The sequence below is a fragment of the Monodelphis domestica genome, chromosome 6 (genome assembly GCF_027887165.1).
Source record: "Monodelphis domestica isolate mMonDom1 chromosome 6, mMonDom1.pri, whole genome shotgun sequence".
In the NCBI taxonomy this organism is placed as follows: Eukaryota; Metazoa; Chordata; class Mammalia; order Didelphimorphia; family Didelphidae; genus Monodelphis; species Monodelphis domestica.
In genome coordinates this window covers 262,299,332-262,443,510 of record NC_077232.1, presented here as the reverse complement: position 1 = coordinate 262,443,510, position 144,179 = coordinate 262,299,332, and positions in this window count along the sequence as shown.

Sequence of the window (144,179 nt, the reverse complement as noted above, 5' to 3'; positions counted from 1 at the left end):
ATTTTCATTATTTCCTATCAACTTGCTTTGGGTTTTATTTATTTATTGGTCTCTTCTGACACTTGTCTTTTCACTGTTCAATTACTTAAGCTATTCAAAACTCCCTTTCTTCTTTCCTCTCCATTTTCTCATTTTACAAGAATAATCTTTTACTGAAAACTTTTCTTATATTTCCTTTGCTTTGTCCTCATTAATCCCCCCTACACTGTCTTCTGAATTATATTCTCTAATTTGTGTTAAACCCTTCTTGTTGTTTTATGTAACAGTGACTACTTTGATACCCATTTTCTGAAGTTAAGATCTATTACACTTCATCCTTTCTCACTACCAGGTTTTCCAAAACCTTTTAGGGGATTGGGGAGAAGTGTCTAGACTTTGCCATTGGCTCACTCCTTTTCCAATTGAGTCTTCCATTTTAGGGGGGTCTTCAGAAGCCCAGTTTTATTTAACAGGCCAAGACGGATTAGCTTTCATAAAGGAATATTTGTTTCATAAGTAAAGCAAATACATACATTCACTCTAATACCCCCCAAATATAATAGTCTCTATATTCTCTTGGCCTTCGTGTAGAGGTATGGATTAGGTTCATATTGTAACTAAACTATTTTATATAATATTTCCACCTTCTAAATCCTCCATGTCAAGTTTTCCTATCTCTTAATTCACATCCTTCCTTCTACTTTGGGTGCTGGTAGCCCACTGGGACTCATAGATCTCCTTTTCTGAAGTGATCAGGACAATTTTTCCTGGGTTAATATTTTTTACCTAATATGTAAATCCTCTTGCCTCTTTCCATAGACATACAGTTACTTTTCCAGGAGAATATATTTAAGAAATATGCTTTTTCCTTTTCCCTTCAATGGTAAGAATCATCTCAAACTTTCCTCTCTTATGCCCCTCTTCCATTGTTTTTATCTTTTCTTCCTTAGAAACTATTCTTTTTGAGATATTAAAGGAATTGTTTTTCTTTAACTATCAATCTATGGAATAAATGGGATTGCATCCCTAGAGCCCTCTCTATCTTAGCTCTGCTATCCCCATTCATGTAACCTCCCATTGTGCTTTATGTCCCAAGAAAGATATTGATTTATTTGTGGTAGGGGGATGGGTTATAGTATTTAATCATTGAAGTTTTGATTCAGCTTTTGTTCCAGTCCTATTTCTGATTCTTTAAATTCTTACTTAAACCTTCAACCCCTTATTTTCTTTTCTGTGCCTTTATAAACATGCAAAAATGATTTTCTTAATCTTGATAATTGTATTTATTTACCTTTCTCATATTCCTGTTCATTTGATATAGATTTTGCAGATAGAATATTCTTTATACTTCTGGGTTTAGGATTTTGAGACAAGAATGCTTCAAATATTTCTGACTTATGAAGGTCCATCTATTTTCTAGTTCAGCTTTACAGCATAGGTTACTTTGGGTTTGAGATGAGACTCATGTGCTTTTTAAAATTTATTTTTCCAGTCTCCTTTCTGAATTGTGGTGAATTCAGGATCCCATTACACTAAAAAGTCTTTCTCCTGCATGCTTGCAAAATTTTTTATTAGTTTTAGTTGTTAAATTTTGCCACTATATGTTTTAGAGTTTCAAGCATATTTTTCCCTCTTAATGATGTATAGTGTTTTGCTATCTCTTGTCAAATATTTTAGTCATTCCTTATGTTATTTCTTACATTACTGAATCTACTTTTTTCATTTGTCATATTCTTTGAGATCTAGGATAGTTAAATTATATTTGTTTATGCATCCTATCCTATATATTCCAAATCTTACCATGGCACTCCCCTAATTAAAAAAGTTCTATCTTCTCACCATAGAATTTTAAAACCCTTTTCAAAGTCCTATCATTTCTACCTTCCTAATAGTTCTCATAGTATATGCCTTTTTACTTTCTATCCTGGCCACTAACCTAAAGCAGGTCCTTATCACCTCATGCCTGAACTACTGTGAAAGCCAGCTGTTGGGTCTACATACCTCATTTCCCCACTCCAGTCTACAATCCATTTAGCTACCAAAGTGATTTTCTAATTGACAGATTTAACTATGTCACTAGTCTACTAAATGAGCTCCAGTGGCTCCCTAGTTGTGCCAAGATCAAATATAAATCCTGCATTTGGCATTTAAAGCCCTTAAATAGCCTTACCCTTTCTTATCTTTTCAGTCTTCTTAGAGGTACCTTCCTCACTCCCACAAGACAGTGACATTGGCTTTGCTGATTCTCACACCGGACACATCATCTCCAGACCCAAGTCATTTTCACTGGTTGTCCTTCATTCTTGGAAAGCTTTTCAGCCTCCAGCCTCCATCTTCTCCATCTCTACTTTCTAACTTCCCCCACTTCCTTCAAATCTCAACTCAAATTCTATCTTTCTGTCCCTCCCACTCAGCCTATGCCTTGTCTCTGAGATTATGACCCATTTATCTTTTTATCAGTTTTATATGTACAAAATCATTTGTATATTTGGTTTTTTATGCATTAGAATTTGAGCTCCTTAAAGGCAAGAACCACTTCTTAAAAATTTTGTTTTGTTTTGCCCTTTTCTGTATCCTTAGCACTCAGCACAATGCATAGAAAACAGTGAGCTCTCAAATGCTTGTTGACTTGACGTCACAATCTGACTCTGGTCTATCTCTGCAGGCTTATTATACTTCCATGTATACTAAATTCCAGCCAGATGTCACTAGTGACCTGCCACCTTTGCACGGGCTTTCTGTCCTCTGGAAAGCATCCCTTTCTCAACTCCTCCTCTTAGAATGACTTCAAAACTCAACTCAGGTTTCATCTTCTGTATGAAGCCTTTTTTGATCCCTCTAGTTATTATTGTTCTGAAATTACTTTGTATTTCACTTATGTATGTACATGTAACAGTTGAATTTAAACTCCTTCAGACAATGACCACTTCACTCCCTGTCTCTGACACAGAGCAGGCACTCAGTATAGCATTGCTAAATGATGCTTCTTGAATGCATTCCTGAGGGATCCTGGAATCATAATTTTAGGGCTGAAAGATGACCAAAGAGGCCATAGATTATAGATTTCTTATTCTACAGAGAAGTTAGATGACTGGCCTGAGGTCACAAAATAATATAGCTAGGATTTGAAAAAGATTCCTCTGATTCCAAATCTAGCACTCTCCACTGTGTTCCTCTACATAAAGAAATGAAGAAGAGTGGGAGAGGAAAGCTCTTCTAGGATAAGACACCTCTGACTTGTTCTTCCCTGGGAGGCTATGTATTTCAGTCTATTTCAACATACTGTCTCTTTTTTCCCTTGAAATGTCCTTAGGAAAAAAGATATAATAATGCCAATGAGAAAATGGTGTGGAATTTTGACTCTTCCTTATAGTTGTCCTCTCTTGGATATAATATTAAATTATTGCTTTGCTTTTAAAGTGGCATACATTCTTGGAGGCTCCATGAATTTTTTTTGATGTCTGTTTATATAATCAGTCATTCCAGAAGATTAGATGATATAGTGGAGAAATGCCTTCCTCCTCTCTTTGTATATGCACTATAATTATATCCCTTGCTACTATAGAGTGAAAAAATCTGTCTTGGTTATGTTGTGTATGGTCATGAAATATGTAAATATAAGTTTTAAAGATGCCAATTTCTTTATGGGTGCTGACAAGTGTCCAAAAGATGATATAGAATATGTGTTTGGAGGGGAGCCTTTACCACAACAGACTGCAGAAATGTTTTATAATTTCTTGCTATGTGAATTTGAGCTTGTTGTGACTTCTGCATATCTCAGTATTTTCATCTTTAGGATGATTTTGCCATTACAGCTGTGATGAGTGGATTCTTATTCTTATTCTAGAGGCAGAGATTCTAGGTTCAAATTCCACCTTCCTGCTCATTTCCTATGTGACTGTGGGCAAGTGATTTAACCTTGCTGAGCCTAAGGCTCCTTTATCTATAAAATGAGGGGATTATATTAAATGGTCTCTGAGACCTCTTCCAATTTTCAGCCTGTGATCCTGTGAACTCCATCATGCATACAGGTAAGGGAATTTGTAGAGCAAGGAAGATACTTGCCCGAGGATACATATACAGTAAGCAGAACTAGGGTGTGATACTGGGTCTTTCTATTTAATTCAAGACTCTTAAAAAGAAAACAGACCTGGAGACTGGAGGTCCTAAGTTAAATCTGTCCTCAGACACTTCCCAGATGTGTGACCCTGGGCAAGTCACTTAACCCCCATTGCCTAGCCCTTACCACTCTTCTGCCTTGGAGCCAATACACAGTATTGACTCCAAGATGGAAGGTAAGGGTTTAAAAAAATTACTTTCTGTCTTAGAATCAATACTATGTACTGGTTCCCAGGCTGAAGAGCAGGAAGGGCTAGGCACTGGGGGTTAAGTGACTCACCCAGCATCATACAGAATTCAAGGCTCTTTCCACTGTTTGTCATAGTTCTTCCTTTCTCTACCATTCTAGAATGATAAGGTAATGTGTCCATCACCTGGTTCTTATTAGTCACATAAATTAGGAATATCAACTTCTGATAGCACCCTTTGTCTTCATGTTCTCTAGTGAGACAGTGTAAGTCCTGAAACATTGTTGTGTGCCAGGGACTATGCTATAGTCTCCATAAACAAAGACTGTGGTCAAGTTGCATCATCACCTTCACTTCCTCAGTCTAATTCTAAATGAGGAACTACTTAGCCAGTACAATGGGCTAATATCCAAAATCCAGTAACACCCACATATATGATTTTATAGATGATTATATTACTTATATATAAATATTTTATTATACATTGCATATAATATTTTATATATTATCACATGTTTTATATATATTACATTTTCCTCATTATGAACACATTTTGGTTCATAATATAATTCTTGAATTGGTTTCAAGTACAGATGGCCCTTTTTCCTCATCAAAGCATTTATTTTGATTTCTAAACAAATGAGAACAAAGTCCTGGAGTGTCCCTCAAGGACATGAATTATTTAATATATTACTTTAGTTCATTTAATGGGCAAGAGGGTCCCTAGGACATATTTATTTACACAGGAAAGATACGAGGGGAAACATTTTAAAAAGTATAATAATATGGTCAAGATGTAATTTGAAATCATTATAAACCAAACTTTATGCTCAGAATTTTATTAAAGGGTGGGAGATAGTGACAAAATGGTCATGAGGCTTTTAATTTGACATGATATTTTGTCATATCCAAATTATTTATTTGGCACACAGTACTGAAAAAGAACAGCAAAAATATATAAGATGCATTTACTTGATATTTCATTCAGGATCTAATTCTTCTAGAACAAAATTATATGCATGTGCAAATAAATATATGGATATACATACATATCTGTATGTATTTATGTGTGCATTTTTGGGTGAGGTAGCATGATGTCATCCTGGAGAGAGCGCGCATCTTAAAGTCAGGAAAGCTTCAATTCAAGTCATGCCTTTGATACCTAATGGTTCTGTGATCTTGCACAAGTCACTTTTTGGAAGGCTACGTACAAGTGGGAGAACAGATATTCATTGACTGAAGATGTATTTCACCCTGAACTCCCTAAGCTGATGAAATCTCGGCCATGCTTTTACACAGGTGGTCCCAAAACTCTTAATGCTCTTTTAAGCTATCAAAGCCTAATTTCACAAAGATTTTGGGAAGTATATGGATATGAATATATACATATGTAACTATATATATAAATAACACATGCATACCTTTATAACAATAAAAGAAACATATATATTGTGCACAATTACATATATACATGCATGTTTGTAAACATTTATTTGTTCATTCATTCATTCATTCATTCATTCATTGACAAAGATAAAAAAAATCCTCTGTCCTGGTCTGGGTTGACAATAATGCTGCATTAGGGAGATACACTGGAAAAAGATTCAACTTAATTAGGACTTTCCTAATCCTCTCTTATCCTATTTACCAACTTGTAGACTTGGTTGTATTCTTTATTCTCATTTTCAGTTTAAGCAGTGGCAGGTGGCTTTTCCCCTCTCCCTCATCTTTAACATGGGAAAGTGAATTTACATTCTAGTCAGTTACACCTGTCATGGCAGGCAATTTCCAAACGATTCGCTATCTAATAAAACAACCCAGTCTAGACAAACCCCCCAGCCAAGCAACAAATCTGATATTGTACTGTACAATACCACAAGTATCAGTAACCTGCCATCACTAACCTGTCAAGCTTTTTGCCTGGAAAAGAATTCTAGATTTCAGGTTTAGGCAAAAGAGTCTTCATGCTCCGATAAGGTGAATTGTCAGGATTCTTTTGTTAAGATGTGAAATGCCTGAAGAGATGATTAACAGCTTTTCCACCTCATTTTGAGAATGCCTGCAAATGGGAATTATTATACTCTGTCCTAGAGAATCCTTGCTGCCCTTGGGTTTGTTATTGAAATGAGTTTGGATTGGACTGGACCTGTAATTTAATTGGTATAGGGACCTCCCAGATGAGGAAACTCCCTCTACCAATGCAGTTAGGCACCGGTTCCACAACATAGTGACTTATTGGGCTGCCTGGAACATTGAGAGGATACTAATTATCTTGCCTAGGGTCACACATCCAGCTTGTCAGAGATAAGCCCTAAACCCAGGTCTTCCTGACAAAGAGGAAGGTTCTCTGCCTCTAACATCATCATTTAGTATCAATTGGGGAATGTCTAAACAAGTTGTGGGATAGGATTTTGATGGGATACTATTATTTCAGAAGAAATAATAAGCAAATAAGAAAGAGTGAAACAAGCAAAACCAAGAGAACATTATATACAGCAACAGAAATATTGTTTGAAGAATGACTTTTTTAATATCTACCATCATAGAAAGAAGTGATAAATGAAATGAAGATAAATAGAAATAAGCAAGATATAGTTTTATATATACATTTATCTTTTTTTTCAATAAAGTCTTGTCTGGTGCAGGGAGGGAAAGGAGGTTACCTGGAAATATTAATGTAACAAACAATTTTTAAGTCATCATTTAACCTTAGCAACTGGGACAGTCTTGAAGGATAGAAAAGTAGTCAGTACAGAGAACTGTGAGGTGCAGAGGTAAAAATATGTATTTTTTAAACTAGCCTCCTCCTTTCTAAAAGTTTTATTTTGCTATTTCAGAGTGCTATTACCCAGACTACCTAGGCAGACCTTTTGTTGTCAATGAGAGAAAATCAGGACCAATGGGAACAGCTACTTCTCCTAGAGGTATATTTGAAATTGAACTTCTTCAACTCATGATCCCATCACATCTGTTTTAGAAACATGGTTTCCATTCATTTGAATATATAATTCTTTGAATTCAAATTTCCATCCCCTCAAGTTACAAGATTCCAGGGGAAAACTTGTCTAGAAATTGGTTTCAAATCAAGATTCTGTAAATCCGAGAAATCTCATACATTTCTCAACCTGACCCTAGATATCAGCTCAGATAATTCCATGAAAATTCATACTTCTAGGGCAAATGTACCAATTTCTGTAACATGAAAGGCATTCCCCCCTTGTTTTCCAAAAACAGATAATTGCTTTATCTCTATAGGCAAGTGATCACAAATTATTTTTTTTCCAGACTTGGGACAACCACAATTTGTTCATCCATTCTCCCAAGTGATGGACAACCTCTCACTTTCCAATTCATTGTTATAATATAGAGGGAGAAATCTGCTGAAATAGCAGATTTTTTTTTTTTGTTTGTCTTTTGCTTAAACAATTCAGTTATATAGAAAAAAATTTCTTGAGAATTGTTTTCTGGCATTTTAGAATTCCATGAGGTGGTAAATTGTCTGATATGGGTTATAATAGAACTTTTTAAGAAATAATTTATTTAGTCAATTTAGAACATTATTGCTTGGTTACAATAATCACATTATTTCGCTCCCTCTCCTCCACCCACACTTCCCACAGCCAAAGCACAATTTCATTAGGTATTACTTCTGTCCTCAATCAGAACTTATTTCCATGTTGTTGGTGTTTGCTTTAGAATGTTTATTTAGAGTCTACATCCCTAGCTATATCCCCTCAACCCATGTATTCAAGCAGTTGTTTTTCTTCTGTGTTTCTATTCCCACAGTTTTACTTCTGAATGTGGATAGTGTTCTTTCTCATAGATTCCTCCAAGTTGTTCAGGATCACTGCATTGCTACTAATGGAGAAGTGAATTCCATTCGATAGTACCACAGTGTATCAGTCTCTGAGTATAATGTTCTCCTGGTTCTGCTCCTCTCACTCTGCATCAGTTCCTGGAGGTCATTCCAGTTCACATGGAATTCCTCCAGTTCATTATTCCTTAAAGCACAATAGTATTCCATTACCAACATATACCACAATTTGTTCAGCCATTCCCCAATTGAAGGACATCCTCTCATTTTCCAAATTTTTGCCAGTACAAAGAGCACAGCTATGAATATTCTTGAACATGTCTTTTTCCTTATTATCTCCTTGGGGTACAAACCCAGCAGTGCTATAGCTGGATCAAAGGGCAGATAGTCTTTTATCACCCTTTGGGCATAGTTCCAAATTGCCCTCCAGAATGGTTGGATCAATTCACAATTCCACCAGCCATGCATTAATGTCCCAACTTTGCCACATCCCCTCCAGCATTCATTGTTTCCCTTTGCTGTCATGTGGACTTCCGGTTAAGATGGCGGCTTAGAGAAAGCTAAAGTTCAGATCTCTGGAAAACCCTTCCCGATCAATCTCAAACTATAAGCTCCTAAGGCGCCGAAATTCAAAACGATCAACAGCACAGACCCTGTGAACCCTCCTCCTGGACCTGGACCCGGATCAAAAGGTACGGCCCCCTCAAAAGCCAGAACCCGAGATCACTCGGACCTAAGGGGTAGGAGCGCAGAGTCCAAGGCTCCGGGAAGCCGCAGCCCAGCCCGGCTCAGAGAGCAGGGTCCTCAGAACAACAACCCTCAGGGCCTTCTATCCGAGTCCAGTGAAAGTCACTGCCTGGAGCTCCCCTGGCAGAGAGCAGGGTCGAAACAACAGCAACCCTCAGGGCGGGCAAGACAGCCTCACGGGCTGGATCCTGCTATCCAAGTCTCAGTGAAAATCCCTGCCCTTGGAGCTTGGGGAAGCTGCAGCCCATCCCCCTGCAGGCCGACGAAACAGCCTCACGGCCAGCGATTCTGAAGGCAACTTCCGGAAAGCGAGCCGGGGGGAGAGTGTGGCCTCGTGGTCCGACCCTTCCATTCCAGTTCCAGTGAGGCATATTCAGTTTAACCCAGGGAAAGCTCATAGAACCGACAATCTGCCCAGGACTAAAGCCTCTGAACACCAGACAGAGATAAGAAAAGCTAATCCTCCACATTCAGAGATGGCAAACTCCACAGAAGCACAGAAGCCCCAAAATACCAAGAAAAATAAGAAGAAAGGGGCGACTTTGGACACATTCTATGGAGCCAAAATACAAAATACAGAGCAGATAGAAGAAGATATACAAGAAAATGCTCCAAAATCTTCCAAAGGAAATGGAAACTCTCCACAAACCCATGAAGAATTTGAATCAGAAATGACCAAAAAGATGGAAGCCTTCTGGGAGGAAAAGTGGGAAATAATGCAAAAGAAATTCACGCATCTACAAAACCAGTTTGACCAAACTGTAAAAGAAAACCAGGCTTTAAAGCAAGAACTAATAAAGCAAAGCCAAAACACCAAGAAATTAGAAGAGAACATAAAATATCTCACCGACAAGGTGATAGATCTGGAAAATAGAGGGAGAAGAGAGAATTTAAGAATAATTGGACTCCCAGAAAAGCCAGAAATAAACACCAAACTGGACATGGTGATACAAGATATAATCAAAGAAAATTGCCCAGAGATTCTAGAACAAGGGGGCAATACATCCACTGACAGAGCTCACAGAACACCTTCTACACTAAACCCCCAAAAGACAACTCCCAGGAATGTAATTGCCAAATTCCAAAGCTATCAAACAAAAGAAAAAATCCTACAGGAAGCCAGAAAAAGACAATTTAGATATAAAGGAATGCCAATCAGGGTCACACAAGACCTTGCAAGTTCTACCCTTTGCTGTCATGTTAGCTAATCTGCTAGGTGTGGGCTGATACCTCAAAGTTGTTTTGATTTGCATTTCTCTGATTATAAAAGATTTAGAACACTTTTTTCACATGCTTATTAATAGTTTTGATTTCTTTAACTGAAAATTGGCTATTCATGTCCCTTGTCCATTTATCAATTTGAGAATGGCTTGATTTTTGTATAATTAGTTTAATTCTTTATAAATTTGAGTAAGTTGAACTTTGTCAGAGGTTTTTGTTATGAAAATTGTTTCCCAATTTGTTGTTTCCCTTCTAATTGTGGTTGCATTGGTTTTGCTTGTACAAAATTTTAAAATTTGATGTAATCAAAATTATTGATTTTATATTTTGTGTTTTTTTTCTAGCTCTTGCTTGATTTTAAAGTCTTTCCTTTCCCAATGATCTGACATGTATGCTATTCTGTGTTCACTTAATTTGCTCATAGTTTCCTTTTTTATATGCAGGTTATTCACCCATTCTGAGTTTATCTTGGTGGAGGGTGTGAGATGTTGATCCAAACCTAATCTCTCCCATACTGCTTTCCAATTTTCCCAGCAGTTTTTATCAAATAGTGGATTTTGGTCCCTAAAGCTAGGATCTTTGGGCTTATCATAGTCTGTCTTGTTGAGGTCACTTTCCCCAAGTCTATTCCACTGGTCCTCCTCTCTGTCTCTTAGCCAGTACCAAATTGTTTTGATGACCACTGCTTTATAATATAGTTTGAGATCTGGGACTGCAAGGCCACCTTCCTTCACATGTTTTTGATGATTTCCCTGGATATCCTTGATCTTTTGTTCTTCCAAATGACCTTTGTTATTTTTTTTTTAATTCAGTAGTTTTGGTAGTTCAATGGGTATGGAATGGAATAAATAAAATAGATTGGGTTAGATTGTCATTTTTATTGTGTTAGCTCGTCCTACCCATGAGCAACCAATGTTTTAACAATTGTTTAGATCTAGTTTTAATTGTGTGGATAGTGTTTTGTAGTTGTGTTCATATTGTTACTGTGTCTTGGCAGACAGATTCCTAAGTATTTTATCTTGTCTAGGGTGATTTTAAATGGAATTTATCTTTCTAATTCTTGTTGCTGAGATGTGTTGGAGATATATAGACATGCTTATGACTTATGCAGGTTTATTTTTATCCTGCAACTTTGCTAAAGTTGTTGATTATTTCAACTAGCTTTTTGGATGATTCTCTAGGACTCCTTAAGTAGACCATCATATCATCTGCAAAGAGTAATAGCTTGTTCTCCTCATTGTCTATTTTAATACTTTCAATTTCTTTTTTTTCTCTAATCACTAGAGCTAGTGTTTCTAGTACAATGTTAAATAATAGAGGTAATAATGGGCATCGTTGTTTCACTCCTGATCTTAGTGGGAAGGCTTCTAGTTTATCCCCATTGCAGATGATGTTTGCTAATGGTTTTATATATATATATATGCTGTTTATTATTTTTAGGAAAGGCCCTTATGTTCTTTTGCTTTCTGGTGTTTTCAATAGGAATGGGTGTTGTATTTTGTCAAAGGCTTTTTCTACACCTATTGAGATAATCATGTGATTTTTGTCGGTTTTGCTTGTTAATATGGTCAACTATGTGGATGGTTTTCCTAATATTGAACCATCCTTGCATTCCTGGCATGAATCCTACCTGATCATAGTGAATAAGCCTTGTGGTCACTTGCTGGAGTCTTTTTGCTAGTATTCTTTCCAAGATTTTTGCATCTATATTCCTTAAGATGATTGGTCTGTGGATTTTTTTCCCCTCTGTTTTTGACCTGCCTGGCTTTGGAATCAGTATCATATTTGTGTCGTAAAAGGAATTTAGCAGAACTCCCTCTTTGCTTATTCTGTCAAATAGTTTGGATAATTTTGGGATTAGTTGTTCTTTGAATGTTTGATAGAATTCATTTGTGAAGCCATCTGGATCTGGGGATTTTTTTCTTAGGTAGTTCTTTGATAACTTGTTCAATTTCTTTTTCTGATATGGGGTTGTTTAGGTAGTATATTTCTAACTCTGTTAGTCTAGGCAATTTATATTTTTGTAAATATTAGTCCATATCACCTAGATTGCCACATTTATTGCCATATAATTGGGTATAGTAGTTTTTAATGATTGTCTTAATTTCTTCTTTATTAGAGGTGAGGTCTCCCATTTTTTCTTGGATACTATCAATTTGGTTTTCTTCTTTCCTTTTTTAAATTATATTGACCAGAATTTTGTCTATTTTATTTCTTTTTTCAAAGTACCAGCTTCTAGTCTTATATATTGAATCAATAGTTCTTTGACTTTCAATTTTATTAATTTCTCCTTTGATTTTTAGTATCTCTAATTTAGTCTTCAACTGAGAATTATTAATTTGTTCATTTTCTAGTTTTCTGCCTTTTCTTCTTTCACTATTTCCTTATACACCAATGTTTGTTTTTAATCAATCATCCTAGTTCCAACCCTTATTTTACTTCCCTTTATATCCCCCTCTCTTTTTATCCCCCCCCATTATTTTCTTTGCAGTATTTTCAAATTATCCACCACCCTTTCCCTACTTTGTACTGCTTCCCTCCCTACCAGTCCATTTGTTACCCTTCTACTTCCCCATGGGGCGCAAATCTATTCTCTGCCCCAGTGGATTGGATTGTTCTTCCCTCATTGGGTCAATTTCTATGCATGTAAGAGTTGAGTATTTTCTATCTCCAACCTCTTTATCCTTCCAGTTTATTGATGTTCTCCCCCCTCCCACCATGAGCTTCTTTGTGACATATAAACTTACCCCCTTTTGTTTCTTTTCCCATTTCTTTTAGTATTAACTTCTTTTTTTAGCTCTAGATGTGTGTATATATATATACATGTATATGTATTTATGCATACATATATCTATATACATATTTATGTCTTGTCATTTCATCCTATACACTTTGTTACTGTTCCCTCTTAGAGTAATTCTTCTAGCTGCCCAGGTGATAATAACAATTTTTAAGAGTCACCAATGTCCTCTTTTCTTATAGGGAAACATATCATTTTAACTTATTGGATCTCTTAAAAAAGAAAAGAGTTTTTTTGTTGTTTTCTTTTTCTTTTTTCCCCTCTTTTTAAATTACCTTTTGATGATTCTCTTGAGTTCTGTGCTTGGGCATCAAATTTTCTTTCAGGTCTGGCCTTTTCTTTATAAATGCTTATTCTTCTATTTTGTTGAATGACCATAATTTCTCCTTGAAGAATATAGTCAGTTTTTCTGGGTAGTTGATTTTTGGTTGTAGACCTAGTTTCCTTGCTTTCTGGAATATCATATTCCATGCCTTTCAGTTCTTCCATGTAAATGCAGCCAGATCCTGTGTTATCCTCACTGTGGTTCCATGGTATCTGAATGACTTCTTCTTGGCAGCTTGTCATATTTTTATCTTGGTCTGATAGTTCCTGAATTTGGCTATAACATTCCCAGGTGTTCTCAGTTGGTGATGAAATATAGGAAGTGATCTGTGGATTCTTTCAATCTCCACTTTTCCCTCTTGTTCAAGAATATTGGGGAAGTTTTCTTAGATAATTTTCTGTAGTTTGACGTCAAGGCTTTTTCTTTTGTCATGGTCTTCTGGTAGACCAATGATTTTTAAGTTGTCTCTCCTGAATCAATTTTCCAATTCTTCTGCTTTTTGAATGAGAATGCTTCATATTTTCCTCAATTTTTTCAGTCTTTTGATTTTGTTTTATAGTGTCTTGCTGCCTTTTGAAGTCACTTAATTCTAGTTTTATTTTGGTTATTAAAGACTGGATTTCATCCCTGGCTTTTTGGTCATCCTTCTCCTTTTGGTCTGATTTTCTTTGGAGGTCACCTTTCATTCTCTTTACCTTATCTTTCCTCTCCTTTGCCTCATTTTTCGTCTTCTTTGCCTCATCTTTCATCTCTTTTGCCTCATTTTCAAGCTGGTTGATCTTGGCTTTCAAGACCCTATTTTCTGTTTCCAGATGACTTATCTTAGTTTTTAAGTTCTTTCCCCAAATGCCTTCAGTCTCTCTTAATTATGTTTTGAATTGCATTTTGAGTTCTTCGAAAGCCTGTATCCAATTCACTGGTGTTTCTTTTTTATTGTTTGATGTTCCCTCCTCCTTTTATGTTCCATTTGTTCTTTGTTCATTTCCTGTATCAAAGCTTTCAATTGTTATTTCTTTTTTCTTTTTCTGTTGTTTGCTCATATTTACCCCCTTCTTTACTCACAGCAGTTTTCTATTCTCTTGCTCCTCTCATTTATTTTTTGGTTTTGGGGTTTTATGTTAATCTTGGATGTTTGTCAGGAGATCCCTCAGTGTAGTGTGTGGGGGAGGGATGTTGGAGTTTGAACTTCCCTGTCCTCTGGAGGCTTTGATTGGATTAAAGTCCAGTAATCTGTGGGGGAGGGGTGTTGGAGCTTGAGCTTCCCTGACCTCTGAAGACTTCTGATGGGATTTAGTCCAGCTGGGTTGGACTGGATGTGCCCTGAGGCCAAAATCTCCTGGAAGGGGGGGGCAATATTGCAGGTCTTTATGCTGTGACCAGACTGCCTGCCCTGTGCTTTCTCTCCAGCTCCTTCTTTGAGTCTGGCACAGCCCTGCCCACAAGGTACTCCCTCCAGAGAAGCACCTTTTCCTGCTCAGAGGTTCTCACTGCCACTGGAGGCTTAGTGCTCCAGGTGCAGAGGAGTCCTGGGACCTTCTTTCTTCCTTCCCCTTAAACCCAAGTGTTCTTAAATCCTGGCTTTTGGGGAGTTTACCTTTTGGATTGAGTCCAGCAGGAGGGTTCCTTGGCTGTGTCTTGTTGTTAGGTTTGATTTTCAGTCCCCTAGGCGCATTTAGTTTTAATTGGTAAGGATGGGTTTTCAGAGGTCTTAACTTTTGCTACCTCTACACTGCCATCTTGACTTCACCTCTCTATAATAGAACTTTTATGCAACATATTTTTCCATATTGCTCCTGTTATGACATAAAACACAAATTACACATAAATTAAAAAGTCATGAAGCAAACAAAGTGGAAGATGGAATGCTTTGATTAGACTCCAATAATTCCTTCTTTGTCTATGAATAGAATTTTTTTATTATAAGTCCCCTGTGATTATCGTAGAAACTTGCTTTGCTGAAAAGGATCCTTTACAGTTGATCAATGCTTAATATTACTGTTCTGTATATTCTTCTTCTAGTTCTGCTCAATCCACTTTGCATAAGTTCATATAGGTATTTTCAAATTTTTCTGAACTCATCCTTTTCATAATTTCTTTTTAAAATTAAATTGTATTTTATTTTTCCTTAATTACATGTAAAATAGTTTTCAACATTTTTCAATGAATCTCGAGTCTCAAATTTTCTCTTGTCCTGCTCCCACCCTTATTTTCTCTCCTTGATTTATTTTCTAGGTCAGTTGTATTTCCAATGAGATATTTTACTTTTTCTTCCATTATTTCATTCTTTTAACTTTCATTATTTCTTGATGTTTCATGTAGTCATTAGCATCTATTTGCCCTATTCTAGTTTTTACGATATGAGTTTTCTTGAGTGAGTTTTTGTACCTCATTTTTCATTTGGCCAATTCTACTTTGTAAGGAGTTCTGTTCCTCAGTGAATTTTGATATTTCTTTTTCCATAAGACCAATTCTGCCTTTCAAGATGTTTTTCTCATGTACATTTTTGTATATACACATATTTTTCTTTTGGGCAATTCTGCTTGTTAAGAAAAGTTATTCTCTTCACTGGAGTTTTGTACGTTTTTTTCCCAATTGACCTATTTTAAGGAATTAATTTCCTTAGTATTTTTTGGTGTCTCCTCTACCAAGCTGTTCACCCCTTTTTTTATGATTTTCCTAGTTTCCCTCTCCTTTTCCCAATTTTTCTTCTCCTTTTATTTTATTTTTAAAATTCTTTGGGAACTCCTTCATTAATTCTTTTTGGGCTTGAGAACAATTCATATTTTTCTTGGAGGCTTTTCATGCAGCAGTATTGCCTTTTTTATCTTTTAAGTTTCTGTCTTGGTCTTTGTCACCAAAATAACTTTCTATGTTGAGTTTTGTCTTTGTTGTTTTCTCATTTTTCTGCATTTTCCTTTTTAAAAAAGCATAACATTTGGGATCTGTAACTGTGGTAAAGGGAGCATTGTTCCAAATTTCAGACTCTTTGTGCAGTTGCCTTCAGAACTGGCTCTGGGGATCTATCTGCTTACAGTTCTTCCAAAGTGGTATGATGTAAGGAGAGGTGTGTTTAATATTTTCCTTTTCTGTGCTCTGGTCTGTGACCATACTTTTCCTCTCTGAACTGTGACTGTGTGAACTGTGAACTGAGGGTCCCCTGTTTCCCACAAGCGTTGGTGTCTACTAGTGCTCCTGTTCACCATGAGATTGCACTGGACTGCAAATTGGTTCTGTGGATGGGCAATGAGTCAAGCATCTTGCACCCCATGAGCCAGTAAAGGGACCCCTGCAATCTTCTTCTGAGCATACCTCCCCCCCCCACTGTCTGTATCTGAGAACTCTTGAAGCCCTTGCTGCTGCTTCAATTGCACCCAACACCTGATCCTAGAGTGGGGCCTGCCCTGAAATGCTGAGCTCCACTCTGGTGCATTAGATCCCTTGTGCCTGCCTTCTAAGTTGTTTTGATCTAAAATAATTACTTCACCATTTCTTTTTGTGGGTTATGCTCCAGAATTCATTTTGAGGAAATATATAGTTTCTTAGAGGGTGATTTGGTAGAGATCTGATTTTTCCATTTACTACCATTTGGACTCCACCTCCTGGTCATCATTTCTTCCATTACAACCATATATCACTACCTGTTCATTCATTCCCCTGGTGATAGATAACCCCTCTGTTTTAATTTTTTACAACTATCAAAAGACCTGCTAAAATATTTTTGCATAGATAGGTCCCTTTTCCTTATCTCTGACAACTTTGAGATATAGATACAGTAGTATTTTCCCTATATAATTGATATGCATAGTTTTATGTCCCTTTACTATCCCAGTTTTCCCAAATCCCCTCTAACATTTATCATTTTCCCTATATAATTGATATGCATAGTTTTATGTCCCTTTACTGTCCCAGTTTTCCCAAATCCCCTCTAACATTTATCATTTTCCCTAGATAATTGATATGCATAGTTTTATGTCCCTTTACTCTCCCAGTTTTCCCAAATCCCCTCTAACATTTATCATTTTTCTTTTTGGTCACAGCCAATCTGATAGGTGTATCCTGGTATCTCAGAATTGTTTTAATTTGCATTTCTTAGATCAATGGCAATTTGGAGCACTTTTTCATATGAGTATAGATAATTTTAATTTTTTATCTGAGTACTGTCTATTGTTATAGGTAAAGTTAAATGTGTGAGTTTGCAGATTGATAGCAAAGGACAAAGTTCTTAAATTCTGGTAATAGATCAGCTGATGTTGGAGAGAGACAGTTAAGCATAGGGCTGTGGCTTTTTCTTCTGGGTGGACCTGAGGAGAATTAGCTTTTTCCCTGTGGCATTTGACTGCTTGTTCTAAACATACTACCTGCTGTCTGGAATATCCTGTACCTGTTGGCCTTTTGACACCTGCAGAGTTCCTGTACTACTCTTGTGACAACTAATTGCTGATTATGAGACCACTGTTGGGCACTGTCAGATTTGCACACAGACCCCTTCCCTTATATTATCAAAGGGAGGGGTTAGTGTTAGCTTAGTTAAGTATAGTAATTTGGGGATTAAATATTGAGTATAGGAATAGAGTAGAGAAACCACTCAGAAGCAATCTCTGTGGTGAGATTTGTAGATGTAGGGAGGTCTAGATATTTATTATTAGAGTAAGGTATTTCCAAATCCCTTCTAATCTGTCCTTATTATATTAAACATCTGTTATTTATAACATAGGGTTTTATGTGTGTGTCTTATCTCAGGGTCTGGGTCTGCCTGCACTGGGCTTGGGTAGCCTTTGCAAACCAGGTTACTCTTCTGATACTGGCCTAAATTAACATCCAATTCCATCCACAAAACCTTACTATTATTTCACTGTTCATATTCCTTGACCATTGTTCAACTGAGGAATGCTTTGTATTCTTATAAATTTGACTCAGTTCTCTATATATTTGAGAAATCAGAGATACATACTATCAGGTTTTCCCCAAATTTCTTGTTTCCTTTCTAATGTTTATTGCATTGATTTTATTTGAACAAAAACTTTTTAATTTAATGTAATCAAAATTATCTATTTATTTTTTGTAATATTCTCTCTATGTCATTTAGTCATAAATTCTTCCTTTATCTATAAATCTGATAAGTAAACTTTTTCATGGTCCTCTAATTTGTTTATGATGTCACCCTTTATTTCTAGATCAAGTTTCATTTTGATTTTTATCCTGGTGTATGGTATAACACATTTGTCCATGCCTAGTCTCTGTTATACTTCTTTATAATTATCTCACCAGTTTTTGTCAAATAGTAAGTTATTTACGCAAAAACTTAGAACTTTGGATTTATCAAACATTAAGTTGCTATTAGAGATTGACTGCCATGTTTTGATTGCATTATCTATTCTATTGATCTACCACTCAATTTCTTAGTCAGTACCAGATTTGATGATGACTGCTTTATAGAAGAATTTTAGATCCATTACAGCCAGGTCTTCTTCTTCCTTATTTTTTTTTTCATTAATTACTTTGATACTCTTGATCTTTGTTCTTCTAGATGAAATTTGCTGTCCTTTTTTCTTGTTCTATCAAATACTTTTTGGGTAGTTTGATTTGTAAAGCACTATTCAAGTATATTATTTAAATAGTATTGTCATTTTCACTCATTTAGCTTGGCCTATCCATGAGAAATTAATGTGTTTTTTTTTTTCCAGTTGTGTAGGTCTGGGTTGATTTATGTGATGAACATTTTGTAATTGTGTTCATATGGTTACTGGGTTTGTCTTGGTAGGCATATTCCCAGGTATTTTATATTGTCTAGAATTATTTTGACTGGAATTTCCTTTTATGTCTCTTGCTGTTGGACTTTGTTGGTGGTAAATAAAAATGCTGATCATTTATGTGGTTTTATTTTGTATCCATGACTTTGTTAAAGTGGTTCATTATTTCTACTATTTTTTTTTGGGGGGGGGGGTTGGTGCTTTGGATTCTCTTGGCATACCAGCATATCATCTGCAAAGTGATAGCTTTGTTTCTTCATTGTCTATTCCAATTCTTTCCACATATTTTTCTGCTCTAATTGCTATAGCTAGCATTTCTTATACAATATTAAGCAACAGTGGTGATAACAGGAATTCTTACTTTACCTCTGATCTTATTGAGAATGAATTTAATTTATCCGCATTACACATAATGCTTGTTGATGGTTTTAGATAGATGCCATTTATCACTTTAAGGAAGATTCCATTTATTCCAAAATTTTCTAATATTTTCATAAGGAATGGGTGTTGCAGTTTATCAAATACATCTATCAAAATAATCATATGTTTTTCTATTGGTTATGTTATTGTTATGATCAATTATGCTGATGATTTTCTGAATATTGAATCATTTCTACATTCCTGGCTGATCATGGTGTAAAATCTCTGTAATATAATGATGTCATCTTGCTTTTATCTTATTTAAATTTTTTGCATTTGATGCATATTAGGGAGATTGGTCTATAGTTTTCTTTCTCTACTTTAGCTCTTCCTTATTTAGGTATCAATATGATATTTGTATCATAACAAGAGTTTGCAAGTATTCCCTCTTCCCCTATTTTTCTAAATAGTTTATGTACTATTGGAGTTGGTTCTTTGAATGTTTAGTAGAACTCATTTGTAAATACATCTGGTCCTGGGTCTTTTTTTTTTTAGGGTAGTTGATGGTTCATTCAATTTCTTTTTCTGTAATAAGGTTGTTTCACCAAGTATTTTATTTCCTCTTTTGTTAATCTGGGTAGTTTGTATTTTTGTAAGTATTCATCTATTTCATTTAGATTGTTAGACTTTTTGGCAAAATAACTTCTGATCATTGCTTTAAATTCTTCATTAGTTATGATTTTGCTTTTTATGTAGATATTTTGACTTTTTAGTCAAATTAATCAGTGGTTCAGTGATTTTATTTTTTTTTCATAAAACAAACTATCTTATTCATTAGTTCAATGTTTTTCTTATTTTCAGTTTTATTAATCTCTCTCTTGATTCACAGGTTTTCCAATTTTGTATTTAATTGGGGGATTTTAATTTATTATTTTTCCAGTTTTTTTTAGTCAACATACCTAATTCATTGATCCACTGGTTCTCTATTTTATTGATATAAACAGTTAGAAATGTTTCCTCCTAAATAGAGCTTTGCAAGCATCTCCTAAATTTTGGTATGTAATCTCCTCATTGCCATTTTGTTTAATGAAATTGTTGATTGTTTCTATGATTTTATTCATTCATTCATTAGAATAAGGTTTTTTAGTTTCCAATTAATTTTAGCCTCTCCCCACTGCACTTTATTGAGTGTAATTTTAATTGTATAATTTTCTGAAAAATATACATTTAATATTACTACTTTTCTACATTTGGTTTTGAGGTTTTTATGCCCTATTTTATGTTTGTTTGTTTGTTTGTTTTGTGAAGGTACCATATGGAAAAAAAAAGTATATTCCTTTCTGTTCACATTTAGTTTTTTTTTTCCCTCAGAGATCTATTACATCCAATTTTTCTATAGCACTATTTACCTCCTTAACATTCATTCTCATTTTTTAGTTGGATTTATATACTTCTGACAAGGGAAGTTTGAGGTCCTCTACTAGTAAATTTTTACTATCTATTTTTCTCCTACAACTCATGTAACTTTTAGGAATCTTATTGCTAGGTCATTTGGTGCATATATGTTTAGTATTGGTACTATTTCATGATATATTTCTCCTAATGTAATTTCTTTCCTTATCTCTCTTTATTCGATGATTTTTTATTTTTGTTTTGTCTGATTTCATAATTGTTTTCTTTTTTAACTCTAGCTTATTATATTATATATATATATATATTATATTATATATAGTATATTCTGCTCTAACCTCTTACTTTTACTCTCCTTGTGGCTCCCTGCTTTAAATGTGTTTCTAATAGAGGGCATATTGGATTTTGTTTTTTTCATACCCTTTGGTATCCTTTTCCATTTTATGAGTGAGTTCATTCCATTAATAGTGACAGTTATGATTACTAATTGTTCTTACTAATTACTAATCTTATTTCCCAATTTATTCTTCTCTCCCTCTATTTCTCCTTCTTGCTCCCACTCCTTCTCCCTCTCCCTCTCCCTCCCCCTTTCCCTTTCTCTGTCTCTCTGTCTTTCTTTGTCTCTCTCTCCCCTCTGTTAGCCTCTCCCTACTTATTGAGGTTTTGTTTTTGACAACTGCCTCCCCCATTTGGCTCTCCTTTTTTTCTATCTCCCACTTTCCCTTATTCCTCTACCTTCCTACTTCTTGATAGGGTAATGTAGGTTTCTATAGTTGACTGAGTGTGGGTATTATTTCCACTTTGAGCTAATTCCAATTAGGGTAAAGTGGAAACATATCCTGTCACTTTGCCCCCTTACTTTCTTCCACTGCATTTATCTCTTATGTGTCTCTTCAGGAGAAACAGTTCACCCCCTTCTGTCTCTCCATTTCTATTTTACCCCTGGGTTCCTCTTTTCCAAAACCTAGACCTTTTTTTGGGGGGGGGGAGGGAAATCAGCCCATTTTATTCAGCTTTTTCCTCTTTTTATGTATACTCCTTTTCATTGCTCTAATAATGATAAAGTTCTTATGTATCTTAAGTATTTTAAGTATCTTGCATACTTTAAGTATCTCAAAAATCACAAGAATCTTAGTTATTTCACTTATCATTTTCCAAGTCATTAATTTACTATATTACACCTTTAAAATACTTAAGTTTTCACTTTATCTTTTTATGCTTCTCTGTAATATCTAATTTGCTTATCAAATTTTCTTTTCAGTTTTGATTTTTTAATCAGGAAATTCTGAAATCCCTCCATATCATTAAAGTTCCATTTTTGCCCCTGGAAGATTATGCTCATTTTTTCTGGGTATGTAATTCCTGGTTATCGTCCTAGATCCTTTCAGAATATCATATTTGAACTCTTTCAGTTCTTTAATGTAGAAACTGCTAGGTCCTGTGTGATCCTGACTATGACTCCAATATATTTAAATTTTTTTTTCATTCTGGCTACTTTCAGTATATTTTTCTTGGCTTGGGAGATCTTGAATTTGGCTATAGTAGATTGGGAGTGTTGTTATATGGGGGTCTCTTTCAGGAAATGTTTGGTGAATTCTACCAATTTCTATTTTTCTCTCTTGTTTAAGAGAAGAACAATTTTCTCTGATGATTTCTTATGACATGATTTCTTGGTTCCTTTGATTTTGGCATTCAGGTATTCTGATAATTCTTTGATTATTTTTTCTGGATCTATTTTCCAGGGCAGTCATTTTTCCAGTTAGGTATTTCAGATTTTCTTCTATTTTAAAAGTTCTTTTGATTTTGTCTTACTGTTTCCTGATGTCTTATGGTTTCACTGGTTACTATTTTATCCAATTCTAATTTTAAGGAAGCTATTTTCTTCCTTTAGATTTCATGTTTCCTTTTCCAGTTGGTCAATTCTACTCTTTAAAGAGTTGTTTTCTTCAATGTTTTTATTTGTCACCATTTACATTTGGTCCATTCTATTACTTAGGGAATTGTTTTCTTCATATAGTTTGTGCCTCCATTCCCTTTTGTTCTATTCTAGTTTTTAGGGAGTTGACTTCTTTTATGAATTTTCCTGCTATTGATTTTTTTTTCTGTCAATTCTTTTATTATTTTGTTTTTTTTTAATTCTTTTCAAGATCTTCCAGAGGTTCTTTTGGGCCTGACATCTTTTCACACTTTCCTTTGAGACTTAACATTTTTCCATTTTGGGGAGTGTCCTCTATTGAGTTCATATTTTGGTCTTATCTATCACTAAAGTAACTTTCTAACATCCGTTTTTTCTTCCTTTGCCTTTTCCTCATTTATCTAGTTGTTTTTTCCTCCTTTGTTACTTTATCTATCTGTTGATATTCTTCTCTGTTCCTGAGTTAGATGTAGTACTTCTCCAAGCTTGTAGAGTACTCTTTTCTGATACTTGGGGTAGGCCCAGGTACCTTTGTTTCACATGGTGTGTCTTTCAAGGGTACTTTCAAATACTGTTGTATTGCTCTAAGGAGGTTTGCCACTATTTTGTCCATCTAGATTCAGCACCGCATACTACTGACTTCCCTGTTATTTTTGTAGACTGAGCTGGTCTCTACTCTGCCTTTTCCCTGTCCCTGACAATTATCTTTGGCTGGTAAGGTACCCTGCTCTGTGCTCTGCTGCCTTAGCACTCTGTTGCTTCACTGTCTCAGCTGCCCTGCTACCACTTCATTGGTTCTTACAGTTCACTACTGTGGAGTGTCTTAGATAGGGCCAGTCCCCCACTCTGCTGCTTTGCTGTCTCAGGTATTCTGCTGCCATGTGGGAGTGAGTAGGTTTCCTCCCCTTTCTAATTTTTTTTGCCTTTGAGGAATGTCTTAAGCTAGGCTAGTTCCCCACTGTGCCTTCTCTGCTTTCTATACCTATGTTGAATGACTCATTACTGCACTCATTCTTGTTCTATAGCCTAATTGCCTCTGACAGAATCTCAGCATATTTGACTATTCTGGGTTCAACCAGTTCCCATAGATTTTGTGTTGCCTGGGCTACTCTCTCTTTTCATTCCAGTGAGATATGATCCTCTTACTTTTCTTTGTTATAAGGTGATTTATTTTCATTTGTGTGTGTGTGTGTGTGTGTGTGTGTGTGTGTGTGTGTGTGTGTGTGTGTATGTGAAGGAACTTGGGGAGCAAAGCATCCTTTACTCTGTCATTTTAGCACCTAGAATGCCACTCCCAATATCATTTAATGAGAAACAAAATGTAAAGTAAAAATGGGGAAAGTGACATGCTTAGACATGGCCATTAAAGACTGGCAGAATTTCTAAGTTAAAAGAGATCTCTAATTTAATGTATTCAAGCATTTATTTGAGCAAGATTTCCTCCACCCTTCCAATGAAATGTATTTTAGACTTTACCTGACTTCAACTAATGTGGGAACCCTCATAACAACCATGGGAAGGAGGTGCTATTTTTATCCCTATTTTACTAATGAAAAATCTAGTCAAGCAGAAGTCCAATGGCTTTACCAAAGCAATGCAGCTAGCAATATTATGTCTATATATTATTGTAATCGACAGTGATATTAGTATTCATTTTGGCTCATTCTTATAATCTAAATTTCACTATGTTAAATACTCAGATCTGTAAACAGGAAGTGTTGTCTACCTCTGTATTTCCACCATTTTGTATTTGGGACATTGATATTTTAGCCCAAGTAAAGAACTTTGCATTTGTTTCTATAGGATTTCATCCTAATAAATTAATCCTAATTCTGTTGAGAATTTTGGGATCCTCAACAATTCCCATTTTATGTCTATAAAACCTCTTTACTAATATAATCAAGATTGCATTACTTACTGTCTCAGGGAGAGGGTAGGAGAGAAAGGGAGAAAATTTAAAATTCAAACATTTTTAAAATAATGTTAATGATTTTCATATGTGATTAGGGAAAAATAAAATATTACTTTAAAATAAGACTATAAGCTACAGAACAGGTATGTATTTCTATCTATATTTATAGAGGAAGTCTTCACTGAAACTTTCCTAATAGTGATATTATAGATCTAGTTCAAACAAAGAAAAATCCAGTAATGTTTTTATTTGAACAAAAATATAAGCTAACAAAACTGCTCTCATTCATTATTTTAGAGGGGAACTTTTGTGTATTTAAATAAAAGAAGCATTTTTATACATAAAGAAAAACAAAATAAAAAGTTTTACTAGGAATTAAGGTCAAGCTCATAATCTAGTCATCCTTTTTTTAAAAAAATCTTTTCCCCAATATGCATACTAAAATTATTTTTGACATTTTAAAAAAAATTAGGTTCCAAATTTTCTCTCTCCCACCTCTTTCACCAGAGATGACAAGCAATCTGATATAGATTTTACATGTGAGATCATATAAAACATATTTACATTTTAGTCATTTTGTGGAAAAGATCTCAAACACAAAAAAAGAACAACAAGAAGAAGAAAGAGAGTGAAATATAGTATGTTTTGGTCTGAATTCAGACTCCATCAGTCCTTTCTTGGAAGGCAAAAAATATTTTTCATCATGAATCTTTGGAATTATCTTGGATCACTGATTTGCTGAGAATAACTAATTCTTTCACAGTCGTTCATCAAAAATATTTGTTATTATATACAATGTTCTTCTGGTTCTGCTCACTTTACTCTGCATCAGTTCACATGAGTCTCATAAGTTTTTCTGAAATCATCCTGCTGGTAATTTTTTTATAGCACAATATTCCTTCACAATTGTATACCACAACTTACTCAACCATTCCCCTAGTGATGGACATCCTATCAATTTCCAATTCTTCTCAGCCACAAAAGAATGGCAATAAATATTTTTGTACAGATAGATTCTTTTTCCTTTTTTATGGTCTCTTTGGGATACAGACCAAATAATGGTATTACTAGCTCAAATGATATGCACAATTTTAGAGCCCTTTCAGCATTGTTCCAAACTGTTCTCCAGAATAGTTGGATAAGATCATAACTCTATCAGCAACATATTAGTGTCCCAGTTGTCCCATACCTCTCCAACATATTTCCTTTTCTACCATATTGGCCAATCTTACAGGTATGAGCTAATATCTCAAAATTGCTTTAATTTGCATTTGTCTAATCAAAAGTGATTTAGAATATTTTTTCATATGCCTATAGATAACTTTAATTTCTTCATCTGAAAACTACTATTCATATTCTTTGACCATTTATCAAATGGACAGTGATATATTTTTATATAACTCAGTTCTCGATATATTTGAGAAATTAGAACTTTTTTAGATACTTGTGAAAAATTTCCCTCTAGCTTTCTGCTTTTCTTTTAATATTACTTGTGTTGGTTTTGTTTGTACAAAACTTTTTAAATTAATATAATCAAAAGTATCCATTTTATATCCTATAATGGTCTCTATCTCTTGTGTGGTCCTAAATTCTTCCCTTATCCATAGAACTGACAGGTTAAACTATTCCATGACCCCCTAATTTGCTTATGACATCATTCTTTATGTCTAAATCATTTACCTCTGTTCACTCTATCTTGGCACACAGTGTGAGATATTGTTCTATCCCCATGCACTGTTATACTAGTTTTTCCAACTATAGAATTCTTTTAAAAAAAATCAGAAAATGAGTCCAGGGAAAGCACTGACCCTGGAGTCAGAGGTCCTGAGTTAAAACATTGTCCCTGATGTTTAATGCCTTTGTGCTCTATAAGTCACAGAATCTTACTGGACCTCATTTTCCTTAAGCATAAATGAAGAAGTTGAATTAGATAATCTCTGAGGTCTTTCTAGCTCTCTAAGATATATACTAATATTGTCCATTCTCTAGGCTTCCAGACCCACCACCTTTGTCTTCCATCATTCAAAGACCATTACCAGTGATTTAGCAGACACTTTCATCAAGAGTTCATCTGTAGAGGGCAGCTAGCTGACTGAGTGGATTGAGAGGCAGGCCTATAGATAGGAGGTCCTGGGTCCAAATTTGGCCTCATCTGCTTCCTAGTTGTTTGATGCTGGGCCAGACATTTAACCCCTATTGCTTAGCTCTAACTACTCTTCTGCCTTGGGATCAATACATAAGTAATGATTTTAAGACAGAAGATAAGGGTTTTTTTTTTTTTTTTTAAGGTCATCTGGGCTTAGGGTCTGGAATCTTCCAAAAGTAGTTGGTGCTCTATTAACAACTTTCAATTTCTCTTGGGTTTCCAAGAAGTGTAATAAGATCTAGAAGAAGGCCCTATCCCATGAAAAGCAAAATTTCTGAGAGCACATAGACAAGGATAAGCAAATAATGTTATCTGAATCATGGAAAGAATATTTTCACCAGTGAGATCATAGAACCATAAAACTTCAATACTTTCTTTGTAATGTCTGTTCCCTCCCCTTTCTAGTCTTTTCCATAGCAGGGAAAACTGAGGGAAAAGGGAAAAAAGAAAAAAAGAGTTGAGTAGTTGTATGTTCTTTCCATTATTCATCCCTTCTTAGAAGGAGCACAATGGATCCACTGGGCATTCAACATGGAGTAATTTCAAGTCCAGTCTTGTGTATTCTTCCTGGGCAAGTCACTCAGTCTCTGACTACTTTAATTTCCTCATCTAAATATGAGGGTAATAATAACACCCGTCTACTGGGGTTGCTGTGAGGATCAAATGAAATAATATTTGTAAAGTGCTTAGTTCAGCATCTGGCATATATCAGGCATTTAATAAATACTTATTCCTTTTCCTTCTCTTTCTTTTATTATCTGTCTTGCAATATCACTAAAAAAAAAACCTAAAAGCTCTTTTTTTCTCATGACACCACATTTTCACTACTATAGTTATTTCTGAGCTTTAGCACTTCTGACCTTATTCTTGGGAAACCAGAACATATTTTCATATCTAGCTTCATTCTTCTGTGCACATGTTTTAAAAATCTAAGTTTGTCAACAAGTTCCCTGTGCATCCCCAAAGGTGTCTTTAGACTAGCCCCCTATTCTTTGATGTAAGACTTGTTTCTCCCTTTGTTTTCAGAATTTTTCTTAAAAAACTAAGATTCTCTCCTCATATGTCTATTTCCTCTGTAAAAATTTAGGTGATAGGACCTTACTGATCATTCTTCTAAATCTTTTGAAATCTACTCTTCCAAAATCTGGAATCCATAGCCAACCAATCCTAATTATCTTTTCCATTTCTGCAGTATTACAATAGGTTTTCTCTTCTTGATATTTGCCCTCCCCCCCAAACTCTCCAACCTGGCTTTCATACATCTACTAAAATGATCATTCTAAGTGTAAATCCTGGTCTTACTTGTGGAACTTGTGTTCAGTTGTGTCCAATTCCTAGTGACCCATTTGTGATTTTCTTGACAAAGACACTGTAGTGGCATGCTACTTCCTTCTCCAGCTTATTTTATAGGTGAAAAACTGAGGTACAGTCTTCTCCCCATTTACCACCACATAGACTGCTTTTTGGACTTTATGCCATTGGACAGGGTACCTTACTCTCCCTCTTCCTTTTTTTACCTCCCTTTCATTTTCCTTTTGGGTTTTATCTTCTAAGATTTTAAGTTTCTTGAGGGCAGAGATTGCTTTTGTTTTTATTTGTATTTGTATCCCTAGTATTTAGTACAGTGCCTGAAGGATACATAGTAGGTACATAATAAATCTTTGCTCACAGACTGCTTTTACCAGTGAGAACTTAGAAAATTATCATTAAATTATTTAAATTTAAAAAGGAGGACAAGATTATATGCTTCACATATTACTCTCAACAACTGACTTCTATGAAGAATAATTGTGTTTCTTGTCAGAGACTATACTGGACAATTGGCAATGCTACCTACAGTGAATTAGGCAGCAGGACCAAATTCTTAATGGATTACAAGAAACTGATTTATTTCAAGGAGTCCTACACCACTGTCAAGTCTTCCTTTATCCCTACCTGAGATTGACTCAATAAATATAAAAAAAAATGTAAAGAATTTTGAAAATCCCCAGATATTACAAAGTAGAAATAATTATATTATTATGTTGTCTTTACTCCAATCAATTAGTTATTCAACAAGCATTTATTCTGTGGTTTATATGTATCAGATACTGTGCTGAGCACTAGAGATGCAGAACAAAAAAAAGAAAATGAGAAAGCCCCTGCCCTTGAGGAAGTTAAGTTCCATTCAGAAAGATAATATACAGATATACCAGTATATACAAAGATAGGAACGCATACTTGATAACTACAATAATTTATATTCTTAGATAATTTCCTAAATCTTGTAGAGGTTAGTTCTTTGCCACAGCCAGTATGTGTCTATAACGGGATGTGAAAGCACTTGTTTATGGCTTTGAGACTGGCTCTTTATCTACTGAACCATGATTCCTCTCAAGTATATTTGAAATAAATAGAGCATAGCTTGGGGATCAATGACACTGCTAGTAGAACTAGCCTACTCTTTTCATGTCATCCCCATATCATCAATATATTGACTTAGAATATAATTTCACCAAAAACTGATATCAAACAATTTCTGGATTACTCATTTTACTTCCTGTTTTGTTGAATCTCCCCAAAGTCTTTTGGTGACTTCTACCATCTTGTCATTTATAAATGTCAAAGATTGATTATGAATTTCATGTCAGAGGACATCCTTTTGAATTTAGGCTTTGGAGCATATTAGCCATATGATCTTGGGAAAGTGATTTAACCTCTACAAGTTACAAAATTCTTCCATGTAGAAACTCCCTCAAAATTAGAGATGATCTTTCAAGTCCCTTTCAGTTATAAATGCTTTGATCTGGAGCTGGCATTAGTAATGATTTTTTAAATGCCATGGCATGACATCATTTATTCATTTCAATTTAAGGTTTGTTCACAGCAGCATTACACTCTGCTTTCCATTCACCACCTTTATATTATATTGCTAAAACTATCATGGATTTTCAGCCTATTGACCACAGTGATTGAAGTATAACTACATTGTAGTTATAACCTTTTCAAAAAGAAGAAAATGTAATAATTAAAAAAGAGGTTATAACTTCTCTACCATCAAAGTGTATTGGTTACTGGTTATAGTGGGGAAGAGTGAAAGAGGACATGCTATATTAAAAAATACTTAGAATATTTAGAGAATTGGTAGATTCAGACATAGAAAGCATGCTAAAGAAGGTATAAAAAGTTGGGGACCTTACAGGAAGCCAATATCAAGAGAATATGTCTCAGGGAAGTGGGAACAAATTTTATTTCTTTTCTTTTTACTACTTTCTCCTGATTTCCTCTCCTTTTCCATCATCATCTTTCCCACTACCACCATTAGCTCCTACTACTCTCTCATGTCTTTCTGCTCCTCCTTTGCCATTACTAATACCAAATTGCCTTTCCTTCTTTTTGCATGGCTTGCTTTTCTGTCCTAGAACTCGCGGTTGACTTTTCAGATTCCAGGAACAACACACACACACACACACACACACACACACACACACACACACAAGCTATAATAACCAATTCTTTTCATGTCATTAAATTAAATAGATGGATGGATAGATAGATGTTAGATTATGAAATTTGCTATGTACAATTATTTGTGCTAAACACTGAGGATACAAATACAATTGTGGAAGAAACATTAAAAACTTTTGTTCTGTGAGTTTAGGGTTGGCATCTCCCCAGGAAAAAATACCTTTAGAGGCCACAGAAACAGAACTACACTGTAAATAGAGACTCTCAAAATGGCAAGTCAAGATGATTTTGTCTTGTAGTGTGGACACCTCTAGCTTAGAGATTTAATGCTCAAAAGGAACATTTTGATGAGATTAACTAAAGAGAAAACTTCATCTTGTTGAAACACATCTGATCTTGGGAAACTCCTAAGACTCTAACCTTAGCACATTTTCCCCCAAATTTCCTAACATTCAGTCCCTATTCTTCAAATTCTCAAATAAGAAAAGTAATATTAAGTAGTTTTACCTAAGAGGCTAATTGAAATTTCCTCTTTGCCATGTGATATCTCCTTTTGTTCATAGCCATTGTTATCCACCTTTCAAATATTCACTGCTTATACTAATTAAACTTTTTTATTTCCTACCTGCCCTACCTTCTGACTAAACCTTTTAATCTTTTTTCCTGATTGGTTGACCTCCATTCAAAGTGACCTAGGTGGTACTCTCTGAAAGAGTCTTAGGATCTCCAAGTTGAGGGATTTGCTTGCTTTATTGCTAATGTTCAGTCATGTCCAACTCCTTGTGATCCCATTTGTGGTTTTCTTGGCAGAGATATTGGAGTCAATTGTCATTTCCTTTGCCAAATTCTTCTACACGAATAAGTGAAATAATCTTGGCAAGCCCTCAAGGTGTTTAAATTCCAATAGGCAAAGACAATGCATAAATGGGAGCTAAAAAGGGACAGAGGATGGTAGGGAGCATTGGTTAGCATTGGTAAAGTTCAGAGGGACCATGACTCAATATGAACCCATATGACGGATTCTTAAATAGAACATAAAATGGTAATTTGTTCCTTGGAACTTAAAGATTTTACTACAAAAATCTAGGCTCCCAAATTCCTCCTGGGAAAATTCTCCCCCCCCAAAAAAATTTCCAAAAACATCTTATAATATTGTAAAGGAAATTCTGAAATCCATAGCCAAATCCTCAGAGGCCAGTATCAGTTTGGTGGCAGTGATGTTAACACCAATTAGACCATGTAAGAATTATTTTATGTCCTTCTCTTTGAGTATAATCCTAAAAATAAAATTTTAAACTGTCATGAGTAATTGGTTCTTATTTAGGTTAATAGAAATTTAAGTCACAAGGTCAATTGGACCAAACTGGCAGAGAGGATAAACATGTCTGTAATTAGAAGATTCCAGTAAACTCTTTTTTTCCATCTTCTCCTACAAGGGAAATCCTCAGGATAACATTGGTCCAAATTTTAACACTTTTAATGACCACACATTTATAATTTCAATATTATTTCTATATTTCATATTTGTAATATGAAAATTTCAAGAAAGTCTTGATGATAAGACAAAGAAGATTATCCTGACTGAAAATCATTTCTTATAGGGAAATTCTATGTTCCTCCAGGCTGGAGGACAGAAGGAGAGAGGGCAAGGAATGCAAGGAGGTCTTCCAACTGCAATTGATTGTACAACCCTAACAAAAATAGCTTTCTACTGTTTCCATTGTTCTCACTGCTGTCAGCTTCATAACACTTGTTGTCTATTTCCTTGTGATTAAAGATCATGGTTGCCTGGTTTCCTTTCTTGATTTCCTTCCAAAGACTGTGATTTGCTATAGGAAAAGAGGGCAACCCTCCTGAACAATTCTTTCCAGGCCTTCTGGACACATCCATCCTGGGACAGCCATCCCTGCTTCACATCACTGGGTCTTTTGACCTGCTTTCACTCATAGGGTGTGTTTGTGAACATGCATGGTTGGGCTATTTGATAAGGGCACTTGAGCAGCTTCCTGTTCTAAAGGGGCCAAATGATCATAATCTTGGAAGGAATGTGTGTAAACATCTTGGATACAAGATAACACCAAAAAATTTCTTGCTCAGCTTTTCTGTCATATCTTCTCTGAGGGAATTTGTAGTAGTAGGATAAAAATATAGCTTTTTTTTCCTTCTGGGTTTAACAATAATTAATTAAAGGGGGGGCTTATGAATTGCCTACCACATACCAGGCAAACACAAAGTGCTGGAAATAAAAAAAAAGTCAGTCTCTATTCTCAAGTAGTTTATATTATAAAGGATAGAGTCTTATACTCATATACAGTAATGGCTCAGGAAATTAGTTTTAATCTAGGGAGTCCTAGGGATAATGAGTGAATCTGTAATGGAGTCATTTGACATGCTGTTTATATTGAAATGATTATTATTAAAAAAAAACCCATGAGGTGGAGAGTAACTGGACAGTGTGATGATTGAATATAAGAAAAAAAAAAACTTCCCAAGGAACTGAAGTTGATGTCATAAAATCCTTACATTAAGCTCACTAATTTTATTTGATTTTTAAAAAAAAAAGACCATTGGGGCCAGTTTGCATTATTTTATCAAAAATTCCAACAAGTCTGACCATAAAGTTTCTCAGGACATAGCATATGCAGACCTTTGAGAAAATAACTGTGAATTCTTGCCAACAGTGAATAGTGACAGTTCACATCTTGATTGTCAAATTACAACCTTTTCACCTTTACTATTCTCCCTTACTCTCTACTCTCCACCCCTTCATACTTCTATCAGACGCATATTTCATGTGTAGATGTGGTCAGATCACTCCTGCTTAATTCCCTATTCTCTATTGAATTGATTTCAAGCTTTATTTCTTAGTATTCAAGGTCCTCTATAAACTCTTGCCACTCTTTACTTGAATCCTTACTTCAAATAGTTCCCACTAAGGAGAGTATATTTCAGTCAAAATGGACCATTCATTGTCTCCTGTGAACATTCTATACTTTCCCCTTTCCATGAGATGCCCTTTCTATTAAATTGCTACCCATACTTTAAAGGGCAGCTTAAATACTACCTTTTCCCCAGAATACTTTCATTAATTTCCCTATTTGATAATGGCAAAACAATTCCCTCTTCACCATTGCACATGGCAGTTTGCACATTTTCTTTGCACTAATCAGGTTATATTTTGTATGCTATAGTTCCATTATTTGTGCCATAGCCTGCAAATAGACTAAAGATCAAGAATTCAAATCAACTAAATTCATCAAGCATTTATGCAGCATTTGCTATTTGTCCTGCACCTGCTTTTAAAGATTGGATTGGGTTTGATACATTTTAGGAAAAATTTCACCCCAAATGCTCTTTTTTAAGAAAAAAAAATTTGCTAGAAATCAATGAGTAAGCTTCATTAAAATGTAAATTTCACTTGTATAACAAAATTCACTCAGGCCATGACAGTTAAATATAGCATTGCTTGTATTATTCGACATCTTGTTTGAAAATGTTACAGTTTATGTACTTGAGTTCAAGAGGAAAGTAGAATGGTATCCCTTCTCACCCTTGTGTGAGGCAGATGCTCATTTTTCACTTTAATTAATTACTCATTGTTTTAAATAGAGACTGTGTGGCCTCAGAAAGCATATGGACTCTTGGTTAAGATGAGTAGATCCACTTTTCTTTCATGATATATGTGATGGAGCTGCCCTAGGTTCTTTGCATGGTTACCTGTCAGTTCTTCAGTCTCCAAGTGAGGTGAGACTCTTTCAGGGAATGACATTTTCACCCAGAAATCATCAGGCTTTGCCAAATAAAGGATGCCAACATCATGCCGGCTTAGCTGTAATGCCCAAACCACTGCCACTTCATCCTTAAGTTTCCGATCTGCACGGTGGCATCTTAATCATTCTCCTCATAACATAGCAATTACTATCCTATAAATTAACATAAAAAATTCATTCTTATTGTGAATCCCTCCCCAAAACAAACTCATGATCTATTAACAGAACCCAGTTTCAATTATCCATTAACTATGTTGCCACTTCTAATGTTTAATGTCTCATCTAGACAGATTAGAAACCTCAAACGTATAAATCAATTAATTCTAATTAAAGAGAACAGCATGAAATAGGTCTCTAGGTTGATGGTTGCTGTGTTAGAAGAAAAGTGGTGAAGGCATGAACCACCCCAGCATGGCAGGATGCCCTGACCTCTGAGGCTAAGTGAAGAATGGCTACAAGAATGTAAAAAAAATGGCATGATTTGGAGCAGCCTTGAAGGCAAATTCAGAACTATTGCTTCATGCAGCCAGTAAATGTCCCAATATACATGCCAACAGGATTATGCTCGATTGAGCCTCTCCCTCATATCTCCTTATATCTACTCCACACTCTCATCATCATCAAATCACTGATTTAGAGCTGAAAAAACTTAGGTCAGTCTTGTGTAATTTAGTTGTCCTGCAGGTGAAGAAGTTAAATGATTCACTTAAAGTTGAACATGTCTAAACCTGTTAAATTGTAAAGGGGAATTGTAATTCTCTTTCTATATGATCCAGAATTTTGCTGGCAATTGAAGTCAAACTCATCAGCCTGTTGTTTTCAAGACCTATTCTATTCCCTATCAATCTACTTTTTCTTTTAATCTGAAATGCAGTTATCCTTTTTCAGTACAATGGTAGAGTTTCCCTTCTCCAAAGTCTTTCTAAGGCCACTGAAAGAAACTCAGCAATCCCACTTTCCAATTGTTTCTGTGCCCTTAAATGACTTAAATGACTTGAACTTATCCAGTGAAGCCAGGTGCTCTTTTCTTGTTCTCATTTATCTTGGGTATTTTTGTTATTATTCAGTCATTTCTCAGTTGTATCTGACTCTTCAAGACCCCATTTGGAGTTTTCTTGGCAAAGACACTTAAGTGATTTGACATTTCTTTCTCCAGCTAATTTTATAGATGAGGAAAGGCAAACAGGTTTGAGTGACTAGTATAGGTTTACACTGCTAGTAAGTGCCTGAGGACAGATTTGAACTCAGGAAGATAATAAGTCTTCTGGACTCCAGGGAAGGCTCTCTATTCACTGTGCCACCTAGTGACCTATGTTGGATATTAGCTCTTTATTAATCACATTTGTCCTGTCTTTTCCAGTCAAAATATTATTTTCCTTGGCAGAGGAAATTAGAGTCAAATAATGCAATTCAACAAATAACAATTGAGCAGCTCTGCCTACTATTTGTAACCATTCATCAGTACCTTGAGCAGCAACCCCATTCTTCAATCCTCATATAAAAAATTTTAAAAACTTAAACCAAGTCAAAACAAAACCCTTCCTCTCCTCTTTGCTTCCTTTCCCATCTCAGCTCATTCTGAACCTAATTACTTTTGACACTACTCTTACAACATTGTAATTGATTTTATCCTAGATGCTTAGAATATTAGATATAACCACTAAATGTGAAGAGAGAAGATTTCTAAGTGTTGTAAAGGACAAGTAGAATTCCACAAATTAGGGGAAGTCAGTCTACAAGGGAGAGTAAGCTCACAAAATAAAGTTCTCAAGGCAAAAAAGATATTCTTATAAGTTGAAAGAGAACTTATATCAAGAAATGAAAGTAGATGTACAGGAATCTTCAGCTTTTAAAAGACATTAGACATTTTCTGAAGAAGAAATAAAAGCTATCAATCATCACATGAAAACATGCTCCAAATCACTATGATCAAAGATGATCAAAATAAAACAAAAAATGTCTATACTTTCTTATTAATTTACTCCCTGCTATGATCCTTGAAGCTACAAAAGTTCTGGTGGAATACTTGTCAACTTCTCTCCCATTAGAATATAAAACTTAACTGTTATATAATTCCTTATAATAACTCAAATGTGTTTGCCTTTCTTTTCAAATCCTGTGTTTGATTTTCAATGAAGGTGAATTTTCCCCTTTAAAATGATACTTGTATTTTCCATGTCAGCTTAGAGATGGGAAACTCTGGGTTCAAATCTGGCCTCAGAAACGTTCTAACTGTGTGATCCTGGGCAAGTCCTTTTACCGCCATTGCTTAGTTCTTACAATTCTTCTACCTTAGAACCAATATATAGTATTGGTTGGTTCTAAGACAGAAAGTAAGGGTTTAAAAATAAATAAACAAATAAATAAAATATATAGCAGCTTTTTTGGTGGTGGCAAAAGAATTGGAAATTAAAGGGATGTCCATCAGTTGGGAAATTGATAAACAAAGTGTGGTCATGATTATGATGAAATACTGCTGCATCATAAGAAGCAATGAGCAGACTAAAAAAAAAAAACTTGGAAAGAACTATATGGGACAATGTTCAGTGAAATAAGTAGAACAAAGGAAATATTATACTTAATTACTGAATTAATCCTGGAAAAATAAAATGTGAATGTTACATCCAGAGAGTGAACTGAAAGAGGAAAACATGAAAGACTTATTTTGTATGAACATATTGGTCTCCTGGACAATACCTTCTGCGATGTGGGGAGGGCCAGGAGAAGCTAGGACACTTGTGGATGGGCTTTATTATGTGGATAAAAGGAAAAGTAAGTTAAACATATAAGATATTTGTAATTTCACTTATGTGAAATATTTTTTTCTATATGGAAATGCTTTTCAAAGTTGGTTTTATAAAAAAATAAATAATGAAAAGAAGTAGGTTTTGCATCTCTTTTAGTTTAAATCTCAGAGATTTAAGTCTCAACTCTTTTAGAAAGGCACACTCCTCACATGCTCCATATCTGTCCTGGAACAAGATTTAGAGTGATTTTCTGCCTTTAGGATAATCTTTCAGTTCTCAGAATCTTTGCTATGACAGGATTTTCCTCTTCAAAAGGAGAACTTTGCCTACAAGAGCCAAATTTTTCCTCCTTTTCTTTTTTTTCAGACACAGAGAAGACTATCAGCCCACATGCTTTCATCTGACTTTCACATTTTGATTTCTTGCTCAGGAAGGGATGTGTCTCAGTCTCTATTTGACTTCGTGTTAGAAAGTCATTATACCTCCTATTTAATGTCCAACTACCATGGAGCAGACTTTTAGAAATATTTTATTGCTTTCCCTTTTAAGAAATTGCCAATGACTATTCATCTTAGATAATATTTTTTCAATCATGATTTTTTGGAAACTGTGACAGAAGATGGTCCTTAAAGGAGGAGTGCCAGGCTTAATCTTTCTCCTAGTAGTGGGAGAGGCTGCAGGAGGCTAGAATCTTGAGGAGTCAGAAGGTTCCTTCTGAAGAGCAGTTGGTCTCTTGGTTTTTAGAAGCTGAAGAGAGAAGGTTGGGTAAGACTTTCTCCTGAGGGTTATCCACCTTTTTCGTGCTATTGACTGAAATTCTTCCCCCCAACATTTCCAAATTGAAAAGACTACTGAAGAGGAACCTGAGAAAGACATTTGGAGTCTCTGTCAGACTTTATCTCAGCTCCTGTGGTCATGGGTCTGAACTGTGGCCAAGGGGACAAACCCAGGGACAGTCAACCTGACTATCTCTCAGGAGGCTTAGGCTGCCAAAGCATGGGTTCCTCACAAACTCAAGGAGGGAGGAAAAAGGAGTTTCCTTTCCCATTCTTTTCCCTGCCAGCCATTCCTTTGTATTACCCTGATTGAGTTAATTGACATTAAAGTGGTTATCCTTTCCCAAATTTGAATCAAGTGTGAGTGTAACAGCTTAAAGAGGGAGGGAAACATTTTGGCTCTAGTAGTGGAGGAGGAGGCGGACAAGATGGACAAGAGCCAGTCTGTGAGAGCAGCCATAGCTGAGAAGGGAAGGCTGAAGGGGGAAAATCTTCAAACCCCTCTTCTCAGTCTGAGCCAACCTTAAACATCAGCTGTCTCTTCTAGATCCTGTTTTTTTTTTTACCACCTACAAACGTTTTCCATTACAAAACCCTTAGCAATGCTGCTTCAAGACAGCATTGTTCCAAATTCCAAATTTCAAATATATATAGATCTGACAATCCACTGGCCTTGACTTATGGCCTACATTTAGGTAAAGCAAAACCAGGCTCTTGAGGAATCCCCAGGTAAGCAAAATTAACACTTTAAGGAAAAAAAACAAAACAGCAAACCAAAAAGCTTCACTTTTAATTATATATATTTTTCCCTGGATCTGTCTTTAGTGAAAGTACTTCTCTGCTACCAGTACATCTTTCAACTCATCCCATATTTTCTTATCTCATGCATTTATTTTTATCAATGTGCTACTAGAAATCCTCTACTAAGGATCTACCCAATTCTCAGAAAATAAAATTTCCCAGGGTTATTCAATACTTGATGGTTTCAATTATAATACTTGGGCTTTCTGTCTGCTGTATTTTGCTTTGAGAACATGACTCCTGATGGCACCCTTCTTAATATTTCTTCTATGAAAATGCATCACCAATAATAGAGTATATCCCATTAAAAGCAATCTATTTTTACTAATAGATATGAGCTGTGATTCCATTGGTATAGAGAACTCCTAATGAGGAGACTCCCTCTACTAATGCAACTTCTCCTCTTAGAGAATTTCCTGAGATACTAGCAAGATAAATGACTTGACCAGAGTCACACAGCCAGTATGATACCCGAGGTATGACTTGAACTAACATCTTAATTTCAAGGCCAATTCTTCATCTATCTAATATCTTTCCAGTTCAAAAGGTTTTTTTTAAAGCCACATTTCATTGTATATATATATATATATATATATATATATATATATATATATATATATACATATATATATATTATTGACTACTTTTTATACAACCCTACTATTCCATTTCATATTATCCTTACTGTTTCAAGAAGATGCAGATTATATGATTTGCAAGTCAGTCTATGGATTTGATTAAGAAGATTTTTGGTTTTCATTTTTTAAATCTAAACTAGCACTCCCTGCTGTACTTTCAGGATATTGAAAAAGAGGGTTGTTTTTCACCACATCCCCAAATGGACTCTCTGGTTTCTCTCCTGAATAAACCAAAAATAAATGAACTTCTTTAATCATGGAATGAGAGGACCCATAATTTTATGTACTGTGGGAAGAATTAATGCTATGCATAAAAGACATTCAATATCTCTTCATTTTACAAGGAATCAGATTTCCAAATAAAGGAAACTTCACAATACCAGTTTACGCTTATATTTGGTACTGACCTTTTCTAAAGCCATAATAAAAGAAAAATCAACATGAAATAATTCTCTCAGATGTCAGAACCACATTTCTGTGGACTTTCCGAATCCACCCCAGTCCTTAATCCTTGTGTGTTGTGCCTTTGGAAACTGGAAAAAATGAATCAGAGACATAGTTCATTTCAGGCTGAAAAGAATAACATCTTGGTTTCTGCCAAGACAGTAAGCTGTTTCCTGGATTGGTTAGGCATTGATGGGGATATATTAACTCTACCTTAGCAAATTAGGTAACATTGAACAAATGACAGCTCTAACAGATCTTTGCGCTGTGGAATCTTCCCAAATTCCCAGAGATTTCATAAAACTGAGCATAAACTAGAAAAACAAAACAAAACCTTTCCCTAGCCTAGTCAGACAGTCAGATTTAGAAAAATGTTTTTAAAAAAATTGGCTTGTTTGTTTGCGTTTTTTTTTTTTAAGGTAATCCTGACAGCCAGAGGGAAAAGCTCATTAGAAGTAGAGAGACCTCAGTTCAGGCTCTGGCATCAGCATCCATTAGTCAAGTGACTTTGGAAAAAAAAAACAAACAACAAAAAAAAAATTAACCTCTCTGAACTTTCTCAGTTTCTTTATCAGTTAAATGGTGATAATTCTTATGTTAACCACTGCATAGGATTGTTGTGAGAAGAGTGATTTGTAAACTGTAGAGCACTGTCTCAATGTAATGTGACCAGACCCTGTCCTGTGATATTTGGAGTATGTTTTTATAGTAGCATTTTCTGACATACCACATAAAATAATAGATGTGTTAGGGCAGGGCTTCTTCATATTCACTAGCAGCAAGAAAAAATGATGATTTGGGAGAGTATTTCTTATAAGGCTTTTTTGGATCATAGTTTTATTATTTTATTTTTAAAATCCTATTTTGTCTTGTCTCTCATACTACTAAATATCCTTTTCTTAATACCCATAAGTTACAGGCACCAGATTAACCCAATGGAAATCTTCTCAAACTATTATTTATTCTAAAGGCTGGATAAAGAAATAATCTCACAGGGCAAAATTATGTGTCTTTGATATTACTTACAATAATTTCTTTCTTGGGGAGTAGACTCAAATTAAAACTTTCTGCGCCCATTTCTCAATTGAGATACACAAATATTGCCTTTATTTTTTCACTAAAAGGCGGGGGAATAACTTCTTTTCCATGATGACAAAAAACTCCGTAATAAGTACACTTATTTACTCATGAATGTTGCTCATAAGACATGTTTTAGAGGACATTTTATCAGTTTCATCCCTCCTCACCACCTAATTATTCTGATTTCCAGATGTGGTTGTAATATTTCTCCCACCTCTCATTAACAGGGTGAATCTGGTTGGATTAGCAGATGATCTCTTCCTCCAGCACTGTTTTCTATACATCATTCTGTTAATCTAACCTATCAGCCCCATTCTAATTATCAATATAGTTCCAATTAGCTAATAGATTTAATTGTAGTTATAAATTATTGCTTTTTGCTAGAACTACAAGTCATGTATCATTACTAACTAAATCAACAAGACCAATTAAATTAATATCTTGCATTGAATTAATAGAAAATTTTGTGAACTTAGTTACAAAATACCATCTTACTATCATCTCAATTTTACTTAGCCCCTTGGTATGTTAAATTGAGATCTTGGATTTCTCAACAAGGAGTAGAAGGCTAAGGATAATGTTGTTTTTAGTTATTTTAATTATGTCCAACTCTATTTGAACCCACTTGGGATTTTATTTTTAGCAAAGATATTAGAGTGATTTGTCATTACTTTTTCTAGCTGAGGAAACTGAGGCAAAGTTAAGTGACTTGACGAGTCACAAAGCTAGTAAGTGTCTGGGGCCAGATTTGAGCCCATGAAATTGAATCTCCTCAAATCCAGGCCCAATACTCTATCCACTACAACAAAGACAATGATTCTAAGTTAAAAATGGGTCCCATTACATATCCAGATTAGCATAACCAGACCCTGTTTATAAGATATATTGAAAAACACTTTGTTCATTTTTGAACCCCATTTTATATTATAAAATAATATTCTACTGTTGTCTTTCATCTTTAAATCTCGATTATTTCCTTCATTACTCTAGAATGAATTCTCCTTGTGACAAAGGAATGCAATTATCATCAACAACAAAACATCAAATAATGATTTGGCTATGTATGTAATATTTAGTCCTATTAGTTTTCCACATTTCTTTCATGAAAGATATAATTTGCTATAGTTTTAACTTACATCTTTGTTACCATTATATATATTTTTTTCATTTTTGCTCATTTGATTCTGCATCCATTAAAAAAGTCTCATATTTCTCATATTTTACTTCTCAATAAGTTTCAATTACATTAATACAATTTTAAAAATTATTTTGGAATTCCTGGAAAATAGTCACTTTTCTTACATAATTTCAAATTTCTGTCTAGACATTTGGATCACTTCATAGTCCAACAGGTTATCAGTGTCTTTATCTTTCCACAACCTCTCTACCATGATTGTTTTCATCTTTCATCATCCTTTCCAATTCCATGTAGTGATAATATAAACTTTGAATCTTTTCAATTTTCATTTCTCTTACCATTAGCATTTTGAAGCATGTTTTCGTGTGATCACTTATAATTTACAAATGTTTTTGGTAAAACTATTCATTTAAATCATTAGACTTCTACTCTAACATTGTAAAAAGTGAGGAAGTAAAGAGTCTGTGTGGAGCAAGTCTAAAGTTCTTCCAGACACTCAATCAACCAGAAAATGTTTATTTTCTCCATTAGGGTTTCCTAAAATATTTTAAAACTTGTGTTGCTTACAAAAATGAGCAATATGGAAATATGTTTTCTTTGATAATGCATTTACCACCCAAATGAAATCAACTGCCAGTTCTGAGAAGGGGAAGGAAAGGGAGAGGGAAATAGGTCAATCATATAATTTGGGAAAACGTGTGGAAATTTGTTATTGCATGTAATTAGTAAGATAAGTAAATAACCTTTGGAAAAAGTCTTGAAATCTTGTAATGCTCTATGTTCAATGAAGAACGTATCTCCATCAAATTGACCATTATGCTTCCATGATTTGGGCCAAAAGGATGCTAATCCACTCCAATTCTTTGTTGCTCATGCAGTGTTTTGCTATAATCATTGCCTGTAACTAAAGCAAAATCAGCTTTGTTTTCCCCAGGCAACCCAAAGGGGCACTATTTGCATGCATTATGAAATGACTGCTATTTAAATGGCAGACTAAATAAACTTATTTGCTTTCAAATGGTCATCATTACTCATTTTCATCATAAGTAAGGTAGGATTTATTTTAAAAGAATTCTTCTCTGCCATAAGAAACTATAAGCAGATTAAATAAAAAAAAAGCAGAAAGGACTACATTAGATATTGAAAAACATTGGAGAACCAAGCAAATATTACATATAGCTACAGATTTAATACTTGAAGAATATATTGTGAATGTTCACCTCCAGAGAATGACCTGAAAAATGGGAAAATGAAGACCACACACACACACACACACACACACACACACACACACAGTATGGAGAAGAGAGTGAGGGATTGAGATACTTGGAAATAAACTATATTAAAAAATTATTCTCCTTGTCATGAGTCATTTCAAACCTATTTCTGTGATTTTGAATGAAAAAAATAATTGTATAACCTACTTAATAATTTTTAATCTTTCTTAAGAGTGATAGTTTGCATAATGGATAGAATGCTAAGCTCTGAGTCAGGAAGAACAGGGTTCAGACCTCTGACTTTTTTTAGCCATGTAAACCTGGGCAAACCATTAATTAACCCTTGATTTGCCTCAGACAATTTTCCAAAATTTACCTATTAAAATTGTAGATGAGTTCTGCACTGCATTAGTGAAAACAGTTTTTACACCAAGAATTCCCTACACTGACAAAATCATGTATCATTCAAAAGTCCAGGACTCATTAAGAAAATGTACTAGGTGCTGGGATACAAATACAAAAACAAAACTGTCCTTGTTCTCAAGGAACTTACATTCTATCAGACAGACAATATATGTAAGTATATGCAAAATAAATATGAGGTGATTTTCTTGTGGGGAAAGATTTTGCAGCAACTGGGAGAAAAGAAAAGACTTCAGCCAAAGACAAGCTCATACATAAGGAAGATGGAGATTCTAAGAGGCAAAGAAAAGAAAATGGCATATTTCAACCAAGTGTTACAGTCTACAAAGGCACAGCAATGGGAAATGAAGTGTCACATGAGAGGAACAGCAGGAAAGACACTTTTCCTTTCTTATACAGTTAAAAAAAGACTATAATGTATTTTAATGTAGGATGCAAATATAATCTGTATATTTAGTATTTTCTCTCACTTTGTTTTTTAATATTTTATTTTTTCAATTATATATAAAAATAATTTAACAGTTGATTTTTAAAAATTTTCAACTCAAGAAAATCCTTCACAGAGGTGGAGTCAAGATGGCAGCATAGAGGCAGTGAAAGTTCAGACCTCTGAAAATCCTTCCTTACAAATTAAAACTAAATGCTTCTAGGAGACTGAATATCAAACCTAACAGCAAGACAGAGCAAAGGAACCCTCCTGCTGGACTCAACGTAAAAGGTACACCCCCAAAAGCCTGGATTCTAGAATACTCCGGTCTAAGGGGAAGGAAGAAGGAAGGTCCCAGGACCCATCCCCCCACCTAGAGTGCTAAGCCTCCAGTGGGAGCTGGAACCTCTGGGCAGGCCTAAAGGCCCTGGTCTGGAGGGAGTACCTTGCAGGCAAAGCTGTGCCAAACTCAGAGGGTCAAACAGACAGTGGGAAAGCAGTTGGAGAAGAAGCACAGAGTGCAGAGTGGGCAGCCTAGTTGCAGCAGTGGAGACACTTCATATTGCCCTCCAACCCCTTCTAGGAGGTTTTGGCCTCAGGGCACATCCAGCTGTGCAACTCAGTAGGGCTTAATTTCATCAATGCTTTCAGAGGGGAGGGAAGCTCAAGCTCCAACACCCCTCCCCCAGAGACTGCACTGAGAGATTTGCTGACAAAACTCCAAGGGTGAAGGCTGACAGAAAAGTCCAAACACACACAAAAAAAAATGAGAGGAGCAAAATCACAGGCAAATGCAGGGAGTAAAGAAGGGATAAATATGAGCAAACAACAGAAAAAGAAAAAAGAAATTATAATCTACAGCTTCTATACAGACAATGAATAAAGAGCAAGCAGAACAGAGAAGGATGAAGGGCATGAAGCAAAAACACAGAAACTCAAGTAAATTGGATACAGGCTTTGGAAGAACTCAAAATATAATTTAAAAAATTTTTGAAATTGACACAAAGGAGGAAGAACAATCCAATCCATTGGGACAGAGAATAAATTTGCACCCTATAGGGAAGTAGAAGGGTACCAAATGGACTAGTAGGGAGGGAAGCAATATAAGGGAGGGAGAGGGTGGGGGGGTAGTTTAAAAAGACTGTAAAGAAAATAAGGGGGGAATAAGAATGGAGGGGGATAGAAAGGGAAGCAAAATAAGGGTGGGAATTAGGGGTAGTGATTAAAAATAAAACATTGATGTAGAAGGAAATAGTGAAAGAAGAAAAGTCAGGACTAGGAGTAGAAATCAAAATGTTGGGAAATACACAGCTGGTAATCATAACTCTGAATGTGAATGGAATGAATTCACCCATAAAACGCAAGCGAATTGCTGAGTGGATTAGAAAACAAAACCTTACCATATGCTGTCTACAAGAAACACACACAAGGAAGGTAGATACTTATAGGGTAAAAGTAAGAGGATGGAGCCAAATCCATTGGGCATCAACTGATAAAAAGAAGGCAGGAATCACAATCATAATATCTGACAAAGCCAAAGTAAAAATAGATCTAGTTAAAAGAGATAGGGAAGGTAATCACATCCTGATAAAAGGCAGTATAGACAATGAGGAAATATAAGTACTCAACATGTATCCACCAAATGGCATAGCATCCAAATTTCTAATGGAGGAACTAGTCAAGCTCAAGGATGAAATAGATAGAAAAACTATACTAGTGGGAGACCTGAACCTTCCTCTATCAGATCTAGATAAATCAAACCAAAAAATAAATAAGAAATATGTAAGAGAAGTGAATGAAATCTTTGAAAAATTAGAGTTAGTAGATATGTGGAGAAAAATAAATAGGGACAAAAGGAATACACCTTCTTTTCAGCAAAACATGGTACATTAAAAACATTGCAAACAAGTGCAAAAGAACAGAAATAACATGTACAACCTTCTCAGAACACAATGCAAAAATTTTGAGTTCAAAATGCACTTCCTCCCTCTTTCCCCTATCTACTCCTTCCGTGAGACAGTAAGCAACTTGATATGACTACACATGCATAATTAAGCAAAATGTATTTCCATATTAGTCATTTTGTGAAATATAACACAGACAAAAATAAATAAAGTGGAAAATAGTATGCTTCTATTAGCTTTCAGACTCCACCAATCTGTTCTCTAGAGATGGACAGAATTTTTCATTATTAGTTATTTGGAATTGTATTGGATCATTATATTGCAGAGCCAAGTCTTTTACAATTGATTATTGTATATAATTGCTGTTACTGTATACAATGTTCTCCTGGTTCTACTCTTTTCACTTTGCATAAGTTTATGCAAGCCTTTATATTTTTTCTGTAATTGTCCTACTTGTCATTTCTTGTAGTACTATAGTATTCCATTACAATATATACCATAACTTGTTCAATATACCCCAATTGATGGGAATTACCTCAGTTTCCAGGCACAGTGTAGGAAGAATGGCATGAAGTTCCTAAGATACATAGGGCTATTGAGACCCTAAGACTGATCAAGTTTCTTCTTCCTTCCACTGTGTTTTCCCAAACTCCTGCATTTTATGTACTTATAGATTGATTGAGTTGCTGAATTTGAAAGGATATTGAGGTACAAAGCCTGAGTGGTAGTCATCTCAATACAACTGATTTTTCGTTCTTTTATTTGAGCTTGAATCTAGACTAAATTTAGTCCACCCATATTTGTATGGTCAAAAGCATTGTTATACTTATGCGATTAGGATCATCAAAGCTCAGAAGCAAAGAAGAAGTCAGAGTCTCCCAGTAGGTGGAGATTGAGCCTCTAAATGAATAACTCTTCCCTCTGGAGAATAGCTGGAGGATATAAGTTATCGGAAGTTTGAGCACCAAAAACAACTTAACAGTTCCCCAAGCACCATTGTAATGTTGGGAGGAATCCACCACTATTGGGGTGAATGTGAGATTGCTAATAATGAGTCATTATTGTAGAACAGGATCAAATAAGTGACTAGTAATGGCCCTTAGTGGTTAATTCTTAGTAATTCTTGAAATAAACCTATGAAATTAGAACTACAGGTATTATCATCCTCATCTTACTGAAAGTGATACAGACTTGTAGAGATTAAGTGAATTGCCCACATTCACACAGCTTGAGCACATCAGCATTCTGCTATAATACTAATGTGTGGAGTTACCTTTTCTTTATAAAAGTATTTTAATGAGTATCTTTATACATATAAAGCTGGTTGTGTCTTTTATCTTGGAGACTAAGATTTTGTTTCTCAGTATCCTCTTTCCAGTCTATAACCACATCTAAGGGAATTGGTTGACAAAAGATAAATAGCTTGTCTTTGCTGGAATAGTTGTCAGCATTCTGAACTTGTCTTTTCATTGGTGGACCTCTACTCAAAAGATCTGCAAGTGAAAAAATCCTAATAGCACAATTCCAAAGAGTTATGTTGGGTATAATGACAAAATAACAAAAATGACTTTTACAAAGGGATTTTGATCATGTGGGTTTATAAAGCTTTTTAACTTAGCATAGAAAAAAAGAAGAGCTTCTGGCAGCTTAAATCCTTATATAAATCATCATATATAATAATATCCTTTGTCATATACATCATCTTATGAATTCATATATAATAATATCCTTTGTCATATACATCATCTTATGAATTGAACTTGGATTTCTAACAGATAAATCTGAAATGTGGCAAAGAACTGGCATTTGGTCATTGACATTATAAACTTCTGAAAAGTAAAATACTTTGATCAAGCATTCATGTTGAGTCTCAGACATACATCATGGTAGAATCACATTAATAGCACTATTTTTTTTCATCCCAATTCACCTAAATTAATTCTAAATAATTTTTATCTAAATTCAGTTTTGACATTCTCCTCATTGCAAAAGCTGTCTGCCTGACATTCTTGAGTAATTTTCCTTGAAATCTCTGGAAAGCTTACACTTAAAAAAATCATCATTGCCTGTCCTCAAAAAAAATCATGTAAGAATTCCTCACATTCTTTATAAAAGTTATTCTTCACTCCCAACTCAAGATGTCTAATCCTGAAGGGTATGCTTTAAAACTTATAAAGTGTTCCAGTTTCTGGGGAAGGACATAAAAGTGATTTAATCTGATTTTCCAGAAGTCACCTAAAAGAAAAAAATCAATGGAAAACATTTCACAAAATCCAGAACCCTGGGATCTCAGGGTAATTCCAAGAGTAATGAGAACTTTGAAACCACTATTCAAGCTACCAGGCTGCCATATCAAAGTATTCTTCAGGGTACACAACCAAACAAATGATGCTTTTTTCCTTCAGACCCTTCCTGGTCCTGGGGAAAGTTCTGCTTGCATCCTAGTTGTACTAGAGAATCAATAAGCCATGCTATTTAACTCCATATTATAAACATGCATATATACACAAATACATGCACATATATATCATTAAACCATGCTATTCACTCACAGTTAAAAATGGCTATGTATGCACAGAAAACATGTCCATGCTTATTTTTTAATAATTTAAAAATTTTAATAACAAATTTCCATATTTTTTTCAAATCATATGGTCCATATTATCTCCCTTCATTCTTCCCTCCCCCCTCCCAGAACTGACAAGCAATTGCATCTGAATTATACATGCATTATCTCACAAAACACACTTCCATATTATTCATTTTTGTAAAATTTTTATGAAACCAAAAACCCCAAACATATACCCAAATAAACAAGTGATAAAACATATGTTTTCATCTGCATTTCTACTCCAACAATTCTTTCTCTGGAGGTGGAAAGGACTCTTTTCATATGTTCTCAGAATTTTGTCCTAGATCATTGTTAATAGCAAAGTCTATCACATTTGATCATTCCACAATATTGCAGTTGCTGTGTGTTATGTTCTCTTGGTTCTGCTCATTTCCTTCTGCCTCAGTTCATGTACGTCTTTCCAGCTTTTTCTGTAATCATCCTGTTTGTAATTGGAACACAATAGTACTCCATCACCATCATATACCACAATTTGTTTAGCCATTCCCCGATTGAGGGCCATCCCTTTAGTTTCCAATTCTTTGCCACCACAAAAAGTGAAGCTATAAATATTTTTGTGCAAAAAAAGGTCCTTTCCCATCTTTTTTATTTCTTTGGGATACAGACCCAGTCAATATATACCTATTTAGTGTAACAGTTTGAATTAACCCCTAATCTAAGGGATTAGAGTAATATCTTTTTTACAATTTACATTGAACCATTCCAAATCAGAAGGATGATCATATTATGGCCTTGTTTTGTTAGGGAGGTATTAGTCCATACAATTCATTCATTTAAAAAAATAAATACTTAACTATATTCAGAAGACAAAGACAGACTGAATTCCCCCTTGAACTAGGTGACCAGAATAATTCTTAGATCCTCTAGACCTTTCTTTAATAACTTGCTCAGGAATAAGGAGCAGTTGTAGGGAAGGAAGTATTCATTTGTGTGTAATCTTTGTCCTAATTTGGATTTAAACTGGAAAATAATTGCATAAGGTATTGGGGTCTGTTATTATGGGATGTTTAAGGGGAAGAAACAAGAGGTAAACATATATTTTGAGTTTATTAATGGGGAAATGGGATAGGAATGAGGGTAACAAGGAGAAGGGAAATTTCTAAATCTTATCCCCAAAACTAATTTTCTCTAATAATTATCCGATTGGTTGACTTCCTAAGCTAAATAAGTCCCACATAAATAATATCTCACAGAGTTGAGTCCAAGATGGGCCAAAGTCTAAAAAGGAAAGATAATAGCTCCCAGCCAAGTAGATGAATCTTCCTTATACTCTTCTGTCCAGCTGACCTACAGTCTGGCTGAATTAGTCCCTCTCCACAGCTGACGTCTTCCAAGGTCTAGTGGTATCTTTTTATAGTTGAAATTGTAGCTACCAACTACACTTACTGATCCTACTTCTGCTCCAGAAGGAAAAACTGTTCTTATTTGGGACCACACCTCCCCCTTGGAATGTTGACCCAGGCTCTCATGGGGTTCTGAGTCACACACTTATGCTTTGCTTAATGCAGACTTTACAGGTCAGATCCCTTTCTGATAGGTTCAGAGATGTGGGACAGGAAAGTAAAAGAGCTGAATGCTTTCTCTTTTTTCATCATTCAAAAATTATATTTCCCTTATTTCCAAGGTGAGTCAAGCCAGACTGGAATCTTTAAATTATGTTCAATTTTGTGGTTGTGGTCAAATCCTATCTTATATTGGAGGATTTATGTAATAAGTGAAATGAACAGAACCAAAAGAACATTATACACAGAAAGGGAAACATTGTGTCCATTGTAATTCAAGACATTTCCAAGGGACTTATGAGAAAGAATGCTGTCCACATCAAAAGAAAGAACTGTGGGAGTAGAAACACAGAAGAAAAAGAAATGATTTCTCATTCGTTTATATGGATATGTGATTTGGAGTTTTGGTTTTAAAAGATGGTCTTATTACAAAAATGAATATGGAGATAGGTATAAGCAATAACATTGTATAACCCAGTGGAGGGAGAGAATAGGGGAGAAAAAAAATGAAATATGAAACATGGAAAAATATTTTTAAAATAAAAACAAAAAATAAGAGTTGCAATAACTCTCATATAATCTTAGGCTCAAGGAATTTAAACTTAACATGATATTCACCATCATTATTAAGATTCTGTGATGGGAAAAAATACTAAACTTGTTTCTTCCAAAGTTAAATAGTATCTGGAAGATTATAAATTTTTTCTCTGTTTTTTTTTTCTAAAGGCATTTCATTTCATTCTTTAGTCTTTTCTTTCCAAGGTATTATATTTAGATTCTCAAATGACTGAATCTGATGGTAATTTTTAGTCAGGTTAAGAATAAGCTAGAAAACATCCCTTTCTTGTTTATTTGTTTGTTTGTTTGTTTGTTTTTGTTTTTGTTTTTTAGCAACTGAGCAGGTTACCTTTGAAATAGGGGAAAACTTTTCAAGTCTTTATTTTTCTCATTTATCACAATTTTAACCCAATTTATTGGGGGTGGAGGGTAAAAGAAAAATATCATTATTTAGAGTACCTTTTCTACAACTTCAGTTGTAAAGTACAGACCAACAATTCTCACATTGTTTTTGGCCTGGTGATACCTTCTACACTCTTAAATATTGTCCAGGACTCCATAAAGAGTTTTTTTTTTCCTATAATGGATTATAGTTTTATTAAAAATTAAAATATACATGTTATTATGAAAACAGTTTCCACCTTACATATACCTCCAAAGGGTCTCGGGAACTGGAGTTGAAGACTGAAGAATTAAGCAACTCACCTAGGGTCATGCAGCAAATATGTCAGAGGCAGGACTTGAATACAAAGTCTTCTTGGCCACGAGCTCAGCTCTTTAACCACTACATCCTAAGTGTCAAATACTGGCCAGTGGTTCACACTATGGTCCCAATACTCCCAAATGAAGTACCAAACAGTTTAAAATGTAATTGGGAAGGGCAGCTAGGTGACTCAGTGACTAGAAATCCAGGCTTGGAGATGGAAGTTCCTGGATCAAAATATGACCTCAGACAGTTCCTAGTTGTGTGACCCTGGGCAAGTCACTCTACTCCAATTGCCTTGCCTTTACCACTCTTCTGACTTGGATGCAATACTTATTATTCCTTCTAAGTCAGAAGGTAAGGGTTTTTTATTTGTTTTGAAAATCAGGAGATATTTAACAAAAGAAATAAAAATAAAATAACATATAGATAATGGGTGATTTTCTAAATCAACATGCAGCTGTAGGGATTTTTATCTTCCTCAGCACCATTTTTGTTTAATGGACACTATTGCTTTGTACCATACTGCCTTAAAGATAAAAGCAATAATGTATTTTCCTAGAAATAACTACTATGAGGAGCATAGGTCTAAGGCTCTTAGAGACCAGTTACTCCAACCTCTGTCATTTTTCAGAGAAGGGAACTCAGAACCAGAGAAATAAATGACTTTTTGAAGGTCACTCTGGTGCTAGTGGTGATAGGAACAGGCAACAAGGCTCTTGGACAACAAACCAACTCTTTCTTCCATGTCACTACATAGAAGTCAACTCTTAACTCCTTCATTTTAGAAATGAGGTCATTGAGGTACCATATGACTTCCATAGTACCTTCCCAAAAGGCAAACCGTAAGTAGATCCCAGGTCTATTGATTCTCAGGCTAGAGCTCTTTTCCATTTAGAAAGCACTCCAATTCTGTTAGAGGAAACACAAGGTCCCTCTTCAGCCCTCCTTAATCTAGGACATTACTGTATCTCCTCCTTTCTTTATTCTGGTTGCTAAATTCTGTTAAGTTCACAACCATTTCTATTTGAAGGCATCTTCCTGCCCACCTGGGAGCCTTTAATTTAAAAACAGTCTCTACTCTGTGAAAATTGTAGATGGGAAATCCTGGGTATATTAATACATAGCACTTTACATATATTACCTCACTTGACTGCTCATGTAACACTTTGAAGGAATGGAACCAAAATGGTAGAAAAGGTAAACAGATCCAGTTGATCTTTACCAGTTATCCTCCCTCCAAACGACTATGTTATAATACCTCAAAAAAAATTTTTGGAGAAATATGACCCACAAGAATAATGAGAGGAAATCATTTCTTCAGCCCAAAACAACTTAGAAAGTCAGCATCAAAGATTCAATGTACCATGGTAGAAATTCAGAGCAAAGCCCACCAAGGCAACAGGCTTTGGACACAGCTAAATGGATGGCAAAGGCTTCCAGAGTACTCAGGCATAAACCATCTGTCAGGGTTGGGGCAAGATAACTACTCAGAAGGAGATTACATGAGTGCCCATGCTTCATCTGGATGCAAGACTCTTGCTGTATTGCCCATACACAGAACCAGATCAAATTCCTGGGGCATAGTCTCAGGGTGATGAGGAGCACTAGTGGTGCAGAGAGAAAACAACAACCTTAGTCATTTGGATTTAGAATCCTATCTTATCTGAAAGAGAAGTAAAAGTGGAAAAAGACAAGGTGTGTAATAGAAGGGAAGGAATAGAGAGGAGTTACTAAAAGCCAATTACATGGGAGGAGAGAGTAAGGAGAGAGAAAGCAGTTTTAAAGGGAGAAATAAGATGAAGGGGAATACACAGTTGGGAATCAAAAATGTGAATGTGAATCAGAGTAACTCACTAATAAAATTGAAGCAGATAGCAGAACGGATTAAAAACCAAATTCTCTGATACATATTTAAAGCAGGGAAACAAACAGAGTAAAGGTAAGGAAATGGAGCAGAATTTATTGGTTTTCAGCTGGAATAAATAAAAGCAGGAGTAGCAATCACAATCTCAGACAAAGCTAAAGGAAAAATAAATCTAAATAATAGATAAGGAAGGAAATGACATTTTGATGAAAGGGATCATAGACAATGAAGTAATATCAATACCAAATATATACACATCAAATAATATAGCCTCCAAATTTTTAAAGACTAAATTAAATTATATTCAAAGAGGAAATAGGAAAATTATACTAATGGGGAACTTCAACTTTCCCCTCTCACAACTAGATAAATTTAACCAAAAAAATAGACAAGAAAGAAGTGGAGGAAGCAAATGAAATTTTAGGAAAATTTAATAGATCTCTTCAGAAAATTGAATGATAATAAAAGGAATATACCTTCCTTCCATCAGTTTATTGCATGTACACAAAAAAATGATCATACATGAGGGCATAAAAACTCTATAACCAAATGCAAAAAAACCCAGAAATAATCAATATATTTGTAAGATTTAAAATATCAATAACTCCAACTATTATATTTATATATATTTTAATAATCACTTAAATTGAAAGGGATAAAACCTAATTATCTAACAAAAAGTAAACCCATGTGAGCAAAAACTCTCCTGGATCTCACCTCACACCACCTCGACACTGCTCTATCACCAAAAGAGAGATCAAGAGGCAAGGATACGCCAATTTTATATACTCCCCACATCAGCACATAATGTGAAAAGGAACATAGGGTGCTGTGAATTGGAGTTCTAGGATACAAAAATTAATTACACACATTGTTTATAGATGATAATGCAATAAAATTATAATCATTAAGAGTTCATGGAAAGAGATTAAAGTTAATTGGAAACAAAATAATTTAATTCTAAAAAGGGAGTGGATGAATAAATTATAGAAGCAATCAGTAATTTCATTAAAGAGAATAACAATGAGGAGGCAATATGTAAAAATGAGAGAATCAAAACAGTATTTAGGGGAAATTTATATCTCTAATGCTTACATTAATAAAACAGAGAAAATGTAAATCAATCAATAATGCAACTAAATGCAACTAAAATGCTTTATAACAAATGCAACTAAAAACCTTAGAAAAAGAACAATTTTGAAATTCATAGTTAAATTCTTATCCCAAAATCTGTGGTCATTTGATTTACCAAATACTATGTTGCTAAGATCATTTATCCCCTGTATATTGTGTATCTAATCTATTCTATTGATCTACTATTTTATTTCTTAGAAACTGTTGATTACTGCTTTATAGTACAGTTTGAGGTCTGGTACTGCTAGGCTACCTTCCTTCACATTACCAAAAGAAACATAGGAATTATATGAACACAATTACAACACACATTTCATACAAATAAAGTCATATCTAAATAATTGGAAAAATATTAATTGCTTATGGGTAGGCCAAGCTAATATAAATAAAAATGATGATTTTATGTAATCTACTTATTTAATGACATAGCAGTCAAACTATCAAATAATTATTTTATAGAACTAGAAAAAATAATAAAATTCAAGCTATCAAGAGATAACCCCAACTCCTAACTCATTTTAATCTATCCCATTTTAAACATATATTTGTAGGATTTAGAGCTGACTTTATAAATTTTATATGACTTCTTAAGTCATATAATACAATTTCTTTATTTTTATTTTTTCTTAATTTTAAACATTATTTTATTTGGTCATTTCCATACATTATTCACTGGAAACAAAGATCATTTTCTTTTCCTCCCCTACCCCCCTCCCACCACCTTTCCCTCTCCCATAGCCGACACACGATTCCACTGGTTATCACATGTGTTCTTGACTCGAACCCATTTCCCTGTTGTTGGAATTTGCATTATAGTGTTCATTTAGAGTCTCTCCTCAGTCATATCCCCTCCAACCCTGTAGTCAAGCAGTTGCTTTTCATCGGTGTTTTTACTCCCACAGTTTATCCTCTACTTGTGGATAGTATTTTTTAGATCCCTGCAGATTGTTCAGGGACACTGCATTGACACTAATGGAGAAGTCCATTACCTTCGATTGTACCACGATGTATCAGTCTCTGTACAATGTTTTCCTGGTTCTGCTCCTTTTGTTCTGCATCACTTCCTGGAGGTCGTTCCAGTCTCCATGGAATTCCTCCACTTTATTATTCCTTTTAGCACAATAGTATTCCATCACCAACATATACCACAGTTTGTTCAGCCATTCCCCAATTGACGGGCATCCCCTCGTTTTCCAATTTTTGGCCACCACAAAGAGTGCAGCTATGGATATTCTTGTACATGTCTTTTTCCTTATTATCTCTTTGGGGTACAAACCCAGCAGTGCTATAGCTGGATTAAAGGGCAGACAGTCTTTTATCACCCTTTGGGCATAGTTCCAAATAAAATCTGATAGAATTCATTTCCAACCACATTTAGATGATAAAGACAGGAATTTAGAGAAAAAAATGGCTCAAGAGGACAATATACACCATTTATTATTTTTGTTCTTACCCTTCCCCATCACCTTCAACTTACTCATTCTTTTCAGGCAATACAGAGATTTCAGTATACCATGGGGAGGGAGAGAACATGAATCATGTAACCATGGAAAAATATTTAAAAATAAAACTCACATCACCTCTTACCTAGACTATCAAAATAGTGTGCTAATCAGTCTCCCTGTCTTGTCTCATAAATGTCAACTCTTCTATTTGTCATTTAAATCATTTCACCACTTGGCCCCTTCCTACTACTCTAGTCTTTTTTTCAAATTATCTCTCTTTGATGTACTCCATTGGCTAACTAAAGTTGTCTTCTTGCTGCTCCTTGAACATGACAATCCCAGGTTTCCATGCCAAGAACGTTCTCCTTCCTTACCTCTACTTGGTTTCCATCAGACTCAGATCAAATATCACTTTCTGTAGGGGAATCAGTCCCTCCAATGCTTTCCTTTTGAGGCTACCTTCTGGCTAATTCATATGTCTCATGTGCTTACTAAATTATGTACATTTATCTTTCTCATTATAAAGTAAGCTCCTTGAGGGCAAGGGGGTATTTTAGTTTTTCATTTATATCCAGGGTCTGGCATATAGTAAGCATTTAATAAATATTGATTAATGATTATTGGTTGATTTATCAGATGATATTGGCATCCCTGAGGTATGAAAGGTGCAAATTGTTCCTCTACATGTATTGGTTAGCCACACAATATCCTCCCCCATGCATGATGCCTAAGCATGTCACCTTTTCAAACCACTGAATGGTTAAAATATTAATATGAGAAGTGGTCCACAGTCTTTACCAGACTGCCAGAGTGATCTGTGACAGTCTTTCCACTACATCATCTTGTCTTTGTGTGACCACTATCAAACTCCAGCTCCATTTTCTCACCAATTCTTCCCATCCTCTGTCTCCTAGTTTTAGTGCATTTGGTCTGGATATTTTTATTACATCTCCAAAGTATCATCTCTTACCAATAACTTCTAAGAGAGGGAAGTAGATGGATCCCTTGATCCCCAATCTTCAGTCTCCATTTCCAAGAGAATTCTTATCCCTTTCTAAAATGCAGAGGCATATAGTTTAAACATGCAAATACGAGAGCCAACATTCTAGAAAGGGTTAAGAAACATCTATATGAGCATTAGAGGACTTGGGTTCAAATCCCAGTTTTGTTACTATCGTATGCAAAGTGATTTGCAAACCTTAAAGCACTACTCAAATAATAGTTATTATATCACCATCATTGTTTGTGTCATCTTGAATAAGTCATATAACTTCTAAACATTTGGGTTTGCTGAAAATTTGTTTACATTTATTATTGGTAGCAGAGAGTTGCTGATGACTTTTATTTTCTGTGTGATCTTGGGCTTGGGAAGTTAGTTCACATCCTTGGATCCTAATTTACCTGTCATGAAAATAAAAGGGTCAGTCTAAAAGATTTCCAATGTGAATTTCTTCTCTAAATCTAATGTCCCAGGATCCCATGAGCAGACATATATAATTTTTTTCACAGAAATACCTCTCGGAATATACACTGCTTTTTTCCCCCTGAAAGTCTGAAGCTTAAGATAAATGTTTAGTTAGATCCAAGGGAATAAGTATACATCTAGTGAGCAATGCCTTGGACTTTTCTAGATTCCACAGGGAGCTGAGTATTAAGGTATACCCTACTGGGAAATTAATACCAAAAAATGCAATTTCAGGGCATCTGGTGAAAAGTTATAGCTCATAAGTAAAGATTCTTTCAGTGCCAATTCGTAACAATCATCATTTTACTGTCCATTTCAAAAGTGAAAAACAAAAGGGCATTTCTCAATGTGAAACTAATATTTTAGGGAAGATTCAGTCACAATGTAATGTTTGTTCACTATTGAGTTTCAGCCTATTAACCACCCAGTCCTTCCACCTGGGTGAGCTTTTATCCTATCCTGCACTGAAAATAATCATGTTAATTAGAACCATGAAGGCAAAGGGTATTTTTTCAACATTCCTAATTGGCATGTGCTGTTCACACTCTGACCTTCTTGGGTCACACTAAGAGCTAAGTGGGTTTTTTTTCCTTGTCTTTTCATTTTTTACTTTCTAGCACCCTGCTTGTCAGATGTTTCTTGCCTGACCTGATATCAATAATATTGGGTCTCCAGGGGAAACTCGTTTGAGGAGTTGAATAGAAATGAAAGCACAGTGTTCAGCTCATGGCAAAGCTTCTCCCTGCTGGAGCCATGCACCATCCCAGCAGGAATCCTTTCAGCTGGCTGTCTCCTATTGAGGGATGACGTGGGACATTGTGTTTATGAATGCCACCTACTGGAATGAAGTGAACAAGCCAAGAATTCATAAAACAACCTAGTTCTGGGGTGGAATTTCAGGAAATAATGGAAATTTAATTTTCAAATGATTGGAATTTTTGTTGTCTTTTTAAAATGATTTAAATGACTTTTTTTTAAGACAGGGAGGGGAAGAGAGTAAAGATGAAAGGAGGGAGATGTGATTATGTTTTGATTAAATTAGCTTTGAAGAAAACAGGACCATAGAATCATAGATCTACAGTTGAAGAGACCTCAAAATCTATTTTCTTCCATCCACTCTATTTATTTTTAAATTAAATTAGTTTTTTTAAATTTAAGTTAAATTATTTGGTCAATTCAGAACATTATTCCTTGGTTACAAGAATTATATTGTTTACCTCCCTCCCCTTTCCCACCCTTCCCAAAGCTGAAGCACAATTTCATTAGATATTACATGTGTCCTTGATCAGAACTATTTCCATGATGTTGGTGTTTGAATTAGGATGTTCATTTAGAGTCTACATCCCCAACCATAATCCCCTCGATCCATGTATTGAAGCTGTTATTTTTTCTTCTGTGTTTCTACTCCTACCGTTTTTCCTCTGAATGTGCAGTGTATTTTTTTTTTCTCAAAGATCTCTCCAAGTTGTTCGAATCACTGCATTGCCACTAATGAGAAGTCAATTACATTCGATTATACCACAGTGTATCAGTCTCTGAGTACAATGTTCTCCGGGTTCTGCTCCTCTCACTCTGCATCACTTCCTGGAAGTTGTTCCAGTTCACATGGAGTTCCTCTAGTTCATTATTCCAATGAGCACAATAGTATTCCATCACCAACATATACCACAATTTGTTCAGCCATTCCCCAAATAAAGGGCATCCCCTCATTTTCCAATTTTTTGCACACACAAAGAGTGCAGCTATGAATATTCTTTTACAAGTCTTTTTCCTTAAGATCTCTTTGGGGTCCAAGCCCAGCAGTGCTATGGCTGGATCAAAGGGCAGACAATCTTTTAGTGCCCTTTGGGCTTAGTTCCAGATTTCCCTCCAGAATGGTTGGATCAATTCACAACTCAACCAGCAATGCATTAATGTCCCAACTTTGCCACATCCCCTCCAGCATTCATTACTTTTCTTTGCCGTCATGTTAGCCAATCTGCTAGGTGTGAGGTGATACCTCAGAGTTGTTTTGATTTACATCTCTTTGATTATAAGAAGATTAGAGCACTTTTTCATGTGCATATTAATACTTCTGATTTCTTTGACTGAAAATTGCTTATTCATGTCCCTTGCCCATTTATCAATTGGGGAATGGCTTGATTTTTTTTTTCTACAATTTATTTAGTTCTTTGTAAATCTGAGTAATTAGACCTTTGTCAAAGGTTTTTGTTATGAAGATTGTTTTCTAATTTGTTAATTCCCTTCTAATTTCATTACATTGGTTTTGTTTTTGAACAAAAACTTTTTAATTTGATGTAATCAGAATTATTGATTTTATATTTTGTGATTGTTTTCTAGCCCTTGCTTGTTTTTAAAATCGTCCATTTCCCAAAGATCTGACAAGTATACTAATCTCTGTTCACCTAATTTGCTTATAGTTTCCTTCATTATATTCAGGTCATTCACCCATTCTGAGTTTATCTTGGTGTAGGGTGTGAGATGCTGATCCAAATCTAATTTCTTCCATACTGTCTTCCAATTGTCCCAGCAGTTTTTATCAAATAGTGGGTTTTGGTCCAAAAATAGGGATCTTTGGGCTTTGGACTGACTTGTTGAGGTCATTTACCCCTAGTCTATTCTACTGATCCTCCTTTCTGTCTCTTAGCCAGACCCAAATTGTTTTGATGACCACTGTTTTATAGATAGTTTGAGATCTGGGACTGCAAGTCCTCCTCCCTTTGCATTTTTTTCCCATGATTTCCCTGGATGTTCTTGATCTTTTGTTCTTCCAGAGGAACTTTGTTATTTTCTTCTAATTCAGTAAAAATGTTTTTTGCTAGTTCAAAGGGTATGGCACTAAATAAGTAAATTAATTTGGGCAGAATTGTCATTTTCATTATGTTAGCTCAGCCTACCCAAGAGCAATCAATGTTTTTTCAAATGTTTAGATCTAGTTTTAATTGTTTGGAAAGTGTTTTGTAGTTGTGTTCATATAGTTCCTGTGTTTGTCTTGGCAGATAGATTCCTAAGTATTTTATCTTGTCTAGGATGATTTTAAAAGGAATTTCTCTTTCTAATTCTTGCTGCTGAGATGTGTCAGAGATATATAGAAATGCTGATGACTTATGTGGGTTTATTTTGTATCATGCAACTTTGCTAAAGTTGTTGATTATTTCAGCTAGCTTTTTGGTTGATTCTCTAGGATTCTTTAAGTAGACCGTCATATCATCTGCAAAGAGTGATACCTTGGTCTCCTCATTGCCAATTTTAGTACCTTCAGTTTCTTTTTCTTCTCTAACTGCTACTGCTAATATTTCTAGTACAATGTTAAATAATAGAGGTGATAATGGGCATCCTTGTTACACTCCTGATCTTATTGGACAGGCTTCTAGTTTATCCCCATTGCAGATGATGTTTGCTGATGGTTTTAGATATATGTTGTTTATTATGTTTAGGAAAGGTCCTTCTATTCATTTGCTTTCTAGTGTTTTCAATAGGAATGGGTGTTTTCAAAGGCTTTTTTCTGCACCTATTGAGATAATCATAAGATTTTTGTTGGTTTGTTTGTTGATATGGTCAATTATGTGGATGATTTTCTTAATATAGAACCATCCTTGCATTCCTGGTTTAAATCCTACCTGGTCATAGTGAATCACCCTTGTGATGACTTGCTGGAGTCTTTTTGCTAGTATCCTATTTGAGATTTTTGGATCTATATTCATTAGGGAGATTGGTCTATAGTTTTCTTTCTCTGTTTTTGTCCTGCCTGGTTTTGGGATCAGTACCATATTTTTGTCGTAAAATGAATTTGGTAGAACTCCTTCTTTGTTATTCTGTCAAATAGTTGTATAATATTGGGATTAGTTGTTCTTTGAATGTTTGATAGAATTCATTTGTGAATCCATCTGGTCCTGGGGATTTTTTCTTAGGGAGTTCTTTGATGGTTTGTTCAATTTCTTTTTCTGATATGGGGTTGTTTAGGTAATCTTTTTCTTCCTCTGTTAGTCTAGGCAATTTATATTTTTGTAAGTATTCATCCATATCACCTAGATTGCCATATTTATTACCATATAATTGAGCATAATAGTTTTTAATGATTCCTTAATTTGCTCTTCATTAGAAGTAAGATCTCCCTTTTCATCTTGGATATTGTCAATTTGGTTTTCTTCTTTCCTTTTTAAATTAGACTGACCAGTACTTTGTCAATTTTATTTGTTTTTTCAAAGTGCCAAGTTCTAGTCTTATTTAATAAGTCAATAATTCTTTGACTTTCAATTTTATTGATTTCTCCTTTGATGTTTAGGATCTCTAATTTAGTCTTCACCTGAGGATTTTAATTCATTCACTTTCTAGTTGCTTTTTTTTTAATTTGCATGCCCAATTCATTGACCTTTGCCCACCCTAATTTGTTAATATATTAACTCAAGGATATAAATTTCCCCCTGAGTACTGCTTTTGCTGAATCCCATATGTTATAAAAGGATGTCTCATCATTGTCATTTTCTTCAATGAAATTATTAATTGTTTCTATGATTTGTTCTTTGACTCACCAGTTTTGGAGAATCGTATTGTTTAATTTCCGATTAATTTTTGATTTACCTGCCCATGTACCCTTACTAATTATCATTTTCATTGCATTGTGATATGAGAAGGTTGCATTTATTATTTCTGCTCTTTTGCACTTTTTGCAATGTTTTTATGCCCTAATACATGGTCAATTTTTGTGAGTGTACCATTTACTGATGAAAAGAAGGTGTATTCCTTTTTGTCTCTATTTATTATTCTACACATATCTACTAACGCTAATTTTTCTAAGATTTCATTCACTTCTCTTACCTCTTTCTTATTTAACTTTTGATTTGATTTATCTAGTTCTCATAGAGAAAGGTTCAGGTCTCCCACTAGTATAGTTTTTCTATCTATTTCATCCTTGTGCTCCACTAGTTTCTCCTTTAGAAATTTCGATGCTATGCCATTTGTTGCATACATGTTGAGTACTGATATTTCCTCATTGTCTATACTGCCTTTTATCAGGATGTAATTACCTTCCCTGTCTCTTTTAACTAGATTTATTTTTACTTTGGCTTAGTCAGATATCATGATTGCGACTCCTGCCTTCTTTTTATCAGTTGATGCCCAAAAGATTTGGCTCCATCTTCTTACTTTCACTCTATGTGTATCTACCTTCCTTGTGTGTGTTTCTTGCACACAGCATATTGTAGGGTTTTGGATTCTAATCCACTTTGCTATTCACTTGTGTTTTTTTGGTAAGTTCATTCCATTCACATTGAGTTATGATTACCAGCTGTGTATTTCCCAACATTTTGATTTCTACTTCTAGTCCTGCCTTTTCTTCTTTCACTATTTCCTTCTACACCATTGTTTTGTTTTTAATCAGTACTCCTAATTCTCACCCTTAATTTACTTCCTTTTCTACCCCCTCCCTTCTTATTCCCACCTTATTTTCTTTACAGTCTTTTTAAACTATACCCCCTCTCCCTCCCTTGTATTGCTTCCCTCCTTACCAGTCCATTTGTTACCCTTCTACTTCCATATTGGGCACAAATGAATTCTGTGCTCCCAATGGATTGGATTGTTCTTCCCTCCTTGGTTCAATTTCAATGCATGTAAAAGTTGAATATTTCCTATCTCCAACTTCTTTATCCTTCGAGTGTATTGACATTCTCCCCCCTTCTGCCCTGTGCTGCTTTGTGACATATAAATTTACCCCCTTTGATTTATTTTCCCATTTCTTTTAGTATTAACCTCTTTTAAAACTCTCTTTATATATATATACATATATATATATACACATATACATATACACACATATATATGTATTTATGCATACATATATCTATCTACATATTTATGTCTTGTCATTTCATCCTATACAGTTAGTCACTGTTCCTTCTAAGTGTACTTCTTCTAGCGGCCTGGGAGATAATAACAATTTTTAAGATTTATCAATGACCTCTTTTCTTATGGGGATACATATAATTTTAACTTGTTGTGTCTCTTTTAAAAAGTGTTTTTGTATTTGTTTTGCTTTGTTTTTCTTTTTTCCCTCTTTTTAAATTACCTTTTGATGATTCTCTTGTGTTCTATGCTTTGGCATCAAATTTTCTGTTCAGGTATGGTCTTTTCTTCATGAATGCTTTGAATTCTTCTATTGTGTTGAATGACCATACTTTCCCCTGTTGTCAGTTTTGCTGGGTAGTTGATTCTTGGTTGTAGACCTAGTTCCCTTGCTTTCTGGAATATCATATTCCATGCCTTTCTTTTTTTCAGTGTGGATGGAGCCAGATCCTGTGTTATCCTCACTGTGGTTCCATGGTATCTGAATGACTTCTTCTTGGCAACTTGTAATATATTTTCCTTGGTCTGATAGTTCTTGAATTTGGCTATAACATTCCTGGGTCTTGTCAGTTGGGGGTTAAGTACAGGAGGTGATCTGTGGATTCTATCAATCTCCACTTTTCCCTCTTGTTCTAGAATATTGGGGCAGTTTTCTTGAATAATTTCCTGTAGCATGATGTCCATGCTTTTTCTTTTGACATGATCTTCTGGTAGACCAATGATTCTTAAGTTGTCTCTCCTGGAATGATTTTCTAAATCTTCTATTTTGTGAATGAGATGCTTCATATGTTCCTCAATTTTTTTCATTCTTTTGATTTTGTTTTATAGTGTCCTGCTGCCTTGTGAAGTCACTTGATTCTAGTTGTATTCTGATTCTTAAAGACTGGATTTCATCCCTGGCTTTTTGGTCATCCTTCTCATTCTGCTCTGATTTTCTTTGGAGGTCATCTTTCATCCTCTTTACCTCATCATTCATCTCCTTTGCCTCATTTTCTAGCTGGCTGATCTTGGCTTTCAAGACACTATTTTCTTGTTTTATTTCAAGTGCCTCTGTTTCCAGATGATTAACTTAGTTTTTAAGTTCTTTTCTCAATTGTCTTCAGTCTCTCTTAATTATGTTTTGAATTGTATTTTGAGTTCTTCCAAAGCCTATATCCAATTCACTGGGTTTTCTGTTTTCTTGCTTGGTGTTCTCTCCTACTCTGTTCCATTTTTTATTAAAAATATACTGTGGGAGGTATTTCTAGTAGTAATGAATGAGATTCTCTGGCTGACTAGAGAGATACTAAGGGAAACCTCAGGGTGCCTAGTTGTAATGGAGATAGAGATACTTCTGAGAGATAGAGAGATGCTATTAGAGGGGATACTCTGGGGTTGCTTATTGATCACTACTGATGGCTAATAGATCAAGATATTTCCTACCCTCAACCCTTCGCCTCCCAGTTTTTCACCCACACCCTCCTGCAACCATTCCCCCCGACCCCCGCCATTAGTCATCCACCTTTCTACGTAACTCAAATGTGAACTGTGAGTTTTAGATAAGATACTTTTCTCCTCTTTCTCAGGTAAGGAAGTTTATTGGGAAAACCAGGACAAGGATGGAAAGTGAGGTGAGTGGGATAAGATTTTCCCTAATCTATAAGGAGGGTTAGGAGGATTTTGTGAAATGTCAGTCCTGTCACAGCTGTGACACAAAAAATCTGTCCTAGAGATGGGAGGACAACTGCTTAATCTTCTTTCTTCTTCCTTCAAACTTAAATCTCAAATATACAATCAGTTCTTCACACTTTAAGCCACCAACAAAAGGGAATTTCTTCTCAGCCTAGCTCCAGAAGCCCCCTCCCCCCCCCAAGAGTCCTTCAGTCTAGGACAGTAGCTCACAGGGGTCCATTTCCCAGCTTCTTCCCTCTTCAGCCTGGCTTGACTCTCTGTCTTTTCTGGGAACATTCTATTTGGAATGTTCTTTATTGATTGACAGCTGAGTTCCTTTACTTTGTTTTGCATGTGTGAAATTCTCTCTTCTTTCATGCCTCTTCCAAAATTTGCTCTTTGTTCATTGCCTGTATAGAAGCTTTCAATTGTAATTTCTTTTTTCTTTTTCTGTTGTTTGCTCATATTTACCCCTTCTTTACTCCCTGCAGTTGTCTGTACTCTTGCTCCTCTCATTTTGTTTGTTTGTTTTTGTTTTTTGGTTTGGGGCTTTTCTGTCAGTCTTCCTTCTTGGAATTTTGGTAGCGAATCTCTCAGTGCCATCTGTGAGGGAGGGGTATTGGTGCTTTTGCTTCCCTGCCCTCTGGAGGTTTTGATTGGATTAAAGTCCAGCAGTCTGTGGGGGAGGGTTGTTGGAGCTTGAGCTTCCCTGCCCTCTCAAGACTTTTGATGGGATTAAGTCCAGCTGGGTTGGGCTAAATGTGCCCTTAGGCCAAAACCTCCTGGAAGTAGGGAGCAATATGGAGGGTCTCTGCTTCTGCAACTAGGCTACCCGCTCTGCGCTCCTTCTCTAACTCCTTTCCCACTGCCTGTGTCCAACACTCTCGGCCTGGCACAGCTTTGCCCGCAAGGTACTCCCTCCATATCAGTGCCTTTGCCCGCCCAGAAGTTCTAGGTACTGCTGGAGGCTTAACATTTTAGGTGGGGGAGGGGTCCTGGGACCTTTCTTCTCTTTCCCCCTTAAGCCCCAGTGTTCTCCAATTCTGGCTTTTGGGGGTGTACCTTAAATTGAGTCCAGCAGGAGGGTTCCTTGGTTCTGTCTTGTTGCTAGGTTTGATTTTCAGTCCCCTAGGAGCATTTAGTTTGTAATTGGTAAGGAAGGGTTTTCAGATATCTGAACTTTTTCTCCCTCTATTCTGCCATCTTGACTCTACCTGCATCCCCTTTGTTTAAATATGAAACTGAAGCCCACAAAGGTACAGGTCACACAAGCCTAAGAGTCAGAGATTTGAATCTAGGTCCTTTTGGATACAAATACAATTTCCTCAACAATTACAAATCAAAAGTAACTTTGTAGGGGCATCTAGATTACTCTGAAGATGGAGCACTGGACTTAGAATCAGGAAGACTCATCTTCATAAGTTCAAATCTGACCTGAGACACTTAGTAGCTGTGTCACCATAGGCAAGTCACTTAATTCTATTTTCCTCAACTATCTCATCTGTAAAATGGACTGGAAAAGAAAATGGCAAACTAATCCAGTGTCTCTGTCAAGAAAACCTTGAAAAACAGAGTCCAAAGATAACTGAAGACATATAACATAACTCCTTTGTAGCTTACATTATAGGGATTGCACAGCTAGCAAAACACATGCAGGGCTTTCTGACTTCTAGAATGGTTATCTTTCCAGTATCCTTCTACCTTTCTACACATTCAAACCTTTTTATAGAAACCTATCTGACTTTTTTGCCATTGTAGACTTGCTTTTGTGATCATCAGTTCTCAGTGCTCAGTTTAATAGTTTAAGAGAAGCCCTGAAACAATTTGTTGTTGTTGATTTTTTTTTTATATCTGGAGTTTTTAATCTGAGACCCATAAATTAAAAAAAAATTATATTTTGTTGACATATTTCATTGAACCATTCCAGTGATATATGATTTTTCATGACCCCATCTGGAGTTTTCTTGGCAAAAAGATACTCTAATAGTTTGGCATTTCCTTCTCCAGCCCATTTTACAGGTGAAACAATGAAGGCAAATGAAATTAATTGACTTGCCCAGTTTTAGTGGCTAGTACTGATTGAGTCTGGATTTGAATGCAGGTCCTTCTGACTCCAGACTTGGCACTCCATCTACTGTACTACAGACCTATCCCTTTTTTAAGCAAGATTTAAGTATAAATGTTTTCTTTTGCAATGCCATGTATTTTATTTTATACATTTTAAAATATTTTTTCTGAAAATGAATCCAAAATCCAAAGCAGTCCATTACACACACATTAAAAAGTATAAGTGCATTCATTCCAGATAGCAAAGATGCTAAGCACTATGAGTGCCTAAGCAAACAATTTCCTATGTACTGTCTTTACTTCTATCCAAGTACAGTCATTTCCAACACTTGCTAATATCACAGTAAGTCCACACAGACAGTATCTAATGGACCAAGAATGAGTGTCCCTTTTTCAAGAAAGGAGTAGCTGGCATTTTTCAGGGATTCTATGCAACTGTTCAACATCTGACCAACCTTTAGAAAGTTCTAGAAAGTTTTTCATTTCATTTCCATCCTGATATAAAAGTCACCAGAGGATTGGAATCTGTCTTTATCTGGCACCATCCTCGAAGCCAGAAACACTTGATTTTAAGACCCACCTCTCATACATACTGACTCTGGGCTCTGGGTAAGTCACTTAAGCTTTCAGTTCTCCAAGCAAACTTCTCAGACTATAAATTTCCAAAAAGAAAAGAAAACTACACTTGATGTACAATACTGATTCTTAACCACGTGTATCTGTGTGTATGTGTGATGGACCCGTTTGGCAGTCTAGTAAAGTCTGTGGATTCCAGAAAATGTTTTATAAATGTATACTATAAACAGAACTATATAGGAAACAAAAATTTAGTGAAATTATAGATATTTTTAGCCATTCATTTTCATAAAACTATTCACAGACCTCTTGGGGACCCTACCTGTGGTAGAGGGAGTTTCTTCACTGGAGAATTACACATTACACATCACTTACCATCAAAAAATTATTTGTGAGGACAGCTTGGTGGCTCAGTGGATTGAGAGACCCAGAGATGGGAGGTAGTCCTGGGTTCAAATGTGGCCTCAGACACTTCCCCGCTGTCTGACCCTGGGCAAGTCACTTAGCCTCCATTGCCTAGTCCTTACCACTCTCCTGCCTTGGAAGCAATGCACAATATTGATTCTAAAATGGAAGGTAAAGATTAAAAAAATATATATTTGTAATGAACACTCCTCAATGAATGGAAATATGAATGGAATAACAGTGCTCTCCTGTATTCAAGGACTGATTAGTCAAATTCAGAAACCACTTATTATGTGACTGCTGCATGCAAAATACTAGGTCAGGTATTGAGGGAGAAATAGAGTTCTTAACCTTTGAATGTTTATAATCTAATTGATAGGTACAATCAATATATCAGGAGCCATCACAGCAATTAGAGTAAAACAACTATATAAGAAACAAGTTAGTTGGATTGTTCATAAGGTCTTAAAAAAATAAGATGACTTCCATCTGGGGAGAACAAGGAAAGCTGCATGAAAGAGAGAGGTCTAGAAACTATTTCAATAGAAATAGTCAGAGAATAGTGAGTAGCATAGAATATAGAATCTGAAAAGTAAATTGTAGACCAGTTGGGGAAAGCATTAACTGGCAGGGAATCTGTCCTTCTTGGGAACAGTTCTAAGCCATGCCATCATTAATTCCCATACCTCCTATTTAAAAATTTTTAATGGTTGATCCCTTGACCTTTGCTATATATTTAATTTCCAAAGGACCACATAGGGTTTTGTAGTTTGGGGAACTATAACTTCATAGCATTGTTAATGAGCTCTTATATAATTTTGTAAGGGGGTGGAGAGAGTGGAGAGATTGTTTTGTGGGTTTACCACAGGGGAAATCCTCTGAGAACATTTCCCCTCATATTGTTCTAGTGATTTCAAATGTTAGTACCTTTCACACAGCCTCAGCAAGGCACAAACTCTACTCAGATAGGGGCTGCCTCCTCCATCATTCCCTTGTAAACTTTTTGAGGGCTGTGTGGGATGAAATGGAGAGCAATATTAGAGAAGCACAGGCAAATATGGATACAGGTGTCAGGTGGCACACACACACACACACACACACACACACACACACACACACACACACTCCCTAAATCAAAGACTGGACTGATCTTTGAGATAAGGCTTTGGAAAGATTCTTTCATTTTCTTTACTTAGAACTTTGAAACCTTGTCAATGGCAAGCATCCCAAAGCACAGTCCTAACACCAATGGGTTATCCCCAGATGAAGAGACTCCCGTGGTGCTCGATTTCCTCTAAGATCAAGAACACAACCTTCTCTGCTAAGCATTTATAGCACTTTCCTAACAGGCTCCACTCTCCTGAGGCTTTTTACATATCATTTCCCTTTGCATATTCTATGGCCTATTCGTTAATCCTCATGCAAGATGATGGTCCAGGTCCAGTCTCCATGACTTTGCATAAGCTGTCTCTTATGCCTGGGATGCACTTCTTCCTTACGTCCCCCTTTAAGAATCTGTGACTTCCTTCAAAAGATCAGTTAATGCACCATCTACAACAGAGGTTCTTATTCTGGGGTCCTCAGACCTATAAAGAACACATGGACAGATTTCAAGAAATCCATAAACTTGTTTTGTTGTTGTTGTTGATAACTACATTTAAATGTAATTCATTCACCTGGCAATTTGATTTTATGCATTTAGATGCATTCTGTTTTATTATTTCTTTATTATTTTTTAAATCTTTTGATTGTATGCATTTAACTATATGATTCTGGGAAGGGGTCCATAGACTTCTCTATACTCCCATTTATGTGGTTCATTGACCCCAAAAGGCTAGGAATCATTAATCTACCTCACAGGAGGGCAAATGAGATATTTGTAAATCACTTAGGACAGTGCCAGGACACAGTAGGCACTTAAAACATTTCTTGTAACTTTCCTTTGTCCAATTCTTCATGAATCTTTTATACCCCATTTGCAACTGAAACCTTTAGAATGTGAGCTTCCCAAAAGCAGAAAATCTGTCTTCCTTTTCTCTCTGTATCCTCAGCATTTTACAATTGTACCAGTGGTAGTCTCTCGGTGACCGAGAATGACAATTGTCTTTGTGCATTATCATCTATTGATGTACCCTCATGTGGCTTTGAAGTCCAAAGGCTGAGGCACACAGTTTGTGGCACATGGGGCCTGGGACGCCAGTTGTTACGGGAGGTGCGGTTGTGGCCTGGTGTTGGCGTTCACGCACAGCGACAAGACGTCCACGTCGCTCATCTTCAAAGGTGGGGGCGGCATGGTGAATGTGGGCTCGCCAGCTGCTTCTGTCAGAGGCAGCGAGTTCTAGTTGCTTTGGTGTAATGCCAGCCCACTTCAAGTTGGACTTTAGCTGATCCTTGAATCTTTTCTTTGGTCGGCCTTGTTTCCTGAGTCCTGCTGACAGTTCACCATAGAATACCTGTCTTGGTGTTTGCTGTGGGTCCATGCGGATGACGTGTCCAGACCATCGTAGTTGGGTTTTGAGGACCAGGACTTCGATGCTGGTGGAGTTGGCTCTGTCGAGGACTTCCTGGTTGGTGATTCGGTCCTGCCATCGGATCCTCATGATTGACTGGAGGGAGCGTTGGTGGAATTGCTCCAGCTGTTTCATGTGCTTCCGGTACAGGGTCCATGTCTCACAACCATACAGGAGCGAGCTGAGGACCACTGCGTTGTACACTTTGAGCTTCATCGCAGTGCTTACACCGCTGTGTTGGAGGACTTTGCAGTGCAGCCGCCCGAGTGCCTGGCTGGCCTTTTGGATCCTGGCATTGATCTCGTGGTCTAGGGACCCGTCGTTGGCGATGGTGCTGCCCAGGTACTTGAAAGTGTTGACGTTAGAAAGCTGTGTGCCGTCGATTGTAATGCACGGCTGGTTCGTTGGCCTCCCTGGTGCAGGTTGGAACAGCACCTCTGTTTTGCTGAGGCTGATAGTCAGGCCAAACAGTTTTGTTGCGGTGGAGAACCTGTCCACAATGGTGTGGAGATGATTTTCTTGGTGGGCCATGAGAGCACAGTCATCTGCGAAGAGAGCTTCCAGGATGAGTCTCTGTGTTGTCTTTGTTTTTGCAGTCAGGCGGCGAAGGTCGAATAGTGAGCCATCCAGTTGGTACTTGATGTAGACGCCCAGGTCTAGATCCATGACAGCATGTCGTAATACTTGGGTGAAGGATAGGTTGAATAGTACCGGAGTGAGGCCAAATGGAGATGTTGAAGCGATCAGAAGTCTCTCCACCAGATAGGACTTCCCCTGTCATGTCGACATGAAAGAGCTGGATCAGTTTGACGAATTTTGCTGGGCAACCGAGCTTGCTGAGGATCACCCACAATGCGTCCCTGTTCACTGTGTCGAACGCCTTTGTCAGGTCTATGAAGACAATGTAGAGACTCAGGTTCTGCTCAAGGCATTTTTCCTGCATTTGCCTCACTGTGAAGACCATGTCGATGGTGCTGCGATCTGGTCAGAAGCCACATTGTGATTCAGGCAGGTTCTGCTCTCAAACAGATGACAGGAGTCTGTTGAGTATAACACGGGTGAGGATCTTTCCAGCAGTGAAGAGTAGAGAGATGCCTCTGTAGTTGTTACAGGCTGCTCGTGAGCCTTTGTTCTTGTATAGGATTACGATGGAGGCATCTCTGAGTTCCGCACACATATTTAGTAAACTGCTTTATCCTTTTATTCAATTATCCATGAATTGAAAATTGAAAAAAAATCCCCATCATTCCCCCTAGTCTTCCCTGGGTTATACACATCACATAGCAAGCAAGCCTAAAAATAGCCTGGGTGGCTCTAGTGACCCTTATCCTCTGCATTCTTTACAAGACATGTAAAGAAATTACAAGTAGGCTTTGTATATTAATGCCAACTATTTGGATGAAAAGCAAAAAGTTCAAATGCCACTAAATAATCAGAAGTCTGAGGCTGGGAAAGCACAGTAATTGCTGTCCAGTTGTGCAGAGGACAGTAGCTCTTCCTGAAGACCTCACAAGACCACTTCAGAGCTAAGTGCCATTCTGAGGGTGGACAAAACACAAATGCCTTCTTTGACGGTCATCTTTGCAAACAAAAGCCCCATGAACTCATTGCCACAAAATAGCAGTAGTTTCTCCTTCCTCCAATCTTCCAGTGGCAAATGAAGCTACATTAATTAGTACTCCTTAGTTTCAAAAATAGTTTTTCAAGAAGAATAATATACCATAAAAATTATATCACACACACATCCTGATATCAAAATAGTTCCTTCAGATGGAGGTCATTATGGAAAGTTGAGTTCTTTGATAGTGATGGAAAGAAGGAATTCATGGACCTGGGAGGGATCAAAGGTTTAAATTATAACATTTTAGAGTGTGGGTTTGGGTTTGGATCACTTATCTATGACTACACAAAATTAAGTGTCCAAGTGTTCTATGTGCCCAGTAAACAGACCTCCTTAGAAATATCTTTGATCCTATACTTATCCCTTGTATATCACCATTATTTAAATTTACTGTAAATCTGTAAAATGAATACAATAAATGACACCACTTTCACAGGGTTGCTGAGAGGATCTAATGAGATAAGGAATATAATACATATAAAATTAACCATAATTGGTTATATTCCATTTTTTAATTCATTTTTTTGGTGAGACAACACATACCTAATAATCTGGTCAGATCTCAAAGCAAAACAAACCAAAGAACTCCATTAAATTTTTATTATGATGAAGGATTTACTAAAGTTATTTAACTACATCAGGAATATATTTAGCTAAATTTGGAATACTTATAAAAGTTAAAAGAAAAATAAATCCCATTCATCTGCCAAGTGATAAAAATGAGAACTTTATTATTATGAACTGGATTTTTATTTTTTCTGGATAACCATGCATAGTTGGTAAACCATAAATGATACTGTTCAAGTTATAAAAATACTAACTCCTTTCACCTATGTTTATAGGTATCTCATTTTTTGCATCAAGGTCTGGTTTGATATGTGATTAAAGGCAATTCTTTCACTATAGCACAGATTTTTTTTTCCTAAAAAGGGAGGGGAAAATTGACTAAAAAGAAACAGGCTATAATTCTACAACAAGTCAACTAAGCTCTTTTGCTGAAATAAAATAACAATCTTATTGCATTCAGGATGGTTGTTCTATCTTCTGACGGTGATATAACATTAGTCATAATCAGGTGCCCTTCAAAGTCCAAAAGCAAGTTATAACATTCACCAAAACTGTAAAAAAGATGTAGAGGGAATGAGCTGAGCACTCACTGTGGCCACTGTATGCTCACCTGATGCCATATGAGACTTATGAAGTGGAGAGGCAGCCCCAGGAGCAGACCTGAAACATCAGCCATTATTATTATTATTATTATAATTATTATATGACTTCTAACATCATGAATGAGATAATATTTGTAAATCACTTCACAAATCTGACAATGCTATATAAATATTAGCTATTTCTACCACCACCACCATCACTACTACTACAACTATCATTATCATTATATTAAATTAAATTAAATTATATTAATATATCAGATCAGGTCATATTAATTATTATCAGCAGAAAGTAACCCTCCTGCCCAAAACAACAGTGATATAATCTAGGATTAATAAAATAAAATAAAATAAAATAAAAATAAAAATAATTCAATGAGAAAGGCATTTTAGGAGAATTATCACCTGGGAAATTCCTAAAGTTGACTTGGGGTACAGAGGGAAAATAATTCATCCAAATATCTGCAGGATCAGGTTCCTTCTGTTTCTAGGATATTCTAATTGTGGCTTGTATCTAACTTGAATACCAATGTGGGAATATGGGGAATCTGCCTTAATCATAGGCAAAGCAGGTGATCCCCAGATTTTAATCCTAATCTGTAAATTGGAAATAAGAATACATGTATGCATTCAGTGCCTTCCTAGGCTTTTGGGAGACTCAAATGAGCTAATATACCCAAAGCACTCCATAGAATCAGACATAACTAGATAAATGTCAACAATTAATTCCATCATAAACAGAGTCATTAGGAAGCACTCTTGACTTACCCTGAGGGGAAGGGGTTGGAGAGCTGTGAGACTTTCAAATGGAACTAGATGATCAGCAATGAAGTCATAAAAAAAAGTTGACATAATTGAGGTAATAAGCTATTCTGACAGTTTGCTATGGTTTTGATAGTGGAAAAACTTGGCATTTCTCAGAAGCACTGTGCTGATTCCCTTAGGTTATTTTTTTTGGATAAACTTTTAAAGGCTTAATTGTTAAGGTCACTATGTCAGAAAACAGTTGTCAAAAATTATTTCTACATGTATTTGAAAAAATAAATAAGTGTTTAAAAAATGGGGTTAGGGAAGACTTATTTTGCATAGTGGAATTTGGTCTGAGACTTGAAGGAAGCCAGGAAAATCAGGAGTCAGAATCAAGGTGGGAGAGCACTCTAGGTAAGGAGGTTAATCCATGGAAAAGGAAGAAGTCAGGAAATGCCCGTTCTTATCTGAGGAAGAATAGTTATCTCTTGACACTTGTCATCCAAGCAGCCGAGTTGTTAAGGAACACAAGTTGCTAAGAATCACACAGTTTTCAGACCATCAGTAAATAATATCATAGCAGTTTCTCGTATAAATGCTGATTCTAGTATAAGAAAGGAATTGTTATTCTGGACCTTCTTGGTACAAATTAAGCAAAAAGACAGGAGAAAGTTTGGATGAAATAGAAGGACAGCAGCTCATAGTTTTTCCTTGCAAAAGGAAATAAAGGAATTGGTGGTATTGATTTTTATGGTACCCAAAGAGTCCAGGATACACATGATTTAGTGGGACAATTAGTTATCTTATATTGCAGTGCTAATGTCAAATATAAGAAAGAGTGTTGTGAGATTCAGGTGAGATAATGGTTGTAAAAAAAGCACTTTGCAAATTTTAAAGCACTATCTAAATGCCAGTTATCATCATCATCAACAACATCATCATCATTACTAGCCTCCAGTCTGGTGATAACTTTATTCTCCGAGTCATCTACTATATGTAGGCAGCTGGGTAGCACACTGGCTAAAGAATTGTCTTAGGAGGAGGAAGAAAAAATAATCATTAAATGATTAAAATTAAAAGCTAAATTTAAATTTAAAAATAAATAATGAAAATGATAAAAAGAATGTACTTCTCAGGGTTATTGTGAAGATTTCATGATAATAGTTGTAAAAATGCTAATCAGCATCTGGCACATAGTAGGTTCTTAATACATGCTTATTTCCTTTCTTCCCCCTGCTGAATTCAAGTAATGTTTATATTGACTGGATCCTGGAGGAAGACGGGGAGAAATGTACACACACACACACACACACACACACACACACACAGACACACACACACACACACACATTTAGGTTTAATCTGCATTCATTAACACTGTCTAGATAATCTCTAGATAATCAACAACATAATAAATCGTGTCCTGATTTCATAGTTCTTGCCTATTTCCAACATGTGTATTCTCACATATTGAATATTTAAAAAATACCCTTTCATATGCCCATTAGAGCTGGCTTCAACACACCCCTGAGTATAAGCACAAATTTCACAATGAAAATAAGTGTTAATCATGCACCAACATATATTGCAGAGCATTAGAAGGTAAAGAAAAGATTCCCTATCAATTAAATCAACACATGCTTTGATACCCAGAGATTCCAATTCATAGGTGGGCGTAGGGGAGAACAGTTAAAAATGAATGATACAATGGAGTGAAGAAGAGAAGCCAATAGATGTCAGACTATGAAGAAGTTTTATATCTAGATATTGTGAATATTTTCCTAGAGAATGGAATTGGAAGATCCTGGACATGGCAAGTACAAAATAATCTCACACACAAAAAGAAATTGATTATATATTAACAAGTAGGAATTACTCATCCTAAATCTCCTTTTTGAGTAGTTAGACCAACTTATTAGGAGAAAACAATACTCTATTTTTCCCTTAGCAGCAACCTTTGCACATACTTTCATCAAAGAAGTCACCTCATAGAGAAGAGAAATTTTTTTTAAAAAACCCAATAAGTAGGAACTTCTAAGGAACAAATGATTTCATAATCATGGAATTTGTTTATTTCTAAATATTACTTTTAGCTGGTTATAAAGGCTAACATTTATGTAAGTATGTTGTATCAGTCTTTTCAGTCATGACTAATTCTTCATGATTGAATTCTTCATGGGTTTTTCTTAGCAAAAATACTGGAGTGGTTTGTAATTTCCTTCTCCTGCTCATTTTACTGATGAAGAAACTGAGGCAAAAAGGATTAAGTTACTTGCCCAGGGTCATATAGTCAGTAATTATATATGACTCTACTCTATATTTAAAGTCCATCTCCATACCTATGTATTCCAGTCATCTTCTGCAGATGTTATCCATTCTTTTTAAATATTTTTAAAATATTTACATACTGTTATAGAATGTATACTGAGTATAAGCTCCACATCCAAAAAGCAATAAAGGTTGGGCTACTGGGGTGAAGTGACTTGCCCAGGGTCACACAGAGAGGAAGTGTCAGACGCCAGTTTTGAGTCCAAGACCTCCCATCTCCAGACCTGTCAAACTATCTACTGAACCACCCAGGTGCCTTGGTATCCATTTTATTTAAAATTTCTTGTTATTTTCTCTGACTTGTCTTTCTAGAGCAAACCATGTCCATGCTCTTTTGCACAGATACTGAATACTTTTTTTCTTTTTTTAAAATGTTTTTCATTTTTCTATCAATTACATTTCCCAATGAATGTCTTGGCTCTCCCCTCCCAAAAAGATATCACAGAATTTTTGGAGGGAAAAATAGTTTGGTAATTTTACAGCTTTTAGTTACTTTTCTTCAGGGAAAAAGTTTAGTAAAACTGATGAAGACATGAAAATAGTCTGGCAAAATACACTGGGTTTCATATCTCTAATACCATATTTTTTCAAACACTGGAGGGAGAGAATTTCTCATCTTGCTTACTTGTAGGTAAATTTATTTATTTATTATTATTATTATTATTATTATTATTATTATTATTATTCCACAGCATTCAGTTTTGACTGCTTTTAAAATTTCATTTCATTTATGTTTTTGCTATCATTGGATATAGTGTCTTCCTCGTCCTGCTTTCACATTGCATCAATTCATACATATCTTCCCTTGCATCTCAGTATTCATCACATTCCCCATTTTTCCCCAGCAGAACATTATATTCCATTTATACATTCTCATGTATTAAGCCATGCTTCATTCAATAAGGAAATACTTTTCTTCCAGTTTTTTGCTACTACAGAAAGTTTTGGTGTATATAGGATCTTACCAAATTACATTGTATATATAGAAATGAAAACTTTGGATAAAAAGATCAATATTTTAGTTACTTTATTTGCATAATTTCAAAATATTTTACAGAATGGTTATACTAACTCATAGTTCTATCGAAAATATCTATCGAAAATACATTAGTGTATCCTTTTTATATCCTCTCAAATACTAACACCTTCTTTTGTCTTCTTTGACAATTTTTTGGGTGTAAAGTGAAATAGGGTTGTTTTGATTTATACTTCTCTTATTATTACTGATTCACAAGATTATTTCATATGGTTGGAAGTAACCTGCAATTCTTACTCTAATAACTCTTTGTTCATATCTTTATATATAAATATTTATTCGAGAATTGCTTTTGGTTTTAAATATTTCTATTAGAAGTTTAGATATATTAGAAACTGATTCATACAAAAGAAGTTTCACACAAATATTTTCCTGGTAGATTGGTTTCATTCTTTTCTTTGTGGTATTAATTTTGTTCAGTAAACTTTTTTGTTTCATATAATTGAATTAAAGTGATTTTCATTTTTTTTAGTCAATTCTGACTTCTATTTGATTAAGAATTTAGCCCCTACTGAACAATTGTGGCCTATGATAGTGATAGAATACTATTGTGCTATAAGGAATGATGAACTGTTTGATTCCTATAAAAACTGGAAAGACCTCCATGAAGTGATACAGAGTGAAATAAGCAGAACCAAGAGAACATTGAGACGAACTCAAAAGGCAGTATAGTAACTGAAACATTGTGGAACGATCAAATGTGATTGATGTTGCTACTAAAAACAATACAATGATCCAGACCACCCTGAAGGACTTATGAGAAAGAATGCTATCTACATCTAGAGAAAGAACCATGGGGGTAGAAATTCAGAAGAAAACATATGATTTATCACTTTTTCTATGGGTATGTGATTTAGGGTTTTGGTTTTAAAAGATTATTCTATTATAAAAATGAGTAATATAGAAATAGGATTTGAGTGATAATATATGAATAACCCAGTGAAATTGCTTGTTAACTCTGGGAAAGGAGAGGCAAATGGGGAGGGAGAAAACAAGAATCATATAACAATGGAAAAATTAAAAATTAAACATTTAAAATAGATATTAAAAAAAAAGAATTTAGTCTTTACCTATAACTGAGAAAAAGGGGATTGATCTGGTTACCCACTAATTTTTCAGGGTATAATTCTCAATATTTAGGTTATATGCATAAACATATATATACATGCATGAGTATAAAAATCTACCATTAAATATGCAAATGCATATATTTACTCACATGCACATCTAATTTATTAAAAATAGAAACTTAATATATTATATAATATACACACATACAGTCACATTCTTTTCCTAAACTATAGGGGAAAAAGAACTAGAAGGCATGTTTCATAATATAACCTGAGTTCCATTACTGTGAAGTTATAAATATGTTCTGATGCAGATACATGAGCATATATAAATGTATACATGTACATATGTGTACATGTATGTATATATTTGCAACTTGGCAAGAAAGGAATTATATCTATATATACATATACATGCATGCACACATATATAGAGAGTATTATATATATAATTTATACATATATGTATATATATGAATTTCTGAGATTCTTATCCTGAGGCACCCTGTGGAATATTTTCTGACACTATTGTTCACAAGCCCCCACAAGTGTGCTTCCCATTGTGATTTTCGGTTGAGAACATTAAAATTGAGAGTTTTTAAATCCAAGGGCTTTAATAGGATCAAGTATAGCAAATATGATTAAGGTAAAATAGTAGGAAAATCTGATACCAAAAAATGCCTCCAAACATGTGACACATTCTCTAATCAGTGTATGTAGAGGCCAGGAAAAAGTAGAATACATATGGCAAAGGAGAAACTCACAACTCTTGAAATTTTTTTATTTCCTTCTTAGAGTAATCAAGCAGTTAACTTAAGGGATGACATAGTTCTTTTGCTTGTCCCCATGTGCAACAAATAATATGAACACAGTATATCCTTTGTTCCTAAAGTAAACAGTCTCAGTAGATGATTTTCGGGCGCCATTAGGACAGTGATGGAAAGAACCAAATCCTCCAGGCCATTCAAATATTCTGAGGTCCTGAACCACCTGAAAGGAAACTGGGTGAGGTTGAGCCCATGTCCAAAGCAAAAGCTGAGACTTCTTCTTTCTCTCTCCCCTTATAATTCCTCCTCAGGGTTTCCTGTTGAAAAGGCACACTCACTTCAATCTTTGGAATGATCCCAGTTCTAAACTAACTTAACATATCCATGACTCAAGGCAGTCATTAAGTTTCTTTGGCCTGTCCAAAAACAATTCCTCTACAACATCACTACAATTCCAAGAGTTTATGAATGTAGTCTAAATCCTCTGATTAATGTATTAACTGGAATTAAAAGCTGTGATTGATATTAAGATGTTATTTGAGACTTGTTCTGATATCATTGGGGTGTTTTACCACCTAAAGTGGATTAATGAAACTTATTCAAAATCTTACCCTTGTATTTATGCTTTAACTTTTTCCTCATTAGTTCTTCCTTTATCATATCTTCTCCAATGTTAGTCCTAGAGATCTTTACTGTTATTAACCACAGTTTCAGGCCCCTTTACATATATAATTCAATTTAATCCTCAAAAATATGACATACTTGAATATTCCTGTGTCCTACTGTTTGGACCCTTTCTCAGTACAAACTGTGATATATCTGATTCCTTCTTATAGGGAATTGGCATCCAGATAGTCACTTCTATTTGGATATAATTAAATAGCCTGGTATTTATGAACCCCCCAAAATAAACTACCCAGAGAAGGATACTCTACTTAAAGAGAACTACTAGCAAAAAGTAGAAAGTGGTTTAGAAGGGGGAAAATTGTTTGAGATCAGCATCTAATACCATATACCACAGTGAGTACTATATTAGATAGATAGACTTATGACTGAATTGTTATAAGCAAGTGCTGATGAGGAATTTCCTATATCTGCGCATTTCACTGAAATCTTAGTGAATTTCCTAGCGCACTGGGAATTTAACTGATTAGCGTAAGGTCAGATGTCTAGTATGTGGCAGTCAGGACTTAGACAGCACTTTGTAGCTCTGAGGCTAGCTATACAATAAGCTAAAGGTCACGCCACTCCATAGTGAAGCTCCAATCAGATGAAAAAATAGACCCTATCTAATCTTAATATGTTATATAATAACAATATACAAACATGTATGGTTTTCTGAGTCAATATGCAACCCATGGGGACCTTTATGTACATTATAGTGGTCCTTGTTTTTATTTAAGTTTATTAGTATTATGCTGTGCTTTGTATTCTCCATTGGAATTAAATGGATAAGAGATCTAAATATGAATAGATTTATCATAATTAAAAATTATAGAACAGGACATACAATGAGTAAATAAAAATTAATAATAAATGTAGCTAACAGGAAAGTTCCTAATCAATAAAAGTTTGTGCCAGCATCTATAAGATTCTCAAATCAATCCATTAAAATTAAATCACCAGACTTTTACTAATGTAAGATTTCATGTCCAGTACTTCAAGTATTATATTTTATAAAGTTTATAATCTAACAAAATAGAACCATGTGACTAAGTTTTTCTACCTGCTCAAAAAGCCTGCTCTACCATAGCTGAGACAGGAAGAAAAGACAGATAGGTAGATAGAGAAGGGGGGGGGGGGAGGAAGACCTCCACCCAATTAATAGTATGTATAACAGGAAGTGAGTGGGGTTCTGGGAATCGTACTTTTGCTGGGGATCATAGTATCATAGTTTTGCTGGGGATAATCGTTTTTTTTTTTAAGCCCTTACCTTCCATCTTAGAACCAGTTCTAAGGCAATGGGGGTTAAGTGACTTGCCCAGGATCACACAGTTAGGAAGTATCTGAGTTCAGATTTGAACCCAGGATCTCCCATCTCTGGGCCTGACTCTCAGTCCACTGAGCCACCCAGCTGCCCCTAAGATTGTAGTTTTTAAGGTAACAAATTCTAATTACACACTAAGTATCTATGACATGCCGGTCCCTGGAGATCCAAAGACAGATGTGGAGGATAACTTGTTCTCAAGGAGGGCTATTATTTTCCTAGGGAGATGCAAGATGTTAACAAATAAATAAATATGGGCCATATGTAAAATAAATACACAGTGAATAGAGGCACTAACAATTAGAAGAAAAGATCAATAAATACCTATTAAGCACCTACCCAATAACAGGTATTTTGCTAAGCACTGGGGATACAAATACAAAAAAGGGGGATGGTCTCTACCCCCAAGAAACTCACAGTCTAATGGAATCAGGAAAGACTTCTTTCAAAAGGTAGCATTTGAAATGACCGGGGAATGTAAAGAGAGAGAATTCCAGATATGGAAGACTAACTCTGTTGAAGTCCTAGGCAGGAAAAATAATATAGCAAATGGGAAACAACAAGTAGGCCAGTTTGACTAAAACACAGTGTGTTAAAGGGAGTATTATGTAATCAGCCCAGAAAAATAGGCTAAGGCCAGATTTTACGAGTCATTAAGCACCAAACAGAGGAGTTTTTATTTTAGCCTAAAGCAAGTGGGAACCACTGAGGTTTACTTTCCCTGGTCTGATTTACCTTTTAGGAATAATCATTTGTCAGCTATGTGGAGGATAGGTTTGAGAAGGGAGTACTTGCATGCAGGGAAAAAAAAATTAGAAAACTATTACAGGTATTTAGGCAAGGTATTAAAAGCCTGGAACTCGAGGGTTTGGCTATAGGATAGAGGGAAGGAGGCAGAAATGAGAAATTTTTTAAGAAGAATTGAAAATTTTAGCAACAGAAAATATAAAAACAAAACCAAGAAGTATCGGATAACTCCTTGTTTACAAACGTGGGTGACTTTAAAGATAAAAATAGGGAAGTTGGGAGGAAGGGAATGTTTAGGGAAAAAATAGAGTTTGGATGGATTTAGAATGAATTTTGCTCGAAACATGTAAGATTGAAAGCCTATGGAACATCAAGGTGGAAACATAAAGAAGACAGTTGGCTATGTGGTATTGGACTGTTAGAGAGAGATGAAGGGTAGATATGTCAGTCTGGGAGTTATTACTATCAAGATGATAGTAGAGTGCATGGAAACTGATAGGATCACCAAGAATTTAGACAGACAAGATAATAGAACCCAGAAACATCTGTTGGGATATGAAATCAACTCCACTGCAGCTCTCTTCTGATGTTTCACTATGTTGTAGAAGTGACTCTAGGTTCTCAAAGGTCATATAGCTCCTACTAAATTTGAAAGACAGCATATCTTGGTGTCAACAAAGAATCCCATTACTTATGTGAGCAGTCTTCTCAAGAGAAGGTCAGCTTGCAAGAAGATAATTTTTTAAAATCATTTTTTGGTCAAAGCAACTCATAAAACATCATGTACTATACTTGGGCATAAAGAGTGCTAAAATCAGCATCAGCAGGGGGAGGACTCACACCAACTAAGTCATGGATCTTTGCAGTACTGAAGTAGAGGCATTAAGTAGACAATTAGTTCCCTCAGTTATGCTTTTAATAACAACATTCATTCTAGATCATTCAATTAGTCAAGACAGTGGAACCTTTGCCTACGAGCCATAATGTCATTGTCATGAGAAAGAAATAAAGAAATATACTTCCCAATGACTGTTTATCACTTGGTAATTATAGAGTACTTGCTGCTATTCTCTATATTTCAAGGAGTCCTATTTTTTTCCCCACGATCCAGCAGTTCTTTGTTTTAATTTATTTTCCTCTTAAATACCTCCTGCTATTTAAGCAATAATTCCCTCTAAATCAATTGTTAGAGGCAGTTAATGACTGGTTGGTTAATTAATAGCTCAAAGCAAAGCTAAGGGTGTTCCCTGTTTTAACAAACCACCAAAAGTTAACGGTGGTGTTATTACTAACATACCCTATAATCAATGGGTTTCTTACAGCTACACTGCTACATTTTTTTAACTGAAAAGGACAACTTGAATTGGCTTTGATGAGTCAGTCATGAACCATTAACCATATTTTTTTTTGTTATTTGTCTGTCCAAAAAGATTCTTATTTCTAAATGATGTCTCAATAGACACATAATGAAATATGAGTTTTTACTAGTTAGCAACTAGATTTAACTGAAGCAGTTTCCTATCTTCAGTCCTCCAGGGCTTGAAGACTGATTAAAGTATAATAGATTTCCAGAAGTCACATGACCTTTGTGGTACTTGCTTTCATCAATTGTGTTATGGATTAGCAGTGCTGTGCTGGGAGAAAGGGAAGGAAAGAGTGTGTATGTGTGCATGTGTGTGTGAGTGTGTGTGTGTGTGTGTGTGTGTGAGAGAGAGAGAGAGAGAGAGAGAAACAGAGACAGAGAGAGAGACAGAGAGACAGAGACAGAGACAGTAACAGAGAGACAGAAGGACAGATAGACAGGGAGACAGAGAAGGAAAGTAGGGAGGGAGAAGGGAGGGAGGAAAGAAGAAGGAAGGAAGGAAGGAAGGAAGGAAGGAAGGAAGGAAGGAAGGAAGGAAGGAAGGAAAGAGAAAGAATAGAGAAGGGGGGGGGAGAGACCAAGTGGAGAAAGTTCAGGGAAAGAGTGGGGAGAATAGAGAGGTTGGAAAAGAGACAGAGACAGAGGAAAGAAGGACCAAAGGAAAGAAAGGAAGAGAGTGAGAGAGAGAGAGAGAGTGAGAGAGAGAGAGAGCAAGATTGTTACTCCATTGTATACAGTACAGACATTAATTTGTTTATAATAACTACATTTTCTCCCCAGTAAAATAAGGTTACTTTACTAGATAATCTCTAAAGTTCCTTTCAGCTACAAGAGGGCATAATTCTGTGCCCATTATTGCTCTGTAATTAATGCAAAGAATTGGAAACCATGTGCTATGTTATGGTGAGGAAATCACAGCATCAGTAACCAGGGGCTGGAATGGAATTTAGAGGGAATATTATTAAATTCCCTCAGCTTAGAGATAAGAAACCTGAGTCTTGGAGAAGGATTGAAGACATCAGGGCTTGATATCAGGATCCTTCACTCAAAATCCAGTGCTTCTTCCACATTGCCTCTCAAATCATGTTTAGGGTGGCATATGCCATAATGCCATCCTAAATCATTTAAGATTCCTGTTTTTCTTATGCTTCTTATCACATTCAAGAACTAGAATTAGTAGGGAGTCTTCAGGAATGGAGATGCTATAAGTGTTGTGATTAATTTCAAAAGCAATATTTCATATGGTTCTATGTATGAGTGAATTAACATGTATACAACATCAAGGATACACATCATAGGAAAATGTAATGTAACAATCAATTCTTCTCTGGTAACTATGAAATGTTAAACGTACCAGAGGAGGGTGCATTTGATTTTTCTCTGGAGGATGTCAGGAAGACATGAATTAAAAGTTGTATAGACTGAGAAGGTACAATTGAGTCACAACTGCTCAGATGGCAGAAAGTACCATGAATTCATTTATTGGTTGGTTGATTAAAATCCTGAAAGTATAGGCATTTCAAATTTAATTCCATAAACATTTATTAAGCACTTACTGTGATCCAGGAATTGTGTTAAGAACTGGAAATAAAAATAAGACAAAAAAAATAGACCCTACCCCAAAGAAGCTGATATCCTTCCTAATGGGAAGGATACACATAGGGGAAACTCAGTAGAAAAGCATCTTGTTCCATAGTGTTAAAAGTAAGTGAGTAACCATGGTTTAGCATTGTTGTAATTGTTCACTAAATCTCTGTAACCAATTTGAGATTCTCTTGACTAAGAGACTGTATTAGTTGCCATTTCTTTCTCCAGTTCATTTTTATAGATGAGGAAACTGAGGCACACAGGGCAAAGGGACTTGCCCAGAGGTCAGTCCAAGGCCAGATTTGAACTTGGGAAGATGAATCTTCCTTACTTCATCTGCTACACACCTTAGTGAGGAGGTTCTCAAACTTACTGGTTTCAGGACCCCTATATACACTTGAAAATTGTTAGAAACACCCAATGTTTATATATAGTGATTTATCATAATAGAGATGTAAATGTCTTAGTATAATTATGAAAATAGTTTTCACTTCTTGGACCCTCCAAAAGGGTCTCATGGGCCCCCCAGTGTTAAAGCCCCCTGGGGGGCAGGACTGGGACCAGAGTTCCCCAGCTAAGGAATGGGGAAAATAGTAAGATGAAATACAAAGGTTGAAGAAGGACCTTACCTGAAGATAAGGGTGAGGAAAAAGATAAGAATCACAGTCACTGTCACAATGTGGGGTCAGAAGGGACCCAATGCTGATGGCAATGGGTTTGAGTTTATTGCAAAATGGTAGATCTTTTAAAGGTAAAAACCACAGGAATTACAAACAATTGCTCATGAGAAAGGTCCACGGAAAAATGTAACAAGAATGTAGATACTGCAGCTGGCAGGATAATGGTTGGGATAAGATAATGATTCCAGGAATCATCCAGAGTTCATGGAATGGTCAGCAATCTTGTTATGGGAAACTAAAAGAAGGAGGAGGCAAGGGCACTCGGACCCATTCTCAGACAGACCATGAGAATTCAACCTCTGAGGAGGGCTCTCAGATCTTTATCTAAGATAGCCACGAAGTTATCAACCTCTGACACCCCAGCACTCCCCGGACTAAACTTTGAGAATGACTTAATGAATAGAGACTTGAGTTCAAATCATATCTTTGGCCCAAGTTGTCAAGCTGGGCAAATTACTCCATGTCTCAGAGCAACTCTCTAAGACTATAAGGGGCAGAAGTGATTCATTGGTAGAGGATGCTGCTTCACCAGGGTTTTCTGAAAGTAGTGAAATCATGTTTGGACCAAAAAAAATGTATATCATGATTAACATATATATATATATATATATATATATGTAAACATCTCTATGTTTCTGAGTTCAAACCATTGTTGTTCAATCATATTCTGTCATAACTCTTCATGACCCCATTTTGGATATTATTGGAAAAGAAACTAAAATGGTTTTACATTTCCTTTACCAGATCATTTAACAGATAAGAAACTGAGGCAAACTGAGTAATATGACTTGGCGAGGATCAAATAAATAGGATGTGTCTCAGACCATATTTAAATTCATTAGGTGAGTCTTTCTGTTTCCAAATTCAGCACTCTACCCGCTCTTCCACCTAGCTGTCCTATTGGGTCCAAAGCCTTCCAGAGCAAAAGTTCTCTGCTCTACTACTACTCCCAGAACTTCCAATCTTATCCGTGACAGCCTCATCCCTTCTGAATCCATATTAGATATGAAAGTGGAGAAAATATTCTTGCCAAAAAAATGAAAGAATGTCACACAGAGGATATAAGGAAAAAGATATCTGTGCTTTTAAATTAAAATTAAAAAATGGAATATTTTTCCTGAAGAGAATGAAGCCAGGTACTTTGAAAAGGAAGCTGCTTGGAGGATGGTAGGTGACTCAGTGGACTGAGACCCAGGTCCAGATATTGGAGGTCCTGGGTTCAAATCTGCCCTCAGATTCTTCTTAGCTATGTGACCTTGGGCAAGTTACTTAACCCCTATTGTTAAACCCTTATCATTCTTCTGCCTTGGAATGGATGCATGGTATTGATTCTAAGATGACTAAAAAAAGGGTTTTTATTTTTAAACTTAAAAAAAATTTTTAAAGAAATTGCTGCTCATCTTACATGGAATAAAATAATCAAGCCACAGAATCTATCAAATAAGAAAAATCTAGAAACACTCAAAAGAAATGATTATTGATATTTCCTTTCTCGGGGGTAGTGAAGTAGTCTCTTGTCAGGATTGTCTAGCCTACCTGACATGATTTGGTATTTATTCTGTGTATACTTATCTATATAAGGATTCTTTTTTATCAGTTGAATATAAACTCCTTCCAGGGAGAGATTATCTTGTATTTGTATCACCAGGATACCAGACACATAGTAGGAGCTCAGTAGAAAAACCATGCTTGAATTTAGTGGGGCCTCTTGGGAAGTTTTCTCTTGATAAGGCAACTACTCTGTTGGCTAGTACTTTGACTCAATGGATTCCCGTAGGTATTTTGCTTTGCTAGAATTAGAGAAAACATCTATATAAACAGTTGTTGCATGACTCATAGAAGTCATGACTGAAGGCTCTCTTTTGTATTATTGGAGGTCAAGCTACTAAAATGTCAATCTATGAATAATTTTCTCCTAGATTTCTAAAATAGCATCTTTCACACGCACACACACACACACACACACACACACACACACACACACAGATATTCAGGTTTATAGCCCAATCCAAACACATTCATTAAAATAATAAAATTCACAGTAAGGAAGAGAACTACAGGGATGATTAATATCTGGAGAGCAAAAGAACATATAAATAAAAATGTCTATCTTTTGGGCTTAACCTTTTTGCAGGGTTGATTTTCCTCTGAAAATACTGTCTAAAATTCTCATTAACTTCTGAGAATATTAGGGTGTGACTGGGTGTCCCATTCAAATAGCCATGATTTCACCTGTCTGTGGGTATTGTTCTTCCATGACAGAGATTATACAGCATTAAATCCTTTTTAAGACAGTTTCATGAATTTCTGGTATTAAAAACATACCCCAGTGGATGGCCAACGTTTGGGTGATGAGCCTCTCTGAACTTGGTGGGACTGACCTTTGGGTGACAGCCAGGTGGTCTGTCACTGGAGGAGTGGCCAGAGCTTTTGTCCTAGATGTGCTAGACTTTTCAGGCCATGGCTAATTATTTTTAAAATTCTTACCAGCTGTGTAGTGATGGCAGAAGAGCAGTAAGGGCTAGGCAATGGGTGTTAAATGACTTGCCCAGAGTCATTGCTAGGAAGTATCTGAGGCTATATTTGAACCCAGGACCTCCCTTCTCTAGGCCTGGCTCTCAATCCACTGAGTCATCTAGCTGGGACCCTCTTTCCCCTGGTTAAGTCTTAGAATAGAATTTCAGGAGTACAGCAGTAGCATAGCCACTTCTAATCCCACCTGCTTTTTTTTTCACATCTGTCTAACATTTGGCAGAAAGGGAATTAGGGCTAGGGGTGAAGGGTATGGATGAGGCAATAAGGTCTCTATTAAAAAAATATATATATATACATATATTTATTTATTGATTTATTTGGGAACTTGACCACTTACAGTTCTGACATCAGTTGTGTCCGGTCCTCTGGTCCTGGTGGTGTCTAGCATCTCCTCAGTTTCATTTGGGCATCATGTTAACATTGAATTTTCCTAATTTTTTTAACCATTTGGGTTCAGAGTCAAATGATATGTGAAATGGACAACCAATCTTGCCTTCAAAAATTTTGGGGTGGAATGGCAGCAGGACACTCCTCACTGAGCTAACATTCATGTCTTAAGGAAGCCCATAGAAGGCCCTAAAGGCAATCATTATATTATATTACTTATTTCTCCATGGAAAACAAGTGTCAAGTCATTTTCTGTGTAGATTCAGTCACCTATTCAAGAAATATTTATTAAGTTACTCTGTGGAATGGAAATTACTTTATAAAAGGATGTATAGTGTTAAAATTCATTGAGGTTGGACTTTGAATATATATTCAATTCAATATATATATTGAATATATATTGAATATATATATATATATATATATATAAGGTGGTCCCCATGGATTTAATCCTAAATCCCAAAATGAATTACTAAAGTAAATGGAATTTTATGGTAGTTTATTTACAATATTTACAATAAAAGGAAGATATTAAACCATGGGAGAGAGAGAGGAAAAAAACTCTGGCTTCTTCTGATACCAGTTAGAATTTCTAAGCCCATCCAGGGGAAGAGAGTCTCAAGCAGTTGGGGCTTTCCTGGAGGCTTCACGCCTCCATAAAGGCAGGGTCACTAAGTCAGCTTTTCACTCACCAATGGTAACAGTCTAAAAGAAGTCTGGGTGTCTGTATTCTGGTTGCTTCTCCGAGTCAGTGCCCAAATGTCCAAATGAATCTCCAAATCTCCAAATGTCTGTCTTCCCTTCAACTCCACGTGACTGATCCTTCACTCCAAGCCCGAGTGACTGATTCTTTCTGAAGTCATCTGAATGTCTGAATCCAAAAGAATGATTTTGCCTTTTTGGTCCTCTTTTTAAAGATCTTTTACTCTTGTGAAAACCTCCTCTACATTTTCACATCTACCAATCATAGCAGATGCTTTTCTCCAGGACTGTCCATTCTTTAGTTCTCACCTTCTTTGGTTAGATTGTATCTTTTTGGGTTACTTAACACCTCTTTTGTAAAGTTCACCTTTTGTAGTTACTTAACACCTTTTTGTAGCTAAAACCTAAATATAAATTGTAGCTTACAATTCTAGCTTCACTATAAAGGAAGAGGTAAGTACCTTCATTGTTACAATCAAGAGATAGCTAAATCCAGTCTTCACAATAGGAAACAGCTAGATGGCTCAGTGAATTGAGAGACAGGCCTAGAGATAGGAGGCCCTGGGTTTAAATTTGCCCTCTGATAATTCTTAGCTGTGTGACTCTGGATAAGTCACTTAACTCTTATTATCCATTCATTACTGGTCTTCTGCATTGAAACCAATACACAATATTGATACTAATATGGAAGATAGGGATTTTAAAAAGAGGATATATAATGTGTATGTAAACATATCATTCTTCAATTTATTTCCTCCATGAATTTTTCTTTAGTATAAGCAACATATGTCTTGCTTCACAACATGGTGAACAGGGAAATAGGTATATGATAATATATGTACAATCTATATCATATTACCTGCCTTCTTGGGGTGGGAAAAGAGGTAGGAGGGACTGGGAAAGAATGAGACATAGAGTTTTGGACATGGCTAATGTAAAATTTTGTTTTTCTTGAATAAGCATATTATTATAATTTGTTATATATTTATTAAATCATGCCTTTCTATATTATCTTATTACATATTATATAATATGTGTTTTATTATATATGAAAAGTGATAAACCAAAAGATGTGTGAGCTATTACTGCTGGCACTGAGGTATTTAGACTCTAGTTGAAGCTAGTAAAAATTGGATGAAGAAGACCTATTTTTCAGGCTAATATATGAAATTGGACAGATATCCTATATTGTTCAAGCATCATCATTTATGTGTATATTTATGTGTATATATAAAGGATATTTGCAAATACATACATATATATATATATATATATATATATATATATATATATACACCTGAGTGTGCACATCTATACATCTATATATTGGGAAAGTGTTGTTAATATATTTTACAAACCTATATGGAAATACATACATTTGTACTTTTATGTTGTTGTTCAATTGTTTCAGTAGTGGAAGCATCCCCACCAACTCTCGACCAACCATCACCCACAGGGCAGGTCACCTTAGGCGAAGAAGCAAAAAGCTGAATGAGAGACCGGAGTGAATAGGTGTCAGGCAAGTCCAACCAACAATACCTTCTTGACCACCATCTCCCACAAGACGATAGACACAGTCCAGGACCCTAAATCCAAAAAGCTTGGCAATAGCAAAGCTCCCAGCTCTGTGCCCTCAAACATCATGCCAGGCAGTATGACCCAATGGAGATGCAGTCTGGCAACTGTTCCTACAAGTGCTACCTTCATAAACACTGAAGGAGAATTCTTCTCACTCATGGACTGGGAAATTTCAAGTATTCAACAACAGAAACTGATAGCGTTTTCTCAGTAGAAATGGCATTTTAAAAGAAATATTAATATCTGTTTTTTCCCTGGAACCCTAAGGGTCATGCAACTGTTCAATCTGACATGCAGGTGAAATCTTTCTCATTTGTTATCTTCCCCACTAAAATAAGAGCCTCTTATAAGAACAGAAATTATCCTGTTTTTCTGTTTGTGTGCTTAGTACTTATCACAGTACTTTGTACATAGTATATAATAAATGACTTAATCATTCATTCATATAATCTTGACATATATGTATAATTCTATATATAATATGTGTCTATTCCTTTGGTGTGTGAGACATAGAGAAAGAAGGAAAGGGAGAGAGGGAGAGAGGGAGAGAAGAAATGAAAGCATCTATATATATACTTTCTTTAAAAGGTATTTAAACTATCCTTGAGATTTGGTTTAATGAAAAATATATTTGCTTTAAATTAAATCCACTAGAATCTGGCCTTCTTTCCCATGGAAAAAAAGAATGCCAGAAATAGTCACCAGAATGGATATTGTTGTTTTGTCCTAGTTTTACTGAAAAAATATAAGACTTCCAAAGGAAATATCCATTCAAAAACACTTCTCATCTCAACTCTGTGCAACATTTCTCATCTCTTATTTTTTATGACAATTTATGGAACTCTACAGTATCTGAAGACTTAATACTAAGTTTCACCCAGAGCGTAAAGGAGAATAGCTAGTTGATGTGGTGGGAAAAAAATATTGACTCTTCCCACCCTCTACCCCCATGAAAGTTAGCCTTCCTTAAAATGTATTAAAATTAAGATTTTATTCACTCAAGGGACTATGGTTCAGAACAGCAATGAATCTTCTTGAGTCCCTCCCTAAGGATTCACATGACAAAATGGTAACATGAACAAGAATGAGAATTGTTGCTCAATGAATCAATAGTTAAGCACGAAGCATCTGGACACTGGTATGTCTAAGTAAACTTCTGGATTTAAAGCTAGCCCTCCTGTGAAAGACTGATTACTTGTGGTCTCAGTCAGAAGGCATCAGTCATTGGGTTGCTGATTCTAAGTCTGTAGCCCTTCCAAATAAACTAGACTTTGTGTTTTACTTTCTGTAATTATAGTAATAGGTCATAAAGACAAGTAATAGGTTATTGTATTAACTCTTCCCCCATCTAACACTTAAGGATTCTTTTCATGGAAAACCAGATAAGTCAACCTTGAATAATATTTTCACTGGATTTAATTCAATTGAATAAGCATTTTAAGTGACTACAATGGACTATAGATTCAATGGCAATCCAAACAAAAAGAAAAAAAAGAACAGAAACAGTTCCTTTCCTCAAGGAGAAAATTTAAAAGAATAGGAAAATCTTATGTTGTATTACATACCAAAATTCCAGCCAATTGGACTGTATTTACTTCTTTGGATGAATGTCACACATAATAAATTTATCTCTAACATACTGCTGGGCTAACAGAATGAATACATTTTGTTCTTAGTCCACACTAATTATTCACACAATTTGGCAAATATTCAAAATATTCTACAGTAGAAAGTGATGTGACAAAAATACATTTCACACATTTTCATTTTCTTTGAAAGAACCAATTCTAATTCCCTTTCCAAGTGTTTACATTGCAGTACATTTAAGACATTTAACCTCCTCCAAAATGCACATTCAGCAGCTCACTTCCTCTCCTTTTGCATTTTTTCTTTGGTGAATTCCAGTTTACAAAAGTATTGGGAGAAAAAGAATACAAACACAAATGTTTGCACCTGAAAGAAAATGTTTCCAGAAATAATATTTGACAGATCTTTAGCCACAACCCAATACTTAGTTCATGAAGCTCAGCAAAGCCAGCTAGGCAACACTGTACAAAGGTAATTGGAGGAAGCATGGTATAAGGCAGAAATCACTGAAGAAAATTGGGAGGCACTCCCCTAATGCATAAGAGTTTATATTCAGAATAAAGGATAGGTTCAACCTCCTTTATTTCAGTTCATTATCTCCAAAGTCCACTCTGGATCTCTTGATGTAGTGTGTGGTTTCTGCAGGCATCCTTATGGCAGCTCCTCCAGAAGCTCTACTTTCTTGATTTGGGGTATTGATAATTTTGTTTTTCTAAAATTGCTTTAAAAGATCTTGAACCTTGGATTTTAGGATAATTATATAACCCTCCCTTAGTAGGGTATTGATCAATGCCAAAATTACCCCGAGATACATTGCTTAGTAATGAGATATATGAATAAATTCTAAAAAAAAAGCCAACCAAAAATCCAAAAACAAAATAGAAGAGAAAAAATAAATTCTGGATGTGTGTGTGTGTGTGTGTGTGTGTGTGTGTAAAATTACAAGTAAAAATAAAACCATAACAGGTCCTTGAATCACCAGCAAGGCCCAATTAAAGTGGCTTATGTCCAACAAGCATGCAGGACAACTGCAGGAGTATTGCATTTACGCATTGACAGCCAGGACTGTGGAAAATTGCCATACTATAAAAGAGAAGGGGCAAAAGTCTGAGGTATAAGGGAAGTATAATTCCGTGATCTGATGTTACCTTCAATCTGTAGGAGAGAGAAGCCATAATGAAAGTCAAATGAAGGTACTTATTGAAACCTGGCATGAGAAAGTCCAATGTCTGAATTTGTCAAACAGCTGCTACCTCAAGCCTCAAAACAAGTCCTCTGTCTTGGCATAGATCCTCATCAATCCCATAGGGATTATTGGTCTCCTTGGCCTTGTGCTTCTTTGAACTATGCAGTGGCTCCTTAGTAATAATCCCTTCTTCTAAAGTCATACACAATTATTAATTAAGTTCCATAATACTTAACAATCAATGGCAGATTTCCATAGTCTAAAGCTTTTGGGTATACATTGGTATTAGGGCTAATAGATAGTATGAACTTATCCTACAAAATCAAAACCATTAATACTGATTCCCTGTTCTCAAGTACAAAAAATAAGAAGAAAAAATTCAAATATCCTATTGAAAATATAGAGAAAAACAATTTAAAAGTTCAGAAATTCATATAATACATTCCAAATTTGACAATAGGTCAGCCAAACAAAGGTATAACAGGAGAATATCTCACTCAAAATTGAGCTTTATTTTCTTTCTAACTTGGCCATGATCCACAGTGTGCATGTACATATTTTTTTTTCACCAGGTAAAAGTTTGTTATAAATAGTAGTAACATATAACTAATAACCAAAGCATATTAACCGAAGATAGTGTTGTATAACAGAACATCTTAGATTAGATTAGTATATAAACTTAAAAACAAAATTAAATCTATAAACAAAAAAGCAGCAAAGATAATGTTTTGTGAAATGATAGTAACTCAGTATCAGTAGAAAGTACCTGTTTTACATATGAGCAATGAATCCAAAAGACCAATAGCTGTTGGAGTGGTTTGATTGGAATTAGTTATATACACATTGCCTCCTGGGTATAGATCTGTATTCAAGTTTGCATTACATAGACTTCTCTTCTATGGGGAGAGGGACAGATTAAAACAGTTAGCATCAACAAGGCAGTGGGTTTAAAAAGGCTTAAAATTCACCTCCAGACTCTTTGAGGTCCCTTCCCCTCAAAAATACCATCATACATCTTGATTCCCTTGGCCATATCCTTGGCAACTCCTCTGGCCATCCCTCTAGTCAGGACATAGTTTGGAAAACCAGAAAGGTAGGAATGGATCCTAGAAGAGAATGAAGACAGCCTGACCTGGTCTCTTGCATAAAAATGGAGACTCCAAGAACTGACTTTGAGGGAATTTCCAGGATGAGCCAGTAATAGAGAAAGCATAGTTTTGAAGTCCATAAAGTCAGATACAAAGAACTTACTATATGCCAAGTCCTCTGCTAATTACTGGGGATACTAATACAAAATCCAAGAATTTTAGGAATTTGAGACTTGTTTTCTAACTGGAGAAGATAACACATAGGACAGTGATGGAGGAAAGAAAATTTTGATATGGAAATTTGTCACAGTAAATGGAAAAAAAGGACAGTTTATTGACATGCCCTTTCAAGCAATGGTCAGATATGATTACTGTTCCAGTTGAAAGGGACTAACAAGATACTCACATGGACATTGCAAATATATCAAGAAGATGTTGGGAGTGAAGGCATAGTCATATATAGAGCTATCTAGATGTAATGCTCTTTTACCATTCAGAAATATTAATTTTCTGTGTATGTACACAAACTCTGAGGATCCATGAAACTAAGAGACATACACTTCTGTGCTCTTGGAGCTGCCTACTACACATGACATTTCTTAATTCCTTTATATTTTAATTCTCTCTTCCTTTGTACAAAGACTTTGCATTTATTTAGCCATGTGAATTTTGTAATCACACTCCTTTCATACCATCATAGAAAAGTCAGCCCCTTGACAAGGGAAGAGATTTCTCTTTTCTTGTCTTTATATCTTTAGTATCTAGCACCAAGTATTTAACAAATGTGAATTTAACAGAGTCAAATGGAATTAATGTAAAATTAACCCTACTACCTGAAAAAAGAATTTAGGAAACAGTATGTCTAATTAAGTATTATTTAATTTAATTCTTATTTAACCCTTAATTAAACAAATGCATGAAAAACATTCTCTTTGTTTATGGAAAGCTCAGACTATTGATATATACAACTATAAGTACCACCTCTGACTCTATTTAATCATGGATAATCTTCAAACTCACACTCTACTTTAGCAGAAGTATAGTGGACCACTTGCCATTCTTTGAACAATATGGTTTCTCATCTCCCACTTTCTATGCATTTATTTTTCTTATTCCCCTTCCCTGGAACATCCACTCCTCACAACTCAATCTCCCCAATTCTGGTTCATCCTTTGAAGCCCAGTTCAAATGTCCTTTTAAGAAGTACTCCATCATGATCCTACCAGTTGGAAATTTTCCCTTCCTCCTCTGAATTCTCATAACACCTTCTACCTATCATATGATACTTTTGCATTACACTTTGGATTATAATTATTTTTAAGTCTGCAAATATTATATTTTACAACATTTTATCTCTGCTACTAACTTGCAAGCCCCTGCAGGATAGGTGGTAATTTTTATTCATTTTTTTATCTTTACCTCATGCCTAGCAGGGTGCCTCTGCTCAATAAATAATCTATGATTGAAATTAAGAATATTCACTGTTAGCGTCTGTGATGGTGAAAATGGAGAGAAAAGGTAGGGAAAGGAAAGTAGTCAGGGGTCCCCCCTTGCTCTGGTAAGGAAATTGACCAGGCTTTCCTTTTCTTTAGTATAATTATGCTATGGAATTAAATTAAATCAAGCCAGGTTCTAGGGATAGCCAGATAGGTTTATTTGGGCTAGAAAAGAAAGGTTTGGGAAAGGCTAAAGAAAATTTGATCTCTTGCAGTTATGCAGGGACCAAAGGCTCTCTCCAGAAAAGACTTTTCTCCAGAAAAGGCTTCTGCAGAAAAGGTACAAAAACCTGCACTTCTCTCTTCTTTTATAATCTTCTCAGACACCTCCCACAAAGGAAGTGGGGTGTATCTGAGGAAGTTGGGGTAGAGAGTCCTGTGAGATGTAGTCTCCCAGGCTTCAGAGCCATTTTAAAATGCACCCATCTTTCTTCATTAGTGAGAAGCAGGCCATACTTTTAAAATACATAACTTCTATTAGCTATTCATAATATTAATATGTCAGTGTTGACTTATGTAGTAAGAGAAAAATAGAAAAAAGAGATGGAATTAAAGAATATGAGGGCTTTCTCCCCCCAGATCAGTATTATCCCCAAGAAACACCAAATACTGAACAAGAGATGATCCCAGGAAAAAAGACATGGGACATTGTTGAACTGGGTTATGGGTATCTGATTGGTTAGTATTCCCTCTTGTCATGTCAACACATACTTTTTTCTATATATAACAAAGGGAAGAGGAATCAAATCAATACTAACAATCCTAGGAAGATAAATTACCCTGATTCAACTTACCTTCTTAACCAAAGTTCCATGGCCATCACTTTTCTCTCTCTGTACACACACATACACACACACACACATGTGCACACACACAGATACAATGTTTTCCTCTATTAAAATGTAAGCTCCTAGACAGCAAGGTGTGTCCTCCATATTTTTTGTATTTATATCCATCCTACATAATAAGCATATAATGTAAATAATTGCATGAATATATAACATGTTAATAATATAATAAAATAGAATTATTAGATTATTAACATTTCTAATTAATAAATTATTTAATAATTTTATTATGTTCTATATCAAAATATATGAGTATATATAACAACACTGGCATATAAATACATAATAAATGCTTTGTCATTCATTTATTTATTCTGAGTCAGCACATGAAGTTTGGCTCCTATAGATTTTGTAATGAACCAGCTTCCACAAATTTTCAAATGAACTTTCAATATAACTAAATTAAGGCAAAATAGGAGTCTTGAAATATTTGAATTGATGTGTGGCCTGATTAATTTAATGTTCTCACCAATTATGGAGATCATAATCTATCCATGCCTGTCAATCCTAGGTACCTCTTATTTGTGTACTACCATAAGTTCATCTCAATGGACCATGGTGTACTGAAGGTTTTAGGGATTTTGTTTTGTGTTTTATTATTTTTTTTGCTTTTCAATGTTATAATTATATATATATATATAAAGTATAATATAAAAATAATACAGTCATGTTGTCCAACTGTTGTCCTTCACTTTTTCCATGCAACCAACCCATATTTTTGTACCATAAAACACTCACCATTGTAAAGGAGAGGATTTGCATGCAAGCAAAGGACATCAGTTGTCAATCAAAAAAGAACATTCCAAATGGAATATTCCCAGGAAAGACAGTTGGAGCCAAGCCAGGCTGGATGGGGAAGAAGCTCTGAACAGGACCTCTGTTAGCTTCTGTCATAGGCTGAGAGACAGGTGAGGCTTTGGAGCTAAGGGAGAAATTTGTGAACTAACTTTTGGCTGTTGGTGGCTGAGTGTGGTGAAGAAGATATTGGTGTCTCTGAGACTTGAGTTTGAAGGAAGAAGAAAGAAGATTAAACAGTTGTCCTCCATCTCCCTGACAGACTTTTGTGTCACAGCTGTGACAGGACTGACATTTCTCAAAATCCTCCTAACCCTCATTATAGACTAGGGATTACCTCATCTCCCTTACCTCATCTTCCATCATTGTCCTGTCTTTCCCAATAAACCCCCTTACTTGAGAAAAGAAGAGTAAAGAGTATTTCTCTGAAATGTCATAGGTCCCCTGAGTTACTTAGAAGGTGGCTGACTAAGACCAGGGGAGGGAAAAGGGAGGCAGGAGGGAGAGGGTGGAAAACAGGTGGCATTTGAGGGAGGAGGGTTAGGCAAAATATTGATCCATTAACCATCTAGTAGTGATCAATGGAAACCCTCTAGTATCTCTCTGTTATAAATAGGCAAACTCAGTATCCATTTATTATACCATGCATCTCTCCATTACCCTCAGGGTGATAATCATTTTCAATTCTACAAGGGCTAGGATGTTCCATGTCTTATTAACCTAAAACACCATTGATATAAAAATGATGGCCTTTGTTAATGTGATAAATTTGGGGTCATTAGAAGATTATTGCAGCTCCTGAAACATAATCAGCCTATCATCTGAACCAAATTGGGTCATATGTATTTTCTGTATATGTCGTGACAGAGAAGTGTCATAAATTGATAAGTTAACCATGTATCATAAGCAAAGCAATAGACGTTCCTCATTCATTTGGTACTCCTGATGTGGATAGGACAGACAAACTCTTTTGGGTTGGACATCAATTACTTCCAGAAGGCTCTATAATGTTCCCGGGCTTGATGTAAACAACCAATTTTTATACATGAGCAGAAACATTTGGAGGACCTCGCTATCCATGGAAAAGCCCTCTAATTTGATGGTGGTATTTAGTCATTTTTTCAGGTGTGTCCGACTCTTCATGGCCCTTTTAGGGCTTTCTTACTAAAAATACTGGAGTTGTTCACCATTTCTTTCTCCAGCTCATTTTACAAATAAGGAAACTGAAGCAAACAAGGTTAAGTGCCTTGTCTAGAATCACACAGTTAGTAAATGTTTGAGGCCAGATTTGAATTCAGGAAGTAGAATCTGCCTGACTGCAGGTCCAATACTTTATTATAGTACAAACTAGCTAGTATTCACAGGAACACACATACATGTATAGTTGCATTTGTATACATATATAGTTGCACACATGTATAGTTGCACATATAGTCACACATATATAGTTGCATAATTATATAGAGAGAGGCAAAGACATAGATAGGGATAAGGTATGCATGTGTTTATGTATACATGTATGCACATGTATGTAGGTCTATACACCTATATACATATGCATGTGTGTATATGTGTGTATCTATATGAAATTATATATTAACATCATATATATGTATGTGTACATATATTTATATATATATATAAAATCTTATCAGGGTGCAGATAAAGTCCTTGAATCATAGAATTTATGGATTTAGAGATAATCTTTCATATAAGAGATACAAAAACTGAGTACCAGAAAATTAAGTGAGTTCAGTTCCCACAGGGAACAAATTGATACCATAAACACAACAAAGACATTCCAAAAAACACAAAAAATAGAGTACCGTGAAACATTAATACATGTAATAGAAGGATTGGGAGGGGAACAGGGGGAATGGAAGGAGAGAGGGTAATGGGGAGAGAGGGGAAGAGAAGATTCTTCTCTTCCCCTCTCTTTTCTGGGGGGAGAGGTAGCCAAGTCTTGTCTCCTTGACAGAGGGAATATGTCTCCTCAGAGGATAGTTCTGGGAGATGTAAGACAAGACCTGGAGAGATTAGCTTTGGTAAGATGCCCCACAGTCTCCCCTTTGGTCCTAGCTATTGTTGAGAGACTGGATGGATTCTTCTGGTCTCCTTAGGGACACCCACTGTCACTTCCGTTCAGAAACATGGGGTCACCTACTATCAAGGAGAGATATTGTTCCTTGCGTTAGGCAGTTTGGATCCCTGGGATCCTGAGCTAACTTTCCCTTTTTGGGGAGAGATGTGATTCTCCCCAAATCTTCTGTCCCTTTTCCTAGTGTCAGAAACCAGTCAGACCTAATTCTAAAGTAGTAAACAATTTATTTGGGCTCACACAGGGAAAGAGAGGTAAGGGTGTTAAGGCAAGGAAAGTGGGGAGCAGGAAGCCCTAACACTTTTCTCCCCTGGAAGACTGGCCTCCCCCATGTTCTTGGGGTTCAAGGCTGAGTGCCTTGAATACTCCTCTGGCCAGCTGCTGGTTGATCCCTGTTCCTCAGCTAACTAGCTTTTAATTCAGGAGTCCCGGAACAGGTCAGAGAGAGAGAGAAATCTCAAGGAATCTGGATGACTCTGGTCAGTGAGTCCAAAACCTCCTTGAGAATTCAGGTAGCTGTTCTTGAAGAGTCTTAGTGGAGGTATTTTTGGGTCCCAGAAGGAATAACAGGTCCCAAACGGATGGGCTCTTTCTCAGCTTCCAGGAAAACCACCTTCCTTCCTCCTTCACCTCCCAGGCTGGAAGCCCATTGACAGTTGGCTTCAGAGTTCTCACCCCTTTAGAACTCCCAGGCTTCTGTCTCTGCCCCTCCTCTGCTGTTCTTCAGCTGGTCTCTTCTTCAGCCTGGATTCTCACTGCAACCCTCTGGATCTCTCTTTCTTACATTACATATAGTAACCTAATAATGGTTTTTTTTATTTCATAATTAAATACACAGAATTTTAAAAGATAAAGCAAACTCATCTTCAAAGACTCTAAGAAATGAATATGAAAACCATTCCTAATAACTCTACTTCTAACCAGTATCTAAGAGACAGGAAAGAAAAGAGGAAAATTAATTTATGTGTACGACATTAAGTTAACAGATGGAGAACTATTGCACTATAAGAAAATTCATACTGAATTTGCAAATTTTCAATGCACACTCTCGAACATAGAAAATGACTACCATAGTAAAGTTCATTGCATTGAGCAAATGAAGGGCATTTAATATATAACAATAATAATGATAATAGTCCACACTTATAGAGAGCTCTAAGGATAAAATTCCATATATACAAACCAGACCTTTTTTCCAAATTTGCAAATTTATCTGCAAAAAGGGAATCACTCTTGCCCAAAGAAAAAAACATTCAAAGCGAGCATTTGAAGGATTATTAGCACATTTAATATTGTAGTAAATGAACTTAATTCCATTTGTGATAAGCATAATGAACAAGACAATGAAACATACCAGAGGATAGTGATGAGACATTTAAACTTTAGGAACCTTGGAATAGTAGACGAAGAGAGTAGTCCCAGGTCTTACTTGAATAAAGGCTTGTAAACTTTGCTTTTCTTAAGAGCTAGTCTATTTTTTTTTCTGCAGTTAGGTGGTATAGAATGTTCTACTTGTTTAAATTGGCATCTGTGCTTTTATATTTTCAATATTTTGGTACTTGTATTTCAGTATAACTGATTTATACATTTAAAGTATTATTCTGAAAAAGGATTCATTAATTTTACCATACTGCCAAAAGGATCTAATGATACCAAAAAAAAAAAAGTCTTAGAATCATTACTTAATGGAATGGCTGCCATCTCTTATGTGAAAATATTGAATAAGACTCAGTACTTGATAGGAATGCAAAAGGTCTGCAATTAACAACATAAGCAATTCAAATACATTCTCTCTCACTGACAGATAATCATTAATTTATTTGCCGAATATGTACTGACTGTCTAAAAGAAGGCAAAGGTCCCAACCTTTGGGACTTTCCAGTAAGGAATTTACAATCTGCTTGGTGATATGAAAATTTTGAAGGATTGCTAATAATCCAAGACATTAACTGATAACTGCCCAGCAAGTGGAACAGATAAGTGTTTTGACAGTGTGATAGGAATGGAGGTCACTGTGGCTTGGAGTGTTTAAGGAAAACTTCACAGAGATGGCAGGACTTGACAGAGCAGATGGAGAGGAGACGAAGAGGACATTCAAAGCACAACCAAAGACCAAGAAATGTTTGGAGAACAACCAGTCAATTAATCTAGCTACTGAAGAAGACTTAGAAGGATGAACCACTAGTGTATGTGAGGCTAATAAGATTACCATCCCTTACTAGCAATATATAATTGAATATGAATTTGCAAACATAGATTCGAGTTAGTGAGATTTTGGAGGACGCCATATGCCTTGATTCTGGAAATGGCAAGCCACTTAAATGTTATGTTGTAGTTATTGCTATTTTTTGTCTTGTTTCATTCAGAGAGCAACATGACAACAGTAGTGTTTCATAAATATTCATTTGCAAGCAATTTCCAGTATGGTCTAGATGTTATAGAGAGAGTATGGGCATGGAGACTAAGGTATTACAACTGTGAGTTTATTAAATATAAGGCATATGTGTCATATATTTATGACCTCAGCATATCACACAATTTTACATGTGTTATAAAATTTTATATAAAATTATGTATTTATACAGAACTTATATAAAAAATTTTATACACAGTAAATGAATGTTGACTTCATTTGAATAGACAAATAAGGTCATAAAAACCTAAACCAGAGCAGTAGCAGAGAGAACAGAAAAGAGAGAATTTATGACAAGTATAAATACTCATTAAAAAAGTGAATGATTATACTTGTCAATAGAAATGATTTAATCATTTTGTTCATCTAGATTATTCATAAACATTTGTTCAACCTCACTCTTTTGTCATAATATGTTCCTGTATGTCAAGCATACAAACCGTTTAAAAATTTGTGTGTGCGTGAGGTTCTTCCTCATATCCATCAGATTAGCAAAGTTTGCAAAAAGGTAAACACATAGAAGTTGGAGGGAGTGTGAGAAAACAAGCATGTTAATATACATCATTAGTGAAGTTGTGAATTGGGCCAGCCATTCTGAAAAACAATTTCACACCGTGTGGCATGGAATTCTGGAGAGGCTTGTACCCCCAGAAATCACTCTAATGAGCAGACAGGAGACCTGATAAGAGGCTGGCAGAGAAAAGCTGCTTTATTTGGAGAAAACAGTGGATAGCAGGGAGGGGGAGGGGTGGAAGATGGGGTGGGGGAGGGGCAAGGAAAAAGGATTCTGCCCACACAAGCAGCTCTGGGCAAAAATGTCCTCTCTTCTAGTTATAATCACAGAATTTTATAACAATCCTAATGCAAGATTCTTCTCTCCTCTGTGCAACCCCACAGAAGGGAAGGATTGTGACATTCACAGTCTTAAGCGCATGATTTTCAACAGTACATACCCCTAAAGACCCCCATGATCAAGAAAACCCATGACTGTCATGGTATTTACAGACTGGGACCATAACAATACTTTTGAAACTCACTGTACTTTCCCTCCTTCAGCTTATCATATAGTTTGGCTTTCTCCTCAAGGTACAGATAAATTTTTCTCAAGTTTTTTTGAAAATAGGTGAAGTAAACTAAAAATTTTATGGGGTGGGGTGTGAACCTTAAAAATTCTCAGACTCTACTTCAGAACACTTGGTTAAGACCATTCCCCACTTTAGACAATGAAGGGACTTAGTCAGGAATGTGAGACCTACTCCATCCCTACTTAAGCATACTTTAGGGGAAGAAACTCCTTGCTGAACAATGAAAAATACTTAAACCCATACTTATAATAAGGCAAAAGCTCTTAAACTGTGCCTATTTTTAGATCTAATACAAAAGGGTGCTAAGTACCTATAAAGGTCAGGCAACTTGTGAATTTAAAGGAGCAAAGAGGTGAGAAACTTACTCAGAGGTTTTTTCAGGTATGAACTTAATCAAAAATTTAAATCTACTTGGGTGTGAAGTAAGAATGGTCTGTCCTTTGGAAAACGTCTACTGTGATTGGTAGATGTGAGAACTTAGGGGAGGTGACATAGGAGAAAATTCCCTTTAAAAGGAGATGAAAAGCTGAGAGAAAGAACTGTCTCAGGGTACTCTCTCTGGAGATGGAGCTGACCAAAGCTGAACTGGTGTCTCTCTGAACACTAGAATCTTGCTTGGGACAAATCTTGTGGTGAGTGGATTGAAGATTGACTGATCTCTCTCTCTTAAGGCTGGCCTAAGCTGGCCTAGCCTTTTTTCTCATTATTCCCTTTTTTTTCTCTCTCTCCCTTTCTTTAATTCCTCATTTGTATTAATTAAAATCTCTATAAAACCCAGCTGACTTGTGTATATTTCATATTTGGGAATTTTTCCCTGGCAACCACTTTATATTTGATTTAAAACAAGACACTATCTTGAAACTATATTTTCTGCGGTCACAATTTAAGCCAACCACTCTTTTATCTGTAACAGTTTATGACTCCCACTATTTTAGTCATCACCGTGGGCAGTTTTAATCTAAAGAATAATAATACTAAGGGGTCTTAAAAATTGAGAGCCAAATACTACACATACATAATTTGCATATTGTATATTATCTTATCCAATTCATATCAGATATTAATTTTCTTCACAGTAAAATATTATTTGGGTTTACACAGGATTACATTCTATAGGAAAATTGCATTCAAATCCATATTTATATTCAGTAATAATAAAATCATTTTTATCTAAGGTATGTACTTTGGTAATAATTCATATATCCAAATAAGTTACAACAAATGTTTACAAATTCAGCAATCATTTTGGTATATTAAAAACTCATTACATATTTCATTTCAAATTTACAAATTTAAAACTCTTCCCCAATGTTCATTACATTTTCACTTGTTGCTTAATTCAACAGCACATATACTAAAATAACAGTTTCACATTCTCTTTTGTCTATAGAAAATTTAGGTCATATATCTTTTAATAAGCTGATATAAAATTATATTCAGTCAATTCTCAAATTCAGTTGACTCAAATAACAAACATTTTAGACTTGTCCAAATATTCAAATCTCTAACCATTGTTCATTTCAAATCTCAGTGAGAACTAACAATTCTCATCATTAAGTACAGAATTAAACTTATCTGGAATCTTATATAACTGATAAACAATTTTCAACACTAAATCACTTTACATTCATTTCACATAATTCCATAGGTACATTTCAGAATCACTTGTGATTTTTTAAAATCATATACATCAATCTTAAAAATTAATCCTAATTCAAATCCAATCAAATCATGGGATCAAAATCTCCCTCCTTTTGTCCTAATCTCTCCCCTTACACTGCCTCAGTGGTGTGATTTTTAAATCTCCATCTTGCTTGGTCTAGCACACAAAAATTGTGCACACCCACACTACACAGGCATGTGCTAGTCAATGGCAAATCAGAAATAACTAACTGCCCACCTGGGCTGTCCTAAGTCAAGTTTGAGCCACCATTGGCATGTGTGAGGCACAGGAAATGAGGTAGAGAACAGGCTCTGGAGTTCGCTCACTTCCTGTGGACAGGGCTAGGTGCCAGTTCTTTCTAGAAGCTCCAGCAGAGAGGAGACCCGCAGGCAGCTTTCCTTCAGATCAGTCACGTGAGTCAAGGACTGGTTCCCCTCTCTGCCTTGGCCTTCTAAGGCTTGAACTCCCTCTGGCTCTGCCAGAAGGTTGAGTTAGTAGTCTCTTTCCTTGTTCCTTTCTTTCCTTCTCTCTCTCTCTCTTTCTTTCTTACTCCCGTGGTAATTAAACTGCCATAAAACTCCATTCTGACTTGAGTGTTTCATTTAGGAATTTCATAAGTGAATTCCTTGGTGACCTTAAATTAATATATATCAGTCTTTAAAAGTGATTTCACTATCACAGTTTCCAGTCAAAAAAGGGGAAAAGGAAAAATATTGAACAGATCTTTTTTCTTTTGTCCTCTATTAAAAGTTGATGGCAAGTTCCATTTTCACTTACTTAGATGGTCTTAGAGTTTAAGAGGTCCAAAAATTTATGTTTCTTTTGAATCTCTCAAATTCATTCTCTGGTCTGTCTGCTCTTCCACTTTCTAAAATTATGGGAAGACAGAAAGAAACAGATTCATCTCAAAATCACTTAGAGAGTTTTTTTCCCCAACCCTCCTTTTTTGTGTGCACACGACGATACAGGGTCACAAACAGCAAAATCAGATAACAAACAGCATAAACAGAAAACACACTTCATCTGTGATCCCAGGAATAGGAGGCTTTCTAGTCTCTTTCAGCAGTTCTTTCACAGTTGTGTCTTCAGACTTCAGTAGGATAGGAAGACAGCCTATTATCTCTCAAGCCTTTGTCCTCATCTTCACCAAGGCCAAAGGAAGACATTTGGTCCACGGTAACTGAGTTTCCACTATCAGCTTGGTACTCATTCTCCCCACCTTCCCCAAGGAAAGAGGGTATCAGAAGATATGCAAATCCCAGTCAAAGTCTAAAACTTTTACTAATCCTAACAACATCTTGGTTGTAAAATGAGTTTCATTCTCAGGATCAATATTCTTGATGAGCCCATATCTCAGCACAAGGTGCTCAAGTAAAATTCTGTTCACTGAGCAATGGATTGACTGACTGCTGCCACCTGTTCTGGCCTCAGCAAGTTCTTTAGAACTTGAGTTAATGATTGCATGAACTAATTTTTCCCTTTGCTAGAAATCATACCTCTCTGTTCTAGCATCTTCAAAGCTTGGTTGAATGCATATAATTTACAGGTTTGGGCTGACCAGACCTCTGGAAGGCAACCTCTATCCATTATAGCCTCTTTGCTTTCCTCAATTACAGCATATTCATTCCTTCCTTTTCCATTTAAGACTCTTGAGGATTCATCTATAAATAGGTTCACTTCCCCACAGGTAGGGGAGACTTGCAAATTCTTCCTCATTTTAATCTAGTCTATCACTTCCATCTCTGTTTCCTTTTGCTCTTCATGATTTTCTTTCCCAATTTCTCACAGAAACTTTACAGGGTTCAAATTGTAATCTGATATCAGAACTAGGTCATCTTTCTCTAACAATATGGCCTCATACTTCAATATCCTTGAGTCTTCTGTCTCTGGGAGAGACCGAATCTCCTGCTTTCTATTGTTTGAAACAGTTCTCTTTCAAGTATCTAATTTTTTCATAACTATGATATATAGCTTCTGGAGGTCTTCCACATGGTTTGCTCCATTCTTCCTTCCTAGGAGTCTGTCCATTTTTAATGGGTCCTTCCTAGAAGAGCTTTTTTAATGGGTTCTTCATTCAATCTTCCATTTTCTGGAGCTTTCTACAACTATCTAGCCAGTGATTAGCAGTAACATCTAGGCCAGAATTCAAAGAATTAGTGGAGGTTTCATCTTTCTCCTGTTGAACCTCATAAATCTCATTCAGGTTCTGGAACATCTGCTTCCCCCCTAAAATTTTGGTCTTTGCTCACTAGTCATAAATTAATTTCCAGTTTTCCACAAGATTTAGGATTTCTATTAAACTAAAACTTCTATACTTTCACAGACTACTCTCTATCTTGGAATTTCTAATCTTTGCCACAGTTCAATTTGACCCACTGCCCTATCTCTTTGTCATTTTTCTCACTGCTTGTTTCAAAAATAAAAAGTTTTTTTTTCAATCGTCTGACTCCTTACCTCTACTTGCTTAGGACTTCTTCCCAAGCATCTCAGAATGAAGAGGCCCCATGTTTATACAAAGCTTCACCTCCTTGCTGATTAACTCAGATCTAGCAATTTTCTGATTAATACTCCTTTCTGGATCACAACCTTACTAACCAGTTCAGGTGCAGCTTTAAGCTATCTTGTATCTTTACAGGAAACAACTGGAGATTAGTGTTTTCCACTCTGAAAACTGCTCTTCAGAGCGAACATACACAGATCTCTGACGAGATCTCTAGCTCAGATTCCCTTTGCTAAATGTTTCTACCTAGCATTCAGAGCTGAAGGATTTTCCCTTTTGGAAGCACAACTTTATTCCCTTATCCCAACTAGCCTTATCATTACACTTTCATCTCAAACTTCCCAATTAGAAATTCCCTTTCTCCTGACTTCTCTCTTTAAGTTGTCTCTTTTTGTTAAAAGTTTCCCACATATGTACATGAAGGTTATAATCAGGGCCAGGGATGGGAGGTCCTAGGTTCAAATCTGGGCTCAGACATTTCCCAGGTGTGTGACCCTGGGCAAGTCACTTCACCTCCATTGCCTAGCCCTGACCACTCTTCTGCCTTGGAATCAATACACAGTATTGATTCTAAGATGGAAGGCAAACATGGTTGTTGCTGGGTTTTATTTTTTTCATTTTTTAACTTTTTTTAAATATATATCTTTTATTTTAATTAATTTATTTAGTCAATTTGGAACATTATTCTTTGGTTACAAGAATCATATTTTTCCCTCCTTCCCCTCCCTTCCCCCCAACCTTCCCGTAGGTTACATGCAATTCTACTGGGTTTTACATGTGTCCTTGATCAAAATCTATTTCCATGTTGTTGATGTTTGTATTAGGATGTTCATTTAGAGTCTACATCCCCAGCCATATCCCCTCGACCCATGTAATCAAGCAGTTGTTTTTCTTCTGTGTTTTTATTCCCAAAGTGCTTCCTCTGAATGTGGATAGTGTTCTTTCTCTTAGATCCCTCCAGGTTGTTCAGGATCACTGCATGGCCACTAATGGAGAAGTCCATTACATTCGATTGTACCACAGTGTATCAGTCTCTGTGTACAATGTTCTCTTGGTTCTGCTCCTCTCACTCTGCATTAATTCCTGAAGGTTGTTCCAGTTCCCATGGAATTCCTCCAGTTTATTATTCCTTTTAGCACAATAGTATTCCATCACCAACATATACCACAATTTGTTTAGCCATTCTCCAATTGAAGGGCATCCCCTCATTTTCCAATTTTTGGCCACCACAAAGAGCACAGCTATGAATATTCTTGTACAAGTCTTTTTGTCCATTATCTCTTTGGGGTACAAACCCAGCAGTGCTATGGCTGAATCAAAGGGTAGACAGTCTTTTATCGCCCTTTGAGCATAGTTCCAAATTGCCCTCCAGAATCATTGGATCATTTCAGAACTCCACCAGCAATGAATTAGTGTCTGGACTTTGCCACATCCCCTCCAACATTCATTACTTTCCATAGCTGTCATGTTAGCCAATCTGCTAGGTGTGAGTTGATACCTCAGAGTTGTTTTGATTTGCATCTCTCTGATTATAAGAGATTTAGAACACTTTTTCAGGTGCTTATTAATAGTTTTGATTTCTTTATCTGAAAATTGCCTATTCATGTCCCTTGCCCATTTATCAATTGGAAAATGACTTGATTTTTTGTACAATTGATTTAGGTCCTTATATATTTGAGTAATTAGACCTTTGTCAGAGTTTTGTGTTATGAAGAATTTTTTCCCAATTTTTTGCTTCCCTTCTAATATTTGTTGCATTGGTTTTGTTTGTACAAAATCTTTTTATTTTAATGTAATCAAAATTATTTATTTTACATTTTGTAATTTTTTCTAACTCTTGCTTGGTCTTAAAATCTTTCCTTTCCCAAAGAACTAACAAGTATACTATTCTGTTTTCCCATAATTTATTTTATAGTTTCCTTCTTTATATTCAAGTCATTCACTCATTCTGAGTTTATTTTGGTATAGGGTGTGAGATGTTGATCTAAACCTAATATCTTCCATACTGTTTTCCAGTTTCCTCAGCAATTTTTTCTAAATAATGAGTTCTTTTTCCAAAAGCCTGGATCTTTGGATTTGTCGAACACTGGGTTATTATGGTTAGTACCACAATTTCTATCATCATTGCCTTGCATAATCTACAGTGATAAATAAGTCCCAACTCCTTCATATTTTCTATATATATATATTCTGTAATTTTTGTTGGCAATGATCTGTTCCACCAACATATATTCATCACTTAGTCATTTGCTTGAAATTTATTTGTTCACATATATTTTGTTGGTTGTTTAACTTTATGTGTAAGTCCCCCTTGGAAAGGCCTTTTGAATCCAATCTTGGATATCAGATGTTTGATAGTTTCCATATAGAGGTAAACATCTTTCCAATCCATGCTTTTTTTTCACATTCAATTATTCTTATGGCATGTACATGTTATCACTCTTTATTATTGTTTGGTAAAGTAATGTATATTTGTTCTTTGAAGGTATGTTTAATCTGCCTATGTTCTAAGCATGCAAAATTTTCTGCCTTTTTTATGAGGAAATGTTCATCTTTCAATAGCTAACTGAAGATAATGGGCATGATTTCACTAATTTTGTGGGAGTATTAGGAGGCTTTCCAAATCTGCTACAATGCATTTCTAAATCATGACTTTGGATATGAAGACAGGTATAATATCAGTGTTAATTGCTTTAAATGTGCTCTTCCTGTTCAGCTTTGCTGTCAGGATACCATTCTCTTAATGCATTCAGTCACACCCTTCTCTTTGATATCACTATGTTCAAAATGTTGCAAGTAGGAGAACAAGGCTTTTGTACAAATCAACTTCATCTACTGATGCAATATGACTTCTGAATTCAAGCTTGAAGCTTTCAGTCTCTACATTTCCTGAATGTATGCCAATAAACATATTTTTATCAAGCCCAAGCGACATTTTGATATCACTAGAGATTCTATATAATGTATTTTTCAGTGGATCTAGATAGAATCCCCGTACAACCCAGTAATTAATGAGATGTTTTGGGTTGACTCTTTCATCTAAAAGCCATACTACATTCTATATAGAAGAGATTCTAATTATTAATTATTACTATTTTGCTTTATTTCTTGTTTATTTATTTGATTGCTTTCTCAAAGACAAAAGCATAATGCATTTTTCTTTAAAAATGTCTTTTTCTTGTTACACAGAAGACAGCTACTAAGGAGTTAATATTATTAGAAAGGCATTTAAATGGAGTATTTTGAAGGAATTTTGATTTTTTGTGTAGTGTTATCTTAAAGCCTCAAGAACAAAATAATTATATACTTCTGAGTTCAGTATTTCTCTTTGAAAACCTAGTATTTCTTCATCTCCATGTTAACAAAAGTATTAACATTTGAGAACGCAGTTATTCCTTTTTTCTTGGTGGCAAAATGATAAAAAAAAATACTAGATAGTCATTGAAATACCTTCTACCTGCTAATGACAACAGCCATGGTTGGGATGCTGTAGTCTCTACCTGGAAAGCTGTGAAAGAAAATAAAAAATGAAACAGTCCTTACCTGCCAGGAGTTTATGAACATGAAGATTTACCAGGTTTTATCAGAGAAAAGACAATAACTCTCATGTTAACTCTTGCTGGGGCATGTTCAATTCTCTTCTATCTAGAAGTAAAGGTATTTTAGGCCACTTATGGTCCCTTCTAGTTCTATGATTCTACTGTTGTAACTAAATTACATGAAGAGACTTGCTTCTATAGCTACCCATAAATTTTTTAAAACACATTGTTTTGGGGCAACTAGTAGCTGGATATAAGAGTATTTCAAGTAAATTCAAAGCTTATTTCAGATTATTCCTAATTATATGACCCTGGATAAGTCACTTAACTCCAATTGCCTAGCCCTTTCCATTCTTCTGCTTTGGAACCAATACCGATTCTAAGACAGAAGGTAAAGGTTTTTAAATAGATAGTATTCTTTTCTTTTAGAAATTTGAGCCCCAAATTCTCTTCTTTCCATCCCTCCCTCACCCATTGAGAAGGAAAACAAAATGATATCAATTATACATGTGAAATCATAAATATATTTCCATATTACCCATATCACAAAAAGCAAAGAAAAAAAAACTAAGTGAAAAAAGTATATTCCAGTTTGCATTCTGAGTTCATTAGTTCTCTCTCTGGAAGTAGATAGTACTTTTTCATCGTGAGTCCTTTGGAACTAATGGAGGATTATCATATTGATTGGAGTAGCCAAGTCACTCACAGTTGTTGAACACTGTTATGACTTCACACAATGATCCAAAGATCTCCTTGTTCTTCTCACCTCTCTTTGAATCAGTTCATGTAGGTTTTACCATGCTTTTTTCCCCTGAAACCACTCCCCAAATAGCACATTAGAATTCCATCACAGTGATATACCACAGAGCAGAAATACAGAAGAGATTCAACTGCTTGATCATATGGTTCAATGGGGATATGATTGGGGATGTAGACTCTAAACGATCACCCTAGTGCAAATATCAATAATATGGAAATAGGTCTTGATCAATGACACATGTAAAACCCAGTGGATTTTCACATCAGTTATGGGAGATGGAGGTGGGGAGGGAAAGAACATGAATCATGTAACCATGGAAAATTTTTCTTATTCAATAAAATAAAAATTTAAAAACAATGATATACCACAACTTGTTCAATCAGTCCCCAATTGACGAGTATCTCATGAGTTTTCAATTCTTTGCCAGCACAAAAAAAAATGCTATTAATATTTTCTTTGTATATAATAAGTCCCTTTTTTTCCCCTTTGAACTCTTTGGTCTATAGACCAAGTAGTAGGCCTGTGCATTTTGCAGAGAAAGTGATGGCTTAGTTCCTCTGTATTTCCTGAGGGCTTTGCTAAGTCGACATTAGACTCTAACATCAGAGTTTTTCCTTACATTTTCTAGATCTAGCCTAGTTCCTTAATGCCTGCCAAATTTGGTAATAATAGTCAGCATCTTCTTGACTGTTATTTCAATTGGTCAAGACTAGGTTCATAAAACTGAAAATCCAAGCCAAGATAAGAGAACAGCAAGATTGACTCTAATCGTCTATTGGGAGGCTAGAATCTATCTCCATTACCCAATTTCACTTTCTTGCAAGCCCTCCAAGCTCCAGTTCATATTTCCCTCGAAACCACATATTTTTCAAAAACTGACCTCCCCACTGAATGAAGAGACATCAGCCTGGCACTTTAAACTCTTCAGCTCTTTTCTATTCTGTGGCCTTCACTGAAATGATTCTCCCTCCAAAAGACCCCAAGACCAAAATATTGTCACTATGTTAATCCCTCTTCTCGACTTGCATTTCAAGAGAACCCTTATGTTCCTTTTCTAGCCCACACACTGACATAGAAACAGCACTCTATTTTTTCCTGCTCCCCAAAGTTTACATAACTGTGTGAGCTGTGTGTGGGAAGATGTCCTTGTAACCGAGCTGCTGCAGAGAAAAGGCTGAGGCCCTAGTGAGAGAACTGGGGACATTTCTTCCTCCAGCGTGCCATTAGAGCTCAGAAAAGCTTACACTTGACTGACATGGGTCAAGTCCCATCATAAAATACATCAGTGACATTGCTGTCCTTTGAAAGTAATAAGAAGAACCATTTCTCTCCTACCACCTGGTTTGTCCATAAGATTTTCCAAGACTTCTTGTATAGTCTCTCTGAGATCATCTACATTCTGCTGACCTGACTCTGGTCCAGGGCTTAACAGCAGTCCAGCAACAAGTAGCCCTGATTTGTTTCTGTCTCATGACTCTTCTTTCTCTAATCCATCCTATACCCAGTAGCAAAAAAATATCTTCCCACAGCATTATTGAGATCACATCACTGCCCTACTTAAGGGACTGCAATAGATTTATTTTCTTTTTCTATATGTGGCATTTCATTAGTATAGAGGACTCCCAGGTGTTCAAACTCCCTTCATTAATGCAGATTGCTGCCACTTAACAGCATAAATTGCCTGGTTCACTTAGGATTCAAATGCCTTGCTCATAGTTACTATTAATTCATATATGACAGACGCAGGATTTGAACCCATGTTGACCTGATTCCAAAGCTAACCCTCCATCTGCTTTACCACACTGCCTCTGAGACTCTAACTATATATCAACTCTACTTATATCAGTTTGAAATTTTTAGGAACAAGTCAGAAATATTTTATATTCAATGCCTCTCATCTTCTATTAGATTTCCATCTGTCTCTTCATTCACATCAACAAACATACTTATTATTCTCTATACACGACTTGGTTCCTCTAGCCTTTCAGCCTTAGCAACTTCACCAATTCCTCCTAATACAATAAATCATTTCTCTTCATAGAAATGATGATCCTACCATCCATTCATATCCCCAAAATTGTGCTTTTAAGTATAAGTATGTATATATATATATATATATATATATATATATATATATAAAGTATAAGGAACTGTTTTGGGGGTCTATACATCCTTATATATATATATATATATATATATATATATATATATATATATATATATATAATTATATATATTCTTAGTCTCCTTGGGCCATTGATGAGTTTCTTTTAAGATCTCCCTTTCAGGGATGAGTCGAGTCCATCAATGTTTTATTCGCCTCCCAGCTTTTCTTCTGACCATAGATTTGGGAGCCATGGTCCCAGGGAAATATCTATTTCTTACCCTGTATTTCTTCTCCCTAAAAAAAAGGAGGCAGTTCACTCTTTTGGAACTTTTTGTGAACTTAGATATGAAAATATCACATCTTTATTTCAATATAATTTGTTCCCTTTTTAATCCTATGAATTTTATTTTATGCATTTAAAAACATCTTTCTGAGAATTGGTCTGTAGAATTTACCACATTGAGAAGGGGATCCATAACAAAACAAACAAGCAAAGGTTAAAAACTCTTCCTCTAGAGGAACTTTGGACCTGATATTCATAATCATTCACTTGGCATTCCCTGTGATCTAAAACTGAAGAGTGCTTCTCCTGACCTGAGTAATAAGGATGTCTGATTTCAGCCTATCATTGAGCAAGGTAAGAAGATTCAGTGACTGGCCATTGGAAGTAGAAGCCTGTTGTTTATTCTTGTTAATTTTGGCATGCCTTTCTCCACAACCTGAACCCTAAGTACCATACTCCTCTGTCCCAGCTATATCTTGCCTCTTTCTGGGGCTGCTCCACAGTCAACATCTGATTGCAATTCAGACTAGGGTGGAATGAACCAGACAGAGTGATAGAGTCACTTCAGTTCCTTTAGTGAGGTAAAATCTATAAAAGGGAAAGTTAAAAAAAAAAGTTCAAAGAAAAAGTAGTCAGTGCCAAACTGGGTCAGAGGGAAAGAAATATAGAAGAGGACTTCCGGTTAAGATGGCGGCTTAGAGAAAGCTGAAGTTCAGATCTCCGGAAAACCCTTCCCGACCGATCTCAAACTAGAAGCTCCTAAGGCGCCGAAATTCAAAACGATCAACAGCACAGACCCTGGGAACCCTCCTCCTGGACCTGGACCCGGTTCAAAAGGTACGACTCCCCTTAAAAGCCAGAACCCGAGATCCCTCGGACCTCAGGGGTAGGAGCGCAGAGTCCAAGGCTCCCGGAAGCGGCAGCCGCGCCGGGCTCAGAGAGCAGGGTCTGAGGAACAACAACCCTCAGGGTCTTCTACCCAAGTCCCAGTCCGGGTGAAAGTTACTGCCTGGGGCCTCCGCTGCAAAGAGCCGGTGGGTCCGGGTGAAAGTTACTGCCTGGGGCCTCCGCTGCAAAGAGCTGGTCGGTCCGGGTGAAAGTTACTGCCTGGGGCCTCCGCTGCAGAGAGCTGGTCGGTCCGGGTGAAAGTTACTGCCTGGGGCCTCCGCTGCAGAGAGCTGGTCAAAACAACAGCAACCCTCAGGGCGGGCAAGACAGCCTCACGGGCTGGATCCTGCTATCCAAGTCTCAGTGAAAGTCTGTGCTCTCGGAGCTTGGGGAAGCGGCAGCCCATCCCCCCGCAGGCCGACGAAACAGCCTCACGGCCAGGGATTCTGAAGGCAACTTCCGGAAATCGAGCCAGGGGGAGAGTGTGGCCTCGTGGTCCGACCCTTCCATTCCAGTTCCAGTGAGGCATATTCAGTTTAACCCAGGGAAAGTCATAGAACCATCTGCCCAGGACTAAAGCCTCTGATCACCAGACAAAGACAAGAAAAGCCAATCCTCCACGTTCAGAGATGACGAACTCCACAGAACCACAGAAGCCCCAAAATACCAAGAAAAATAAGAAGAAAGGGGCGACTCTGGACACATTCTATGGAGCCAAAATACAAAATACAGAGCAGATAGAAGAAGATATACAAGAAAATTCTCCAAAATCTTCCAAAGGAAATAGAAACTCTCCACAAACCCATGAAGAATTTGAATCAGAAAGGACCAAAAAGATGGAAGCCCTCTGGGAGGAAAAGTGGGAAATGATGCAAAAGAAATTCACGCATCTACAAAACCAGTTTGACCAAACTGTAAAAGAAAACCAGGCTTTAAAGCAAGAACTAATAAAGCAAAGCCAAAACACCAAGAAATTAAAAGAGAACATAAAATATCTCACCGACAAGGTGATAGATCTGGAAAACAGGGGGAGAAGAGAAAATTTAAGAATAATTGGACTCCCAGAAAAGCCAGAAATAAACACCAAACTGGACATGGTGATACAAGATATAATCAAAGAAAATTGCCCAGAGATTCTAGAACAAGGGGGCAATACAGCCACTGACAGAGCTCACAGAACACCTTCTACACTAAACCCCCAAAAGACAACTCCCAGGAATGTAATTGCCAAATTCCAAAGCTATCAAACAAAAGAAAAAATCCTACAGGAAGCCAGAAAAAGACAATTTAGATATAAAGGAATGCCAATCAGGGTCACACAAGACCTTGCAAGTTCTACGCTGAATGATCGTAAGGCATGGAACATGATCTTCAGAAAGGCAAGAGAGCTGGGTCTCCAACCAAGAATCAGCTACCCAGCAAAACTGACTATATACTTCCAAGGGAAAGTATGGGCATTCAACAAAATAGAAGACTTCCAACTTTTTGCAAAGAAAAGACCAGAGCTCTGTGGAAAGTTTGATACCGAAAATCAAAGAGCAAGGAATACCTGAAAAGGTAAATATTAAGGAAAGGGGAAAAATGTTATCTTCTTTTACTCAAACTCTCTTCTATAAGGACTACATTTATATCAACCTATGTATACTAATATGTGGGGAAAATGTAATGTATAAATAGGGGGTAAAGAAAGACCAAATAGAATAATGGTTCTCACACAAAGATTCACAGGGGAAGGGGAGGGGAAGAAAACTCCTATAAGAAGGAGAGGAAGAGAGGGGGGGGGGTTTACTTAAACCTCAATCTCAGGGAAATCAACTCTGAGAGGGAAAAACATCCAGATCCATTGGGATCTTGAATTCTATCTTACCCAACAAGGGTAAGGAGAAGGGAAAACCAAGGGGGGGAGGGGGAGAGGGAGAACAAAAAGGGAGGGAAAGAGAGGGGGGAGGGGGAGGGAACAAAAAGGGAGGGACTAAAAAGGGAAACATCAAGGGAGGGGACAAGGGGGACTGATTCAAAGTAAATCACTGGACTAAAAGGTAGAGCCGAAGAAGAAAAGGTTAGAATTAGGGAAGGCAATCAAAATGCCAGGGAGTCCACAAATGACAATCATAACTTTGAACGTGAATGGGATGAACTCACCCATAAAACGTAGACGAATAGCAGAATGGATTAGAATCCAAAACCCTACCATATGTTGTCTTCAAGAAACACACATGAGGCGGGTTGACACCCACAAGGTCAGAATTAAAGGATGGAGTAAGACCTTCTGGGCCTCAACTGATAGAAAGAAGGCAGGAGTGGTAATCATGATATCTGATAAAGCCAATGCAAAAATAGACCTGATCAAAAGGGATAGGGAAGGTAATTATATTTTGTTAAAAGGGACTCTAGACAATGAGGAAATATCATTAATCAACATGTATGCACCAAATAATATAGCACCCAAATTTCTAATGGAGAAACTAGGAGAATTGAAGGAAGAAATAGACAATAAAACCATACTAGTGGGAGACTTAAACCAACCATTATCAAATTTAGATAAATCAAATCAAAAAATAAATAAGAAAGAGGTAAAAGAAGTGAATGAAATCTTAGAAAAATTAGAATTAATAGACATATGGAGAAAAATAAATAGGGATAAAAAGGAATACACCTTCTTCTCAGCACCACATGGCACATTCACAAAAATTGACCATACATTAGGTCACAGAAACATAGCACACAAATGCAAAAAAGCAGAAATAATGAATGCAGCCTTCTCAGATCACAAGGCAATAAAAATAATGATTAGTAATGGTACATGGAAAACCAAATCTAAAACCAATTGGAAATTAAACAATATGATACTCCAAAACCGTTTAGCTAAAGAAGAAATCATAGAAACAATTAATAATTTCATCAAGGAAAATGACAATGGCGAAACATCCTTTCAAACCTTTTGGGATGCAGCCAAAGCGGTAATCAGAGGCAAATTCATATCCCTGAAAGCTCATATTAACAAACAAGGGAGAGCAGAGATCAATCAATTGGAAATGCAATTGAAAAAACTCGAAAGCGATCAAATTAAAAACCCCCAGCAGAAAACCAAATTAGAAATCCTAAAAATTAAGGGAGAAATTAATAAAATCGAAAGTGATAGAACTATTGATTTAATAAATAAGACAAGAAGCTGGTACTTTGAAAAAACAAACAAAATAGACAAAGTACTGGTCAATCTAATTAAAAAAAGGAAGGAAGAAAAGCAAATTCACAGCATTAAAGATGAAAAGGGGGACAGCACCTCCAATGAGGAGGAAATTAAGGCAATCATTAGAAATTACTTTGCCCAATTATATGGCAATAAATACACCAATTTAGGAGAAATGGATGAATATATACAAAAATACAAACTGCCTAGACTAACAGAAGAGGAAATAGAATTCTTAAATAATCCCATATCAGAAATTGAAATCCATCAAGCCATCAAAGAACTTCCTAAGAAAAAATCCCCAGGGCCTGATGGATTCACCTGTGAATTCTATCAAACATTCAGAGAACAGTTAACCCCAATACTATACAAACTATTTGACATAATAAGCAAAGAGGGAGTTCTACCAAACTCCTTTTACGACACAAACATGGTACTGATTCCAAAACCAGGCAGGTCAAAAACAGAGAAAGAAAACTATAGACCAATCTCCCTAATGAATATAGATGCAAAAATTTTAAATAGGATACTAGCAAAAAGACTCCAGCAAGTGATCAGAAGGATCATTCACCATGATCAAGTAGGATTCATACCAGGGATGCAGGGCTGGTTCAACATTAGGAAAACCATCCACATAATTGACCACATCAACAAGCAAACTAGGAAGAACCACATGATTATCTCAATAGATGCAGAAAAAGCCTTTGATAAAATACAACACCCATTCCTATTAAAAACACTAGAAAGCATAGGAATAGAAGGGTTATTCCTAAAAATAATAAACAGTATATATCTAAAACCAACAGCTAATATCATCTGCAATGGGGATAAACTAGATGCATTCCCAATAAGATCAGGAGTGAAACAAGGATGCCCATTATCACCTCTACTATTTGACATTGTACTAGAAACACTAGCAGTAGCAATTAGAGAAGATAAAGAAATTGAAGGTATCAGAATAGGCAAGGAGGAGACCAAGTTATCACTCTTTGCGGATGACATGATGGTCTACTTAAAGAATCCTAGAGATTCAACCAAAAAGCTAATTGAAATAATCAACAACTTTAGCAAAGTTGCAGGATACAAAATAAACCCACATAAATCATCAGCTTTTCTATATATCTCCAACACAGCTCAGCAGCAAGAACTAGAAAGAGAAATCCCATTCAAAATCACCTTAGACAAAATAAAATACCTAGGAATCTATCTCCCAAGACAAACACAGGAACTATATGAACACAACTACAAAACACTCGCCACACAACTAAAACTAGACTTGAACAATTGGAAAAACATTAACTGCTCATGGATAGGACGAGCCAATATAATAAAAATGACCATCCTACCCAAACTTATTTATCTATTTAGTGCCATACCCATTGAACTACCAAAATACTTCTTCACTGATTTAGAAAAAACCATAACAAAGTTCATTTGGAAGAACAAAAGATCAAGGATATCCAGGGAAATAATGAAAAAAAACACATATGATGGGGGCCTTGCAGTCCCAGACCTCAAACTATATTACAAAGCAGCAGTCATCAAAACAATTTGGTACTGGCTAAGAAACAGAAAGGAAGATCAGTGGAATAGACTGGGGGAAAACGACCTCAGCAAGACAGTATACGATAAACCCAAAGATCCCAGCTTTTGGGACAAAAATCCACTATTCGATAAAAACTGCTGGGAAAATTGGAAGACAGTGTGGGAGAGACTAGGAATAGATCAACACCTCACACCCTACACCAAGATAAATTCAAAATGGGTGAGTGACTTAAACATAAAGAAGGAAACCATAAGTAAATTGGGTAAACACAGAATAGTATACATGTCAGACCTTTGGGAGGGGAAAGGCTTTAAAACCAAGCAAGATATAGAAAGAATCACAAAATGTAAAATAAATAATTTTGACTACATCAAACTAAAAAGCTTTTGTACAAACAAAACCAATATAACTAAAATCAGAAGGGAAACAACAAATTGGGAAAAAATCTTCATAGAAACCTCTGACAAAGGTTTAATTACTCATATTTATAATGAGCTAAATCAATTGTACAAAAAATCAAGCCATTCTCCAATTGATAAATGGGCAAGGGAAATGGATAGGCAGTTCTCAGATAAAGAAATCAAAACTATTAACAAGCACATGAAGAAGTGCTCTACATCTCTTATAATCAGAGAGATGCAAATCAAAACAACTCTGAGGTATCACCTCACACCTAGCAGATTGGCTAACATAACAGCAAAGGAAAGTAATGAATGCTGGAGGGGATGTGGCAAAGTAGGGACATTAATTCATTGCTGGTGGAGTTGTGAACTGATCCAACCATTCTGGAGGGCAATTTGGAACTATGCCCAAAGGGCGACAAAAGAATATCTACCCTTTGACCCAGCCATAGCACTGCTGGGTCTGTACCCCAAAGAGATAATGGACACAAAGACTTGTACAAAAATATTCATAGCTGCGCTCTTTGTGGTGGCCCAAAACTGGAAAACGAGGGGATGCCCATCAATTGGGGAATGGCTGAACAAACTGTGGTATATGTTGGTGATGGAATACTATTGTGCTCAAAGGAATAATAAAGTGGAGAAGTTCCATGGAGACTGGAACAACCTCCAGGAAGTGATGCAGAGCGAGAGGAGCAGAACCAGGAGAACATTGTACACAGAGACTAATACACTGTGGTATAATCGAACGTAATGGACTTCTCCATTAGGGGCGGTGTAATGTCCCTGAACAACTTTCAGGGATCCAGGAGAAAAAAAACACCATTCATAAGCAAAGGATAAACTATGGGAGTGGAAACACCGAGAAAAAGCAACTGCCTGAATACAGAGGTTGAGGGGACATGACAGAGGATAGACTTTAAATGAACACTCTAATGCAAATACTATCAACAAAGCAATGGGTTCAAATCAAGAAAACATCTAATGCCCAGTGGACTTACGCGTCGGCTATGGGGGGTGGGGGGGAGGAAAAGAAAATGATCTATGTCTTTAACGAATAATGCTTGGAAATGATCAAATAAAATATATTTAAAAAAAAAAAAAGAAATATAGAAGAATCCAAGCAGAGAAAGAAGGAAATTAAGTCATTATGCCACTTCAAATGCTAAACATTGGGGAAATAGAATGAGATGAGACAATCAGACAGACAGACAGAGAGAGAGAATTCCTGCCTTCAAGAAGCTGTAATTTACAGGAGACGACAATATGTTAAACAAAGGTCAAATAATGAAGGGGAGTAAGAGAGTACTTTTCTAGAGGCATATTGAAGAAGAGCAAAGGAATCCAGCCATGTGGGAAATGATGAAATGGCTGTTTTGAGCAGGGAACACTCCTCAAGTGAAGCTGTGAGTACCAAAACTGGTGCCATATTGCATGATGATTTTTCAAGTTCCTGATGAGAAGTCTCTCAAGGGCATTATGGAGAAGTCTTGGAAGAAAATAAAGGACTTCTGACTCATTGAAGCATTTTAAAATAGATTTAAGGACCTCTCCACTAATGATGAAACTAAACTCTCTGTGAAGAAGCCCACTTTTTTGGTTACATTGGTTATATTTATATGGGTTACACAACTTTGTCCAAGAGAAAGGATAGAAAGAAGAAAGGAAGAAGGGAGTCCTAATTCCTGATCATTGCCTGATGAGAAACCAACTAGTGGCCATTCAGTTGATTATGCACAATTAAAAGGCATGATATCATTTTAGGATAGATTTCCAGGAGGTCACAAAGTGCCTCTGGAGACTTTTCAAATATAATAACTGATACCATCTTTAAAAATTCTAATGGGAATAAGTGATTCTACATGATGGAAACAAGGAAGCATATCTAGAAATAATGAAGGCTTCAGCAAGAAATTGGAGGCTTTAGGCACATGGGTAATATTTTCATCTTTTGTTGATTAAAGAGAGATTTTTAGCGTAGAGGTTATGGATAGTCGGTAGAGAAAATGCAAAAATGTCATTTCCATTTCTATGGGGTTTTTTTTGAAAAATTTTATTTAAGTAGTCAACTTAGAACATTTTTCCTTGGTCACAAGAATCATATTCTCTTCCTCCCCTCCCTACATCCCTTCCCGTAGTTGACACACAATTGCACTGTGTTTTACATGTGTCCTTAATCAAAACCTATTTTCATGTTGTTGATATTTGTACTAGGGTGATCATTTAGAGTCTACATCCTCAATCATATCCCCCTCCACCCATGTAATCAAGCAATTGTTTTTCTTCTGTGTTTCTACTCTCACAGTTTTCCCTCTGAATGTGGATAGTGTTCTTTCTCATAGATCCCCCCAGCTTGTTCAGGATCACTGCATTGTCACTAATGGAGAAGTACATTACATTTGACACAGTATATCAGTCTCTGTATATAATGTTCTCCTGGTTCTGCTCCTCTCACTGCATCAATTCCTGAAGGTTGTTCCAGTCCCCATGGAATTCCTCCACTTTATTATTCCTTTTAGCACAATAGTATTCCATCACCAACATATACCACAATTTGTTCAGCCATTCCCCAGTTGAAGGGCATCCCCTCATTTTCCAATTTTTGGCCACCACAAAGAGCGCAGCTATGAATATTTTTGTTCATGTTTTTTTTTTCCTTATTGTCTCTTTGAGGTACAAACCCAGCAGTGCTATGGCAGGATCAAAGGGCAGACAGTCTTTTATCGCCCTTTGGGCATAGTTCCAAATTGTCCTCCAGAATGGCTGGATCAGTTCACAACTCCACCAGCAATGCATTCATGTCCTAACTTTGCCACATCCCCTCCAGCACTCATTCCTTTCCTTTCCTGTCATGTTAGCCAATCTGCTAGGTGTGAGGAAATTGACTCGAAGAGGAAAGAAAAATCAAATCCATTGGGGCAGAGAATTGATTCACATCCTATAGAGAAGTAGAAGTGCAACAAATGGATTGGTGGGGAGGGAAGCAATAGAATGGAGGAAGAGAGTAGGGAGGTAGTTTAAAAAATACAGTAAAGAAAATAAGAGGGGAATGAGAAGAGGGGGTAGAAGAGAAGTAAAATAAGGGTGGGAATTAGGGGACTGATTAAAAACAAAACACTGGTGTAGAAGGAAATAGTGAAAGAAGAAAGGGCAGGACTAGGAGTGGAAATCAAAATGTTGAGAATTACACAGCTGGTAATCATAACTCTGAATGTGAATGGAATGAACTCACCCATAAAATGCAAACAAATAGAAGAGTGGATGATTAGCAACCAAAATCATATGTTTTCTATTAGAAACACACATGAGGAAGGTAGATACACATAGGGTAAAGGTAAGTGGATGTAACAAAATTTATTGGGCATCGACTGAGAAAAAGAAGACAGGAATCGCAATCATGATATCTCACAAAGCCAAAGTAAAAATAGATCTAGTTAAAAGAGATAGGGAAGGTAATTACATCCTGATAAAAGTCAGTATAGAGAATGAGGAAATATCAGTACTCAATATGTATGCACCAAATGGCATAGCATCCAAATTTCTAAAGGAGAAACTATTTCAAGGATGAAATAGAAAAACTATACTTGTGGGAAACCTGAACCTTCCTCTATGAGAACTAGATAAATCAAACCAAAAAATAAATGAGAAAGAGGTAAGAAAAGTGAATGAAATCTTAGAAAAATCAGTTAGTATATATGTGGAGAAAAATAAATAGAATCAAAAAAGAATATATCTTTTCAGTAGCACATGATACATTCACAAAGATTAACCATGTACTAGGGCATATAAACATGGCAAACAAGTGTAAAAAAAGCAGAAATAATAAGTACAACCTTTTCAGATCACTATGCAATAAAAATAATAACTAGTAGGTATACATGGAGACCCAAATCAAAAATTAATTTGAAATTAAATAATAGGATTCTTCAAAACTGGTTAGTTAAAGAACAAATCATAGAAATAATGAATAATTTAATTTCCATTTCTAGATCAGGGTTTCAAATATAGGAATGACAGATCTCAGACAGTTTAAACATTTTTTAAATGAAAGTTAGGAAGCATACATTTGAATAGAGATGAAGAAGTGTAATAAAGATGACTTTAAAACAAAAAAATGGAGAAAAGGGAAATATTGGCCCATACACATGAAATCATATGATATTAGAACTTTAAGACACTTGAAGTCCATCAAGTTCAACTCCTCATTTTATAGATGAGAAAATTGAGACTTAGGAAAATAAAAAGAATACTTTAACATCATACTTGTATGGCAAAACTAGAACTAGAAATATGACCCATTGGTTTTGCTACTCAAAAAACACATTCTCTTTATGATAATCCATATACAAAAGGGAAGAACAAAAATGGAATAGGAAGACAAAAATCCATAGAAATGTTCAATAATTTGAGAGAGAGAGAGAGAGAGAGAGAGAGAGAGAGAGAGAGAGAGAGAGAGAGAGAGAGAGAGAGAGAAGGGAGAGAAAAAGGAACTTCTCACTTTCTTCTTTTTTTTCTTTTTCTTGTTTTGTCACACAAAGTTAAGTGAGTTGCCCTGAGTCATACCACTAATAAGTGTCTGAAGCTGGCTTTGAACTCAGGTCTTCCTATTCCAGACCTGGCACTATATCTACTATACCATCTAATTGCCCTTAAACTATTATTTTAAAATTGCTCACTCTGCATTGGGAATGAAGGGGTCAAATAGAGGCATTACACAATATATAGATAAATGAAAATAAAATATAAACAAAATAAATGCAAACTAATTTTAGGAAAGAGTGCTAAAAACTGGGGGTGGGATAAGAGAAGGTTGTAAATAGACAGTCTTACAAGAAACTTTGGATTATGGGAGCCAAAGGTGAGGAAGGTGTAAATACTAGTCACGGGGGCACGGGATAGAATGTCGTGCACCAAGGACAACTAGAATCAGTTCAGCTGAAATGTAGAGTTAGTTGATGAGTTGAAGTAAATATGACTGGAAAGGTAGAATGGGATTGGGGTCAGGTGAATAAAAATGTGTGTGGATATTTAGAATTTGAAATAACAGTCAGAGAATTATACATACATATGTATATGTATACATATATACACATATATATGGGGGTATCCTAGAAACAATGGGGAGGCTCCCAAAATTTTTAAGCAAAGGAATGATGTGTGGATTAGAAATATGAATTTGGCATCTATGTGAAGGAAGGATTAAAAAGGGGAGAGACAAGTGACAGGGAGCCTTTTGGGGCAAAACTATAATAGCCTTAATAGAAATAAAAATGAAGACTTAAACTAGATGGGTAGGGGCTACAGGAGTGAATAAAAGGAGATATGTAGGGGGGATATTATGGAGATAAACTCAACAAAATTTGATGACTAATTGAGTGTGGTGATGAAGATGAAATAAATGGAAGAATCAAGGATGACTGAGAAAATAGGATACCTTTAACAGAAATAGGGAAGTCCAAAGGATGGAAAAGTTGGAGGAGATGATAATGAGTTATATTTTGGACATGTTAGTTTGGCATGAAAATTATTGGGTTATGAACCATGTCCAGAAAATGACAATAGAATGCTTAAAAAATCATTTAAACCAGAGAGGCTAGATAAGAAGGATGAAGGAGTAATATTATATTTCATTAATGTGTACCCCTTTGTGGAAATTCATGACCTAGAATAGAGGAGCATGATAGAAAGCATCTGGCTGAAGATTAATGGAACAAAAACCAGAACAGATATTGTGGTGGGAGTACATTATTGCCTACCCAGCTAGAAGGAAGAAAATTGCATGATGAGTTCCAGAAGCAAATCACAAAGCTGGATGAGAGGCAGAATATTTTGTGATGAGAGTTTAATCTATCTGGATATCTCCTTTTCTTAAAGCAGAACAAATGAATAACTCGAGGTTTGCCTTTTCAATCTTTAGAATACCAAAGAAGTCAGAAAATAAGCTAACTGCTTTTCTGAACCTGATGTTGAGCAAAGAGAAATCTACTAGCTACCTAAGGCAAAATGAGTGAAAATTAGGGAGGGAGCAAATATTATCTTGGAATTTGTAGTAGATTAAGAAGAGAGAATTTGGAAATAGCTTAACTCACACCCTGCCATTGGGTAGAAAATATTTTAGAGAGAGTTGCTAGAATAAAATCTCAGGGATCACTGTTTCTCATAGTCTTCATATCCCTGAGGAACACCCTACTTCCAGACCTTTTCAAGGAGCGTGCAAGTCAAAATTATTTTCATAAAATACTGACATTATTTGACTATTACAATACTGCTTCCTTTTTCAAATACATGTCTGTGTAAGGCCAGATTTTCTTCATATGCTTCAACCAAAACCACATATCACAACAGATTGAATACAGAACCTGATATGGAAAATCAGCTGTTTCCTATTGAAACAGATTATGAAGAGATCTGCAAAAATAAGTGAAGACATAAAAAATAAAACAATACCACTCTTCTCACTTTCTTGTTTTAGAAAATATATTTTAATAAAATATGTTATTTATGTTAATATATAATGGGCATGTTATTTTGATGGGTTTATTTTTAATTTATTCATTTTAAACTATAATATGCAAATATCAATAAAACTGTCACATAAACAAAAGTACTTTGGATTCCCTAAATAATATTTAAGAATATAACTCAATCTTGAGACAAAAAAAATTAGAACAAATATCATAGATGAAGCCATTTTGGAAAGTGTTGGAACTATGTTCAAAATTGCACATACCCTTACCTGAGCAAAATCACTAATAGTCATGAGCTGCAAAAAAATCAAAGAAAGAGGAAAATAAAGTGATAGCATATTTTTATAGAAGCAAAGTATTGGAAAATGCAAAAGTGGACATCAGTAAGGGAATGACTAAACAAATGAAGGTTTATGCATTGCTAGAATACTATTATGCTATAAAGAAATAATGAACAGGATGATTTAAGATGAAATTGAGATGACTTTTCTGAATTTATGTGAGTGAAGTGAATATCAATTATTATTATATTATATTAAAATATTAAAAATTAAAAATTAAAAAATAACAACTGTAATCTGGAAAAAAATTCAGAGTCTTGGTGTGTGAAAGTGAAGTGAGCAAAACAAAAAGACATTTATATTTTAAGAACATTATATATATGAACAACTTTTAAAGGCTGAACTCAATGAACTCTGACGAATGCAATGGTTAACCATGATTCTAGAAGACTGATGATAACATAGAGGTAATGGCTAGTATGTCAATTGGTTTGACTATGCATTTTCTTGACATTTGCTTTACCTTTGGGGGGCCGATGCAGTGCTGGGATGGAAAGAGAAAGTTTGATAATTAAAACATTTTAAAGAATCTCATAGGTTTAAAGTTTGAGAAAGTTTTTTTTTTTTCAAAATAGATGTGACTTGCTCAAAACAAAATTTTGTCAATATAATGTTAAATTATTTCAATGAAGAAGAAAGGTGGAAATTTCAGATTTTAAAATCAACAGTGATTCACAACATTCCTCCTTCTATATTCCCCCTCTTCTAAAGGGAATCACTTGGAACAATGAGAAAAAGTAGCAACATGACACTTGAGCACAGTAGAAAGAAAAACTTACTGATTAAAGTGGAATGATTAGCTTCAGAGGTGAGTTAGGTACCCTTTCACTGGAGGGTAATCAAGGGCTATCCAGATGATTCTTTATTGAGAAAGTTATAGAAGTGATTCTTAGAGCAATTATAACTAGCATTTATAAAATACTTTATGGCATGTTAAAGGCTCTACAAATATCATCCCATTTTATCCTCACAATAATGCTAAGAAATATCTGATATCATTATCTCTATTTTACAGATGGGGAAACTGAGGCTAAGGACTAATCCAGTGTTTCGAAGTATCTGAAGCAGAATTTAAAAACAGACTTTCCTCATTCTTGCTTTACAATATTACCCAGTAGATAACTTGCTGCATTTTACATAAGTAAAAGTTGAATCAGATAGTCTACAATCTTGAGTCCAAAGCATCAATACAGGGAATTTGTTGACTAAGATTTTTAGAAGATATCTATCAAAAATGGACATGAAAAAGGGTAGATAAAAGAACATCAGGAACACCAAGATGCTGAATTTTTCCAGATTATAGGTGGTATTTTTTACATTTTAAATTTTTAACATTTTAAATATAATATAATAATAATTAATATAGTAATATAATATATAATAAAATAAATAATAAAATTTTCCTGACATTTTGAGATCCATATTCTCTCTTTCCCTCTCATTTTTCCCTCCTCTCCATGACAGCAGGCAATATGATATGCCTTATACATGTGTTATTATTATTATACAATACATATTTCCATGTTTTTCATATTGTTAAAGAACATGCATATCATTTACTCTAGAGAAACTATTCAGGGAAGGAATAAAGTGAAGAGTGGCATGCTTAATTACTTAATGCTAATTATTGATTAAAATATTGAATAGCAGATCTATGCAGCTTTCACTTAGACTTTCTTAAGTGGAAGTTAAAAATGACTAATTTGGGGTCTGATCATTCCACTAGTTCTGAATTCACCAGACTTTCTTTATTCTCCTTTTCATTCCTCTCCATCTTATTCACAAGACAGAGTATGAAATTTTGTCAAATGCTTTCATAAAATGACTTCTTATGCCAACAAAATTCCTCTCTTCTATCAGCTTTATATCCTATTAGAAAAAGAAACAAAATTAGTTGGCATTACCTGTCCTTAATGAAACCATAGAAGCTCATAGCTATCACTGCTCTCCATTCTCAGAACTCATGAACCAAAATTTAAAATCTTATTACTATCCAATAATCCTACACCATCTGCCTTTTATGAAAACTACAGGGAAAAACTGCTTATATCTAGTTCAGGTTCTCACCAATCCTAATGCAGGATTATAATATAGGCTTTCATTACTCCATCTTGGGTTCTCATGTACCAATTAAGAAACCTTGGTGCCTCTTACATAGGTACAAGTTGAATTAGATAGCTTCTGGAAATTCTGTGATTGAATTCAAAATCTTTCAGATTTGGACAACATGAGATTTGGGAGTGTTTTGGCCACCTAATCCAATTTATATCATGTTCAGCCTCTACTTAAAGACATCCAAATATGGAGGATCCAGAACTTCTTGAGGTTGCCCACTATAAGCAGGAGCAGGACAGACCTCTGGGGGACACTGTTAGAGGATGTGACACAGATGAAGGACAATCAAAGGAACCTGAGAAGTAATCATCAGATTTAAGTTTTAAACAAAAATAAATAGCATAACCAAAACCTCAATAGGAAAGAGTATTAGGTTGAAGAGGATCAGTATTGTCAAATGCTGTAGAGATGGAAGAATGAAGTTTGAGGGGGGAAGCCATTAGATTTTGGGGTTAGGGAATTATTGGTAATTTTGGAAAGATTTGTATTGGAATGATGAAATCAGAAGCCAGACTGCAGAGATTTTAGTGGTCAATCTATAGCCAACTTTGTTCCATTTTTTCCATTATGAACTTGGATCCCCATATTAGACTTGGATCCAAGACTCATATCCAGGTTTATTCAATGCATTTGTATGGCATATCTGATTTGGAATGATGGACTGATTCAGAAAAATACTGATGTCTGCAAAGTACAAGCTGAGGTCAATCAACAGAGCATGAAGTTTACCAATGAGCTCCTTCAAAGAATATCAAGAATTAGTTGGATTCATCCCAGTCTACTTCTGTTGACTCACTCTTCTTTCTTGCCTTGGAAAAGGCATGTCCCTTTTTTCTTCTTTATTTTTTTTAAGAATTTGCAGTATCATTGGGATAAGGAATTCCTCATGAAGCACTAGGTGTGCTTTTGTTCTGCCATTTTTAGTCTTAGACACTATCCTAGGAAACTGAGAGTTTATATATAATAGAGTTGTATATATAACCAGATTAAGAACATAGTCCCAGGATAACATCTGACCTATAATTTTAAGTGTATGTATTTTATAGCAATTTAAAAATTGTGAATATTCATCATAAACAAGTTGCTATGTTAATCCTAAGCCTATAAATCCATTTTATAATGTATTTTACATCAAACCTATTCGTGAAAGAAGCTATAGTGACCAGAAAGTCATCCAAAGATAATGGAGACCATTATCAGGAGGTCCAGAAATGGTCTCAGAGACCAGGAGGTTTAGAAATGGTCATGGAGAATTCGCAGAGACCTCTTGTGGGGTTATAGGTAAACATGAAACTATAAACGTGTGTACATTTTACAATTCAGGTTCTCATGTTTTAAATTGCAAGGGGAACTTGCAGACTTCTGAGCCTGGGATTTCTCTGTTCATAATAAAGGTAGATCTTTGCCCAGGGGGGAAAAAAAAAAGAAATGCCCAGAGTCAAATGACCAGTATGCCTGAGAGGAAAGACTTGGACTCATCTCTTCATGCCTCTGTCTACAGTACCACATTGTTTGACAGTGGAAAGACTCAGATATTTTGGAATCCAAGGACTTGGATCAAATTCTTACTCTGACTTTAATATTCTATATCAAATGCTTAACCTCTTTGGGTCTTATCTATAAAATATGAAGTATAATTCAAGTTACCTTTAAGGTCTGTTCCAGCTCTGAATCCAAGGCTTATGAACCTGAGAGCCTCTGAAATAAAAACAAATGTACTGTTTGTGTATCTATTTAATGAATATTATGAATATTTCTGCCCCATCACTTCATTTGACTTTAAAAAGGAAACTCCTAGAATACTTAAGATGCAGATATTTAGTAATGGTTTTTTTAAATGATGGAAGACTCAAAAAACCTTTGTCCTTCAGTCTATTCGCATTTAAATGAGCATATTTCTACTTATCTTCTCTATATATACAGATCTTATAAAATCCAAATGCTTTTTGCTATGGAAGTTACTAGATGATGACAGTGGCCATATCAATTAATCTGGCTTGTTTTCATGGGAACAACAATAAAGATTAGATTGAATGCATGGTTATATATACAACTCTATTATATATAAACTCTCAGTTTCCTATGATAGTGTCTAAGACTAAAAATGGCAGAACAAAAGCACACCTAGTGTTTCTTCATGAGGAATTCCTTATCCCAATGATACTGCAAATTCTTTAAAAAATAAAGAAGAAAAAAGGGACATGCCTTTTCCAAAGCAAGAGTGATATGTTTTGAGATCTCCAGTCACCTATCACATAATCTAAATATAAATGGGTGGCTGGCCTCTAAAAGCCAGTAGAATATGAATTCTAGGACTTCAGGGGGCCATTTTATGAATCCCTAAGCTGATCCTCACTATCAGATCTCCATATCTGTCACCAGACCCTTTGGGCAATGCCCATGGAGCAGAAAGGCAGTTTTGCTTTTTTAAGGATTTTCATTAATCAGTTTTTGATCCACTTCTCTCCATGGGTATAGTACTGACCATTATGTTCATAGAAGAGTTCCTGAATATGCAAATAATATAGTCTTGTAAAACCCTGCCTGGAGTTCTCACACCTTTAATTGAGAATCAACTTGAGATTGGTTAGGAGCTATGGAGAATCCCCAGGGCAAGATCACCATGGTGATTTTTGTATGTACTGAGAAGACTAAAGACTCTTCTCATTTCTAAAACCCTAATTAGTAAGAAATCATCACAATATGGTTTGGTTTACAATAGCTCTTCCATTTGGAGTCAAAGGAAAATAGCCCCTGAAGCACCTTAATACTCCAAATTTCAAGGATTATGACATTAAATAATCAATGTCTCCATGTACACTCAAATATTTACAGTGGTATATTTTGTGGTGGCAAAAACCTGGAAACGAAATAGAAGGATTGAGGAATGGCTAAGTCAGTTGTGATACATCCACATACACCTAAACAAATATATGATACCTATATATAAATAATGTACAAATACATGTATATTATATGTATACCTGCATATATTTGTACATGTACAATATAATAGATTATGATTGTGCTAAACTAAATGATGGCTACAAAGAAAAATGAGAAGACATTATATGAGATGATACATGAAGAATCAGAAAAAACCTATACGCAATGAATACAGCAAAGTAAATAGAAAGAATGACACCACAAAAAAAAAAAACGAAGAACTCGACAATTGCACTAAGATTCTTCCCCAGAGAAGAGTCAAGAAAATATCCTACCTTCCATTTTTTGGATAGTGAAGAACTATGGGTATGAAATGTTACATATTCTATCAGATGGAGTTGGCATGTTGGCTGTTTTTGTTAAATGGTTTTTTCTCTCCTTTTAAAAATATTTTTTTCATAAGGAATGGAGGTGGACAGGCATGTTACAAAAGATGTAAATTGGTTGGTTGGGTGGCTGGCTGGTTGGGAAAACCAGGTGGCACAATGAGTAAAGGATATGCCTTGAGTCAGAAAGACCTGAGTCCAAATCCAGCCTCAAATTCTTGTTATTTATGTCACTGGAAAAAGTCAATTAACTTCTGCTTGCCTCATTATCCTCATACTTAAAATGGGAACAATAATAGCACTTACTTCCCAGGGTAACTGTAAGGATCAAATCAAATAATATGTATAAAGTGCTTAGACTAATATCTGGCATACAGTTATCTCTATAGAAATATTAACTATTATGTTAATGTTGCTAAACAATTTTTGTCCATTTTTTATTTGTTTGTCCTTCATTTAAATGATAGAGATCATTTAGTGAAGCCTTCTCTTTTTACAAATGATGAAATGAAAGCTTAGAGGAATGAAGTGAATTGAATTAGGTTATTCAGATAGTTCCATACCACAGAAATGAAAAAGATCTTGGAAGTTATTATATTCTAAACTCAATTCTACTGAAGAGAAATTTGAGTTAAAATATGGTGAAGGGACTAACTAGGGTTTTACTAGGCTAATGAGTATCTAGAAATGGCTGAAATCTAGGTTTTTTGACTCCTACTCCAGTATTTTTTCCCTCTGCCTTCTTTTATATTCCTCCTCACACTTCCCTTGGCACAGTGGACTGTTCCTCCTAAGCATTATCCTGTATCCTATTAGTGATAGCAAGGAGTTGATTGACCTGCCAGTTCCATCTTGGCAAGTCATTCTGCATCATTTCTCTGTCAGTTACTGGAAAAGCAATTTTACTTTAGTCTAGGCATAAATATGTTCAAATGGTTGAGCCTCAAAAGAGAATAGATCAATTTTCTCTGCATAAGTCCTTTCCATATACAATGGGAAGACTTAAGCTCAACATTTGCGAAAGGTTCACTGCTTACAGCTTCATCTCCTTAGAATTGAACTCTGAGGCTGTCTTCCCACATTACATGATAGGAAAAAAATCTGAAAAGCTAAAAATACCAAAGCCAAATTAAGTACTTAGATGGGGAATCTTCACACACTAGTTACATCCATGATAAAGGCAATTTTGACATTATAAGCAACAAATCATGTTCTGATGAGTTAATTACCTGGATTAAGCATTAAGTGCAATAGAGACAAAAATGAATGTTAATGCATTGGATGACTTTTTATCCATCCAGAAAGGCTGAAAATACTATATTAAAAATCTAGTAAAATCCTATCCAGAATTAAATTTTGAAGAGTGAAATCAAACCCCAAAGAACAGCAGAAAAAAAAAGAAAAATAATAAATTACTGGACATAGAGTTACTCATCATCCCATGACCTAGAACCTGAAGGTACAGGTAAGGGACAAATTCTGACCTGTTAAAGAAAAACAGAAGGAAAGTATGAGATTGATTTGAAGGAGGATGAATCAAGTCTGCAGAGCTCTCAGAAATCTGATAAAAACAGAGAGGTTTAAAAAAAAACACATGATCAATCAAAAATTGCCTAGTGCATTGTATTTTTTTCATGTTTCTAATTCCAATTCCAAACACCAGCTCCAATCTGTATTGCTCACTAGCCTCATTCCTGTTCCCTTCATCACTTTGTCTCAATCCAGTAATAAACAAATTCAAACACACAGAAGAAAAATATGGGGCATTAGACAAGCTATTATCCATAAAGAAAGCATAACTATTAGCAACTTCCATAATCAAGGTCATGTTTATACTTCCATTGTCAACAGTTAGAGTTTGTTTGTTTGAGATAAAGTTCACACTTCAGCTATCATTCATATATGCCACCAAATGCCACTAAGTGCTTAAATTTCTAGAGTATGTATGAATTTCTTGTGTTTTTTTTTCCTGTGATTAAGGGCTAATCCAATATTTTTCTCACCATCCTAATCCTAAAATGGATTATAATAGTCTCATAGGCTAACAAACCATTATCCTTTAAGATACAACTCTACATAAGATGCCAAATTAATGGAGGTATTCTTCTGTGTCAGTTCTGTCTTTAGCTATAATTTAAGAAGGAAAATATGTTATGTGGCTCAGTAGATAGAGATTCAGGGCTAGAGATTGGAGATCCTGGGTTCAAATCTGGCCTCAGACACTTCCTAAGCTGTGTGACCTAGAGGAGACAAGTGACTTAAACTGCATTTTCTAGCCCTTAACACTCTTCTGACTTGGAACCGGTATTGATATTGAGTCTAAGACAGAAGAGTTTAAGAGAGAGAGAGAGAGAGGCAAGTATGTGTGCAAGTAAACTATATGGACACCTTTGAAAGTATTTAAAATATTGTGCACATAGAAAATGAACTGTGGGACGGGTAAGTTTTTTAAACAGTAGAGGATATGGCAATGACTCCCCCAGGGGACGTGGGGGTGGGTGGAATCAAGAAATGGATAGATCTAAGAAAGAAAGACAAGGACAAAGGGGCAAAGAGTGTGGAGACCTCTGCAATTTTGCCCAAAACTGACAATAAGCTAACTAATGTCCTCATTAAGAAGCAAACCAATAAAGAGCAAAAGACTAATGAGATGAGAAAAGATTTCAAGTTTCAGAGTGAATCAATACCTAAAAGAAAGAAGTAGCCAGTTCACAGGAAAACTGTCAATACTCTGAACCTCAAGGTGAACCAGCATAGCTGATGTCTCTCTTGGAGCCTTTAGGCAGGTTAGCAGGTTAGGCAGGTTAGCACAGAATAAATAAGAGGAGCTTCCCAGTTCCCACAACCTAGCAGGAACTGCCAACATGTTGGTTCTGGGCTATACTGAAGAAGTGGTTATATGTGGTTGGAAAATAGCTTGGTTCCTAAATATAAAAGGAAACAATCAGCTATTACCTAGGAATAGAGAGATAAGTTGATTTTGTGCACCTAAAATTTAAGGCAATATCTTGACTTACTAAAGAAAAAAATGGTTAAAGAAGGTGCTTCAGACAACCATAATGGAAGAGATAAGAAACAAAGGTTATCTATCAGTTAAGTTTTGGAAAGAGAAAGCCTTCAATAGTATGGACTGTATAAATATAACACATTATTTTACCTATACCCCACATTTTCTACTTAACATTCATCTTTATGTAGCAGAGTATAATGTTGAAATAATAATCATTACTAGCATTTATAGAGTATTTTAGGTTTGCCAAGTATTTTGTTGTTTTGTTGTTTTTCATCTGTGTTCAAATCAACATGACCCCATTTGGGGTTTTCTTGGCAGAGAAGCTAATGATTTTGCCATTTCCTTGCCCAGCTCATTTAAAGATGAAGAAACTGAGGCAAACAGGGTTAAATGACTTGCCAAGGGTCACACAGCTAGTAAGTAAATGAGACTGGATTTGCCTTTCTCATCCCAGGCCAGCACTCTATCCATTGCGCAATCTAGATAGAGTACTTCACAGATATTTTATTTTATCTTCACAACAATCTTGGGGTGTATGTGAAATTATTTCCTAACAAAGAAACTGAGGAAACTAAAACAATTTGCCCAAGTTACATAGTTAGTAGTTGTTGGATCAGATTTGAATTTGGGTGGTCTTCTTTCAATGCTCTGCCTAAGAGTAAAAGGAGCAGAACCAGGAGAATATTGTACACAGAGACTGATACACTGTGGCACAATCAAATGTAATGGACTTCTCTATTAGCAGCAATTCAGTGATCCATGACAAAACAACAACAAAAAAAAAAACAATTTCTAAGGCAGAATCTTTTCCATGGATATTGGAGAAGTCACTTTACCTCTAGTGTTACCAGATTTCTCTCCTGTAATTTAGCAGTTTGTATTAGGTGATCCCTAAGGCTTTCTTCAACTTAAAATGCCTGTTTTATGTAGGGCTCTGTAAGGGATGTTCAGGTATGTGCTGGAGTTAGCTTGAATTGGCTCATAAGAGCCTATTGTTAAATTATCAGTGTAAACATTGACACTTTGGACATAAGCAAGGGCTATAAATCAAGGATTTAATTTTTTTTTCTAAATTTAAGAAAATGATGGATAAGTTAATAATAGTACATATCAAATTTAAAAATGGATGACATATTTATTTGGGGGAAGTGGAAGTGAGGGAAAGTCAGTTGTCATATCTTTACCAATGCACATAGGATGGCCTCTTCAAAAAAGCTAAAAATTTGATAAAGGAATAAAGCACATCCATATATGTACTTGTGTGTATATATATATGTATATATAATTTTACATATATGCACCTTTATGTATGTGTGTTGTAAAAATTGTAAAAATGGTGGCAAGCTACACAAAATATAGATAGAAAAACTGTTCAATATAGGTTCAAAACTTTTTAAAACTGTTTAACTTGCCAAATCAGGTTCAAACTGTTTGGATACTTTTGATAGAGGTAATCAAAAGTATCCTCAGTGATAAAGTGAAGCTCAAATGTGAACTTCCTTTCAGGGCCAGGTTCAAGGATGCTAAAGAGACTCATAAACATAAAGTATTTATTGAAATATATAAGGATAAATAAAAGGTTTCTAATTCTAAGGGATTCTAAATCCACCCAAATAAACTCCCAGTTTATACAAGGAACCATTTCTCCTGTGTTTCACAGGCTACACTACTCCTCCCTGATCTGACTAACCCAAATTTATACTATCTAAATAAAAACAACCACTATTATCCTTATAAATCTTAACTTCACCTTCAAATTATAAAATAGCAAAGACTAGGACTCTGAGTCTTAACATACTCAGAGTCCCAACCAAACTCTAGGTTTTTCTTTGGTCTTCTCAGAGTTAAATAATCTATAAAAACCACAATAGATATTCAATAGTGTTTTCCAAGTTGGGAAAGGAAAACACTGAGCTCCTTCAGATGTTTCCCTCAGAGAGAGAGAGAGAGGCAACTATGTTACCTCGTCTAGCCCTGAGTCTGTGACTCTGCCAACTGCCAGAGAGAGTAATTGACATAGAAATATGATTATAACTGTCAACATCTGAAACCAACATCCTCTCTCAGCTCTGCTTCAAACTCCAGTTCTTTCCTCAAGTCATTCTACTTTTTATCCCTAAACTAATAAAACAATACTTATTTTTCTAATATCATCCTTACAGTATGTTAAGATGTTATAGTAGCCTCAGACACTTCCTAGCTGGGTGGCCCTGGGCATGTCATTTAACCCTCATTGTCTAGCCCTTTTTGCTCTTCTACTAACATCTTGGAATCAATTATTGGATCCAAGGCTTAATCATGGTAAGGTCTAGGCTATGGGGTTTAGTTAAATGACTTGCCCAGAGTCACATAGCTAGTAAGTGTCTGAGGTCACATTTGAACTCAGAGCTTCTTGTCTCTTGGCTTGGCTCTCAGTCCCCCAAACCAACTTCCCCCTAAGGTAAGGGTTTAAAAAAAAACATGATATAGTAGAAATAACACTATGTTAAAAATCAAAAGCTCTAGATTCACATTCTTGCCCTAATGTCATTTACTATGTGACCTTAGACAACTAACTTTCAGCTTCCTCCTTAATAAAATGATAATAATAATTCTTCATCAATGCTCTTATAGATTATGCAAAGTTCTTTGTGATCTTAAAATACTATGCAAATGTGGCCAAAAGCTATTATTAATAATAATAAAAATAATGTTCCTATTTAAATTTTTTTAAGTTTATACATTATATTAATTTGGTATATACATTAAATTTATATTACATTAATTTATATGCATTAAGTTTATTCTTAAAACTTAAAGACACTAAATATGTGTATTTATATAAATGCTATATATGTATATATGTATGAAAAATGAGCAAAGATATTAGAATTTAAAGCATGAGTAGGAATATAATTAGATATATGTAATGAAGCTGAGGAAAGAAAGAAGTCCAGATGAGAAAAAAAATGCAGCCTGAGTAAAGATGTAGAAATAGGAATGTAAATTTTTTTTTTGTGAGATAATGAGTTGACCAGTCTGACAAGTGGAAGTTTGAAATAGAGAAGCAGTGATAACTAACATTTTTAAAGCAGACTAGAGTCAAGTTGAGGACTGCCTTGAGTGTCAGAATGAGGAATTAGACCTTGATCGTTTTTATAAATGAGATGTTAAAAAGTATTCGTACAACCACTTCATAAAGTATGACAACTTCTCTGATTCAGTCTGAAGAGAATATGATCTGCTGAGCAAACAAATTCACCATCCCCTGAAGGATTTAAATAGAGAGACCCTTGAAGGTGGTGTCAGTCCAAGCTAGAAGTCTTAGTGGAATGGAGGGAATTTTCCTCTCCCTCCACTCCATTGGTCATGGCCAAATGGTCAAATATCTCCTCTTCAATGTTACATCTCCCCAGCAGTCATGTCATCTTAAATGGGATCTATTCAATCAGTAATAGACTCTGGATACATACAATACATCAAGAAGAAAAAATACAAGCTCCCAAAAAGCATGGCTATGGACAGACAGTTAGCCAAGGAAGAAAGTAGTTTTCAAGGAATCTTACCCATTGCATCAGAAAAAAAGACAGAGCTCCAAAGAGAAAGTTACCCATTTATTGAGGTGCTGGTAGTAGAATGGTTTATACAAGGAGAAAAACAGTAACAATTCCTGAGATGTATGTTATCTTGACACATACATATTTTCTTATATGTGTGCTTCACTACTATCATTCTCTATTCCCATTCATCTCAGAGATCCATATACATTTGTGGGACAATATGCTCCAGCTTTTTCTGGGCAGGGATATTATATAAATACTGAGTTTTTTCATTGCTTATTATTATTACCTTTGCTAGGAGATAATTTAATCCACTGATTTATTCTTTTTATTTTTAAATTTATTTATTCATTACTTTAAAATTCACAAGTATCTCCCTTCCTCTTTCCCCTCCTTACACTAGAAAAGGCCATAATTTGAAAAAAAAAGAGATAGATAGATAGATAGATAGATAGATAGATAGAGGTGTATGTGTCTTACATATTTTTTTGTATCAGTTCTTTCCCTGGAGATTGACATACACAAGTAATTCTTCAAATAATATTTCTATAACTTTATTTAACATTCCCTTGATTTTGTTCATTTCACTGCTTAAATTTCAGGTAGTATTTTTCCATATATGTTTGTTTGTTTTAATTAACCTTCTCAGGGGCAACTAGGTGGCTCAGTAGAGAAAAAGGTAAATTTAAAAGTGACATCAGACAGAAAGTGTTACCTTGGGCAAATCACTTAACCCCCATTGCATAGCCCTTATCACTGTTTTGCCTTGAATAATTATTGGTTTAAAAATAATAATTAAATTAAATTTAACTGCATATCATTTCTTGTTGCACAAGAATATCGCATCATAATCATTTGCCACAACTAATTTAGTCATTCTACAAATGATAGGCATCTCTTCAATTTCTATTTAATAAGAAGCACACTCGTAGTGGCTAATGACCTAGAATAATTTTATTTTTGTAATATAATTTTATTTTTAAAATATGTTTCCATGGTTACTGATCCGTATTCTCTTCCTTCCCTTTCCCCTCCCCAGAGCTGACTATCAATTCCACTAGATTAAATATATATTATCACTCAAAACCTATTTCCGTATTATTCATTTTCATTAAAAAGTAATCTTTTAAAACCAAAATTCCAAATCATATACTCAAATAAACAAGCCATAAATCATGTTTTCTTCTGCATTTCTTCTCCAACTGTTCTTTCTTTATATGTGGATAGCATTCTTTCTCATAAGTCCTTCTGGATTGTCCTGAATCATTGCATTGCTATTAGAAGTAAAGTACTACATTTGAGAATCCCACTATGTTTCTGTTACTGTGTATAATGTTCTCCTAGTTCTGTTCACTTCAGTCCTCATCAGTTCATGTAGGTCATTCTAGTTTTTATAGAAATACAGCAGTTCACCATTCCTTAAAGGACAATAATATTCCATCACCATCATATACCACAATTTGTTCAGCCATTCCTTAATCAAGGGCTATTTCCTCAGTTTCCAGTTTTTTGCCACCACAAAAACCCTACCAGCAATGCATTAGTGTCTCAATTTTGCCATATCACCTCCAACATTTATTACTTTCCTTTAATGTCATATTGGTCAATCTACTAGGTATAAGGTAGTATACCTCAGAGTTTTTATTTTTTTCTTTTTGATTTTGCATTTCTCTGATCAGGAGGGATTTAGAACACTTTTTATGGGATTATTTAAAGTTTTTATTTCTTCAACTGAAAACTGCCTATTCAGATCCTTTGACCATTTGAAAATTGACATATGGCTTGTTTTCTTATAAATTTGATTTAGTTCCTTATGTATTTGAAAAATTAGACCTTTGTCAGGGGCTTTCATTATAAAGATATTTTCCCAATTTGTTTCTTCCCTTCTAATTTTTTTGCATTGGTTTTGTTTGTACAAAACCTTTTTAATTTAATATAATCAAAATTATTCATTTTTTATATCTTGTAATGTCCTCTGTCTCTTTCTTTGTCTTAAATTCTTCCCTTCCCCTTATATCTGACAGGTATACTATTCTACATTCACCTGATTTACTTATAATATCACTCTTTATATTTAAGTCAGACACCCATTTTGAACTTTTCTTTGTATAGAATGTGAGATACTGATCTAAACCTAATTTTTGTGTCATAAACTATAATAACTTTAGAAGGGTGGTCCCATTCTCTGAAGAACAAACATGTAGCTTCATGTGTAATAATGCTTTGGAAGATATATCCTAGGAGGTATGCTGCACTTTAAGGAATAAAAAGTCATGAAAGGTATATGAGCATAATCAAGGAATGGTGAAAATCACATTTGAGGAAGATTAAACTGGTACACATTGTCTAGATAGGAGGAATAGAAGCTAGTGGCTGAGAGATTGATTTGAAAGCTACTGAAATCATTCATGAGTGAGGCAATAATGACCTGGACAAGGAATCTGATTTTGAAAGGAAAAAATAGATGTGAAAAAACATTTTGAAAGAAGAATCAACAGGACTTGGTTAATAATTGCACATAAGCAATGGAAATGAGAGGAGATTCAAAATTATTAAGAAATTTTAATCCTTTAAAATTAACAAAATGGCAACACCACTGAGAGAACTAGAGAAGTCTTCAGTGACAATCCAATCGAAGGGGAGAAACAATGAGTCTGTTTCAAGGTGATAGAATATCCAAAGGGCAGCTAGAGATATGGAAGCAAAGCTTGGGAGAGTGTCCATGATGGAAGATAAATTAAAATATTACCTGTATAAATGATAGTGGGAGTCCTTAAAGAAGACAAATTCACTAAGAATTTATAGAGACAGCAAAGCAAATGAGATGATTATACATACTTGCACTTATGAACAACAGACAACGTGGACTGAAAAGAAGTCATTGTGATTTGGGTGTGACTGATTAGCTGAGAGAAATCAGTTTCATCAAGAGTGGTATTGGTAGGGGGCAGCTGGGTAGCTCAGTGGATTGAGAACCACGCCTAGATATAGGAGGTACTGGGTTCAAATCTGACCTCATACACTTCCTAGCTGTGCGACCCTGGGCAAGTCACTTAACTCCCATTGCCTAGCCCTTACCACTCTTCTGTCTTAGAACTGATACCCAGTATTGATTCTAATGCAGAAGTTATATATAATACAGAAGGTTTAAAAAAAAGAGTGGCATTGGTGGAAATGAGATTTTAAGGAGTTATTTGTTGAATTTATAAATGAAAGGGTTATAGGTATACTCATTTTCAAATCTTGAAGTGAAAAAAAGAAGCCCAAAACGTGTGACAAAAATTTATTAAAGGACACTTCAAGAAAGAGGAGGTATGCATGTGTATGCATCAGAGGAAGAAGTCAGCAATTTGAAGGTAAAAGACAAAAGATTCTAGAGAGAATGGGAATAATTCAAGGAGCAAGATTCCAAAGGATGGCAGAGAGATGGGAGAAAAAGTATAGGCAAAAGAGTTTAGCCTTGTCTACACAGTGGACCAATTCTTTCTCTAAGAGGAAGGAAGACTGATCTTTTACTTTGCCAATACCAGGTGGGAAAGGATGAATGACACAGTCCACGACTATTACATCATGCATATAAGCATGGTACTCACTGATCCACACTCATACATGCATGCTCACACACATATCCGTAATGATGGCCAGAAATTCCTTTTAGAATGTGAAGCTGACATGCTAGAAAGACTCATATTTAGTAAAGTATATTCAGTAATACCAATAGCCCTCACCCATCTCTGTCCCCCCTATACAATGACATCTAATATAAGACAGGAGTCTGAAATGGAAATATAATAAACATTATCCAGAAGGCTGAAGTTGTGTTTTCGAAGAAGAAATTCACTATTGTAGTTGCTGATTTCATTTGTCAGAATTGGAAACCTGAACACTGTTAAAGGTTGCTTTACCCTTTATTCATCGTCTTCCCCCCCCCCCAGGTGTAGCTTAATCCTAATGGAATTGAGAAAATGATGACTAATGAAATCCTGAGTATGCTACTGCAAAGGTCAAGGATGAGGAAAGCTTTTTGCAAAAAAAAAAAAATTTAGAAGACTCTTTACTTGTTCAGCTCAGTGAAAGATTGCAACTAACCCATATGTGCCAAAGGGAAATCAAGCAGAAGGCAAACGAACAACCCCCTTGGAGATTACAAGTTATCCCTCGTCTGTGGAGCATGTGGGATATTGCTTGTCCACCTTTGGGGTTTCAGTCATTCTTACAAGTTTCGTTGCTCAATTTCTTGTCTCCAAATCAGCCAAGCAAGTGTAGGAAGTTAATGTGGTCTGAAAATAAACTTATTTTTACTTAAGGGAGGAAAAAAATGAGAGAAAAACAATCTTTGAAAAATGCTGATGAAATGTAACTTTCCCCATAATGATCTGCTGGCATTTCATGACAAAGATCCCCTCTTACTTATAACTTTCCCTGAATCTCATTCTTGGCTCAGTTGAAACCAAAGGAAATGACAAGGGAGGGATATTAATATATCTCACAGCTGTAAGGGAGCTGTTTTTCAAGTGAGACAGAAGCAATGAGTGTTTTGAACACCTCAATATTTCAATGAAATCCAATTTTCTCTTACAGACTTCACTCAGTGGCAAAAATGCACTCACAAGGCAAAGCTGGAGATCTTAATAGCATTCATCAAGAAGGAGAGAAAGAATTCTCAGCAACTGTGTTTAAGGTTCCTTTTTCACCTGCTAATGTACTTTCTGCTTGTCCAACTTTAGGAGATGCTAACCTCTGAGGCAAACCTCAGATTTCAGCTGTTTTTTCAGAGCTTCATGTTTTCAGTTTTCCATCTCTCCTGGCTGTAGTTAATAACAATATATTCCCATCCCAGCAGTATAGAAACCCTGCCAGTGACCTATTGGCTAAATGGTAGTGTTCAAGAACATTTCCGAAAGAAGGTACATTTAAATGAGAAAAACTCACTGGGAGGACCTCAGATCCCTTTGTGGGGAAGAGGAGGGCCAGGGCAGGAGAAGGTAACTATTGATAGTGAAATCTGAGAAGCAAGTAGTTTCTTCTTTAAAAAAGCAAAACAAAGAAGATGAGTTAGCGGTGAGGTATGGTAGAAAGAGCACTGTGTTATGAGCTAGATGTCCCCACCTTTGATATTTATTACCTATTTGTCTTTAATCTAGCTAATTAACCAGTTTGGGACACTGCTTCCTTAATACAATGAAAGGAGGTTGATTTGAATGACTTTGTTTTTCAAAAATCTTTTACCTTAATATCATCAATACTATGTATTGGTTCCAAGGCACAAGAGTAGTAAGGGCTAGGCAATGAGGGTTAAGTGACTTCCCCAGGGTCAAACAGCTGGGAACTGTCCTTGATCAGAACCTATTTCCATGCTGTTGATGTTTGCACTAGAATGTTCATTTAGGGTCTATATCTGCAATTACATCCTCTTTGACCCTTGTCATTAAGCAGTTGTTCTTCTTTGGTGTTTTTACTCCCACAGTTTTTCCTCTGAATGTGGATAGTGTCCTTTCTCAGAGATCCCTTTGGGTTGTTCATGATTACTACAGAAGATTGTTTCCCAATTTGTTGTTTCCCTTCTGATTTTGGTTACATTTGTTTTGTTTGTACAAAAACTTTTTAATTTGATGTAGTCAAATTATTTATTTTACATTTTGTGACTTTTTCTAAGTCTTGCTTGGTTTTAAATTTTTTCCTTTCCCAAAGGTCTGACATGTGTACTATTCTGTGTTCACATAAATTACTTATAGTTTCCTTCTTTATGTTCAAGTCATTCATCCATTCTGAGTTTATCTTGGTGTAGGGTGTGTGGTGTTG